The sequence below is a fragment of the Trachurus japonicus genome, chromosome 9 (genome assembly GCF_045865225.1).
Source record: "Trachurus japonicus isolate A0001 chromosome 9, Traja_1.0".
Classification (NCBI taxonomy): Eukaryota; Metazoa; Chordata; class Actinopteri; order Carangiformes; family Carangidae; genus Trachurus; species Trachurus japonicus.
Genome location: NC_140915.1, coordinates 5,425,102 through 5,548,201, shown reverse-complemented (window position 1 = coordinate 5,548,201; position 123,100 = coordinate 5,425,102). Strand labels below are relative to the sequence as shown.

Genomic DNA, 123,100 nt, shown 5'->3' with positions numbered 1-123,100 from the left:
GATTAAAAAGATGGGTCTTGAGCCTCTTCTTAAAAACATCAACAATTTCTGCGGCATCAGTCAGGAACTAGACATGTTCACTGTGTTTTCCCCCTAGATATCTTTAACCTTGGCGTGGTGAGTGCTCTGCTTGTGCTTAGTGTGTGTGATGACAAGCTCTCTGCAGATGTGTAAATCCTCAATGTACAGGAAGTCATAGGCTACTTGTCTGACAGTTTTAAAGAAGTCTGTTATTTTTAGCGTAGGCTATACCGTTGTTAAAATACCTGCTCTCATCCGCTAATTTTAGTTTAAAGGTCAAAGTCAGTGAGACCTCTCTCACTGTGTTAAATTGTTTTATTCATTGTATTTTTATGTTTTACTGTTGTATTTTATTTTACTGTGAAGCACTTTGTGATTTTTATCTGTGAAAATTGCTATAACCTTACTTTACTTACCTACAAATAACAAAACCTTTATAGTACAGTCTATGAACATAACCAATTCAAATTAAGGCAAAGCAATTTTATTTGTATAGCTCGTTTTTACAAACAGTTTGTCTCAAAGGGCTTTACATTAACCACGGCAAAGCACAAATATCAAACATCGATGTGTGCACATTTTATCATGAATTGATAAAGTTATACATTAAATTAGTTAAAACAGGATCTAACAAAAACACTTTTCTGAAAAACATATTTTTTTCCAAATAGGACTAACACACGAATTCATGAGACGTATTCGCAAAGACGATTCAAACTCATAAATGTCACTTGTTACCTCAGCCATCTCTCTGCTGCGTAAAGAAAAAGGAAGTTCTCGGTTCGTGTAGTCAGACACACAATCCTTAACTTTCTAATCACAAAGTACAAAGACATACCTGCATCGATTGCACATGAAAACAAACATTCTAAGTTGTTTTATTGTTTTGTGTGAAGTGCATTAACTCATCTTCCTTTTTTGTCACGACATGGCGGATTTGATTTTATTGCATATCTAGGCCTATCAATTTTCGTTATAATCGTTATAATAATAGCCTATATTTAAATCATTTACCGCAGTGTTTTCGTCCTCAACGGTCAAAGTCACGGCAGTAAATTAATATGCTGTATTTTATTTTATAATCTGTTTGCGTTTACTTACCAAAAGAACAGAACTGCGTCAGACATCCTCCACACACACAAAAAAAGTGTACGCGCGCGGGGATGGGGACGGTACTTTCCGAACTGTGAGGAGACGGAAGCTAAATCATTTCCCCACACATAGACAGACATAAGATACCCTATGTGACTGAAGGTGGGCGTGGGCTGCATGCATTCAGCTAAGGTGGAACAATGATTGGGCTTGATAGGCTTTAAGGCTTTGCAAAGCAACATATGGCTTGTGCATCAAAATAAATGCTTTTTCATTAGCAAGGACCACGCCACAACAATGTGCCATTAGAAGATTTAATGGGATGAATGAATGATATTGTATACAGAAGGTGAGGGAAGGTTGATGTCAGCGCGTCTGGTCTGGGAGGATGAACTGGAGACCGGCGGAGGGGGTTCCGTCTCGGCGTTGTTCCGTGCGAGCTGGTTTCATGCCCCTCAGAAGATGACTTGGAGGAGACCTGAAAGGCAATGCGCTGGTAAAGAAGAGAGGGCTGGAGGAAGGGAGGGAGGGATGGAGGGATGAGATGGAGGCAGAGACGCCGCAACGGGGCAGGCAACCCAATAGGGCCACGAGCTAGAAGGGGCCCCAAGACAGGGCTGAGATTGGTCCTTATCAATAACAAAATGACTGAACTGCTTCAGACACTGCAACGTCGATGCATCGGGAACCCCCCGCACAGGGCCCCTACTAGCTGTTACTGGCTAGTAGCTGTTAAGGGACCCCGAGATGAGACACGGTCGATATTGATCCATATCAATGACACAACCTGAAACCGCCATAGACATTGCAGCGACACGTTTGGAATTCGTTTGGACTTGCTTTCTGCCGTGGGCTACTTTCGGTTCTTATCAAACCGAAGCAAAAATGAAGCGAGCATATCCTTCAGGGCATGCAAAAAGAACAGAAAAACAAGAAGATGGAGAAAAAAGAAAACGAGAAAGTGGTAAGTTCAAACATGAATCATCTGACATAATTTTGTTGTGAAGTTGTGATGCCACTTTGTCCCAGTCTCACCAAGCACAAGTTTACTAACAGCTTATTTAAACAGTAATTAACAGTAGGCTAACTAGTAACTAATTTGTATTTGGAAGAGGAGGATAGGCTATTATATATCTCCTTGAATTTTCTGGTAGGCTACAGCCTAAATGTTGCGTTAAACAACATATTAACATGGAACACTGATGTTGTTGTAGCAACTCATAATGATGGCTCATAATGTAATAAAATCATGAGCGCATAACGTAATAACAGCTTTAATGTAATAACTTGTTACATTATGAGTGTTGGCATTGAAAAATGTTTCAATGAAAAGTAAAATACATCCATAGAAAAATAAAATATTTTACTTGGATTTTTAAAAGTATATTATGTTTTTCAATGTCAGTCAGATTTGTTTTCATGTCCATCTTTTTTCCAGTGTCTGTCTCTTTACACTGTACTCAGTTTTAGTTTTCTTTTTTTCAGTTTCAAGTTACTACTACTAGTTAAAGACGTTATTACGTTATGTGCTCATGATTTTATTACAATATAAACCGATTATTACATTATGAACTTTTATTACATTTAAGTTATTATATTATGACCCATTATTACATTAGGAGTTGCTACAGTTGTTATTGCAAATGGCTGTTCATTAATTATTCCATACAGATCTTAATGTTGAGTGTGTAGCATGCACAATTCTTGCATGAACATAAAGCAAGTTGACCAAATACATTGTGCTCCTTCTATTGAGGGGTGAGAGTGAGGATGATCCGGGAGGAGGCCGTAGCCAGGAGGTGCCTAGACAAGGGGAAGAAGGGAGGGTGGGTCGAGAAACCGAGGCAAACAGAGGAAGGAAGGGGTTGACAGGGTATTTGGCTTGACCAGTGATTAAAGGTGTGGTTGAGGCGTGGCCCTGCTCCCGAATTTAAATTAACTCATCATCTTCCAACGCATTATTTACTACACTGAATTGAAAACATACTGAAATAGCCTACCAAGGCAAGCATGTATTTGTGTTGACATAATGCGCTATGATTCAGGATTTTGTTGAATAAAATAAACTCTGCTTTTCAAAGTCAAGAATGCTGTAATCTGCTGGCCTCAATTGAATCTACATGATTTCCTCTTTCCCATTCAAAGTTACAGGGGGAAGGTTCTGACCATCAAGTCATTTATTAACTCAGACCGTTTAGTGAATATGAGCAAGTTTCCTCTTTTACATCCAAACTTACTGATTCTCCATTTCTGTCAACTGACATCAAATAATATTAGTTTAATATTTTACCATTTCAAAAAAATGTATTTTGTCAATTTTCAGTCATTGCCATAGTAGTTTAATGTGTATGGCACATTTCATTACAGAATATGAAGGTACATTTATTTTGTATGGACATTTTTTTCTATTGGTGTTCATATAATTATGTATAAATCATTTGAAGTTAAAGCAGAAGTAAGTGATATATTTGTGTTAATATAAGTCTTAAATAGTTATATCTTCCGACAGCAATCACTTACATAGAGTGTTTGGTCTGAAACACGGGTCTGTCAGTCACTCTGCTCTGCTCTGAGCCCAGGAGAAAACATTTATCGTATCCTACAGTTTTTATCCAATGAGGAGAGAGAACGGCATGCAGGGCTGTGTGTGCAGCCAAGGAACGCCGTGAATGTGGTGACGTAGGGACGAGAACTGTTATGGTGCGTTCAAGGAAACTCGTATGTTTCCGACCGTGAAGTGGTACCAGTTTGATCTGGTACGAGTTCACCGGTCAGAAGTTACGAGTGGCCGTTATAGTGACTTTCACCGGTAAAACAGGTCGGAGAAACACGAGTGGGTTGCCTGGAACGCTACAAAGTCGTAAGTCGTGACTTGAAGCTGTAATTTACGATTTCAAAAGCCTGCCTGGAACGCAGCATTAGCGAAAACGACCGGACCACTTACTTCTGCTTTAATGCTTTTCATTATCTGTTTTATTATTGTTTGATTATCTGTTTTCGAGGTAAATTCATGCAAAACCGCTAATACGTGTTCCCGTTCCCGCAGTCTCTGAATTCACATTACTCTCGTGTATCAGCGCAATCTCGTTTACATAAGCCGACATCAGGAGAATAATGAGACGTGATGTTAAATTAATGAAAATTAAAGTATGATAACGTACAGATATAAATACATTTGTTTCTGAAAAACTATCATGATTTTTGGAGGCATTCTTGGTCAAATTGAGGGCCAAATCCCCTGTGGCCTCCACTCATTTCTGATGCTGAATGCGACACGAGCAACAGAAATAGAAACGGGGCATCGGGCTCTAAACGTCGCGTCGCGTTTCTCCATAAAAACTATACATTATCCCTTACTTAGTAGTAATCTTCTAGTTTTATATTTAACATTATAAAGTCATTCTGAAATAGTTGAAATGTTAATGAAGATGATAATAAAGTTTTCTCTTTATTATCAATGCAATAGTTTCTAAAAGTGTTGTCTAAACACAATTTTTTTATTTTTTTTACTTACAGTTTAAAAACCTATCCATCGTCCGGAGTCGGGTCGCGGGGGCAGCAGTCGGAGCAGGGATCCCCAGACTTCCCTCTCCCCGGACACTTCCTCCAGCTCTTCCGGGGGGACCCCAAGGCGTTCCCAGGCCAGCCGAGTGACGTAGTCACTCCAGCGTGTCCTGGGTCTTCCTCTGGCCTCCTCCCGGTGGGACATGCCCGGAACACCTCACGAGGGAGGCGTCCAGGGGGCATCCTATACAGGTGCCCGAGCCACCTCAGCTGGCTCCTCTCGATGTGGAGGAGCAGCGGCTCTACTCCGAGCTCCTCCCGGGTGACAGAGCTCCTCACCCTATCTCTAAGGGAGCGCCCCGCCACCCTGCGGAGGAAACTCATTTCGGCCGCTTGTATCCGGGATCCAGTTCTTTCGGTCATGACCCAGAGTTCATGACCATAGGTGAGGGTGGGAACGTAGATCGACCGGTAAATCGAGAGCTTTGCCTTTCGGCTCAGCTCCTTCTTCATCCTGACGGACCGATACAGTGACCACATTACTGCGGCCGCCGCACCGATCCGCCTGTCAATCTCACACTCCATTTTCCCCTCACTCGTGAACAAGACCCCGAGATACTTAAACTCCTCCACCTGAGGCAGGAACTCTCCCCCAACCTGGAGGGTGCAAGCCACCTTTTTCCGGTCGAGAACCATGGCCTCGGACTTAGAGGTGCTGATTCTCATCCCAGCTGCTTCACACTCGGCTGCAAACCGCCCCAGTGCATGCTGAAGGTCCTGGCTCGAGGGAGCCAACAAGACCACATCATCTGCAAAAAGCAGAGATGAAATCAAGTGACAACATTGTCTTCATAAAAATATGATCAGACTCTCAGGTGAAAGATGATGTTTCACATTTAGTGTTGAAACTCTGCAAATATACGTATACACAAATATATTTATATTTATATTTTATAAGAGATTATCAGTTAAATTGTTTGAGTAGGTCTGTTTGACATTTGAGATTTCCACATTGGAAAGCAGAATATTTGGTTTTGTTTGCAATGTTTGGTTTGAAAAAATGTTTATGTGTGTGTGTGTGTGTGTGTGTGTGTGTGTGTGTGTGTGTGTGTGTGTGTGTGTGTGTGTGTGTGTGTGTGTGTGCATGTGTGCGTGCGTGCGTGCGTGCGTGCGTGTGTGTGTCTTGTTTCCTCTTTCCTCTCACTGAAAAACAGGAAGTTACATGTTTTAGAGACACGTTTCTTTAATCACACGGTGTATAGGAACACACTGACACCTGATAGGTCATGTCTTCTGACCTCATTCAAGTCTCAGGACTGACTGGCTTCATTTACATGTTGTCAAGACACATTTTCAGTGTACACTGATCACATACTGTATTTCATGATGTGGGGAAAGTTGCAGTGTTAGAGCATTTAAAGTTAATTAAATTTAAATTTGACTCGCTTCACAGTGGCAAAAACTATCTGATGGTATTTTAACCTAGTGACTGGTGGTTTCCAGCTCAGACAGTGAAGCTACTGTGGGAAGAACAAGCAATGAATGATGTCGATCAATTATCAGCAAATTAAATTAAATATTTCCCAAGTGATGTTAAACAGAGCAAAGATGTTTTTAACACAGTGTTTCCAGACACTATAGTTGTATTTTGGATACTTGCATTAATTTATTTTGCACACAAAAACAAAGTTATTTCACAAAAACCAAAGACTACCAGGGTCAAAATTATTAGACCCCCTGATGCAAACAAAGACAGTTGTGTATCCTATTTGCTGGATAACAACAAACAGTCATTTGTTTTAGTTTTCAACAAGTCTCTGACACGTCTCCTGTCCTGAAATTTCTCCAGCTCCTCCAGATTTGATGGCCTTCTGGCACAAGGAGTGACTTGTGTTTTTGTTTATTGTCATGTTGGAAGAGATAGCAACAAATGAAAAGTAGAAGTGTATCTAACCATATCCCATCTCAGCTGTCAGTATTACAGAGGATACATAAACCGGATCAAATCAGAATAGGGTTGGGTGCAGTACTGGGTCTGGGTTGTCTCTTCTGTGTGTGTGTGTGTGTGTGTGTGTGTGTGTGTGTGTGTGTGTGTGTGTGTGTGTGTGTGTGTGTGTGTGTTGTTTCTTCTTTTCTCTCACTGAGAAACAGGAAGTTACATGTTTTAGAGACACGTTTCTTCAACCACACGGTGTATATGGAACACACTGACACCTCATAGATCACGTCTTCTGTGGTTGAACTTCTGACCTTATTCAAGCCTCAGGATGAATGTGTCAGTGTTAAAATGTCCCTGACTGGTTTCACTACATGTTGTCAAGACACGTTTTCAGTGTACACTGATCACGTACTTGTGTATTTCATGATGTGGGGAAAGTTGCAGCGTTAGATTCATATTTAAACTGAACCAGAGCATTCAAGTTAATTTTGACTCGCTTCACAGTGGCAAAAACTGTCTGATGGTATTTTAACCTAGTGTCCTCTGGTGGTTTCCAGCTCAGACATTGAAGCTGTAGAACTTGAATCCTATAGAAAATCTGTGTGGTGGAAGGAAGACCAAGGTCCATGCCAGAAGGCCATCAAATCTGGAGGAGCTGGAGAGATTTCCCAAGAACAGCTGGGATTGGACAAGAGACTTGTCAGAGACTTGTTGAAAACTAAAACAAATGACTGATTGTTGTTATCCAGCAAAAAGGATAGACAACTGTCTATTTTTAACAATTCTGTTTAGTCTGTAATGTCTTTTGCACTTTTACCCCTTTGCACTTTAAAACTGCTTTAATATTTACTTTGTCTACCAGCAAGAACTTTTAATCTGTTATTCTATCCAACAAGTAGACAGCACATGATGTAAATTGCATCATCCTTTCATAGACTGGGCTACTAATTTATGTGCGGCAAGTTTTATCACTTCTCAGTGTGAGAAATCTCATGTGAACTTTTTGAAATGCGTGTAGCCCTAAACCTGGGGCTGAAGGACTGCCTCCTCTGCTGTTGTCCTCTAAAATACAGCACACTATATCTATATCTTCAAGCAAGAAAATAAGTCCAGTTGCTTTTAACTACAACTCCACAAGAACAGCACACTATACTTTTACCTTACTACCAAAATAGTTTCTCACTTAAGTTGTAGGTGTTGTAGCGTTATTGCTAAGTCAAGACTTAAAGGAGTCATCACCTGGTTTTTTACGTATCCAATCCCCCTTAAATTGCTTTGAATCAATTCTTAAAACTTTTTGGAAACATTTTTTTTTTTTAATTCAAACATAGAGCTTGTTCTGACACTTTTTAATACTGCAACTTTCTCTCGTGAGAGATCCGGATGTTCATTGTATTAATATGTAATGAGGCGCGCATTGATTGGACGCAGGAAGGACAGAGCCGGAATGGTAGCTGGCCCAGTGGGCTACATGCAGGCTGTATTGGAAACCGCATACCATGCTGCTCTCTGTTGTGTACCGTAACCATGTTATAACTTCATAAAATAAAACAAAATTGTATCGGTTCATTGTAAAACATGTATTTATTGATGCAAAAGTGGTGATTTCTGTACGTAGGCTACAGAGCCCTGGGGCAAAGCTGCTGCTGCTGCTCTGTGTGAAGCTTCACTTTTCATTCAAACAAACTAATACGACTGCCACAATTGTTAGATTTCATCAATGAGACCAACATTTATCTCCTAAAAAGAATTAACCCGTCGGCGGTAAACCTCTACAAACCTGCGGGTAAGTTAATTAACGATTGTTTCCTCCGGCGGCATGACAACCGTAGTTTGACCGGTTAACGAGCAGCTGCAGGCGGGTTGCTGACGAGTCACTCTCCGCTCCTCTGCCTCGCTGGAGCTGCACTTCTCCCAATGCGGAGCAAACTTCTAAGCCGTCATTTGGATAAACTAACTGCACATTGGGGATCTAAACCCTTACTTTCTCGCATGAAAAATTATTAAAACTTAATAAAGTGACGAAATAACAGCGCTACAGTGGGAAATAAAACAATAAGCAGAGGTGGCAAGTAACGAAGTACAAATACTTCGTTACTGTAGCCTACTTAAGTAGATTTTTCAGGTATCTGTACTTTACTTGAGTATTTATTTTTCTGACGACTTTTTACTTTTACTCCCTACATTTATACGCAAAAATATGTACTTTCTACTCCTTACATTGTGAAAACAGGCTCGTTAGTTTTTTTTTTTGACACGACGTAAAAGCACCGGTAAAAGACGTGACGAACTAGAGAGGGAAAGAGGGAGAAGAAGGGGGGGGGGGGGGGGGGGCAGTAGAGAACTTGTAGGCTACTGTAGCAGCGACATGGAGGCAGCTTGCATGGAGGAAGGAAGTGATGGTGGTCTGACTATCCGACGGGGGGGGGGTTGAACACTGTACAGCGCAATATAGCGCATTTACCGTTTACGAGCGGCAAAGCGCAACCTGTCCATGTGCCCTTGTCTGTGTGTACGCGCGCGCGTGCGTGTGTGTGTGCGCGCGCGTGTGTGTACATGCGGTGAGGCGGCAGCGCGCCAGTCAAGCAGGTGGACTGACTGGCAGAGATGAGAGGTGATGAAACAATGTTTAAAAACTATTATTATTATTATTTAGTGAGAGTCTGTGGCGTTAATTAATGGTAAACACTGTCTCTGGTCAGTTCAGTCTTCATTATTCTGTCTGAACTTTTTTTGTTTAACAAAATTATCAAATTATGTGGGTTTCATTAACGGCAAAAAAAATCATTTTTACTTTTTACTTTTACTTTGAAAGTACATTTAAGAGCCTGTACTTTCTTACTTTTACTTGAGTAAAGGAGTTGAGTCAGTACTTCTACTTTTACCAGAGTATTTTTTTACACATGTATCTGTACTTCTACTTAAGTACAGAATATGAGTACTTTTGCCACCTCTGACAATAAGTAATGGCGTGTGGCGGAAGTCGGGGTGGTGGAAGAGAGGTGTGTTTATGAAAGCAGTCTCCACGGTGATGTCACCATAGGAGCAGAGTCAAAATCTCGTAATTTTGTGGTGTGCAGCCTCATGAGCTACTCTGGCTTAAACAAAGAGCCCAAATGAAAAAACTCAGCCACTTTCAAATCCCAGGTTTTCAGGCAAGTTTCCACTGAGGTCCAACACCAGTATACATGTTTTAACAAGGAAAAATGTGATTTCCGGGTGATGACTCCTTTAAGGAGGCAGGAGAACATCAATGACACACCAGCTGTTAGGTCCAGGAAACATTGGTCTATTTTATTGTCCCAATGACAATCCTAACATTCTAAAGTCACCTAGCAGGACTTAGGTGCCGTGTCCACCAGACACGCTTTTAGCGCCCGCAACCACCGGTCGTGTCCACCAAACCAAGGGGGCAGTTGTCGGTCTGAGAAGTGAAGCTCACTTCCGCGTTCAAAAAACTGCAATCCCCTCTTCTTCCTCTGGGGGCTGATGTCAGAAAGCAGCATTCTCCATAGACCCCCATGTTAAAATCGCCTTCAATAAACATGATCAAAGCCTGGTGTCAGAACGTGTTTTGGTCTCAATCGATAGTTTCTACGAATTTTTTTTTAACTCTACCGTTTTACTGTTATTAGGTTAAAACTCTGGCCAATTAGGGTGCGGAAACGTTGAGTGACAGGTCCGAGCTGTGACAGGTCCAGCTGCTTCGAGGCCAGTGGGCGGGATCTCGGCCGGCCAATCCAACATGGCGCTGTTCAGGCCGCCATATTTGAGTCACAAAAACGACTCCCCAAAACCAATGGGGGACGTCATGGATGCTACGTCCATTCTTTTTACTGTCTATGCACTAAACGCGCTTTTGGAGCGCTCGCTCTCTCTCTCACCTTGTAACCAGGTTAAACGAGCCGTCTCACTTCCAAGCCGCTTGATGAGCGGCGCGCTGTTCCAAAAGTTGAACATATTTCAACTCTGAGCGCTCTGAGTGCCGCAACAAAAAAAGTAAGCGCCAAGAGCGCTTTTTCCGCCAGGGGGGCTCAGTGCTGTGAGCGCCGAACTCCATAGGATCTGAATGGAAAGTAGACGCCCAGAGCACTAAAAGCACGTCCGGTGGACACGGCCCCTTATGTTGCGTTCACATGGAGTCCGGTATAGTTACCAAATGTGTCCGCCAGATTTGTCGGGGCCGCGACTTGCGCTGACATGGCATAGTGCTGTGCGATATTACAATATATATCATAGTGCAATATAAAAATGTCTACCGTACGATAGAGCCCTCTATCGTTTATAACATAATTTTGACGTGTGTGGTACTGGGTTTAGCTCTGTTGCTACCGCTAACAACAAATGTTAACATTACTACGGTCGGCAGTGTAAAATTCAAGGATGTGGGACACTGAATCATCCCTGGACGCTGTGAGTGACAGACAAACAGCCGAACTCCACATGTAAGTTTGTGGGTGGGTGTGTGTGTGTGTGTGTGACCAGAGGAAGCTGGATCTGATCCAAAGTGCCGTGTTTCGGCTACAAAAACCTGTCGAACTGATCCGAACACACACACACAGACACGCACACACACACACTAAAAAAAAGGAAAGAAAAAGTTGTAACTACTACTAACTACTTTCACAAGATTGGAACAAGATAGAAACAAACAGTTTTTTTGCTGGAAAGTAGAAACCCTCATCTTTCCTTTGATGGGTTGAATGTGTATGTAGTAAGATTACATACTATATGGTGGGTCTACGGAAATCTGTCAAAAAGCTGGAAAATGCCTGGCAAGCTGGAGGAAGCTGCTGTGAGAATGGCTGGCAGTCAAAGAGTTCAAAGTCAAACTCTTTTACTTAGGATTAATGTCATTGCAGATCTGTGCATGGACAATATAGGACTGACTAGTGGTGTGCAGGATCAATACTTGTCTGCTCAAGGATCATTATTAAAAGATCAATATTTATATTCTACATCAGAGGTCTTCAACAGGGGGTCTATGACCCCTAGGGGGTCCGCAGAGGTGCTGCAGGGGGGTTGTGGAATTTTTGGTTGATTAGGCAATGTTTTATATCTTTTAGTTTCCACATTTATGTTTCAAATAAAAACATAATTTTGAATAGCTTGTCTGCATGATTACCATGCAGTTGACAGACATACTGTAGTTGATATTGACATTGGTATCAGTGAACAAGGTCTGTTTATAAATGGCAGAGGGACGGCATGTTTGCTGTACATGTCAATGTCAATTTTATAATATAGTAGGGGTCTCTGCTCCATGTCTCCGTCAGTTTGGGGATCCCTGGCCTGAAAAACGTTGAGGGCCCCTATTCTACATTAATCTGGGGCATACATTTCTGTGACAGGTGCTATACAAATAAATGTATTAAATGCGTGTGTGTGTGTTTTTTTTTTTTTTTATCACAGTAGAAATATTATTGTCATTTATTCCGATAATTCAGTTTCGCTCCAGCAGTGAGCAAACACCAGTGTGTGATTTAGTTACTATGGTTACTGTGATGCTCTGTGTCTCTGTCTCTTTATAACTTTCTCATGATTAAAAAAAGTATGTTAAGTGTGCTTTTACAAGTATCATGAAGATTATTGTACCTTATTACCAAAACCTAGTGAGATAGTTTTACATTTTTGATTGAAGTACCTCTCAGTTAAGTGCAACAATGAAAGTAAAGCAATAAATGACATAGAACACTCTAAAAAAAAGATGATAAAATAAGGATCAGGAGTAGAATAGCAAAAAAGATTGGGATAAGTGCAGGCCCTTAGCCATGTGAAAGCACATCATGCAAATGTGTCAAATTGTATTATTAGTCTATATTTTAACACTGAAAAGCCTAACTCACTCTCAGAGTCTTTTGGATACCCTGAAAGGGATGGCGAGCTAACCGTGTGAACATCTGGACTGAAAAAGGTTGTCCTGTCGGTGTGGTAGGACTGAGACAGTCACAGAATCACTGAAATTGACGGGAACAATTCTTTTTTTTATCTACAGAAAAAAAGAGACATTTTATTTTTTTAAAGGGTCCGCCCAATTTAAAAGACACATTAAAAGAAAACAAACTGAAAGAGTGCGGTGTATAAGTGCTTTATTTTGTGTGTATTAATACAGTGATCTTGCTAAAACTTACCTCTGTGTGTTTCCTCTTTCAATTGGTGTCCAATCCTATCGTCCATCATCACTTCTGCCTGTGAATCTAGAGAAATCTCGCCCAGTGGTCACTTACAGTACCTGCCAGGTGGGTTACATTAACCATTTAATGGGAATAATTCATTTGTTAGCCCCTTTTTATACACTCCATGGTTAGCCCACCTAACCAATTTGCAGCCACCACTGAATGACAGAATAACAGGTGAATGGATATTTCTCAAACTTGTCATCAAAGAGCAGGATGGTTCTCTGGAAGGTCATCTGTGCTGTCAGCACCAGAGACTGTATTTACCACTTATACTAAAAAAAAAGTAATGTTGTTTGATTATCTTAAATATTTCATTTCATCCTGGTGAGATTTTTTGATAGTAGCCTATTTTATTTGTTAATTATTAGTTTGCTGGTTTTCTTATTATTTGTTTAGTATTTTATTTTGTTTGGTCCCACACTGTGTGCACCAAGGTTATATGTAAGAAAGCAGGTAAGGAACCAGAATGCACCTGGATGGGCTTATGGTTTACCAGAGCAGGAGAGGCACACAGGAATTCCTTTATTCTTTTGTTTGTTTGTCTGTTTGTTTTTTGCTTACTTTTGGTTCAATAAACCTTTTTTGGAAAAACAGCAGAGCTTCTTTTGCCTTTGTACAATACATGCCCATGATGGGCAGTGGTCTATTGATTTAGTGACGTTTAGAAATACTATCGTGGTATGTGTGATGTTGAAGGAGACAGAATTCAGCTCAACAACTGTCCTAGTGAAATGTATGCACTACGACAGTGAATATACAATACACAGTGCAGGTCACTTTCTGTGTTTCCTGTCTGTCTTCACTGCATCTATCAAATAAAAAGCATTAATAGTAAAAGTCAGTTCAACTTTTTATTATCATCATAATGTTAAGTCGGTGAATACTTCAAACCAGTAAACACACAGTGCAGCTGTATCACTGATGATGACATACAAACACACAGTAATCAGATCATAAACACCATCCTGTGCTCTGTTCTATTTCTGCATCAACAACAGATCATGTAAATCAAGTTTTAGCAAAAAAAATATTAAAACCAAATATTCCCCAACTGAGTAAATGAAAGAAAACTATTTCAAAGTCATTTGAAATGTACACAAAAGAAATCAGGAAGACAGATATTATTTAATGATTTTGGAAATACCTTATTCTGTACATGATGCTCATTAGCATCAAATAATAGACAAACATGTCCAAGATTCAAATGTGTATAGAACAACAACAACAACAACAACAACAACAACAACAAAAGTTAAGTCATGCAATTAACTGAGAAAGTCAACTTTCTGAAATGCATAGACTCCAATATTTTGTCTCTTTCAAGACTTGTGAGGTGAAATTAGTCTTGTGCTGATGATAAAAGGGAGCACCTTTCACAACCTTGGTTTTCTTAATTAAAGCAGAAGTAAGTGATATATTTGTGTTAATATAAGTCTTAAATAGTTATATCTTCCGACAGCAATCACTTACATAGAGTGTTTGGTCTGAAACACGGGTCTGTCAGTCCCTCTGCTCTGCTCTGAGCCGAGGAGAAAACATTTATCGTATCCTACAGTTTTTATCCAATGAGGAGAGAGAACGGCATGCAGGGCTGTGTGTGCAGCCAAGGGACGCCGTGAATGCGACGTAGGGACGAGGACTGTTATGGTGCGTTCAAGGAAACTCGTATTTTTCCGACCGTGAAGTGGTACCAGTTCGATCTGGTACAAGTTCACCGGTCGGAAGTTACGAGTGGCCGTTATAGTGACTTTCATCGGTAAAACAGGTCGGAAAAACACGAGTGGGTTGCCTAGAACGCTACAAAGTCGTAAGTTGTGACTTGAAGCTGTAATTTACGATTTCAAAAGCCTGCCTGGAACGCAGCATTAGCGAAAACGACCGGACCACTTACTTCTGCTTTAAGGTTGCTAGTTGAAATACCTTCATTAATTGCTTAGTTTCTTTACTGTTTACACCATGTAAACTTTGTGTTTTTGTGATCTTTATCTTTAAATGTACACTGATCAAATCATTAGATCACCATCATGACCATATAAGACTCCTTTGCAGCCAGCTCATAAAATACAACAAGAGGCCTTTGTTTCAACTTCTGTCAGAAGTGTCTGTATCAGATCACTTATCTCTCTCTCATGGATTATTTGCAGGTTGTCTTTTTCTGCCTGATTTCTCACTTTCTTCATTTGGTTTTCATGCACGATCAGTATGTCTTTAATTTTCGTTACATTTTCAGTTTTTTTGGTCACGCATTTTACTAAGTCACTGATTTCCTGCTGATGTTTTCCCCTCTTTTCATTTTCATTGTGGGCTGAAAGTGCCTTTAACAGGTCATACTTGACATCTCTGTCCTTCATTTGTTCCTCATGCTCTTGTTTCTGAGAAGCAAAGTCTTTGGAGTATTTTTCTTTGAATTTATTGAACTCTTCAGCCTTCTTTCGGGCCTCCTCCTCGTATGTCTTCTTCAGAGACTCCACTTTTTTATTATAGTTTTCTTCTAATTCTTTTTGTTTCAATTCTTCTTGTTCTTTCCTGATTCCGTCTTCTTTTCTATTCTTTTCATATTTTTCTCTTTCCTGCTTGTACTTGTCCTCTAGTTGTTCAATTCTTGATTGTTTCTGTTCATCTTCTTGTTCTCGTGTTTCCCACCACTCTTTCCTTTCCCTCTCCCAGGCCTCATGTTCCATTCTCATCACCTCTCTACTCTGCTCTAGCTCTGATTCTGTTTTAATTTCCTTCTCTAATGCCTTGAGTTTTTCTTCCCATGTTTTTTGCTGAATTTCATCCTCCTGTTTCCTCTTGCTGTCTTCTTCTTTTCTCTTTTCCTGTTCTTTATGCCTCTGTTCACGTTCTTTCTTTATGTTTTCCTCCATTTCCTTGAGTGTTTTGTCTCTTAGTTTGCTCTCCTGTTCAAATTCTTTTATTTTTTCTTTCATTTTTCTAATTTCTTCCTTGTGTTTTCTTTTTAGTTCCCCCTTTTCTTTCTTCATCTCTTCCTCCTTCTCCTTCAGGATCCTTTCCACCTCGTTCTGTATTGCTGCTTCAGCCTCTTGCAGCATCTCATTAGTGTAGCAGCTTCCTCCATTTCTCTTCACCATGGTGTTGATCTTCTTTATCAGCTCTATGACTTGTGTGTGGTTCCCTTCATCATAGTTGTTAAACACATGATATCTTCCTCCACAGTCAGAGATCAACTTCTTAAAGGAATCATCACATTTTTCAATGTACTGATCAATGGACAGCTTCTCATGCTTAAGTGTATCTCCTCTTGTGAAAAGAATGATGGTGAACGACTCTGAATCCTTCCCAAATCCTTCCTTGATGAGTTTCAGTGTCTCCTTCTCCTCGTCTGTGAGTCGACCGATCTGTAACACCAACAGGAAGACATGTGGACCTGGAGCCAGTAGACTCATGAATTTCACCATCTCCTCATTAACCTCTTCATGGGACAAGGTTGTGTCAAACAGACCAGGAGTGTCGACCACAACAACAGGACGACCGTCCACTTCACCCTGAGCTTTCTGACAAAACTTGGTGACTGATTGTTGACTTGATTTGGCTTTAAACTCTTCTTTTCCCAGAATGGTGTTTCCTGTTGAACTCTTTCCACTTCCAGTCTTCCCTATCAGCACAATCCTAAGACAGTCTGAGCTCTGAGTCTCTTCATTACCTGCAACATAAGAAGATAAGTTAGTTTACATGTTCATCTTTGATAATTTATATTGATAATACAATTTCTAAACAGCAACATGGCATAGAAAATAATTCAAACTTCAGTGAAGCACTGACCAGCATTCACAGTCTTTGTCTTAAGGTCCTGGAGTTCAGCCCGCAGTTTTAAGATGCCATCCTCTTTCCCTTGAACAAATGTTTTTATTGTGTAGCTGTGTGTTTCATCTTTGTCAGCTCTCATCTTGTCCACAGTTTCCAACAGCTTGGGGATCTGCTGTTTGTCCTTGATGTTGACAACAACAGATCTTCCTCCACAGCTCTGACAGAGCTCCTGGATGTCTCTGTCATCTCTGACAAAGTTAACAACAGCTGGAGCTGTAGGATCTGACTCCACAGTGAACAGGATCATGGTGAAGTCATTGACTCTACAGCTGAATGTGTTCTGGATGGTCTTTAACTCTCCTTTGTCTTCATCAGTGAGGGGACCCACAGGTAGGACCAGGATGAAGCCATGGACGCCCTCAGGATCACAGAGGGAGATACACCTGAGTGATTCCTCCATCACTTCCTCCTGAGGTTTTCCATACAAGGCAGGAAGCTCCACCAGGGAAACCTGACGTCCACACACCTCTCCCTGATGTTTAACACACTCTGATGAGTTGGAGACTGAATGAAGCTCTGTCTGACCTAAAATGGCCTCAGCTGCTGAAGTCTTCCCTGCTCCTCTCCTCCCACACAGAACCAGGTTTAGAGCTGGTTTCATGAGTTCAGACTCTTCAGTGACGGTGAGGAAGGTTCTTCTGTTTTCTTCCACAATGTTCTCAATCTTTTCCATTAACAGTTCATGGTCACCTTCAGACATCTTGTACTGTCTTCCTCCACAGTCCCCAATCAGCTGACTAACAGAGACATTTGTCTCATCATGTGTTAGGACAACCATAGAGTGTTTAAAAACATCTTGACCAAACAAACTCAGGATGAAGTTCAGTGTTTTTCTGTTCTTCTCATTGAACTGTGAAGGCTTCACTAATAGCAGCAGAACATTTGGTCCAGGAGAACACAGATTGATACATTCTCTAACTGCTTCTCTCACTCTCTGCTCAGACAAACTGAAGATATCTTGTGTTTTTACTACAGTGACAGATTTTCCTCTCCACTTTCCACAGGTGGTTACAGATTGTTTGGTTGGTGTAAGTTTTCTTGAATGAAACCCTTCAGTGATGAAATAACCAAGTTTTGTCTTTTTGTCTTCACTTTGGCCGACCAGGACAATCCTGAATGTTGAGTCTGAAACCATAACAGATATTGTTAGAGACTGGAGTTGATAAAAACAGGTGAGTTGAACAAATTTAACCACTAGCATAAAATAGGTATTTGACTCAATAACTGCCTTACAGTCAGAACTGTGAGGGCAGGTACTAACAGAGATCTGGGTTGCAGAGATTTCTTATTTTATCCCATAGGAACTCGTGCAAGAAATTCACCCGCTTTATTTTGTGATTGGTAAATTGTGGTTGTGTGGAAGCAGAATTGGGATTTAATTTCTTTTAAGATTTCTTTTTTAATTTGTAGCGCAACTATTTGTCTCTTTCATGTCAGCAACATGAACGCCTGTAAGAACAGTCAATTATTATGTGTGTCAACAGAGGATGGTCTCTTGTATATTAGGACTAAATATCCTTACTCTGGTTGGTTGTATGCTCCACTGGTGAAGGAGTGTGTGATGTGAAAGGCATAAAAGCTGTGAAAAGACAAAACCACCAATTACAGGATGCTGTGTTCATCATGATGTATTACTGCATGTGATAAGAATTTGGAAGTTTACTTACAGGAGACACCAATGTTTGTTGCTGATTCCCACATTTTTTTCAGCCCTGTATGAAAAAGAGTCAACCAATAAATGTTAACTTAATGTTCAGACCTACTGACTATTTGTATTCATATTATAAAATTGTTGCTGTACTTACCAATGATTCTTGCAGGAACCAAGTTGCCACTGTTTTCCTCTTCTTGTTTCAGGCTGCCAAGACCACTGGTTAAATCAGACTTTGCATCTTCAAATACATCACAGATCACATGATGTCCACTGTTCTCTTTTACAATTTGGATGAGGTGCATCAAGAGCTCTTCGAGTTCAAGGTTATTCTGCAATGTCCACCTGTTTTTAGATTTTCTGATCATGTCTCCTATCAGTGGATGGTCCACATAATTTTGTATGAAGCCTGAACTCTGATCTCTGGGTGTTGATATCAGTATCAGTGAATGATCAAATGATTGATCACTGAAGAGTCTCATGACTCTGCAGAGCCTCAGTCTTTGTTTCTCAGTGAAGTCTTCAGGCTGTAGAACCAGCAGGAACACATGAGGTCCAGGATCAGAGAGACTCACACAGTTTTTAACCAGTTCTGTCAGTTTGTCTTCAGAGATGTTTGGATGCAGCAGATCTGGAGTGTTGATGAGGACTGTTTCTTTCTCCTTTAACTGTCCACTGACTCTCCGACAACAGTCTGGTTCTCCTTTAGTGTTGAACACTTTCTCTCCCAGTATGAAGTTCCCCACTGAACTCCTCTCAGACCAGCTGTTCCCCAGCAGGACAACCCTCAGCTCAGACACTGAAATGTAAATGTATTCAAATTATTTTCTTAATGTACTTTTATAATACACAGCTATACAGTCAATTTGCAAACAGCTCCATATGTATATGAAGCATGAATTTCAGACTTTAAGCAAAACAATTGAGACTCTGTTCAGTGTGACTCACTGCTGGGTCGCCCATGGTCATAGCTGTTTCTGCGTTTACTGGGTTCCATCTTATCTGTAAAGACAGAGAAATATACAGATACATTCTATCAACAGTTAAATATGCAACGATTATCGGTGTCGGGTGACAACTATAATTTTACCAGCTCACAAACTGAAAGCTTTGCCTCCTAGTTCGGCTTCCTTTTCACCACAATAGGACCAGTACAATATCTGCATGATATGCTTTAGCAGCCTGCCTATCCATCCTCTGCCTCATTTTACCATCACTAGTATAACTAGTCACTTGTGAACCTGTGAACCTTGACAGCAACTCACCCTTAAACTAGGCATGAAAGGCGGTGGCCTGATGAGGCCATAAGAGCCACATCTGTAAAATAACATTTTTTTTACTGTCATGTCACAAGTCTATCACCACTGAGGGTTACTGTGTATACAGATGATCACAGATGATCACAGAGAAGAACAGCTCTGGGTAGCAGAGTTTACGTCTGAAGCCAAAACAGCACACCCAGATTACAGACACCAAATTAAAACTGTGCACACAAATCAAACCAGTCTCTTTAACAGAAGTTTCTTGAGAGAGTCTTGACACCTTTTAACTTGTGATTCGTGACAAAGACAGAAAGTCTCCATCCATTATGGTTTGTTATATACAAGCACAGTGTACTAACATTAATAGAGAACTGTAATGAATAATCTGAAATTAATTGATTGTAAAGGTCATCCAGTTCAGCATCAGCATCATTCACTGTGAGTATGTTGTCAGGAATTGTGCATGCAGTGTTCACATGATCAGGAAATGACAAGGTGCTCAGTATCTCATTTACATTTATAAATGTTGAGCTTCAGGCTGAGCAGCAGCCCCCCCCTCAGCAGTCAGAGGAAGACTGATTTTACTTGATGTCTGTGTTCTGATGACACTGTATTTTCGTGTTAGAAGTATCACTTAATGTGATGTAAATCATTATAATTTCACATGTTTCCATAAAGATATTGTTTTATATATTGTGCACCTGCTGCTCTTTCTATTATTATTGCTCCAGAAACTCATTTCGTTTCAGTGAGAACTCAGTAAGAATCACCAATGAGTACCAGTAAAGTATCAGATAAACTGTACTTTATAACACTCTCAGAAGGAACTCGTGCTCGGAACATAACCTTGCCCTGAATATCACCAAAACAAAGGAGATGGTGATAGATTTTAGGAGGGCTGGTCACCAGCACCAGTACCATCTCCCTCTAACCATCAACAGCTCTGAGGTGGAGAGGGTGCATAACATCAAGTTCCTGGGGGTCCTTCTGACTGATGAGCTAACCTCCAGACTCAACACCCCAGCTGTCATTAAGAAGGCTCAACAACGACTTTACTCTCTCGGCAGACTAAAAAAGGTGGACCTTCCCATCCAGCCCTGACCATTGAGAGCGTTCTCACATATTGCATTTCATTCTGGTTCGGCAGCAGCACAGCAGAAGAGAGACACAACCTTAACAGGGTTGTGAGAACAGCAGAGAGAATCGTTGCTGTGCCACTGCCCCATCTGCTGGACATGTACACAGTCCGCTCTCTGCGCAGAGCAGAGGACATTTTAAAGGACTCCACACATCCCTCTTACGGCATGTTCACAATATGCAATCAGGAAGAAGGTACAGAAGTATCAAAGCAAGAACCACCCGTCTGTTGAACAGCTTCTTCCCCAAAGTGATAAGACTCCTTAACATGTGATGCATGAACAGCTTTTAGAGCACCTATTTATTTATCATTTTTATTCTCCTATATCCACTGACCATTTTATCTGTTGTTTTTATTTATCAATCCATGTTTTACATACAGTATATATTGTTTAAATTAACTGCACTGATGTCCCAGCGATGGATGTGTGAAACAATTTTACAGCCTACTACCATCAGCACGCAGATACAGGTCACTCCCACTCCGGACAAAGAGAGCAGTTTCATTCCCACCTCAATCCGACTTCTAAACACCTAACTCCCACCATAACTGTTTCCTTTTCAATTAACCTGTTTTTAACTCATTTTTATCTTTGTATGTGTCTTTTTTAACCTTTGCTGCGAGTCCTTGTACTTGTTGTACATGTGTGGTTGTAGGAATGTGTATTATTATTGTGTTGGGTATGTCTGTGGTATGTAGGGATGTGTGGATCATTGTTTTGCTGCTCCTGCACTTTTGATGTCCCTTCGCAACGAAGTTCCTAACGGAATAATAAAGTACTTTTGAATTTGAATTGTGGCGCATAAGAATGACAAATAAAACCTATCTATCTATGATGTACCTGAACCCAATGAGAAACCCAGACTGTCTCACCACTGAAACCTCCAGCATCCAGAAACTGGGGGAAAGCTTGAATTTACACTCAGCTTGTGAAGATTTGACATGGGTCAGGTCAGTTTGGTGGAGACTTTGGCATTAAATGATGGTGGTGGAGGACACATGAGCCGTGTATGCGTATTTCTTTTTTCATCGCAAGTCATATGATCATCATTGCAGTATTGAACAATGTTGAACACTGCAGATTTCCCTCATATCATGCAGACCTTGTAACTCGTCAAATTATCAAAGAGTATTTGTTTGTTTGAACCAATAAACATTTGTTATTATTTGGTGGCAACAGTTGTTTCCGATTATTTTCTTTGATGTGTTCCAGGCCTTATGAACCACTCATTTGAGGTCCGTAACATTAGCTTACTCACATACAATTCCCAGCATGCACTGCAATACATTAATTTAAAAGCTCATACTGCTTCTGTATAAGCTGTTGCAGAATTTATTAGTTTCCTAATAAAGTCTGACTGGACTCACCTGATGCTGCAGCTGCCATCATGTGCTCTGCTGAGAACATCACAGTTTCTTCAGCTGGAGGCAAGAGGAAATAGAGTTTAGCTTCTTTTATACTGCACTGTTCAGCAGCTCAGTTAGGGGGCTCTTACATTTAATTTTTACAGGAAAATTATCAGTGACTGGAAATATTAAATGGTAAGGAAGGAGACTCTGTTCTTTGTAGAATATGCTTAAAATAAAGTTAATAAAACCCATTTAAACATAATTAAGGCCTTAGCATATACGTATTTAATTGTGGTTGTCCATATAAATGTTTCTGTTATGCTGTGGTAAAGTAGCACAGTTTTTGTTTTATTTCTCTTTGCAGTTTTACAGCTAATCCAGTGTCACAGAAACAGGTTGCAAACTGTAAAAAGTGACTAAAACAGACTTGAAAACAAGTGACAGGACAATAAGTTAAAAAAAAAAAAAAAAAGAAAGAAAACCTGCACGGTAACTTTAAGGTTGTATATTTAGACTGTTCATCCTCTCTCCCTCTTCTCTATACTGTAACATCCATGCATGTCACCATTTTAGCCCAACTTCCTTCTTTTAACCACTGATGACTGAAATGGCAGAAACCCTTTGGTATTAATACTGTCGATCAGAAATGTAACAGGTGATATAACAAAATATTTTAATATTAAAACACCCACTCCTTTCACCTCACTTGAAGTCAACAGTTTTCTAGCTGGATGGTCGTCATCATCGACATTTTCTCACGGGTGTTTCTTTAACGTAACCTGATATTCAAATTCATTAACAGTGATAATGATAATTATCATTATTCTCATTAAACTTCAAACACGACGGCTTCTCGGGGCACTCCTGTTCTCAGTTTCTCTTACAGAAAAAGCCGTTTCCAGATCAGTTTACTCACCTGCTGACGATCGATAATCATCTTTTTTCGCTTTGCATACTGATATTGCAGTCTTAATAACCAATCATCCCGTGGAAGTAGCCTACCAAATATCTCTAATTCGGACTTGATTTATTTTAAAGGCTATGGTCTTTTTACGGTATATATAGTTAGTTTCCTAAACAACTGAATTTCTTACTGCGTCAATCGTCCAAATCCAAAATCGAAAGTGAGATTCCTTACAAAGAAGGAAATGAAAAGTTTTAGATCCTCAAGGCTATTTAACGATCTCATTCGATTAGATCAAATCAACTTTTACAGAATTACACCCTGAAACCAAATTTATTTCTTCAAATAAAAAAAATACATTTAAAAAAGTACAACATAACACAAAAAAGTGTGTGTGTGGAGGGGGGGGTGGGGAGCGTTATAACTCACACGCTCTCTTGTGGTTGTCAAAAAAAACTAAGGAATCTCAGTATCTTTAGATATTATTGGATTATAGCATAGTTAATGTCTAAATACTTTAAAGGCTTTGCAGTTAACTATGGATATAAACACTACTGCAGCGATTCTCTGTGCCTGCTCATACAGTGAATGATTCTATCTGTGTTTTGCTGAAATGGGCCTCTCATGAGTTGTATTTGATTGGAAAAGAAGAAAAAAATAAGCTTCTCTACTAGTCACAGTTTATGAAAAACATGATGGCCATTTGGTCCGAGGTGAACATCACCTCTCAAAAACCACACCCACTCCTTCAATGTATAATTTGCTCCTCAAACTGAAAGAAAAATACAGCCCATCAATCATATCATGGTCTCCACTGGCAAATAGATACTGGTATAATAGGTTCATATCTGGTGTACAAACTGCAAGAGAAAGCAGCCAATTACAGTTGAGTTATATACAGTATAGTTTATTTAACTAAACTATTCAACTTCTTCAAATACATAAATCTGTTATTGTATAGTCTTCCCATCAAAAAACTTAAAAAAAAAAAAAAAAAAAAAAAGATTGAAATCACTGAGGGGCAAACAGGGAGTACTTGTTCACGGTGCATTTTACTCACCTTGGCACAGTTGACCCGGCCAACACAGTTCAATCCATGGATCACCACAGACAAGTTTCATCAAGTAATTTCTGATTCAACACAGTTTATTTACCATTTTACTTTTACTTTGCAACATCTTTGTACTAACACAGACATGGTTGAAAACAGTTCACCACCTCCCCCTCTCACGAACCTGCAGCTTATTGCCTGCAGTTTACCTATATGTTTTCCTGGGCCACTACTCCACCTAGCGTTCAAGAACATAAACTACATCATCGCTCCAATAATTATTTCTTGAAATTAATGTAAGAAAATAATCAGTTTAACAAGACATTTCAAGAAACTCTGTTAATATTTTTTGTACTATCATTAAGTCAAATATGTATCAATGAAAGTCCCTATATGAGTGTTAAAAATTAAGCTTACCACTTAACACATGATGTCCCAGAGTTCAGTTAATTTATAAATTTAAACAATAAACTAATACTACTTTACTAAAACGTATTACGCCATCAAAGCCTTGTACAAAGGTCAAGTTTTATTTCTTCAGGGAATTTATTCTACATCTGACTGATTTCCTGCTTCATATGGAGCAAGTACAGTTGTTGAGGATGAATTTGAGTTTGCATTCAAGAGACCTATGGAAATATTTGTTTGCAACATGATTTGAAACCTGACATCCACACACCTCTACCTGATGTTTAAAAGACTCTGATGAGTTTAAGACTGAATGAAGCTCTGTCTGACCTAAAATGGCCTCAGCTGCTAACTATTCCTTTAATTCTTCTGCTTTTTTTTTTTTTTTTTAAAGTCACAAGTCATACAGCAGCTGTTCCTCTCCTCCCACACAGAACCAGGTTTAGAATGGTGGTTTCTTAAAGCAGAAGTAAGCCATCCGGTCGTTTTGGCCAACTTCTTGTCAGCCGATGGAGTTAGCAGTCTCCGCCCTCGTCCCCACGTCACCACATTCACACGCATCCCTTGGCTGCACACACAGAGAGGACCGCCCCTTCATGCTCAGACATCCTCAGACATCCTGTACTGTCTTCCGCCACAGTCTTTCAGGAGCTGACTGACAGAGACACTTGTTTCAGTGTCATCATGTGATGACCACTGAGTGATGAAAAGCATCTTGACCAAAAAAACTCTGGATGAACCTCATTGTTTTTCTGTTCTTCTCTGTGAAATCAGAATGCCTCACTAACAGCAGCAGAACCTGTCCCTTGTCATACACTCTGACATAACCACTATTATCATCCAAACAATTACCATGACCAAATAAAATTATGTTTATTCATAACATAGACTAATTTTTCTACAAATCTAACTTAGTATGTTAGGTGTCTTATTATCTATGGCTACAATAACTAGGCCGCATAATCTATTGTATTCAACTATAAAACATTTGTTGACACGGAATGTAAGTGTTGACGCATCCTATCATAAAAATCCTTTCAACACAGTAAAACTGGTAAACCATGTAAATGTTCACTTGTAACTGCAATGCATTACAGTAACTGCTGGGGGCAGTGTCTCCTCTATCTTCTGCCATGGCTGCATCCTACTAGTGTACTGATGAGAACCAACATATCAATGAAGGAGGGAGAAACATGATGAAAAGAAGGCAAAGCACAAGTAAAATGTAGACTCTGTGAAGGAGAGTTGTCATTTAATAGCAGTTTTTTTTTTTTTTTACAGTCACAACAACTTCTTTTTAAAACTGGCTCTAAAACTAATGTCATAATGCTTATTTTAGTAAATGCTTTTATCAGCCCCTATTTCTGCTGCTGGAAATACACAACACAAGATATTGGTCATTTATGTAAAAAATTTGATGGACAATTCAACTATGTTCATAATAAAACGGTACAAGAACATTTTTCACTCAAAATAGATGTTTGTTTTTTTTACATTCAAAAAATAAAACAGGTATAACAGACTATATGGGTGATTCTTCAATTAGGGGCACTTCTGACTTTTGGAATTTTGAAAAAAATGTTTTATTTAATCTCAGTTTTTTCTATTTCAAAAGGTCTATCAGTTGGTCTGGAACAAAGATCTTAGCATAGCTTTGATTGTACTTCATGATAATTTGGATATTATGATGCTTTTTTCAAAGTTGTCACAGCAAAATGTCATTACCATCACAAAAACAAAACACTGATTTTAATACAAAATGATTTGACAAGCAAAGTTTTCACAGTCATTCCAGTAAGTACAAAACATGCTCTTTAAGAATCATGTTCTAAATATTTGTAAGTACATTTAAAATACATTTTAACAGCTATTTCTCTCTAACTTTTTAATATATTGCCTTTTCTTAACAATGAAATATTGCGTAATAATCAGAATATTTGAATTGCAATGTATAATTTTTCAGAAAATGTAAATTTAGACTTTTAAACATTACTACAATGATTGAGGTAAAATCCATGTTGACAAAAAAGTAAAATTTTTTATCAAAAAATGTATTGTGATGGTAATGACAATGTATTCCCGTAATGATGTTGTCATTACCAAAACACGTTTTGGTAATGACATAACAATTAACACTGGTGTTTTTTTTGTTATTGTTTTTCACAACAAACAAAAGATTAAAGAAAAACTACTTTTTAAAAACAATAAAGACAAAACAATTAAACACTTAACCTTCCATTAAAATGAATTACTTGGTAAACTACCCCTTTGGGGATTGCTTATGTAACTAGAAAAAGAAAGCCTTTCCAGCAGGAATTAGCGTGAATGCTGAAAGTAGCTGAAGGCCATTGCTGAAAATGTTGAAATCCTGCATGTTTACATGTAACAGTTGAGAAGTTTGAAGAGTTGAAATCTGCAGCAAACCCAACAGTAAAGAAAACTGATGAACCAGTGCTAACATAGCTGAAGCAATGGCTGGGAATATATTAAAGTAGAGCATGTAAGAAGGAGGCTAATTTTGTATAAAACGGTTGGAAATGGTTGAAGATTATTATGAAAAGATGAAACATTGAAGTGCACGCATAGATAGATGAATAGATAACTGTATGAACCATTATTATATGAACCGTATTGACCATTTGGTTAAGCTGGGGCCATGTTGACATCTTAAAAAATAAAAATAAAAAAGTAAATTACAGTTGGTCACTTTTCAATTACGTATCATAAAGTAGGCTAGTAAATAGTAAATTAAGCTAATATATTCTAGTTATAAGGTAATAAACCCATAAATTGTCATTACCGTCACTGATTGTCATTACCATCACAGTCACTTTTGTGATGGTAATGACACGTGATGGTAATGACAATTTTGACATTTTGCTGAAAATGTTGGCTATGTTTTAGACTTACTAAGCTAACTGGTTAGCTAGCATACAATGTACACTGAATATATGTAAATAAAGTTACATTTCTTATTAATGAATTAAAATACTCAAATAGTAACTTGTTTGGTAATGACGCCTAATAAAGGTACTCTCAGATCAGGATGTACAAAACATCAAATTAATTACATATGTGGGCATCAAAAAATCTGGGTTCTGCCTCATGTCTGGGAATGTTCCTTTGGAGTATCTAATTTGCATGCAACAATGTAAGTAACTGTTTGTAAAAGCTTAATTGATCTCTAAAATGTTGAGTGTGATGGTAATGACAGATGTATGAGGGACAGCGATATTTAACTATAAATAAATTGCAAATTGAACAAATATAAACTATATGAATTTGAAAAATGTCTTTTTAAGTTGTTATGAGGAAATGCAAAGTAAAATTTTAATGAATTTAGCACTTTTTATTGCTTTATTATAGAGGGGATGTCAAAAAGTCTGGGTTGGGGACAAGCCCAAAACAGTGAAATTCTTGCACATTTGAAATTTCAACACACTGAAAAAGTATTAAAATGTCATCGTTGAGACACAGTTATTTTTTTCATAGCTACTACAACCTAACCTTAACAAATACAATAATTGTTTTTTCTAAAAAATATATTTTTCTTGAAAATTCACCCTGGGGACAGAAAAACTCCCTTAATTGAATAATCACCCATATATACATTCCACAGATTTATTTACATCAAATGCTTTCTGTTTGACCAGAACACAGGCTTTTAGTCTTTTCATTGCTGATGAAAGATCACAAGAAATGATTGAGGGTTGTGAACCCTTGCTAGCTTTGGTTGTAGCCATTTTAGTGATGCTTAGCCTTATAAAATACCACTGACCATCAATTGTGTCAGTATCACTGAAGCATTGGTCATGGCAACGGGGATGCAGTTTCATAGCTCACTCTATCAGCTGTGGCAACCTAGAGGAAGAAACTGGGAACTGTCACGAGGTTTTGCATTGGTTTTTGCTTTGCTTTTGTATGTCTCTCTTCTCTTGTTCAAACTTTGCATTCAGATTTTGTATTTCTTCTTGATGTTGAAGACGTAGAGCTTCTTCTTTGTGGCTGGAGAGATCATGTAAAAGTGCAAATTCACTTTTTTTCTTCTCCAACTCCTGCTCAACTTTCTGATACTTTTGTCTCAGATCTTTCATTTCGTCACCGTATTTCTCAATCAGCTTTTCAAAATCCTTGGTGTATTTCAGTTTAAATGCATTTAATTCTTCAGCTTGTTTCCTGGCCTCACCTTCATATTTTCTCTTCATCGTTTCTAGTTTTTTTGGATAGTTTTTCTCTAGTTCTTTTGGTTTCTCTTCTTGTTCTCTCCTGATTTGATCTTCTTCTTTTCTTTTGTTTTCATATTCAATTTTTTCTTGTTCACATTCTTTTTGGAGTATTATCAGCCTTTCTTCCTCCTCTTGTTGTCTTTGTTTCTCTTCTTGTTTTCGTTTTTCCCAACACTCTATACGTTCCTTTTCCCAAATTTCTCTGTTTTTTTTCAAGCGTTTCATTGACAGCTGCTGCTTTGCCCTAAAACTCGCTCCTTTTGATTGTTTTATTTGCTCTTCCATAGCTTCAAGTTTCTGTATCCACTGAGATCGCTGAATTTCTTCCTCCTCTTTTGTTTTCCTGTTCTCTTCTTTACTCTCTTGCTGGTCTTTCTTTGCCTTCTCAACCTCCATCTGTATGTTTTCCTCCTTCTCCTTGAGTTGTTTTCCCTTCAGTTCTCTCGCTAGCTCAATTTCTGCCCTCTGTTTTTCTAATGTTATTTTCATATCTTGCATTTCTTCCTCATGCTTTCTTTTCATCTTCTCCCTCTCCTTGTTCATCTCTTCTTCCTTCTCTTCTAGGATCCTGTCCACCTCTTTTTGGATTGCTGCTTCAGCCTCTTGCAGCATATCATTAGTGTAGCAGCTGCCACCATTTCTCATCACCATGGTGTCAACTTTCTTTATAAGTTCACTGACTTGTGTGTGATTTTGTTTATCACGGTTGTTGAACACATGGTATCTTCCTCCACAGTCAGTGATTACATTCTTAAAAGATTCATCACATGTATTCTCAATGTACTCATCAATACTCATCTTCACATCCTCCACATCATCTCCTCTTGTGAAAAGAATGATGGTGAACTTATCTGAATTCTTCCCAAAGACGTTCTTGATCAGTTTCAATGTCTGCTTCTCCTCTGCTGTGAATCTGCCGATCTGTGACACTAACAGGAAGACATGTGGTCCTGGAGCCAGAAGACTGATACATTTCACCATCTCCTCACTAACCTGTTCATTGGACAAGTTTGTGTCAAACAGACCAGGAGTGTCGACCACAACAACAACACGACCGTCCACTTCACCCTGTGCTTTCTGACAACACTTGGTGACTGATGTTGGACTTGGTTCAGCTTTAAATTCTTGGTTTCCCAGTATGGTGTTTCCTGAAGAGCTCTTACCACAGCCAGTCTTCCCTATGAGCACAATCCTGAGACAGTCTGGACTCTGAGTTTCTTCATCACCTGCAACATGAAAACAGCTGGAGTTAACTCACATGTTCACAGTTCCACAGCATGCTGTAGGCTAAAGCCTAAGAATAAAAGTAATCATTTTGTGTAATAACCAGTAAATACGACACATCAGTACTTACAAGTGATCCTGTTCTTTTTCAAATCATGTTGCAGTTTGTTGATATGTTCGTCCTGTTTTATGACTTTTTCAATTTGGGCCTGAGCAAATGTTTCTCTTGTGTAGCTGGATGGTTTGTTCATTTGTTTCATTTGCATTATAATGTCCAACAGCGCAGGGATCTGTTGTTTGTCCTTGATGTTGACAACAACAGATCTTCCTCCACAGCTCTGACTGAGCTCCTGGATGTCCTTGGTTTCTTTTACAAAGTTAACAACAGCTGGAGCTGTAGGATCTGACTCCACAGTGAACAGGATCATGGTGAAGTCATTGACTCTACAGCTGAATGTGTTCTGGATGGTTTCTAACTCTTTCTTGTCTTCATCAGTGAGGGGACCCACAGGTAGGACCAGGATGAAGCCATGGACGCCCTCAGGATCACAGAGGGAGATACACCTGAGTGATTCCTCCATCACTTCCTCCTGAGGTTTTCCATACAAGGCAGGAAGCTCCACCAGGGAAACCTGACGTCCACACACCTCTCCCTGATGTTTAACACACTCTGATGAGTTGGAGACTGAATGAAGCTCTGTCTGACCTAAAATGGCCTCAGCTGCTGAAGTCTTCCCTGCTCCTCTCCTCCCACACAGAACCAGGTTTAAAACTGGTTTCCTGGATTCAGGCTCTTCGGTGAAGGTGAGGAAGGTTCCTTTGTTTCCACGCAGAATGTTCTTAATCCCCTGAAATAACAATTTGCGATTATCTTCATTAACTTCAAACATGTTGTAGTGTCTTGCTTCACAGTCTTTAAGGAGCTGACTAATTGAGACACTTGAGTCAGTATCCTCATGTGCTAGGACGACCATCGAGTGTTTAAAAGCATCTTGACCAAACAAACTTAGGATGAACTTCAGAGTTTTTCTGTTCTCCTCAGTGAATTTTGAAGGTTTCACCAACAGCAACAGGACATTTGGTCCAGGAGAACAAAGAGACACACACTTCTTCACTTCTTCTCTTAATGCTTCCACAGACAGACTAAACCACTTCAAAGTTTTCACCACTGTTACTGGTTTCTTGCTCCATTCTCCACGGGTGACGACACACTGCCTGTTTTGTGACTGTTTCTGGACATGAAAACTTGGGTCTTTGAAGATCAGGTTGGCAAGTTTAGACTTTTTACTCTCACTTTTCCCCAGCAGCACAATCCTGTATTTAGAAACTGTCACAAAGATAAAATGCAAGATGATATTGATTATCTCAAATGTAAATATGTGATGTACAAATTTAAATGAGGCTGAAATCACTTGATTTGATCTCTTCAGTTGTGTGCTTTCAGGAAATGTTCTAGAGCAAGTCATGGTTTCAGTGGTTTGTGTAAAATGTGATGCGTGATTATATTCATAATTAACCTGGGTTTTGAGGTGTGTTCTCAAACAAATTACATTTCAGAAATAACTTTATGAATCATTATTGATCGTATATCAGTGATTAGTTCCATTACAGGCAGGACAAGTCCATGCAAAACAGTTGATGCTTCTTAATATCATACAGTATACACATACACACATGTTAGGTGGCAATATAATCAATAGACTCACAGTTCAATGGCGTTTCATGGCTTTGGCGTCGTTTCTGTGGAACATCTGTCACAGTAACAAAACAAATATATTCATTCATCTATCTGGGAAATAAAACAGTAGCCTACATGACAATAATCTGTAACATGAGGAAAACTCCTGCACACTGTATTCACTTGCATACAGTATGGTATTTAAAGGGATAGTTCACCCAAAATTCAAATTACACTCATTATCTACTCACCCTCATGTCGACTAAGGGTTGTGAGAAGTTTCGGAGTCCTCCGTGGCTTCTCTGAGTTACAGCGGGGCTCCGTGCAGCACTATGTCCATATGACGGTTGCGAACGGTGCTCACTTTTCTTCGTCCAAAAAGACACACCAAAAAACATCCAAATACCTCCATGCTGCTTGTATGTAATGTCTGTCTTGTATTGAAGCCCAGACATGAGAAAATTTTTCCGAAAAAAGTTATAGGAGCATTAACGCAAATAGGCGGCCACTAGATGGAGCCAGTGGCAGAGCATATCAGATATAAACAAGTGCAATCAGTTGTCAGAGAGAGAGCAGCCTCGTTTGGTGATGAGAAGAACAAGTTCTCTAGAGTTGGACATGAGGAGAAAAAACATGCAGGTTTTCTCTAACATTATAAGACGGCAAGTGCACGATCGTCGGTGTGACGTGCAGACCGCAGTGGGACGACTCCTCAGTCCATGAGTTTTATGTCTCAGACCAGATCATGTAAATCCAGCTGCAGAAATATCCGGGGGGCGGGAGCGTCGCCGTAACCGTAGTAACTCACACACACAGAGACACATACACACGTCTGGAGAGAAGCAGCCTTTCTGTTTTCCAAAACTATGGAGTGGCCTGCGTTAATGTGCCGTTAAAATCATTTTCGCGTTGATAACGCTGAGAGGACGGCTGAAGAAAGACACAGGGACGTGGAGAGAGGTTCTACCGAGCGATTCAGTGACTGTAAGCAGCCTAACACTGCTATATTACAATTTACTATTGCATTTTTCCAATTCGGAGGTCGGTTTTCCGAGTTCCGAGTGCAATCGCACGCAGCAAGCGCCAGGCCCGCTTGTATCATAACAAAGACAAATTCTGCTTTTGCCCCATGGACACTACACTGTTGGCTATTTTCTTTGTAAATTTAGTTATGGCTCCCCCGACCTATCTTTTGCATATTTCAGTTTATTTTATGCCATTACTGCTGTATTTGCGATAATGGACCTTTAAATAAGTATATATTTTAAGCTTGTTTGTAGCGGAAGCTCCTTCCTGTTCCGTCCAAATCTCGTGCGATTTGCACTGACGCTGGCGCAAATCGCACGAGATTTGGACGGACCAGGAAGAGCAGTGCTGGGAGCTTACGCTACAAACAAGCTTAAAATATAGACTTATTAAATTTTTTCAGAAAAATTTCTCATGTCTGGGCTTCAATACAAGACGGACATTACATACGAGCAGCATGGAGGTATTTGGATGTTTTTTGGTGTGTCTTTTTGGATGAAGAAAAGTGAGCACCGTTCGCAACCGTCACATGGACATGCAGTGCTGCACGGCGCCCCGCTGTAACTCAGAGAAGCCACGGAGGACTCTTCTCACAGCTCTTAAGCCTGCCACACACATAAAGATAATCGGGCTGATTTTGCCCCGATTTTCCCCCTTCCGACCACGGAGAGACACCGCCCGATTATCTTAAGGTCTTAAGATTATCTTATAAGATTCTCTTGTAGTGTGTGGTGTGTTAAGAATCAAAATTCCCCCGACAATCGGCTCGGAAAACGTTCGGCGCCGATAATCGTAAGTATTAAACATGTTCAATATTTACGATTATCGGGGCCGACTTCGGTGGCCGTTTCAATCAAAAGTCATCTTGTGTGTGGAGAGCCGGTGTTGTGCGGAGAAGCGCCTGCTCACCGAGCTCTGCTCACCGAGCTCTGCATGCTGCTCGCGGCAACAAGCCACTTCTCCGCACAACACCGGCTCTCCACAGAGAGCCACAGTGCAGCCCTGGCATTACATGAGGTTCACACAGACATTCACGCACACGGGAGATTTCCTGATAGCTGATAGCAAAGACGGTAGCGATCATAGCCAGCAACAGCCGGCAATACAGCAGCCATGTTTAAACGATCATGTGACCGCCGCTCACAGCCCGTCATGTGACAGCGCACGGCTCCCTATTGGACAGCCGCTTGACTGCTCGGCGTCCGGAGCCACAGACACACACAGATGGGATCGTTGTAAAGGCTGAAGTGTCCTGCTTTCAATAAAAAAAAAATTACGTCGCTCTCATTGTCCATTCCGGAAATAGACGCGAAAGAGTAGCTACAACGACACCCCTGGTATCGCTGCTGATGCCGCGGATCTCTTTGAGTTTTCTGACCGGAGGGTCAAGATTCTGAAAAATCTTAATGTGTGTGGTGTGCTGTGTTTGGAATATCGCAGCACACCACACACAATACGATCAAAACTGTTCAATCACAGATTTTTTATCTTCATGTGTGGGGTACCTCACAGATAATAAATCGGTTGAGATTTATAAAATCTTTATGTGTGTGGCAGGCTTTAGTCGACATGAGGGTGAGTAGTTAATGAGTGTAATTTGAATTTTGGGTGAACTATCCCTTTAATAGGAGTTACAACATTTCGGGCACTGGGACCATTCTCAGGTTATGTCTGCTTCTGGAGGTGTGCATGCGTTTTTAGTGTTTAATAATCTGTCATTTGAAAAATATCTCTAAGGTACATTTTGAATAAAAGTATTAAAAGTAGCCTATTTAAACTTCTTACATTTAAAAATAAATTGGACAGATAAACTGTTGTAAGACAGTTAACATCCTGGAAAATGTCATCATCTGATAAAGGGTTCACAGTTATTATTCAATAAAACAAACTTTTGACTTGCAGTTCAGTTCATCTTTATTATGGTCAACCTGCCAACTTATTTATTGAGATAAGAGTGAGTTCCAATCTAATAATTAATCTCTGGACTTTGTAACAGTGTTGTTCATTGCTCATCAAAAACTATTGTTTGTATTGAGTGTGTGTGTGTGTGTGTGTGTGTGTGTGTGTGTGTGTGTGTGTGTGTGTGTGTGTGTGTGTGTCTCTCCTAGGCACTGACAAATTGTCATTTTGAACGTCCGATCAAGTTGACTTGGACAAACAACATTGATTTGATTGACTTTTATAATAACTAATAACAATGGTGATGAAGTGATAATACTGTACATCAACATAAATGAATGAGTTTAAAGGAGAAGGGGGTTTTCTATGCACTTGTGAAAGGTAAAACCTGAAAATGATGGACTTACCTGAGGTTCCTGCTTCCATCTGCACGTCCGCCATCGTTCTTTGTACATCAATGAGAAAATCTGTGGCAAATTAATATAAATTATGCCAACACCCCTCAAGATTGAAGAAATCGGTTTTTAGAGGTACTTCTACCTATTTACCTATTTAAATTCCTGACTATTCAAAACTGTAGCATGACTTTTTAACTAAATAGTCAAAGTCACCAGAAAACTAGTGCATATTTTTATTTCCTTGAGATTTATCTTGTGGTCCACTCACCTAGAATAGTGTCATCTTCCTTTCAAATCCCATAAAGCAAAATTCTGTCCTTCATGGTGACCTGAGCTGAATGAAGGCAGAGAGCAGGCAGGAGGCGGGTCAAAAGAAAGCAAAAAACATCATTGGACAAAATAACTGTGATAAAATAACTGTGACCCAGGCCAAGTAGTACTGATAGTCACTTTTTTCAATATGGCTCAGGCTTAGGAAAACAGAGAAACACTTTAACATCAACAGTTGATGTTTCTTAATATCATACAGTACACACATCCATACACATGTGTGAGTATATAATCAATAAACTCACAGTTAAATGGCGTTTCATGGCTTTGGCGTCGTCTCCATGGAACATCTGTCACAGTAACAAAACAAATATATTCATTCATCTGAGAGAGAAAACAGTACATTACAATAATCTGTAACTTGAGCAAAACTCCTGCACACTGTCTTCAGGTATTTAATAAGAGTTACATTTCGGTCACTGGGACCATTCTCAGGTAATGTCTGCTTCAGGAGGTGTGCATAAGTTTTTAGTGTTTAATAATCTGTCATTTGAAAAATATATCTAAGGTACATTTTGAACAAAAGTATTAAAAGTATTCAAATGTATTACAGTTAAAAAATAAATTGAACAGATAAACCATTGTAAGACAGTTAACATCCTGGAAAATGTCATCATCTAACAAAAGGTTCGCAGTCATTATTCAATAAAACAGAATTTTGACTTGCAGTTCAGTTCATCTTTATTTCTTTATTACAGTATGGTCAACCTTCCAACTTATTTATTGAGGTAAGAGTGAGTTCCAATCTAACAATTACTCTTTGGACTTTGTAACAGTGTTGTTCAATGTTTTATTGCTCATCAAAAAATGTTTGTGTTTGTGTGTGTGTGTGTGTGTGTGTGTGTGTGTGTGTGTGTGTGTGTGTGGCAATGACAAATTATGTCATTTTGAGCACCGATTGATTTGATTTGGACAAACAACATTGATTTGATTGACTTTTATACTCATCAGTAATAACTAATAACAATGGTGATGAAATGATAATCTTTCTACTTCAACATGAGTTTAAAGGAGAAAAAGGTTTTCTAGACACTTGTGAAATGTAACACCTGAAAATGATGGACTTACCTGAGGCTCCTGCTTTCACCTACTCGTCCGACCATGGTTCTTTGTACATCAATGTGAAAATCTGTGGCAAATTAATATAAATTATGCCAACACCCAAAATTAGTGATTTCCTTGAGATTTATCTTGTGGTCCACTCACCTAGAATAGTGTCATCTTCCTTTCAAATCCCGTAAAGCAAATTTCTGTCCTTCATGGTGACCTGAGCTGAGTGAAGGCAGAGAGCAGGCAGGAGGCGGGTCAAGAGAAAGTAAGGAACGTCATTGGACAATATAACTGTGACTTTGACCCAAGCCAAGTAGCACTGATCATCACTTTTTTCAATATGGCTCAGGCTTAGGAAAACAGAGAAACACTTTAACATCCAGTCCTTACATCATCAAAGGAGTTGACTTGTGATATATCTTGGTGTGATATATATTTTACCTGTGATTTTTTTCAATGCAAATTATTCATTGATTACGATCAATAAAGCAAAAAAAAAAGTCAATACATTACTGTTAATTTTTTTTTAAAAAGCTGTCAGTTTTCATGATTTCAGGAGGACTGAACACAATATTACAGCTTTAAAAGTTGTCCAGAAATAACTTAGCCTAAGTCAAAGTTCAGTTTTGTTACATGATTTACAAATGAAATACATTTAAAAATGTTTCAACTCAACTGTGGAGTGTAAAAATGAAAGCAGTCATGAAACACACACTAAACAAACAATCAATCCGGTTACAACCATTAGCCCACACCAGCATTGCTGTGTTATGCTCCATGGAAAAGCCGACAGTAAGCAATGTACATTAAAAACATGTGTAACGACAAGTCTGTGTAAGTTTTCATACCTACTGCGTCAACTAATGACAACAGATATAAAACATTATGTAGTCATCAAGTTACTTACGCAGTGGAGAGGAAAAACCATCATCTTCATCTCAAGCTTTGACTTCTAGCGGCTCCAGGATTGGATCGGTGATGAAGGAATTCAAATTGTGGAAATTCAGCTTTGAACTGATCCTGTGGGACCACGGTCACAGGAATAACACTGATGCAGCTGGTAAAGACACTAAAGGTGAAGGTCAGAGTCACTGATGTTTATACTGAGAGAGACATTTAAATTAAACACTGACACAAAACATTTGCAGAACCACTAAAGACACTGATGGAGCTACATACTAATAGAGCTGGACTTGAACTGGTAGTCCACATGTCAGCTTTCATAATTTCAGGAGGACTGAACTTGATATAACAGCTAAAAGTTATGTAGAAATAACTGAAGTCAAAGTTCAGTTGACTTACAAATTAAATACAGTACATTTAAAAAACTCTCAACCCAACGATTGTATTAAAGGTTCTGTACTATGGTGAGATGTAGCAGAGGCATGAAAACAAAAAGAAAGCGTCTGCAACACCATATGCTTCCAGTGCTAAAACGTATTTAATACATTTTTGTACATTTTTTGCACTGGAGCCATATGGTGTTGCGGACCCCTTTTGTTTTCATGCTTTGCTTGCGTTGGTCCAGCACCCACCCGACATGGGTTTTTGGATGTGCGTGCTGTTTTTCATTTTTGAGATGTAGTAGACTAGCCTGGCTCTCGCCAGACCCTTGTAGTTCCGCAAAGCTCCACCAGAGGCGCTACGCTCAGCTTCACACAAGGGTCTGGACTCGAGGCCAATGCAAACTTCTTCCCCGGAGCAAAAAATAATGAACCAATCAGGATCGCCGGGCGGGACTTTCTGAGGTGTGACGTAGCGCTGAAGCGACTGTTTGAGTCAAACAACAATGGCGGCTCGCAGTGAGTGGCTGAAGTAGCACGTCATTCAAGATAACGGACAAGTGGTTTATCCAATCACATACAAGATTTTTTTACAAGGCCCCGCCTTCTGAAATGAATCGCCTATGGAGCAGTCCCAGACCCTTGTGCGGAGCTCAGCGTAGCTTTGCGGAACTACAAGGGTCTGGCGAGAGCCAGGCTAGTAGTAGACCACATTTTGGACCAAAATGAAAATCAGCCTCCCCTCCCTTCATGTCCTCAGTTACAGTGAAATCAGTCATGAAACACACTAAACAAACAATCAATCCAGTTACATCCATTAGCCAACACCAGGATTACTGTCTTATGCTTCATGGAAAAGCCGACAGTAAGTCCTCTGGTGATAGCAATGTTCACAGAATACAATAAAAGTCAGTGTAAATTTTCATACCTACTATACTGCATCAACTAATGACAACAGACATGAAACATTATGTAGCCATCAAGTTACTTACGCAGTGGAGAAGAAAAACCATCATCTTCATCTCAAGCTTGATTTCTAGCGGCTCCATGGTTGGATCGGTGATGAAGGAATTCAAATTGTGAAAGAACTGATCCTATGGGACCACAGTCACAGGAATAACACTGATGCAGCTGGTAAAGACACTAAAGGTGAAGGTCAGAGTCACTGATGTTATACTGAGATAGACATTTAAATTAAACACTGACACAAAACATTTGCAGAACCAGTAAAGACACTAATGGAGCTACATACTAATAGAGCTGGATTTGAACTGGTAGTCCACATGTCAGTTTTCATAATTTCCGGAGGACTGAACTTGATATAACAGCTTTAAAAGTTATCTAGAAATGACTGAAGTCAAAGTTCAGTTTTGTTACATGACTTACAACTGAAATACATTTCAAAAACTTTCAACCCAACTGTGGATTGTATTAAAGGTTCTGTAAACTATGGTGAGATGTAGCAGTAGACCACTAGCATTTTGGACCAAAATGAAAGTTTCATCAGCCTCCCCTCCCTTCATGTCCTCAGTTACAGTGAAAGCAGTCATGAAACACACTAAACAAACAATCAATCCAGTTACAACCATTAGCCCACACCAGCATTACTGTGTTATGCTCCATGGAAAAGCCGACAGTAAGCAATGTACCGGTACATTAAAAACATGTGTAACAACAAGTCAGTGTACGTTTTCATACCTACTGCGTCAACTAATGACAACAGACATGAGACATTATGTAGTAATCAAGTTACTTACGCAGTGGAGAAGAAAAACCATCATCTTCATCTCAAGCTTTGACTTCTAGTGGCTCCATGGTTGGATCGGTGATGAGGGAATTTAAATTGTTGAAATTCAGCTTTCAACTGATTCTGTGAGACCGCGGTCACAGGAATAACACTGATGCAGCCGGTAAAGACACTAAAGGTGAAGGTTAGAGTCACCAATGTTATACTGACAGAGACACTGACACAACATCTGCAGAACCAGTAAAGACCCTGATGGAGCTACATCCTAATAGAGCTGGACTGGTAAGATTTGAACTGGTAGTCCACATGTCCAGTCCACCTGTTGTCTGAATGACAAGTGTATATGACAGCTACCTCACTGAACTAATGCAGCTTTAACACACAAACTCAACTGTATGTCCCACTGCCAGCAACATCTTTCAACATCCGGTTTATATTTGGCTGCATTATGGTCAAAAAATTGTTTAACTCCTTATACTCATTATTTACACACACACTACCTGATAATACTTGTTATTATATGTCCTGTTTTGTTTTTGTTTGTTTTTTCCTGTTTGTTTGCTTTTGTTTTCTTGCCTAATGCCTGCCATTTCATTGTCCTGCCTTGTAATGTCTGATATTGTTTGTGCTAATGTTTTAGCTCTGTGTGCTACTTGTGTGTGTTTCTAGCTGTACTTTCCTCTCTTGCTTTCTCTCGCTCTTCTTCTCCCTGTCTGCATGTTATGTCTGCATGCCATGAGCTTTTGTTATGCTGTATGTCAGACTTCTCACCTGTTTTACTTGTTATTATGAGCTTTTACTAGGTAGATTGTTATGTAAGTTGTGATTTGACAGTAGTTAATTGTTGCCCCCTTTCCCTTTTATGGCTTTTAGGTTGCCTTTAACATCTGGCCAGGGACAACAGACGAAAACTAGCCTTGTTTGCTAACTCTGGCCCACTACAGTTGATTAGTGGTGCACTGTCCCTATGAAATAAACTAATAAATAAATTAAACACATAAAAAGCATGACAATGAAATAATAAACCCCTAATATAAGTGATAACATATTTCTTAAAAGCTTGTGACTGAGTGTCTGTTAACATCAAATAATATGATATCACTGATGTGCTGCCAGGACAAGCTGCTTTCCCAGATTTAAAAAAAACAAAAACAAAAAAAACCAAACAAACATCAGTTAACGATATAAGTGGAAGCAATATCTTACCTTACATCTGATCCTACATCAGCCTCATAAACCATCATGAGCACTGTTCTGACATGGTGTATCCATCCTTTCCATCCTGAAGCAGAGAAGTCAGCAGGCTTCCTTTGAGGTTTGCGCATGCGCGTTGACGTAAATACCGAGGCTCTGACAGGTGACAGTGCCATGGTAAAATTCATTTGAAATGCTAAAATGCTAAGACTCCTGCCTGATTGATTCCCGACGACGTACCGTCACCGACCGGCGGACAGTGGTTGATAAAGCCCCAGTATGTAGGAATTACCCCCCATCTAGCGGCGCGGTTGCATACCTGAACGTATTCTTGATGTTGCGTTCACATGAACTCGGACAGACGTCAGACAGACAACAGACGCTGCATGTAACAGGATACAGTGGCGCCGCCAGGATTCAATTTCAATGTACGCACAGAAACGGCAAATAGGCTACAACAATTTTTTTTTTCGGGGGGGGGGGGGGGGGGGTCGCACACCAGGCTCTACAAACACTGGTGTGCTTATCATGCCACGTAGCAATGGGACTTGTCGCTCATTAATATACTGCACAACTGAAAATATTGATGTGACCCCGCAGTAATGTTGTTGTTATGATGTTTAAGTTGTGTGATTTCTGACTGACTGTGAATGTGTACGGGCAGGTAGGGTATGGTTGGATGAGAAACGGGGCCGGGGTGAGTGTGAGGAAGACCTGTGTGTGTGTGTGTGTGTGTGTGTGTGTGTGTGTGTGTGAGGAGGAGAGGAAGAAGTGAGAGAGCTGTCAGATAAGTTTGTGTTATGTTGTTGTAGTTACGTCGGCTCGGACGCTACAATATCAATAACAACGTGTGCTTAACATAGACGTCGGACGCGAAATAGCCGCGGAGCGAAGCAGTTTCCTTTCTGCGCCGTTAACCGACTGTGCCAGATGCGCCAGAGCGCGCACCTCTGTGCCAGGCTCGCGCTCTGCAGCGGTTTGTGTTTATTCATCTTAACAGAGCGCGTGAGAGATTAACATACACATTCACACAGGCTACACACACATAGGGGCTACACATACCCACAGACACACAGCTGATGGGCCGAGGCTCCCCCAGTGGGGGCTCAACCTGGAATCGGCGCCTATGAGTCCATAATCGCGGTGCAGACGAGTGAGTTTGGAGCTAGAGAGGAGAGACCTTCATTATCGCTGCTCTGCTGCGTGTTTGTGATCGTGGGTTTGGATCTCTCTTTTTTTTTTTCAAATGCCTGGAAAAGGCTCAACTGTCTTTTTGACATTTCTATACTGGACCGGGCGTAATCATCACTAGCGGTAGTGTAATAGGCGCCAGAAATCAAAAAGAGACAGATGACATGATGTAAACGACAATCACTGGCTTTTACGTCAGGCTTCCACTGATTGGTTTAACAATCAATGAACTCAGCACGTTTAGCCTGTTACAAACAACACGCGTCTTTATCACACCCCCTCAAAATAAACAAAATTGCTTCTTTTTTTTTCACCTATGAAAAAAATTGTACGCACAGTGCGTACAGGATTCCGGCTGGCGGCGCCACTGACAGGATAAACAAGTGGTCCGTCAGCACGAGGCAAAACAATACAGGCCTGACAATATGTTGTCATGGTGATGTGGTATTGTTTACCTGACCCACGTTTTACCGTCTTTCTCTGGTGGAGTAAAATCCATCTGATTGGTTTGTCGACGGCGTCATTCAGGTGCCTGACTGCACCTGAATGCAACACCAGTGCCTCCGTCCTTCCTCACACTAGACAGTGGTGACAGTTTTAACAGGCCGAGCCCACAGCTCCGCTCAGTTTCCGTGGTTACCTACGGTCACGCTGCCACTCAACGTAAAAAAAATGGCGATGCAACATGGCAGCCAAGGTTTGGTGCGCCCCCCTTGTATATTTGTAACGACCTGCAACAACTCATTATAAGGTACGAGAAAGCTTTTATTTGTATGCAGGTGTGATTCGACTATAGTGAAATACGTATTTCTGAAAGCAATATTTGATTTTTGCTAATAAAAAGCCAAATAAGTTACACACTGGGCCTTTTTATAAGGATCCGACAAACACAAGATTTTACATCTTCATTGGAGCGAGAGAGGTTTGCTACTACGTTACTACTGTCACAAAAAGCTCTGTTGTTGTTGTTGAAATCATGCTAACGTTATGCTATGCTATGCTCGGCTATCTGTCATAGCACGCCATGTTTGACTTGTTATTGTTATGCAAAGGCGCGCTGTAAGCTAGCTACTTCTTCCTCTGTAACGTTACAGTTTAATGGCGGTTAGCAACCAACGAAATTAGCTAACTTTACCATAGACTGTAAAAGAACTTTACTCGGCAAAACAGATTTGGAAAGTTAGAAACTTGCTCTTAGTGTTCATAAGGAAACATTTGACACAATACGAATACGAATAAAGGTAAGACATTTTTGTTAAACAAGTCAATCGCAAGCTACTTACATTAACGTGTCATCTTTGTTGAGGGAAGAGAGGAGAAGGAAATATTTTTTTTAAATGGAGGGAAAATGTTCAGAAATGGTATCGTCCACTCTAGGGGTGTCTATAATTGTAGTAAGATTAATTAAAACACACAGGTTTTTTGTTTTTGTTTTTTTTAATGTTAACGTTAAAAAATTTGGTTTGGGTTGAATTTACCACATCGTTGAGGAAAGATAAAATTGTTGGAAACAATAAATCCTATCTCCTCTAAAGCCTGAGGCCTGAACGCTCCCACACTTCACCATGTTATCTGGTCAGTGCCTGAATAACCAGGGTTAAAATTGGGAAAATAAATGAGACAACACTTTTGTGACATGTCCAGTATAACCTTCATCATCATCATGTTTTTATTCACATACTCAAAAGAAGCATAGTGGTAGGCCTACAAGTATAAAACATCACATTAACTTGTGAAAAGGGACACCCAATGAAGCTAGAAAGCTTTTAAACTGGGCCCAAACACCTTGTCAACATCAAAACATGTTGGGTTGATCTTACTTTATTCCCTTCCCTTACAACTTAAACAAAAAATGTTGGATCAGATGGTCGATTTTAAATTTGTCAACAGATCTGCCTCTGAATCACCAGCAACCTCTGTGTTGTATGGCATAACGTAATTGCTAACGATCTGGCTTGTCTCTTTCATGTTCATTAGTTAACAATTGTTCTAATATGTTGTCATTTACATTGGTACTATCCCCTTGTAACCACAGTAACCTAACCTTAATTTAATGTCACAGCCCTGTGAACTTTGGCTGATTCCCTCATGTTGCATCCTGTAGAGAAATGCACGAGAGCTAAAACTGTCTGCAAGAGAAACCTCATATCCTTGATGGTTTGACAGTGGGACAGGCTCCAGACAGTGATAATGTCCCAAGAACAAAATGATTGCTCAGGTCAGACATAATGTGAATGATGAGAGTCGTATTATGCTATCAGCTTGAATAATGTCTGCAACTGGACTTATATAATTAGAAAATAAGGAATGCAAATCATCAGAAACTGAACCCTGGAAAAATGAAAACCTAGTTAATAGATTCAAACAAGATAAGATGAGTCTATATTTTCACTAGTCGAGTCTCTGTTCAAGTCTGAACCTATTGCGCCATTAAAACATTAAAAAGGAACATTTTAAAGAGGCTGTTGTCACTTATGTAAGATTATAATGAGGTCGGCCTCCTGTTGCTCAGTTATGACCTGCTGCAGTGGACTGTGGTATTTATGAGCCCGGGGCGACCACCTGGACTCTGTCAACAGGCTACTGATGCATGTTGGGACATTTTCAGGACCCGCTGCTCTACAGGGGGGTCGCTGCTTCTGCCACAGTAATTATCGGTCAACATTTCAGCGCACACAGAAAACAACAATGTTTGTTTTTGTGGGGTTTGTGTTAGAGTGGAGGTCAATCATCAGATAGTTGGTTTACAAAACACAATTGGACCATTTGAAAGTTGTATAATGTGTTTAATTAGACCGTTGGCGTCACTCTGTGGAAACAACATTCACAACTGCTTTACCAAAGCTTTAACTGCTGTGTTGTAATACATGTACTGCATTTTATTCTGTGGTCATATTTCTATGTTGCTATTTAACAGTTTTTCTCTTTGCTGCATCCACAGTTCACCGTCAGCTCCTGCTGCTTCTCTGGATCTGCTGCAGGTAACACACCAGCTATTTAATTTAATTTTTTAAAATGTATTTAAAAAGGACAATGTACATTAATAACATCAGCTCTTTTATCTTTTTAAGGAAAAGAGAAAGGGAAAAAGTCCAACGTAAATGCACCGGAGTTAGCAAATAGCTAATTTTCACCCGCTGTCCTCTGGCAGTTTACACAGAAAAGAATTCATTACAATGAGACAAGCCACAGGTAAACGAGACAGACATAGAATCAGACACAATATTGACAGATGAAGTAAAACAGACAGTACAATAAGAACTCGACAGAGCAAAACACAGGGATCAGAGGTACGAAGAAGTGCTCTAAGAAACATTCAAAGCAGGCAACAAAACATAAACCTGACATACAAAACAAAGCACAGAGACAAAGAGGTAGAATAAAGTGCTATAGTGGCCATGTTTTACACTGTAAAGTACGTTAAGTGCAGTAAATCAGTTAAAAATTAGAAGTGAGTGCAATTTTGACTGCTTTTCAGCCAGTTCTTTAAATGTGTTTATAAAGTGGTGTGGCATTCTCGTTTTTCTTTTTGTTTTTTTATCAGGGAGAAACATACAAGTCATTTCAAAACCATTACACTCATACAGAGCTAAACAAAAACATGTATTTGGACAATTGTGTTAACATATTCTCCAAGCTATTACTCTCCCTTTCATTTTACAATGTTTTAAGTAGGAACATTGACATTTGAACAAAAGAAGTCACAAATTTTACTCATTTTTCCATCAAGATTAATAGACTGGTACTTCAAGCCATGTAATAGAGGTACTTAAAGCAGTTCAGGTCTCAGTGATCTTATCCATTTAGACCACCAACTCTTACATTTCTCTGAATGCAATTTTAGAGCGAACGTCAGTCTCTCCATGATGTAGATTTCGTGAACAGTCCCTTGCCAGTCTTTCAGTGTCGGTGCATTGGGTTGTTGCCATTTTCCTTGTTATAGCTTTCTTTGCTCCAATCAATAATATCTTCATTAGATATTTGTCTGCTATTGATTGGATATGTAATGCCATGGTACAAAAATACATTGAGCTGACATTCCAGCTATAGGTCAGTGCATCCAACAAACCCATGTCAAATAACCTGAACACACAGGTCAATTTAAATCTTGTTAGTTACTGGTACAGCTGCCTGCAAACACCTCATCCAGAAGTTGATAAAACCTGCTTTTTGAAGCTCTGATCAGCTTTGTGGAGTTTAGAAGTGAGACTCAGTGTTTGTGCAATCACAGAGATTAAAGTCCCTGTATGGACCTGTGTATGTTGTGTAGTAGAAATAAGGCCACAGGTTGTTCAAAACAAGCATATTTTGGTAAATCCGGGCCAGTTAGTTGGCTCGGTTTCCAGCCCGGCTTTAACAGATCCAGATGTTTTCTTGCTTTTAAGTTTTGAGCTTCTTAATGAGAAATATGGAGCAGAATGAGGAGCAGCTGGGATGTAAAGTGTTAAAGGTCCTGAAACCTGTGGATTTATAGTTCCCTCTCCTGCAGCTCCGCAGGGTTTTTACACGTTCATCACATCTGGGGCAGGAGGCCTCGCATGCCTGCGGCGGCGGCGGGGGGACAGGCGTCTGCATGTCTGCCGTCAGGACGGACGCATAAATACCTGCACGTCGTCCAGATGCCGCGACGTTCGCTGTCAGACTGTCTGCAGGTGGAGGACGCAACGAGAGTCTGAGAGAGACGGCAACATGGTCCCACTGAGGCTGCTCGCCGTCGGCCGTGAGTATCTTCTCTGGTTTATTCACAGCGTTTTGAATCAGTTGGATGTAGGCAAGGCAATTTCATTTGTATAGCCCGTTTTTACAAACAGTTTGTCTCAAAGGGCTTTACATGGCATCATAACAACATCCTCTGTCCCTAAACCTAAACTCCATAGAAAACCCTTTTTTGTGTGTGTATTTATTCTTATTGCTTTTTTAACAGAAAAATAGATGCACATTAACAAGAGATGGTGGTGCTAAACAGAACAGTACAGATTTTTTTGACAGAGTTTCTTCTTACATGAGACAAACAGGACATATAATATGTATAAAATAAATGGCACAACAGCAGAATAGTAGCTACTAATTCAGTTTTTAGACATTAAATCGAGAAAAGGTTGCCAGACTTTAAAAAATATTTCCTCTTTGGCAGATATTTGTTATACCTGATTTTCTCCAAGTGTAATACATTTCCCAGTTCTCTCAACCACATTTCAAACGTAGGAGCACTTTCAGATTTCCAAGACTGTAAAATTAGCTTTCTGGCTAACAATGTTAAAAGGGAAATAGCTTTAGCTTCACAACTACTTTTCACATTATCTGGATTGGCCACACCAAACAACACAGTGAATGGGTCTGGGTTACATGGATGATTAAAGGCCCTAGTGAAGAACTCAAACAAGCTGCCCCAAAGTGATTGTAGCTTATGACATGACAAAAATAAGTGGGATAGTGTCCCTTCTTCACTTCGACACTTAATACATTGGGATGACACATCTGGAAATATTTTCTGCAATCTGGAGGGAGAATAGTGTAGTCTATGTACTACCTTGAAAGAAAACCCTTTTAACAGGGAAAAATTGGAGAAACCTCAGGGTGAGCAACAGAGGAGGGATCCCTCACCCAGGACGGACAGACGTGACATAGATGTTGTTACAGACAAGAAAACAGTTTATAGTTTATGACACAGAATGTGGGAAACATGGAAATGTTAGCAAGAGTTGATGATGCAGATGTATTATTGGGACACATCTGGAAAAAAAATAGCAGAAGGAACTGATTTATGGAGCGAACATAGTATGAGAAAACAGGACAGAGTAAATATCAGTTGTATACAGTATTTCTGAGCTGTTTATGAGCGTTTAAACTCTTCTAACTTAAAGACCCCCTAAACCAAAAATGCACTTTTTTAAAAAATGATTAACATGTCAATTTAGTGTGTGGGCTGTGCTACGAGGCATTTCAGGGGCAAAATTGCTAATCCACGCCATAACTGAGCATTTTAGACTTGAAAATACAGTTTCAATACCAGACTCTGAAAAAACTGGATTCAATTTTTCAAATTGGAGTCCATTTTCATGCGTCACAAAACTATAGCAACCAATCCCAAATGAATTTTTCAATGAGGGAGAAATAATGGACGTGTTTTTAGTGTCTTGGGGAGTTCTTTTAAACAGCTTTGTGTGGGTAAGCAATTTTAATCAAAAAAATAGTCCTAGCAGAGCATTTTTACAAATTTTAAAATGCCTCTTTAGGGGGTCTTTAAGATGTTGTGATGCTGTTCACTCACTGTAACTTCAGAGTCTCCAAGTTTGAGCAGATTTTTTTTTTTACAATAAATGTATCTTTGATTTGTTGAAGTTGTTTATTATCATAGGATAAGCCCCTTGAGTTGTAACAACTCGTTTACGAGGGGATCCTCCTCTCCTACACACATAACATCAAGACATATAACACGACTCGGCACAATACAATGAAAGAAAACAAGACAAAACAGTACAATACAAGACAGACAATAAAATAAGAAGACAAGACAAACATATACAATCACTTAGACAAAATTGCAACCAAAGTTTGTACAAATATTAGATGAAATATGGCGACAGAGTCAATGAAAGCATGAACAGGATGTTTCAAAATAGGAGGATAAACAGCCAGTCATTTGGTCCTTTGAACATAAATGCTTTTCTACCTATTGATTTACTATTGTGAGGCACTGAGAAGTAGGGATAGGTAGATTGCCTGGTTTGATAATTGGATGTAAGTTGTACAAAATACTGTTTTAGATAAGTCGGGTAATTAAGTTAATGCATTTAAATATAAATTGGAACCAGTGTATCTGTCGTCGAGTATGTAGAGAAGAGACTGGTACATTGAACAACGGTGAGTATGATAAGGACAATCAAGTATAAATCAAAGCAAATTCTATTGTAAACTTTGTTAAGAGGAGCTAGAACACGTTTAGAGGAAGAAATATACACAACATCACAGTAATCTAGTATCGGAAAGAAAGAGCAATTGCACAACAAGTTTCTTTCTGACACGATTAGTAAAACATTTCCTGGACTTATATAACATATTAATCCGACAATTCACTTAACGTACAATACTTTCAATATGTGCATTAAATGACAAGGTGGGATCCATTCATACACCATTTATGATTTAATGAAGACGATGCTGATAACAGCCTGATTTGGTGTTTTTTTTTACTGTGGAGGTTTTATATCACAGGATTTTATCCAAATAGCAACATCCAAACCTTCATAACCTTCTCATGTTTAATCTCCAGAATGTGTTTGGTCTCAGTGAACATCACTAACTTTCTAACCCTGTGGTGATGAAGTGAAAAACAGACAAAAAAAAAAAAGTGACGGTTGAGTTGAGTTTTAATTGTAACACAGTCGTGTGTTGTGTTTTCAGTGCTGGCTGCAGCTTCGTATTTCACTGGTGCTGCTGGTAAGTTCAAAGTTACAATGGTGTGCATGTAAAAATGTATTGTTTTACAATTGTAATTAATACTGCAACAAATGGACCTTTTTATTTCTATCCCCACTACATTTTATAAAATATATGTTTCTTCTTATCATCATTAGTATTTTTCTTTATGCTACTCTACTTCGAATATTAAAATGACTTGTAATGATCTCACTGGTAAAGATATTAACACATAAGTCAACAATTCATTTATGACAATAAACCTGGAACTTTAAGGATTAAATCCAAACGTATAAAAAGTGGAACAACGTGTGAGCATGAGACAAAATGTCAGATAAAATGATCGACACAACAAAAACTCTGATCATTGATTCATGAAGATTTCATTTCATTTCATTTATTTATTTATTATAAGATAAAGTTGTGTGTCTAACGTGTGTGTGTGTGTGTGTTCACAGAAGGAGAGATCATCTACTCCTGTTTCAATGAGACCGCTGTGATGTCATGTGGTAAGAACACGTAGAAACATGGTGCTGTTGTCATGGTGAACCCATAGAAAACACCACAGCATCCCATAAAGCAACAGCAGCTGTCAGTTTGTTACAACATGTCAGTCAGTGAGCGTTGGAGCCTCTGTTTACAGTCTTTGTGCTAAGCTACGCTAACCAGCAGCTAGTTTGTAGCATCACACCAACATCCAAGTTTATTTCCATTCAAACCTCCACAGTGAGACGATTAGATCATGAATCACGGCTGAAACACGACTGGACGGTTTGACTTCTCAGCTGATTCGCTAACAAAACGTTTTAACTACCACTACTTTGAATACTTATGCTGCAGCGTTCAAGACAACTCGGAAGTCGGGAAAAAAACGAGCTCCGAGTTGTAAAAAAAAATGAATTGAACGGCGTTGAACTCGGAAATTACAGGTCGGAAACTCGGGTATCATATCAGAGCTCCGACTTTCCGACTTGACGTCACGACAACATCAAAACATAGCGGCCCTCGTCTTAAACAGTTAGAATTTAGACATTTTAATTCATTTGTTGAGGTTTTAATGCATATTTTTGTGTATTATTGCAGTAGCCGATATGAAATGCGTTTATATTAAGCTGTGATTGTTGTATGGTGAGAAATTGTGTTTCCTCGTATGTGATGGAAATAACGTTTAACTGTTATCAAGGCTGTAACATTATATGTGCACTCATCTGCATCAACACAACATCATTTACTGCTGCATTGATTTTTCCTATTCAGCGATGAGCCACAATAATACGACAAACTTCCTTCAGGTATCCATGTTTTTTTTCTTCCGAGTTCCTGCAGCGTGAACGCAATGATGTCGGAAGTCGAAAATTTCCGAATTGGGAATTACGACCTCTGAGTTGTTCTGAACGCAGCATCACAACCCTCCTGTTGTCTTTCTGGGTCAAATTGACCCAATTTGGTCCCTTCCTTCTTTCCTTCCATCCTTCCCTTCGTCGTTACTTCTTCCTTCCTCTTTTGATCCAATTGACCCTCGATCTTTCTTTCCTTCTTTTTCCCTTCCTTCTTTCCCTTCTTCCTTCCTTGAACGAATCTGTTCCCTCCCTCCATCTTTTTTTCTGTCCTTCCTTTGCCCCTTCCTTCTTTCCACAATCCTTTTTCGCTCCCTCCCTCCCTCCCTTCCTTCCTTCCTTCCTTTTTGACCCAATCTGTTCCCTCCCTCCATCTATCTTTCCTTCTTTTTTCCTTTCCTTCTTTCCTCCCATCGTTCCCTTTGTCCTTCCTCCCTGCCCTCCCTTCTTGCTTCCTTGACCCAGGTGGACAACAGGAGGGTTAAAAATAGATAAAATCCCTTCAAACTTAGTTGTTCTCTCTCTAAAAATTAATCTCTAAAACAATTTAATAACAACTAGAAACTGTTTGCAAATAACAACATTTGAGAAATGTTTCTCTTTAAAATACTTTAAAATACTTTTTGTATTTAGAAAATTAGAATTATTCCTTTTGAAAAAAACACCTCCAAAATAAAAACAGTTAATTTTCTGGTGCGCACCAAAGGTTTTTGTTATGAATCTCTCCTTGGACCCAGATTGCAGCGCTCCCAAATGCTTTGTTTCTCAAAACTTTTTAACGTTTTTTTTTTTTTTTCCTCCAGAAATCGGCACCAAGATAAACCTGGATCACATCCTGTACAAGGTCGGCGTGGGAACGAGGTGCGGCGAGGGGAAGCGTCACCCGGACGACGGGCCGGACACCTTCTGCTCCTTCCCCTGGGCCGAGATGGTGGTGGAGGATCTGTAAGGACGCAGCCGTAAAGCTCAGTTTCTCTGAATATCAATCTAGTTTTAAAGACAAAGAGGAAACGGCTGGATCGTGTTGCCATGGCGATAAATCTGTATGAGTACGTGAACCTCTGCCGCATCAATCATTTTGTACAAAAGATAAACATCTGGCTTCTTATGTGGTTTTAAAAGTCTGAGGAACTGAAGTAGAGAAGAAGCCGACTACAACTCCCAGGGTGCATTTCAGCAGGAAGCAGCCAATCGCAGCAGTTTATAGCTATCGGTTCACTTCCTCATTCTGGACAGTGTTTGGAAGAAATTTATATTTCAAGTATTCGATCCTTGTTCACAGCTCTGACTGGCTTGTTTCCATAGCAACAGCAGCTTGAGCCTGATAGGTGTTGTAGTATTAACAGACAAAAAAACCGAACAAACTCAAATTTATTAAAACAACGGTCAGAAGATAAATCTGTAGTTCTGTGGAAACACTCACTACTGTTGATTTTTTAATAAAGTGCCAACACTTCATGTGATATACTGTATAAAATAAACTGCTAACACTTTATTTAATATATAAAACTAAGTCCCAACACTTGATTTAAAATGTAATTTGAGCGCGAAACACACTCAGTCTTCAGTTGTTTTTCCGTCGAATCTCATAGAAACTTTCCTCATTAAAAATGAGCTAATCAGTTTGGTCCAAATTACTCCGAAAAATATTACTAGTAATGAAGTAACTAACTCAGCAGCAGAGGCAAAGTCCAAAAGACAGAGTGGTTCTGAGATGTAAAGGGATAGTTCAACATTTTGGCAAATTGGCCCATAATAACACAACGTTACCAGACAGAGTTGTTTTAGAGGTTAATACAGAGACTGCTTGATGAAAAACTGTCCCTGAAGGCAACGCACATCAGCGGTTTTGCATGAATTTCCCTCTAAAACAACTCTGTGTGGTAACGTTGTGTTATTATCTCATAGCGTGGTGAATGTGCAGGTCACAACTTGTCCACCAGAGCGTTGTGGAGTTGTTGGATTGTGTATTTGATGAGTTTGATGAGGGAAACCAAGAAATCCCATAATGAGCCTCCGTAGCGTAGCTCTGAGCAGCTCATGGCTCTGCTCCGCGGTTCTAAAAATTGCTTGCACCGAGTCCAAGCTGTACCATGTGCCAACTTAACGTAATAGGATGTTATAAACACATGATGTGGGAATGTCCCTCTGTTCAGGCCTTTTGGGGCTGGGTGTCCAAAGTCTTGTCTGAATTACTAGGTACTACTATAACATGCAATCCAATCTTACTTCTCCTTAATGATGATTCTCAAATACATGTAAGTGAGAAACAGCGTAAACTATTGCTGAGCGGCCTCACAGCTGCTAAAAAACTCCTAGTGCAAAGATGGCTACCATCTCATGATCTTAGTACTAGGAAATGGTTGATTTATTTCCACGATATAGTGTTACTTGAGTTGTCTACTGCACGGATTAATAATGCTAAAGCCTCCACTTTGGAGATGTGGTTAGGTGCAGCTGCACAGATAAAGGATAAACTTCTTGGATTGTGAACAAGAGGGACACCACTCACTACAATGTATTGTTGACACTTGATGATGTTTGACTCGTCCAGGGGAAACCGGGGAGGGAGGGATGCTGCCAGGGAGGTGGGAGGGGGGTATTATGTCCAAAAAAAAAAAAAAAATTGTACGGATGTTGCGGTATTCGCTATGCTTCAATAAAAAGTTCTTCACAAAAAAAAATTTGCTTTCACCGACAATTAAAGGTAACAAACCTACTGCTATGACTATAGGGATTATGGCAATGGGCCAATTTGACAAAATGTTGAACTATCCCCCCAATCAGAACCAAACTGTGTCAACACGGTGGTGAAAGTTTCCAGAAAATTGGCTGAAAATTAAAAATGTTTTGTGTTCTGGTTCTGACTCTTCTTTCTTTGCAGCTGTGCCAACAGACGTTCCTGTGAGGTCCCGGTCACTGAGCTGGTGTTCGGTGAATATCCCTGTAAGGAGCAGACCAGGTACCTGGAGGTGTCCTACACCTGCGCCAAACCCCCGACTCCTCCTCCTCCACCACCGCCCCCACCCAAACCGGACTGTACGTACACACACACACACACACACACACAGAGCTGAACTTCTACACCTTCATTTACCAGAGATGGGAATAACAGCGTTGTAGAATAATGGCCTTACTAACAGCACTACTTTTTGTAGTGACAGTACTCGAAAAGTTACACTTTCCCCTGTTAACGTTACTGACAATAAAATGCACCGTTACTTAACTCAAGAAGTCCCGTCACAAAATAATAATACACCTGTTAAAGTGCCGTACGTTAGCCTGACAAGCCAGACTACATCATTAACATGTCTAGTCTGGCAACGACCAGTAGACCTCGGCTCAATCCAGGGGGCGGGATGAAGGCTGTCTTTCAAACTGCCTCTGCACCAATAGGGTAGCGCTACGACCAATCAGAGCAAAGAGCAGGATGACGTTAGCCTGACAAGCCAATTAAAATGTATGTCGTCATGGCGTTAAGCCCGCCCAACGACTCTCTAAACAGATAGAGCGCTGTGATTGGTGAACACAAATGGTGTTCGAGACTCAAAAGGTTCCCATGGCTCGTTTCCAGACCCACCTACGGAGCAAATATATCTGCTGCCGCTAGGGTGCGTCTAGATTTCTAGGCTAGCCGTACGTTATATAGGCTACACATTTTTTTCAATCAACTGGTCGGAAAAAAAGCCGTTCATCTGGAACGAACCAACTCACTCAGTATCCCTCCTCCACACAGGAGGAAGACTGACTGAGTTGGTTGGTTCCAGATAAACAGGAGGTTAGAGGGGTTAGTCCAAGTAATTTGACATTTTTTAGCATTTTATACACAATAGTTACTTTCCCTGGTAAATAGTTAGTTTTAGTAGTGGTTAATTTTGTAGTAACTCAGTTACTTACACAGATACTTTATGGGGGAAATAACTATAACCAATTACTTTTTAAAAGTAAAGTGTCCAACACAAGGAGGAAGAGGATGGTGTCGTTTAGATGTGTTATATTAGTGCAGGCAGTGTGAATTTATAAGCTCCTCCCACGATGGAAGCACTAACATTATTTTCCTTTTATTGAACAATTAAGGAAACTACACATTATTATTATTATTATTATTATTAATAGAATAATTATGACTGAACTTTCTCTGAGTTCTTCTTTCTCAGACTTGAGGACGTGGCGCCCCCTGGTGTCGGATGTTTAGACCTGATGTGTTTTTCTGTTTCCATGTTTGTGTGCAGGTGAAGACAAACCAGCTGCCGAGGCCTGAAGCTTCCAAAACTTTATTGTTCTTCACCGTGGACAGAACAGCATCACCTCCACGTGATCAGACCAGGGCTGTTCAGGTTTATCGAAACTGACGATAATGTTTTAAAAGAATGAAATAATATTGATTCTGTGTGTGTTGACTTTACACATCTGGCAGATGTTTCACCTCCTGGTTCTGCTGTTTTATCAGTTCTTCCTGTTGTCTTCTCATTATCTATTAAAAAAAAGTCTCAGTGTTAGTTTTGTACAGTCGTCGTCGTCACAAAGACAATGGTGAAGTTGTAGGATCAGAGACTGGACATTAGAGTGGAGTTTTTAAGTGTTTGGATTCATGTTTGATCTTATTTACTCCAGAGGGATTTGAAGTCAACAAAATAAATCCTACATGTTGTGAAACCGGTCGGTGAGTGTGTTTATTTTCTTACTTTCAGTTTAATAGTAGAAAACATCCGAGCATCAAACAGCTACATTTTATTTTATGTTTTTAAGCTTTGACTCGCCCACATCAACACCTGTCCCCATGCGAACAAAGGCAGATGGGAACCAAAGTGCTCCCCACTAAAAGGGCCTATAAACAACCGGTTTAAATGTTACACCTAAAGATTCCATGTGAAATAATGAAGTCCTGCAACTCACAATGAAATCATATCATAAACTTAATGAAGTTTTTTTAATTAATATGATAAACTCAACTCCACTTACTGAACAAACTAAGGTTTAAAGGTGTACAGAAATGGCCGTTTGTCGCGCCGAGTTGTCACGAGCTGCAACACGAGTTTACCCGAGTGAGGAAAACTAATTTGATTGGTCGTTATCGAGCGGGCGGGATATTCAAAGCTTGGGGCGAGACCGAGCTCCGTGTGTGTGTGCGTGTCTCAGACGTTTGATTGACGGATTACAGATCCAATATCAGTGGCTGGTGAATCGTGTACAGGCTGACGTATAATCCGTGTGCCTGCATCCAATGCGGAAAAAAAAATACACACTTTCATCCCGGATTTACTCAAAAATAGAATTTTGCACAAAGTTTGGCCTACATCGTCTGATAGATGAGTTATTACACTCATTTTATGACCCAGAGTGGACTCAAATTCAATTTTATTTTCTGTACAGCTTTAAGTACTCCAGTAATTGGTTGGTTTCTGATTTTAAATCTTTGTTTTTAAACCCAACAGTCGATTGATCCATTAGTTTTATTGACAGGAAATGAAATTGATCCAGTGTTGATTGATATTTAGACTCAAAGCTTTAATGAGAGTAATTGTTTTCTATTTTTGTCGAATTATCAGTTTAAAAAAAAAAACAGTCCATGTATTGAACGTGTCAAACTGAAAGCTGCACATTTTCACCAGTGGGTGGCGCTGTCGGCTCTATTAACACATCCTGTTTATTTCTGTCCTGTCAGAGAATAAGAAAGTACATTTCATTAGTATAATAGTATTTTTATGTAATAAATCTTTAGATTAATTGATAATAAATACAGTTTATTTAATTGGTTGAGTTAGGTTGTGTTCAGGTCGGTGTAGTTCTGACTGGGTGTCTCAGTGTATATTCACCTGCTCTACTTATGATGAGGAATAAAATAAATAGATGAGGTTTATTCGGTTCAGTGCAGAACAAACTCATCTGTTCTTCTACATTAATCATGTTTAAATTCTGCCTTTTTTCAGATGTCATTGAGGCAAAAACCATAAACTAATAAGTATAAAGTATTTATTGCACCGATTGCGACATCTGAATTTACAACCCAACTGACAAATGAGAATATTCACAGGTTTACCATCCAACTACATTTATATAACAGTAAACACACATTATTATTATGTAAATATGTAATAATAGGAGGCGTCTAACTGCAGCCTTACTTATCACGTGACTCCTGTGCAAAACTTTTATTAATGTTATTTTTAGTTTTATGACACCTTTAGGACCTCCAGGACGGTCCCCAATCCGCCCTTTTAATGGTGGATTAAAAGGGCCTTCTTTTTTTGGCAAACGGATGAGATCCCCTTGGGATATTACAGATTTCCACCCATCCTTATGCCGGTTTGTGCACAGCACAACAACTCCTTGTCATTTCCTTTTGCTGGAGGGAGAGATCGCGCTGATCCTCTGCTGTTGAGCCTACTTTCTCTCTGAGCGTCTCCGCCTACAGATGTTCAGCTGAGGGAATACGCTACTCACCCATTGAGCTGAGCATCATTTGATTTTTTTTTACGTCTCCTCACAGTTCAGGAAGTACCACCCCCATCCCCTCGCACGCACACTTTTTTTTTCTTTTCTTTCTTTTTTTGATGCCTATAGTTTCACTTTTGTGTGGAGGATGTCTGTGCAGTTCTGTTGGTAAGTAAACGCAAACAGATTGTAAAATAAAATACAGCATATTAATTTAATTTAATTTTCTGTCGGTTGAGGACGAAAACACTGAGTTAAATTAATGTGACAGCAGTAAATGAGGTAAATTGCAGATTATAACGAAAATTGACCAGACATTTGCAACAAAACCCGCCATTTTGTGTCGTGACAAATAAGGAAGGGGAGTTAATACACCTCACACCTGAAATTTGCCTGTTGTTTTTGTTTTTAGATATCTATTGAGGTGTTGTATGTATTTGTTGGAATGTATGTTTTTATGTTTTTAACACTTTGACTGCAACCAAATTGCCCAAGTTGGGACAAATAAACTACTTGACTTGACTTGACTTGACACACAAAACAATACAAACCGAGAAGTTCCTTGTTCCATATGCAGCAGAGAGATGGTTAATGTAACAAATTAAATTTATGAGATTGACTCTCTGGTGTGTTTGAAGTGCAAATACATCATATGAATTAGTGTGTTGGTTAGGTGAAAAGTGTTTTTGTTATATGCTGTGCTGTTTTAACTAACTTAATGTGTGACTTCATCAATTCATGATAAAAATGTGCACACATCGATGTATCTAGCACAAGGCCAGGCTAATTTTGCTCTTACTAACTTAGACTACTTTGACTGAGAGAGGATGTTTGTGCTTTGCTGTGGTTAATTTGAATTGGTTATGTTCATAGACTGTATATAAAGTTAAATGTTATTTTTTCTAGGTCTCACTGGTTTTGACCTTTAACCTTGGCCACCCAACAGTCCAGGTGACAGAGTGCTCTGCTTGTGCTGTGTGTGTGTGTGTGTGTGTGTGTGTGTGTGTGTGTGTGTGTGTGTGTGTGTGTGTGTGTGTGTGATGATGACGACAAGCTCTCTGCAGTTGTGTAAATCCTCAATGGACAGGAAGTCATACTAGTCTGACAGTGTTAAGGAAGTCTGTTGCTTTTAGCGTATGTAGCCTACCTCTGTTGAAATACCTGATCTCGTCCGCTAATTTCAGTTTAATGATATTTAGTATAAAAACACATGACTGCAGTGAACAATGTCTAGTTCCTGACTGATGTGGACAGTGCTTAACCTGAGTTAAATTAACAACAGTAATTAACCAAGATGATCTACTATGGCTGTAACAAATTTTAACGGTAACACTAAATGTCATGATTTAGCAGGAAAGTGGTAGCTGTTCCACCTTTAATTTTAAGTATACAATAATGCTGCAATACAAACTTACAATTTTAAAGTTTCAGCATCACTACAGCATACTCAATCTCTAACTGGTAAATAATTATAAATGGTATATCAAAATTGCAGACAGTACACATTCCTCCTCCACATATTGTAGAAAAATCTGTTTAAACCAGGAACAGCAACATGTCAGCAGTATGTTGGCTTCACTCAAGAACTGTGATTTGTTATTGTGCAACAGAGGAGGAACTCATGCAAGTTTTTTGAGTGTAAGATATTTTCATATATTAGATATTGAATATTCAGTACAATGCATCTGGTCATTGGTCAACTATAGTGTTATTTTCAATGTCTGCCCCAGTTCTAGACACGTACGTATGGTGATGCTAATTCATGTATTCATGTGATTATATATTTACATTTACACGCTCCTATGTCTGCAGTATATCACTACATATTTCCGAATTCAGTCATGTCAGTGCTTATTGGTGCCGTTAGTTTTGGGGCAATATTTGCCTTTTATTTAGAGAGAGAGACTCAATGTCACATTTTTCAAAGTTGTTCAAGATATGTTTTGAACCTTTATTAACCCCATGTCTATAAAAGTGTGTGTCTGTGTGCGTGTGTCCAGGTCGTTGATGTCTCCAGCTGAGTGACATGATGGAGGCCGTAGCAACAGGTGAGCCCCCACCACCCCCAGTGGTATAGGCAGTGTTAGGCCCACACGAGCCTGGGTATTTTTGAAACCGTGAACATATGTTCCCAGTTCTATGTTCTGTCCACAAGCAAACGCGCTTTTGGAACCCTGAAACCGTGGTCTTTTGAAACCGGAGTCCAGGGTGAGGTTTTCGGCCGTGGTTGGTTTCAGTGGGTGGATACGGGAACCGCGATTGTTTCTCTCGTTCACTTCATAGCTCGCGCGTGCTGATGTAAACACTGCCCGCCCGCAGAGGTTGTTTGCAGGAGTTGACGTGAGCTTGAAAAAATGGAGGTGACAAAGTGGATCTTGTTTATTGGCATGCTCTCGGCTTTATGTGGTTGTCACATGCAGTTGCTCAACCTAATGCAACAACAAAGGCGCCTGGACGACCAGTAAAGACGACTTTTGCTCTTGCTGGCGACCCCAACAGCAAGAAGACAACAACACGCCCGGCGTCAGCGGAGGTTCTGGACGAGGCCTGGTCGGACCTCTGCCTGGCTGATTGGTTAAAAGAGCCTTCCCATTTTACCTTACATCGCCACCTATGGTTGTGGCATATGTATTACACGAATTTGGTACTTTCTTTGGCACCCCTTTGGGGTTAGAACCCTAATAGCCTCCATAATTAGCCTCCATTTCCAGAACATCTCCACCGCAGCTCTCCCTCTTTCACTTTTCTCCTCCATTTCCTTCAGCTCGTCTTCAGTAAACTCGGTCTCAAACTGATAGTGGCGCCCATCGAAATGAAACCAGCCCTTGTTGTTCTCAAACTCCATAAACTCAGCCGTGTTGTCCCTGCTGTGATGTCTCGTTCACTAAATTACAGACAGTCTCTGGCAACGAACGGCGTCCTGATCTAATCTCGCGCTTGTTTACGTGATTCTCTCTGTTCATTTCCCTGTGAACACTCGATAATAACTTTTATAAACTGAGAGGCAAGATACATAGGAACTTTGGCTGCATTATATGGAGTAATACACACACATTTTCATCCTTGAGCTGCGGGATTCTACTTCACTCGGTAATCGCCTCCATGCCAGCTGACTACCTGTAACCATGGCTGTAACAAGCAGACATCACAGATAGGACCTGGGGGAATCAAGTGGTCAGAGGCTTTTTGATCGGTTGCCAGCGGATCCGTATACTGCGCTGTTTGTTATGGTGTGGTCATTGCTAAAGTTGCTACAACTAGAGAAGCTAGCGGTTAGCAGACTTCATCTCTCGAGGGGGGGTCTAACTCGGTGTTACGGTGCGTTGGACCATGGCTTAAACTTAAGCCGGAATATCCCTTTAAAGGCCCCATGCTGTGCACTTTTCTCTGGGTTTATTTACCTGCTGATATCCCTAACAAGATGTATCATTGGTTTTGAGTACCTGTGATCTGCTTAATATCGTCTATACTGCCCCTTTCTGTTGCCTCTTTCTGGTGATCTAGCAGGCACAGGTCATTTGGCCAATCAGAACAGAGAATGAGAACCTCGCCTCTGATTGGCTCACTGTTTTTGAGTGGCATGTGGTCGGGCCAATCACAGGCAAGTAACTGAAACCTAAACTGCATTCACAAAAATTGAAAAAAAAACAACTGGTCACGGTGGGCGGAGTTACCTTGTGTGTGACATCACAGAAGGGAGGAAGTGCTATCCGCTCGTCTTAAAGAGACAGTTCCTACAAATGGGCGGTGTGTGTTTCTCCGTTTATGACCAGTTTGATGCATGGGGCAGTATATACGTGGCCCAGAGACCTCCCCAAGCACCAAAAAATAACCAAAATCACATTTTTCATGACATGGGACCTTTAAGGCTTGAAAATTACTTTTTGGGAAGGCCACGCCCCCTCCACCGTAAGTCTGATTGACTTGAAATTTGACCCACAGGTCCAGCTCAATGTGCTCTTCAAAAAAGCCTCTGGGACCATAAAGGTCCGCCGAACTAGATTTTTTGCTAATTTGCATAATGTGGAAAACCAGTAAAATGAATAGAACTTTTGAAATATTGACTCTATCAACACCAAATTTGGTACACGGCTTCAGGGGATGAAAAGATAAATTTCTATTATAATTGAGCCAGATTGGTCAAAAAACATGGCCGCCACGGACCAATGAATCTTCGCAATGGGCGGGGCTTAGAAATGATTGGCCATAACTCCCAGACTCTTTGACCTATCATCACCAAACTTGGTGGGTACGTTCACAATGGGACTGGGAAGCTGCCCACCAAAGCATTTTGAGCTCAGCCTATAAGGGGCGCTATAAATGCCAAAAATCTGTATCTTAAAGACCATTGGACGGAATTTCACCAAATTTCGTATGCATGCTCTAGGGGTGAGTATTAAGTAATATCTTGAGTGCCATGTTGATAGGTGAAAGTGGGCGTGGCCTGTGCGTCATTAACCATCATACTTTGCGTTTTATTGATTTATGGCTGGCTGGCTGGAAGGACCTAGGGACATGAAACTTGGTACATCGACTATAAACGACATCCAAATGCTGCTCAAAAAATTTGATCCCAATCGGCCTGACGGGGGCTCTATAACACAGAGTGTAAACTTTGAAAGGCTCTCCCCGCCGCACCAAAAGTGCTATTGATTTGAAATTTTACACACACATCCTCCTGATAGTCCTCTGCAAAAAAGCCTCTTGCACCATGAACGCTGCCCTTACAGAATTTTTGCTAATTTGCATAATGTTAAGACCTAGGGCCCTAGTTTTGTCGACCAGGTGAAGTCTAAGATCAGCGCAGCTTCGCCACACCAACGGGGTGTGGCCCAGGTCCATTTCGCAAGATTGGTGGGCCGCGCAGTCAGACTTAGACCAGCGCAATCCCTCCCCTCGTCCCTCCCACCGGCGCAAACGGCAAAGAGGGAGGAGAGAGGGCGGGAGGGAGACAGGAGGAGGAGAGAAAGGCGTGGAGTGGGTTTGACACAGCCGAGTCAGATCTTCACCAATCAAAGGAGCTCCTCTCCTCACCTTTAACTGCGCGGCGGGTGATGCGCGCTGCAAGTTTGTCATTTTATACTTGGACATGGACGGAGGAAACAGCGACGCCAGAGGCCGAACCTCTCCCAGGAGGAAACAGCTGTTTTGGTCCGGAGGTCCGAGCTCAGAGTGACCAATAATGAGTTTACTAATATACTTAACCAGGATTGATCTGATACACTGAGAACCCCTACGCAATCTAAGAAACAACAACTAATAAACTAATAAAGAAACTCACATTTATTCAAACCTTGTGTATAAGATGAGAGGTGTAGGCTACACTAATCACAACATAAACAAACACCGGATGAAATCAGCGTAAAGGACACGCTCTCTCTCTCTCCCTCTCTCTCTCTCTCTCTCTCTCTGTCCTCCTCTCTCTCTCTCTCTGTCCGTCTCTTTTTTTTCTGTGATAGAGATGCATACTGTAGTAGGCTATATACTGACTATCTGATACCGAGGCTGTGGTGGGCTAAGAGAGATAATGATTTGTGTTTTGTTTTTCATTACGGCTGCGTGATGCGGTCGCACGTGCTTATGAATTAATAAGTAAATAAATAAATAAAGCGATCATCACAAGGGCAGAGTGGTATCTCAACACGGCAGTGACATGCAGTCATCCACCCTCAGTCCTGCTTGGGACATCCACAGCTGCTTATCAGTGCCAGTTCGTCCCTGCTGTGTTAATTCAGGTGGAGTTTCCTTTACGCACCGACAGCCTTTGATCTCTGCTTTGATCTGACGTCAGATGTGACGGGACAATCTATATAGATATAAATTCACGTGTTGATTCCGTTAGTTGCATTAAATAGTGGTTATTGTGGATATTTATTGCATTGAAATGTGTCTGGAACTGTGGAGATCTGCCTGTGAGGTCTTGGTGACGTGTGTGCACTGCAGGTCAGTCAGCCAAACTTGCACTGCACCTGCTGCGCTTCGCCCTGCGCTGAGATTAGACCTGGTTGGAGGTGGCGAGCTTTCAGCGCAACTTCGGCGGGACATTTTCGGACGAAACTTCCACTGCACCAAGCAGAATCTGTGACGCCTCCCCCTGCTGCGCGGCCACGCCTATCTCAGCGCAGCGCGATCTGCCAATCTTCCAATCTGACTTTGCGCTAGGCTGCGCTGGTCGAAACTTGCATTAGACCGGCTGCGCTACCTTGCGCCACCTGCGCTGCGCCACCAAACTAGGGCCCCTAATGTTTAGACAGTCATTTCTATTATAAATGAGCAGGATCGGACGAAAAACGTGGCTGCCGTCAAGCAAAATATCCTCGCAAAGGGCGGGGCTTAGCGAATATCAGCTCTAAACGTTAACCGTTTTTCCGATCGTCACAAAACTGGGTGGATATCTTCAGAAGGGGATTAAGAACATGCCCAAAAAAAGATTTTGAGATTGGCACATAGGGGCGCCACAAACGTTATAAAAGTGTAACCGAACACCTGGTTTGGGCTTGTAATGGTTGTGTATTGCATGGAGCCTTCAGGGACAGAGCGGGTGATGTCGTCAGCTGCGGCGGGTGAGGGTCAGGGTCGCTGGTTTGGGGCAGAGCAGGTTAGAACCCGCAGATTGCCGCTTGCGGCTATATTTTTATTTTACTTTTTTCATTGAATGACTATTTGATTATTAAAAAAATATTAAAAAAATCTGAATTTTGACTATTTTTTAGAGACAAAATAACTTTAATTAACACACATATGCTCAAAAAGAACCGAAAACAGGTACCGTTGAGTACCGGTACCGATTCCCAGGTAGTACCGAGTATCGGTACCGTATCGATTCAAATGTGAAAGGTAAACATCCCTAGTTGCGTGTGTACGGAGTATTCTTATTACACCACTCGTGTGGACAGGAACAAAACTTTGGTTTCAAAAACACCCAGGCTTGTGTGGACAAGGCCCAAGATAGAAGCTGGGAGTCAAAATGAATCACATGTAACAGCTTCTTGTACATTAACTGCATAATGAGTCCCATAATAAGAGCATGTTTCGTTATATTTCAATATTATTTTGTTTGTAGGCCTAATGGTTGAGGAATATGTGGATATTGTTCTTGTGCAATATTTCAGATGAGGAGACTTTATGGGAACAATTTTATTTATTGTTTTTATGAGCGACTTTTTACTTCTGCCTGTTTTACAGATGTGCCGCCCCTGAAGCGCAGCCTGAGCTATGAAATTCTGCCACCTGACAGTGAGTTTGTTCAACTCATCTTACAACATCTGCTCTGTTTGTTGAATTACTTTACCATCTACAGCAGGGGTCAGCAACCTTTGGCACGCGGTGGCATAATCATTGGCACGCTGGCACCTGACCTCCACCGCTAAATTTCTCACCGCTATATTCCAGCTCCCGAGTCAGAGTTTTGGGGGGGGTTTTCCGGGCTTTCTGCGCATTTATTTTGAAAGGACAGCTGGAGAGAGACAGGGAGGGCGAGAGAGTGAGATGGGGGATTGACACGCAGCAAAGGGTCCGCTGGGTGGAATCGAACCCAGATTCGCTGCAGGGGGCATGCAAGACGCTAGCGGCTCAGTGTTTTTAATCAGAGATTCAATCAAGCGTTTCAGTGACAGTGAGCGGCCTGACGCTGCATCATTAATGCCACCACTGCTTTATTGTCGGGGCAGACGTAGGGTGAATTCGCCTAATGTGGGACATTTTTTGCAATTTAGACTTCTGGTGTATTTTGCGATATGAAGCAAACACTTTCAATCTACATCCTGTACCATTCTGAAATCCTTAGGTTGTTATCTAATGGAATCCAAAGAGAAAATTCTGATATCACACTCCTAAAAGAAATACCATACATATTTCAACTCTGATTGCAAAGTTTTTTGTGGCAATTTCTGTTCCCTAATGTGGGACAGTCATGCTCCTAATGTGGGACACTAAAAAGTCTGTTTAAAAGTCATCTTAATTTACATGATAAATGCTAGATTGCAAACCAGTGTTCAATAATATCACTTATTGTCCTAGTTCTGCTTCATCTTCTATACGGTTTTCTACCAATTGTGTGGTGGATGTGACCTTTTACCCTTCGCTAGGGTCATTCCAAGCCCTGGTCAACAACCTCAATTGTGGGACACCATCATCCTCAGTGATCTCCCTATATTCAGTAATGTTTCCCCTCATCCTGTCTTTTTTCCACTGGTTGAGTTCACTTGCTTGATTATTTTCCTTTCTTTTCCCATGTTTTCTTTCCCTGATTTTGTCTCATTGCCTTACTCTTTTTTGCCACTGTGATCTGAAATACATTACATTTAATTAATCAGTAATGTGCTATCCTTTGATTACTTCTAAACACAACATTATTCATGAACATTATCAAAAAAGACAAGATTTAGAAACAAGAAAGAAAAAAAATCAGAGCCATTTACCCCTTTAACAGTATTATGACCACTTCCAGTTAATAAATATAATTTTCTTTTGTTGTAAAATATTCAAAACAATGCATTATAACAATAAAACCATGTAAACAATCATTGTTATTGTTCAACCTATTAGTTTTACCTGGAAAAGCACTGTCCCACATTAGGAAAAACCACCTGTCCCGCTTTAGGAAAGCATGTTTCCTAAAGTGGGACAGTAGAAATGTTGATCAAAATCCTAAATATTGAGAATGGTTACACCATATTAAGATATATTTTAATGCATCAACATATTATAAACACATTTTGACAAAAAATTGCAATAATTTTGTTTTTTTTAATAAATTATGGCCTTAACATTATTTTTGTCCAAACCCTAAGTACCTAGCATTTTGGTGGTCTTCACACAGGGTGCCTCCGGTTTGAAGGCTCTCCCTCCTAAACCTATGATTGGACATTTGAGATGTCATGTGATTTTGATAATGCAATATCACAGCTTGTGTGAGACCACATTTACATTAACTTTCTTTTGCTATAGGAAGACCTACACCCATTTAAGCTTAAGTGTCCCACATTAGGCAGTGTCCCACATTAGGCGAATCCACCCTACTGTTACCGTACCGACGAGTTAATCTCCTCTCCTTTGGCTTCACGCTCTCACACCAGCTGTTCTGTTATCAATAAACCTGACGACGACGCTGTAACCCAACTACACAGCTGTTGTTTTTGTATTTTGTGTTACATTGTTTTATTGTAGTGGCACACTCATTGACAAGAAAATTTCAAACCGGCACTCCATGTCACAAAGGTTGCCGACCCGTGATCTACTGTAGCTATAGAACCTAAAATAACGTCACACTGCTTCACTGATGCTTTGATGTTAAGATTTCCTGCTCAGAACGTCTTTTTGATTTTTGTCCTCCATTTTACAGAGAACACAACACTTATAGCTATTTAGATTACTGATAACTCAAAGTTTATGCTACAGGTTAATGCGCCCTCTGTTGGATCACAAGGCAAACTACTTACTACAAAACTACTGGGCTTAGAGGCTGTCCACTCGAGCAGTCTCCCTGACAGAAATATGGCAAGATTTATATTTGCATTGCATTTTTAAACATCAGATTTTATCTCATGAAGCAAAACACTGATGCTGTCAAGATGCAATTAAAGGGGTAGTTCACCCAAAATTCTAAATATGTTGAAGCCCCGACATAAGCAGTGAACTGAGACACTGGGAGCTTCCGCTACAAACAAGCTTAAAACATAGACTTATTTAATTTTTTTCGGAACAATTTCTCATGTTGGGGCTTTAATACAAGAGGGACATTACAGACGAGCAGTATGGAGGTATTTGGATGTTTTTTGGTGTATCTTTTTGGACGAAGAAAAGTGGTATCCATTCACAACCATTATATGGACAAATACCCCCCCCCCCGTAACTCAGAGAAGGCACGGAGGACTCTGAAAATCCTCACAGCTCTTAGTTGACATGAGGGTGAGTAGATAATGAGTGAAATTTGAAAAATCAGATTTTTGTTTAGATAACAGAATTTCTGACATTTTGACAATTTTTGAAATCTGACTAGACAACTGCTGTCTGGTCGGTGACACACCATGATGCACTTGCAGACAGTTAGCTCAGTGAGTTAGGAGCTGGTCCTTGGTGTCACTGGTTGTGTGTCCGAGCCCCAACAAGGGTGATGATAATGACATATCAAAATGCCAGATGTCTGCAATTATTAATACAAGACAATAGTCGTGATTGTGGCTATACAGCCTGCATCTAAATTTCAAAACTTTGAAAATAAAATCATAACAGATCAACCATACGTGCTACGGCTTTGCAACTTTCACTTTAAAATTGCCTAATTTTGTCAAAATCGCCCAGGGTGCAGCAGCTATAATTTTGTTGTTGTTTTACTACCAAATTGCTGTCCCAGCAATAACAAATACATTAATAGGCACAACACTGAACATATTGTTGCCGTTTTTTTTTCTCCTCAGTGTCAGAGCTGAGGGTTGTTCTGCTGGGGAACAGCTGGTCTGAGAGGAATTCAGTGGGGAACTTCATACTGGGAGTAACTGTGTTCATCAAACAAACTGACTGCTGTGTGAGAGTCAGTGAACCAGAAGGGGAGAAGAAAATTGCTGTGATTAACACTCCAGATCTGCACCCAAACATCTCTGAAGACAAACTGATACAGTTCATAGAAGAATGTGACAAAATCTCTGCTCCTGGACCTCATGTGTTCCTGCTGGTTCTACAGCCTGAAGACTTCACTGAGGAACAGAGACTGAGGCTCTGCAGAGTCCTGAAACTCTTCAGTGATCAATCATTTGATCATTCACTGATACTGTTACTAACACCCAGAAAGTGGGGTTCAGGTGAAAACTACATGAACCGTCCACCATTGAAACACATGATCAGAAAATGTAGATACAGATACTTGAAGCAGGAGAACCAGGACCGTACAGAGCTGTTAACACGACTGGGTCAAACTGCAAAGGAAAACAATGGAGAACATGTTTGCTATGGAATATTTGAGGATACAACATCAACTCTACCAGATCATCAACTAAGGCCGAAACAACAGAGAGGAACAGATTTCGTGAGTGCTGTTAAAGCTGCTGGTAAGTGAAACAATTCCAACAAGAAAATGAAATCTCTCTCTATTATGGCAGGTTTACCATAATAAAGACAAATTTAACTTCAAGTCAAAAGTTTGCTGTGTATTTGCATATACTTTTAATACATTTGTTCAAAATATACCTTAGAGATGTTTTCAAGTCTTAAAATACATAATATAGAAATGTTGGCCTTCTGAAATCTATATGCACTCAATACTTGGTTGGGGTTGAACTACTGGAAATTGACTTTTCCCTTATATTATAATGTAATTATTTGTTAATGGTGAGCGCCCCCCCCCCCCCCCTCTTGGCCGTTCTAGTGTTCAATGTTCCAAACAAACCATAAAAAAAAACATTTTAAAACCACATGTATTTCTTTTATTTCCGGCGGTGTCCCTTTGATGTGGAAGGAAGGAAGGAAGGAAAGAAAATTTATTTATGTGAGGTGAATGGGGTCTAGGCCAATGCGCTCACCCCCCCCACTTGCTGAAAACCGCACTTGCAAGATCAGTCGTCCGTCTCGGTGTTACAAATCTCGTCAATGGATAGAACTATCGCGAGAAACTGCCTTACGGCAGTACGAGATAACAACGCAGATGACGTCATGCATGTCACGAATCGTGATTGGTTAGGGTTAGGGTGATTGATTGGTTTGAGTTTGGAAAGTCGGAGGAAACCATGGAAACATGAAATGTTTGTACTGATGAAGTTCGGCTTGTGGCTAACGGGGAGCTAATGCTAACACAGATCTTTTATAAGATAATGTAATACATCATGACACACACACGCCTTCGCGTTTTGGAACCTTTATTCATGTGTGTGTATGTCTGTGTCTTTGTCTGTGTGTGGCCATGTTAGCGTTAGCTCTGTCTTAGCATAGCTCCGTGTTAGCGTTAGCTCCGTGTTAGCAGGGCTGAGCAAACACCGCTCTCTACCTTCAGCAGTAAACACAAGCACGTGTAGGGAGGGACTGGAGGAGGTGGTGGCGGCAAGTTTTTTTTTTTTTACGACAGTGACATGTGCCTCCCAGAACTGTGGGGGAGCTCCGGAGAGGGAAAAAAAAACGAAAAACCAACGAAGAAGCGAGCTATTTCCGGCCGACTTGCATAGTTCTGCTTTAAGAGCGGATATTGTGAAAATGCGCAAAAAGCAAATGCGAATTTTTGCCCGTTTCCATTCGTTATTGTTTTCCGATTATTTGTTAGAGGAGGAGTGCGCCATGAGATTACGTCATAAGAGAGCGTGAATGTATCCATTACGACAGTTGACACTCAGCTGACACTCAAAAACAAAAACAACATACACAGCGCAAACATGCTAATGTAGCGTAGCACTTGAGCCCGGGTCACCAGCTGAGCAGCACCGTCGAAGGCCTGTGTTGTGTTTTCTGTTTTGTTGTTTTGTTTTTTGATTTGTTGTTGCTTTTTTTGATTTGTTGTGTTTTCCGATTTGCCGTTGTGATTTGCACTTAAGGGCCGCCACCGTATGTTTCTCTACTTTGTATTCAGTAAATGCTGGTATTTCCATCAAAGGTTCCTACTAAACTACACAGAAGCTTTAGCCTAGTGATGTCCCTAACTTGTAAGCTTTTTTGCTAGGTGTGTAAATGTGAAAGGAAAATGGAAAATTCAGGTGTCTTACCTCTGTAGCCGTGTCTAAGGAAGAATGAGAACAATATATTTGATGTCCTTCCAGCAAATACAAAAAAAACCTTTTTTGCAACTGAACACGAAATGTAAAATGTTTTGTCTTTTTCAAGTGCAAGGTTAGAACTGTAATCTAAACAATTAGATGAACATTTCCCCATGGAAATATTAGTATCTGTATGTTCCCTTTTCCTACCTTCAAACAAACGTTCCTGTTGTGATGTTTGCAGATTACACTGCCCTGCCTGGAAACTGGGACGCCATGGAAGGTGACATTGTGAAGCTGTTTACTCTCACAGCAGGATCTAAAGAATACAATGATGTGGAGAAGGAATTCAAAAGGACCATTCGTACGAACATTATCAGTGTATGGCCACTATCTGATCGTTTTAAGTTAAATACAGCAGCACTGGTATCTGGAATATTTTGGTTTTTGGTCATTGGGTAATACTATGAAAACAGGATTAGTCCTAACTAAGATTATCTAGTTGTAACACAAAGTAGAAAACACATTAAGTCAACAGAGTGAAAATAATTTACAGAACGAATAACATGTTATAACTCTTTTGGCAGATTGAACGAGTCCAAAACGCGACACTGTGGCAGAGTTACCAGCTCATGAAGAAACAGCTGGAAGTGAAGAACAAACACACCAACAACGAAAAGCTGCTCTTTCATGGCACCAAGGCCGACGCCATTGATTCCATCAACAAACAGGGATTCAACCGCAGCTATTCAGAAAAAAACGGTAACAGTTACAACCTGCATTGTACCTGCATTGTAAAATATTGTGTGTCCACTGACGCATGAAAACATAGGGAGGCCGCTAGACATGATGTGATAGCAGAGAGTCTATAGGGAGAAAGTTTTATGTTTGAATGTGTGGCACCAGATATACAGAGATCTGCAGATATCTATAGAGTTTATGACTCATCCTTTGTTATCCACTAAAAGAAGACAGCATGGACAGGGGACGAGGCTAGTGGAGGGATGGAGGAGCAACAAAAAAATGAATTATTGAAAAAACAAACAAATACAGGAACTCACATAAAAGCATGAATATAGAAATCCTCAAAGGGCAATGGGGAAGAAACCAAGGTTAAATAAATGAGGAAAGGAGACAGAAGTGCTGCTATCAAACACGGGTGAGACACATGAGGTGATCACAGGAGGGAAAACACAGGAAAACAAGACATGGAATTTCAAAATAAAACAAGACATTAACAGGGAACAGGAGACAAATCATGGCAGAGGGAACATCATGTGATGGATTACCAGAGCAGAAATCCTCAACTTTTTTGTCTTTTTTGATTTCTGTGACTATTAAGGAAGAAAAATTTCGTTTGGATTTGGATGTAGGATTAATTTAAAAGACTGGATCAAAGGAAAAGGGGCTCTTCTTTTTTTCTTTTTCTTTTTTTGAACAGACTTATGAAATGAGGAATAGTAAATTTTGTTTGTGATGTTTGGGTTATGGCTTATGAAAACTGGAAACACTACTGTTGAGGAATACCATGGTTTGAGTTATTTTTGTTGAGTAAGTCAGGATGGAGAAATATTTGAAAAGAGTTGATTTGGTTGGTATTGAAATCTTAAATTAGTATTTGAATAATTTCAGTTAAATTTCAGTTAAAATGTGAGGATCATTCAATTTGTTACACTTGGTTTATTGTTTAATGTGTTTATTTTTTTGCTGCAGCTGCAATGTATGGTAGAGGTACCTACTTTGCCGTGGATCCTGTCTACGCAGCAGGAAGCTATGCCAAGCCGGACATCCTGGGTCACAAGCGCATGTACCTCGCCAGAGTCTTGGTTGGTGACTACACCATTGGGAAACGTGGAATGATCACCCCACCTGCGAAAGGCTCTGGGAATGCTGCAGATCTGTATGACAGTGTTACCAACAATCTTTCCGACCCAACCATATTTGCAGTCTTTAATGACATACAGGCTTACCCAGAATACCTTATCACATTTACATAAACTACCATGATCACACTGTGCTGTAATAAAAATGAGATTTAAATAAAATAAAAAATTGCAAGAGCTTTAACATTTGTTCAACTTTTTTTAGGTGCTGTATGCAAATTGTTGCTGTTGCTACATAGCCAGTGTTAGCATTAGCAGTGGTGGAAGTCAAAGCCAGTGGAGCACAAGATGACAATTCCATCAGGCACCAAGCAGGGGAATCATTATCTGCTCGCATCCAGCGCAGGATTGGATGTTGGCAGCCCAGTGGTAGTAGAAAAGGTTGGGTAGTACATGAATGTTCTATAGTACTGATCCATTAGTTTTATTGACAGGAAATTAATTGATCCAGTATTCATTGGTATTTGGAGTCAGTGTTTTAAAGAGACTGATTTTGTCGAATTATCAGTTTGAGAAAAAAGAAAAACAGTTCATATATTGAATGTGTCAAACTGAAAGCTGCACATTTTCACCAGTGGGTGGCGCTGTCGGCTCATTAACACATCCTGTTTATTTCTGTCCTGTCACAGAATCACAGGGTAAAATAATAAAGTACATCTCATTAGTATAATAGTATTTTTACCACTGTAAGTCATAATTACTATCTAAATCTTAAGATTAACACAGTTAATTGAAGTGTCAGATTGATCGACAGCAGGTTGTGTTGACCTCGGATCTCGGTGCCCAGCCTCCTCAGCGACAGCTAGTGTATGTGTGTGGGTGTGTGTATGTTTGTCCGCATGTCTATGTATGTGCGTGAGTGTGTATGTAATAATTGTGTATCTGTGTGTATATTTGTGGGGGTGGGAGGTTTGGGGTTTTCATGGCGTTTTGTATTGTTTTTATCCTCTGTGAAGCACTTTGTGTTACTGCAACGTATGAAAAGTGCCATATAAATAAAGTTGATTTGATTTGATTTGATTTGATTCAGGTCAGTGTAGTTCTGACTGGATGTGGGCGGGTCAGAGTCTCAATGTGTCATCATTGCTGTACTGTAGGCTACTTAAGATAGCCTATAAAATAAATAGATGAGGTTTATTTGGTTCAGTGCAGAACAAACGCATCTGTTCTTCTACAATAATCACATTTTAATTCTGCCTTTTTTTTTTTTTCAGATGACAGTGCTTATTTAGGCCAAAACTAATGAGTCTATATTGATTGCACCGACTGCAACGTCTGAATTTTTCCATTCAACTATATTTATACAACAGACAAACAAACATTATTATTATGTAATAATAGACCGCGGTAAAGTGAGCCGCTGTTTGCGAGATAGTGGTAAAGTGAGCCGCTGTTTGATTTTCGTTGGGCGCGCGCTACAGTAGCTAAATACGGTAAACACGGTTCTCGAGCAAAGTGAAGGTCCTGAAAGATACATAAAGCCTATGTGCTTTTACTGGAGAAATGTGGAGGAAAATCACTTACAAGATTAATCAACTTTTTAGTTATATTTCACTGCCGTAAAGGGGAGAAAAATCACCTTTCATCGACATTTTACTGTAGAAATGTGGAGAAAAAATAATTTAAAACGACCCCTATAATAAAAGCCATTTACTGTATGCTGACCTTTGACCTTACCTCACACCAATTCCTTCATAGGTGTCTTCCTCATTTCTTTTGCATACTGTTCCTGGGGTCTTAGTCTACTTCTGATATCATTTTGGTGGCATTTTACTGTAGAAATGTGGAGAAAAATAACCTTAAAGTCACCCGTATAATAAAACCCATTTACAGTATGCTGACCTTTGACCTTACCTCACACCAATTCCTTCATAGGTGTCTTCCTCATTTCTTTTGCATACTGTTCCTGGGGTCTTATTCTACTTCTGATATCATTTTGGTGGCATTCTACTGTAGAAATGTGGAGAAAAACCATTTTAAAAATCCCACCCATAATGACTTAACCCCATTTACTGTATGCTGACCTTTGACCTTACGTCACATCAATTCCTTCATAGGTGTCTTCCTCATTTCTTTTGAATATTGTTCCTGACATCTCACTCTACTTCTGGTATCATTTTGGTGGCATTTTACTGTAGAAATTTGGAGAAAAATCATTTTAAAAATCCCACCCATAATGACTTAACCCCATTTACAGTATGCTGACCTTTGACCTTACCTCACACCAATTCCTTCATAGGTGTCTTCCTCATTTCTTTTGCATACTGTTCCTGGGGTCTTATTCTACTTCTGGTATCATTTTGGTGGCATTCTACTGTAGAAATGTGGAGAAAAATAACCTTAAAGTCACCCCTTTAATAAAACCCAGTTACTGTATGCTGACCTTTGACCTTACGTCACATCAATTCCTTCATAGGTGTGTTTCTCATTTCTTTTGAATATTGTTCCTGACATCTCACTCTACTTCTGGTATCATTTTAGTGGCATTCTACTGTAGAAATGTGGAGAAAAATAACCTTAAAGTCACCCCTACAATAATAAATCATTATGGGTGGGATTTTTTAAATTATTTTTCTCCACATTTCTACAGTAGAATGCCCCCAAAAATGATATCAGAAGTAGAGTGAGATGTCAGGAACAATATTCAAAAGAGATGAGGAACACACATATGAAGGAATTGATCTGACGTAAGGTCAAAGGTCAGCATACTGTAACTGGGTTTTATTATAGGGGTGACTTTAAGGTTATTTTTCTCCACATTTCTACAGTAGAATGCCACCAAAATTATATCAGAAGTAGAATAAGACCCCAGGAACAGTATGCAAAAGAAATGAGGAAGACACCTATGAAGGAATTGGTGTGAGGTAAGGTCAAAGGTCAGCATACTGTAAATGGGGTTAAGTCATTATGGGTGGGATTTTTAAAATGATTTTTCTCCAAATTTCTACAGTAAAATGCCACCAAAATGATACCAGAAGTAGAGTGAGATGTCAGGAACAATATTCAAAAGAAATGAGGAACACACATATGAAGGAATTGATCTGATGTAAGGTCAAAGGTCAGCATACTGTAACTGGGTTTTATTATAGGGGTGACTTTAAGGTTATTTTTCTCCAAATTTCTACAGTAGAATGCCACCAAAATGATACCAGAAGTAGAATAAGACCCCAGGAACAGTATGCAAAAGAGATGAGGAACACACAAGGAATTGATGTGACGTAAGGTCAAAGGTCAGCATACACTAAATGGGGTTAAGTCATTATGGGTGGGATTTTTAAAATGATTTTTTTTACTTTTCTGTAAATGGGTTTTATTATAGGGGTGACTTTAAGGTTATTTTTCTCCACATTTCTACAGTAGAATGCCACCAAAATGATATCAGAAGTAGAATAAGACCCCAGGAACAGTATGCAAAAGAAATGAGGAACACACCTATGAATGAATTGATGTGACGTAAGGTCAAAGGTCAGCATACTGTAACTGGGTTTTATTATAGGGGTGACTTTAAGGTTATTTTTCTCCACATTTCTACAGTAAAATGCCACCAAAATGATATCAGAAGTAGACTAAGACCCCAGGAACAGTATGCAAAAGAAATGAGGAAGACACCTATGAAGGAATTGGTGTGACGTAAGGTCAAAGGTCAGCATGCGTCTTAAAGTGGCGTTTTAATGAATGAATGAATGAATGAATGAAAATTTGTTTATTTCGGTCAGGTCATTCAAAATGGAAAGTCCAACAGAAAACATCAGTTCAACTAGAAAAAAGCCAAACCGAAATGGCATAGGATGAAGCTATCGCTTATTTTCGCCTACCCTTCTTACATGATCAACTTATTCAGATCACATCACTCAAAACATCAAACAGGGTTTATACAGGAATCTTGAAGTTAATTTCAATACCTTTTTAAGACTTTTTCAAGACCTTCTCAACATTTTTTGATACCTAACCTCACCGCCACTTCAAGCTGTAACCATTTACATTAACTGAACAGTTTTAGTTTTTGTGATAAAGACTATATAGACCACTATGATACAACAGAATTAAAAAAAGGCTGGGATAATAAATAAAAGGCAAAGTTTATCAAAAAACACATTGCTCAACTCTCAAAAAAACAAAAACAAAAACAACAATCTTCTTTTCTTTTTCATGAACCGGTTCATCTTTGTTTTTTAATAAAACAAATGAATTCACACGCTTCCGCAATGTTTTTTACAATTCAAATTCTTGGACAGCTATCAATTCAATATTTAAGACTTTATAAAGTCGTGAAAAGACTTTTTAATACTTTTTAAGGGTCTTAATTTTCCCAAAATTGATTTATCACCTTTTAATACTTTTCAAGACCCCGCGGATACCCTGTCAAACAGAAAATCATATCGTTTTGCACAAAATCCCAAACATAATTCCATAATAGTGTCAGCTACATCAACCGCATCTCTCATATTTTTCAATTTTAAAACCTATTTCTGATTTTCCTCCAGTGTAAGAATCCGTCTTCCTCCTCCAGATGTTTCAGAGCCTCCAGAGGTTGCTCAGTGAGGAGCTGACATAAGGAGATGAGACTGAGCAGAAGGACGTTCTGTCTTTGTTTGATGATGAGAAGCTGAATCCTCAACTATTTTGATAATCTAATAATCGGTTTGAGTAGTATTTAAAGAAATAAAAGTCAAAATTCTCTTATTTTAGCTTCTTAAATGTGAATATTTCTGGTTTCTTTATTCCATTATGACAATAAACTGAGTCTCTCTTTGGTTTGTGGACAAAACAAGACATTTGAGGACGTCGTCTGGTGGTTTGAGAAACACTGATTGATATTTTTGCAACATTTTATTGACCAAACAACTAATAGATTAATCAATAGTGAAAATAATCATTAGTTGCAGCAGCCCTCATCAAATCGTTTCGCATCGTATGGAATCATACCTGTCTCTGATTTAATAAGAGACGTCATCTCACCAACAACATGAACTGGAAAGTTTAGCAATGTCTACAAATGTGGAAAAAATCATGTGCGTAGAGCGTAAATTGTGTCTGGGAGGAGCATGGAAAGAGAAAAACCGATGATGTCACCATCTGTCTGAGGAGAAAGATGCGGTTTCACACGTTAAACTCAGATTGTTCATTCAGAGACTCAGACCTAAGAAGGTGAAGGTCTTCCCGGCGTTGGTGACTCCGTAGGTGAACACCAGAGAGTTTTCTCCTTCCAGAACGTCCTTCACCAGATCCTTCACTGTTCCTGCAAACAGCTCCTTCTGGGAGGTGTCGGGTCCGTACACCTGGTCAGGACGGGAGAGAACGGTCGTTATTAATGAGAGGAAAAGGTCGATAGACATAAAGAAACACTTGTTCTTCTGCACTGAGATGTTATCAGACTCTTCTGACACTTTTTATGGGTTCAAAAGTTAATATATAAGTGATTCAAATGCAATAATCAAATGTGAATGAACAACAACCTCAACAACACAATACAGCAATAAGTAAACATCATAATAAATATACTGCATAAAATTTTAAAACAAGTTCAAAGTTAATAAAACTGTAGCTCATAATTAGCTGTTGAGTGTAGAGCTACAACAATTAATCGAACAATAATTGATTATTATATTAATTGTCAACTATTCTGATAATCTAATAATCAGTTTGAGTCGTTTTTTAAGGTAAAAAGTCCAAATTCTCTGATTCCAGCTTCTTAAATGTGAATATTTCTGGTTTCTTTGTTCCTTTATGACAATAAACTGAGTCTCTCTTTGGTTTGTGGACAAAACAAGACATTTGAGGACGATGTCGTCTGGTGGCTTGAGAAACACTGACTGATATTTTTAAACAATTTATTGACCAAACAACTAATCGATTAATCGTTTAAATAATCGATAATGAAAATAATGGTTAGTTGAGGCAGAATAAAACCAGATGATGATGATGATGAATGAACGTGTGGCGGTTACAGACCTGGGAGAAGGTGAAGCGCTGTCCGGTCTGAGGCAGCGAGCGGTCGGCGCTGAGCCTCGCCGACAGAGACAGACTGGGAGGCTTCAGCAGCACCGTGTCGGGCGTCTCCATGGAAACGCAGTCCTGGTACCAGACAGAACCAGACAGGAGTTTATGTACCGCAGGGTCTCTGCAGGTTTCACCAGCTCAAATTTAAGACTTTTTAAGACCTTTTTAAGACCATTATGGATGAAATTTAAGACCTATCATGACAAATAAAAAAACGTATAAAAGAAAAAACAAAATTAGAAATTGATTGCAATATCTAAGTTGCGTGTTAGGCTTGTTTGTAGTTGAAAATACATTCAATAAAGCACAATGAAGTGTCGCAGGAGCATTTTATTGAGCATTTGCGGTAGCGAGGGCTCTACCCAGGGTATATACAGGAATCTTGAAGTTAATTTTAATACCTTTTTAAGACTTTTTCAAGACCTTCTCAATATTTTTCAATACCTCACTGCCACTTCAAGCTGTAACCATTTACATCAGTGACACTTTTAACGTAACATGCAGTTTTAATTTGTGATAAAGACTATAGACCACTATGATGCTACAGAATTCAAAATAGGCTGGGATAATAAATAAAAGGCAAAGTTTATATAAAATATAAAATAAAGTGTGTTTGAGTGTATGTAAAGTGATGAGCCCTGTCAAAGACAAATTTCTGCTACCCTTGGGGCAGACAATAAATGATCTATCTATCTATCTATCTATCTACAGTATCTATCTATCTATCTATCTATCTATCTAAAATAAAAAAAACATTGCTCCACTCTCAAAAAACAAAAACAACAATCTTCTTTTCTTTTTTATGTACTGGTTCATCTTTGTTTTTTAATAAAATGCATATATTCACACACTTTCGCAATGTTTTTAGGACTCAAACTCTTGGACAGCTAATTCAGAAAAAATACCTTCAAAATTTAAGACTTTATAAAGTCGTGAAAAAGACTTTTTAATACTTTTTAAGGGTCTTAATTTTCCCAAAATTGATTTAACACCTTTTAATACTTTTCAAGACCCCGCGGATACCCTGAAAATACATTCAATAAAGCACAATGAAGTGTTGCAGGAGCATTTTATTGAGCATTTGCAGTAGCGAGGGCTCTACCATAACATTTTTCCCAAGGAGCTCGCATAAGGTAAACTATTTGGAGGCACAAAAAGAAATTGGGGAGCGAAATTAAAAATGTTTATGGAACACATTATTTATTTAATTCAACTCAGTCTGACCTGTGACTCTCCACTGCTGCTCTCTGCTGAGCTGAAGGGTCGAATCCTCAGGTAAACCTGCAGGTGTTCTCTGGCCTCCACACCGGAGCTCTGGAGAGGAAAGAGAGTCACAGTCAACATTTATCGGCCTCAGGTGGGAAGCTCACACCTGGATAGAATAAAATAAAATACACAATCCAACAACTCCACAACGCTCTGGTGGACAAGTTGGGACCTGCACATTCACCACGCTATGAGATAATAACACAACGTTACCACACAGAGTTGTTTTAGAGGTAAATACAGAGACTGCTTGATGAAAAACTGTCCCTGAAGGCAACGTGCATCAGCTGGTTTTGCATGAATTTCCCTCTAAAACAACTCTGTCTGGTAACGTTGTGTTATTATCTCATAGCGTGGTGAATGTGCAGGTCACAACTTGTCCACCAGAGCGTTGTGGAGTTGTTGGATTGTGTATTTGATGAGTTTGATGAGGGAACAAAACAACATGCACCGATAATTAGTCCGTCCAAATCTCACGCGATTTGCATTGACACCCAGTTCACGGCTCCGCAAATCACGCGAGATTCTGACAGAGCAACACTGGGAGCTACCGCTACAAACAAGCTTAAAATATAGACTTATTTAATTTTTTTCAGAACAATTTCTCATGTTGGGGCTTCAATACAAGGCGGACATTACAGACAAGCACTATGGAGGTATTTGGATGTTTTTTTGGTGTGTCTTTTTGGACGAAGAAAAGTGAGCTCCGTTCTCAACCGTCATATGGACATGCAGTGCTGCACGGAGCCCCGCTGTAACTCAGAGAAGCCACGGAGGACTCTGAAACTTTGAAATTTGAATTTTGGGTGAACTATCCCTTTAAACACCATCCAAGAAGAGAAAAGTATATCATAAAATATAAGTAAGTAAAGTAAGTAAACATTTGTCACTAGAAACAGATATGTGGGGGGTTATTGCACCTGTTGGAGATTATATAACAACATTTTCACATAATTGTGCACGTGTGTTTGCAGGTATCACTGTGGACGGGTCGGGTCAGTTTCACCTGTGAGTCTGTGGAGGTGCAGACACCTGGTGGGGGTGGTGGTGGTGGGGGTGGGGGGCGGTGGTGGAGGGGTCTGTGCAGGTCGTCCTGCTCCACCTGTTCCCCTCGGTCGGCCCCGTGGGTCAGACATGAGTCCATCATCATCATCCTGCAGCAACAGAGAGAAGCACAGAGGTCATTGTTAAAGGACAGACGACTGTGCATACAGTAAATGGCTTTTATTATAGGGGGTCGTTTTAAATTAATTTTTCTCTACATTACAGTAAAATGTCGATGAAAGGTGATTTTTCTCCCCTTTACGGCAGTGAAATATAACTAAAAAGTTGATTAATCTTGTAAGTGATTTTCCTCCACATTTCTCCAGTAAAAGCACATAGGCTTTATGTATCTTTCAGGACCTTCACGTTGCTCGAGAACCGTGCCTACCGTATTTACTGTAGCACGCGCCCAACGAAAATCAAACAGCGGCTCACTTTACCGCGGTAATAATAGGAGGGGTCTATCTGCAGCCTAAATATATTTATATGTAAAGAATGTATTTACAGCCTAATAAAGATGATTACTATGACAAACCTGTTGTCAACAAATACAGATCTAGTATCACCCCCCACCCCCATGACTCATCTGTTCAACTTTCTCCCGTTTCTCCGCGACTCGAAGCTGAAACGAAAGTGAAAGTGTGTGAAACACGAAGCGACACCGAGTCTCTCCTCACTTTGTCTCCGTTGTTAGTGCTCGGTAGGCGGGATGGACGGAGCGGACTGTCCGCCGCCGGTGGCCGTGGAGGGGGACTGGACCCCGGACCAGACCAAGACCCTGAAGAACAAACTGCAGCTTTACTTCCAGAGCAAGAAGAAGTCCAGCGGAGGAGACTGCCGCGTGGAGCTGGAGGAGAAAGCCCCGAGAGCCGCCGTCTTCTTCAGACTCGAGGAGGGTGAGTCCCCCCTTTATTTAAGTTTATGTGTTTTATGTCTTGCTGTCATCCCCTGGCGTATTTATGATGGTTTGGTTGTGTATTAATGTTGTAGGCTATACACTTGTTTCATCTAACTGTATTCAGGTCTGTGTATACTCTTGTGGTCAATAAAGTTGTAAAAAATAAATAAATAAATAAATAAATAGAAAGGTTCCACGGCACTCAGCACAGGGTCCAGGTCCGAATCCGGGTCCGGGTCTGGGTTTCTGACAGAACCGGGTTTCAACAGTCCAGGCGAACCGAGTCTGGTCTGAAGACTTTAACCGAGAGAGATACTGCGACACCGCGGAAACTGTAAAAACATCATCAAACTAGATTTAACTTCATTTAATGTGACTTAACTTCATATTTAATGTCATGTAATGTAGATTGAGGCACATTTATCCTGTTCAAATCGGCAAATTAACTTTTAATCGTCACTGTAAACTGTAGAAACTCTGACGTCATTGGTCAACATGTCACGTGTCAGCTCGTAATAACACAATCAGGTTATTAGATGATAGATACTTTTATTAATCCCGAAGGGAATTCACAACTTCCAGGAGTTTAGGATAAAAACATTTAAAAAAACCAACAACATTTAACTAAGCATGCAATATAATAGTAATAAATAAAGAAATAAAGTTTTAAAATGCATAGTTTCTCAATGTGTTACGGTGCATTATGGTGTTATGGTCTGTTTAGTTATTGACTTACATCAGCTATTGGTTGTGTTTTATACATCAGGCAAGATAATGAGCAGCTGACTTCCCAGCATGCACTGCGCCGCTCAGGCCAAGCCTGCATGGTGATGACACAGCAGGTGGATCAATAATGTAAAATATAAACGCTGTGATTTAAACTAGTCTGAAGTTATTGGTGGACAAATAACAAAGTTAATAATAAATCTAATTGTAAAAACACGTCATAACTTGTAAATGTGATTCTGATGAGGACTTTTATTCTGAAGGAACACTTTGATTGTATTTATTTATTTCTAACAGAACGTTTCACTTTAAATCCTGATGCTTTAACTTATACTTAAATATATTTCTGAACTCTTTTACTTATTTTAAAGCTACAAAGAGGTGTTTGTATGGTAACAGACAACATTACCCTAAGATCACTTTACTGTTAGGTCATGGAAATGGGGAAATTGTTGATTTAATTCAATTTAATTCAAAGATAAAAATCAAGACACATATTTGATTGATCTGATGACTATATGCTATAAAAAACATAGACGTCAGGCTGAGACATGTGACGTGGTTCAGTCAGTGCATTAAACTGAGACACTGTTGGTAAAACTGGTAAGAAAAAAAAAAGCTAATTTAACAACAAGTAGTTGGACATTTGACATTTTTCTTAGTGGTTGAACATCAGTGTGTTCATGTAGAGAAAGGACATTCCCTATTTGGTTCAATTTCACTTTCAAAGATCCTAAAAAGTCTTTAATGTAACTTATTTACATCTATTGAAGGTTTTTTATGCAGTAAATGATGTAATGAATCATTATATTCAAATATTATATACAGAGAGAGATGTTCTACAACCAAAGATAAATAAACTGGAGTGAAGCACCGGGACCTTTAAACTCCGCTGCTTTAAAATCTTTCTGCTGTAGTCAAATCAGACTTAACAGTGAAAACGATAAGACCTGGCTACGACTGTGTTTGCTGTTCTCTCACTCTGTCAGACTTTTCTGAGTTGTGTAAAATCTGAATCTCTGGTTGCAGTGAGACAGCGAGTCCTGGCGAGAGAGAACCATGAAGTCACCGTGGACCAGAAAACCATCAAGTTACGTCTGTTTTCTGCAACAGTAAGTCAGAGAGTTTCAACGTGTCGTTTGTTCACGGTCTTTAAATCAACGTTTCAGTCGTGTATCGGTTGTGAAGAAGCTCGACAGCTGCAGAGTCTCTGGTGTTCAAGTTCAGCTGCAGGATGAACGAAGCAGGAAGTGACTATCAGGGTGGGACAGGATCAGGATCAGAGGGTTTAGGTTGATCATCAGTTTGGAGCTCCTTCTCTACCTGAGTCTCACTAGTTTACAGCGGTGAAACCAATCGACACATCCTACTGGTTGATTGTTATTCAGTCAGGTGCTGTCAATCACCCTGGGCTGATGTTTATTACATGTACATATAGTAGCTATGTATGTGTGTGTATGTGACTGTATATGGGAGTATATGGGTTGAACATAGGTGCATATTTTTCTGAATTTGGATGTATAGGCCTGTATATGAGTGTATGTAGGTTTAGAATAGATTTCTATATTTTTATTTTTTATACCTACTATACAAGCAGTAGGATTATATACGTTTTTTACTTCTTCCTAATCCCTTTTGAGAATGTTAAGACTGAATTTTTTCTATTACTATTGTTTGCTTTGTCTTCTGTCAGTTTTTTGTACTTCTTTTCTTGTTCAAAATAAAGGCTTTAAGGGATAGTTCACCCAAAATTCAAATTTCACTCATTTTCTACTCACCCTCATGTCGACTAAGGGCCCATTCACATGGAGCGCCTAAAAACGCATGGAAAACGCCAGCTGGAGCGTTTTGCATGCGTTTTTCAAAGCGCTTCTGAGCTCGCGTCTATGGTCGCGTCTGCCGTTACTAAGCAACCCTCTCAGCAGCTTCACTGCTCGATCTGCCTGTCTGTCTGTCAGTTTGAACGGAGGACTCACCGCCGTGTGGAGAGGAGGGAGGCAGGCGAGACGTGAACTCCCTACCTTGTGTCTAATAAAAGTTAAAAATGCAGTTAAATGTACTGGTATCACACTGCTGCTACGGCAGCTATGGAGTAGAGATCCGGGCTGGACCGGGGGAGAACTGAGCTGCTGAAAGCAGCAAGCACTGAGAGCCGGGCTGCTTGTTGCTGCTGGTGAAGCAGGTCCGTGCAGCTGATTCTGATCACATGACATGCGGTGCGCGTGCGGCATTCGAAAAAGTTGAGATATTTTCATCTCGGTGCGCCTCGGACGCACACGGAAAAAAAGGCGCACCGCGTGCGCGGCGCGTCGGTGTCGCTTCGGATTTTGCGTGCGCAAGGCGCGCGGTTACATTGAAAACAATGGAAACGCTCGCGCAAAAGACGCTCCATGTGAATGGGCCCTAAGGGTTGAGAGAAGTTTCAGAGCCATTTGTGCCTTTTTGGAGTTACAGGGGGGGTCCGCGCAGCAGTGCATTGTCATATGACGGTTGCGAATGGGCCTCACTGTTCTTCGTCCAAAAAGACACACCCAAAACCATCCAAATACCTCCATGCTGCTTGTATGTAATGTCTGTCTTGTATTGAAGCCCCGACATGAGAAATTGTTCCGAAAAAAATTAAATAAGTCTATGTTTTAAGCTTGTTTGTAGCGGAAGAGCCGTGAAGTGAGACACTGGAAGCTTCTGCTACAAACAAGCTTAAAATATTGACTTATTTAATTTTTTTCGGAACAATTTCAATACAAGAGGGACATTACAGACGAGCACTATGGAGGTATTTGGATGTTTTTTGGTGCGTCTTTTTGGACGAAGAAAAGTGAGCTCCGTTCGCTACCGTCATATGGACATGCAGTGCTGCACGGAGCCCCGCTGTAACTCAGAGAAGCCACGGAGGACTCTGAAACTTCTCCCAGCCCTTAGTCCACATGAGGGTGAGTAGATAATGAGTGAAATTTGAATTTTGGGTGAACTATCAATCACAGCTTAAAGGGATAGTTCACCCTAGAATGATATTTCGCTCATTATCTACTCACCCTCATGTTGACTAAGGGCTGGAAGAAGTTTCAGAGTCCTCCGTCCCTTCTCTGAGTTACAGGGGGTCTCGGCGTAGCAGTGCATGTCCATATAACGGTTGCAAAGGGACACCGGAGCTCTTCGTAAAAAAACACACACAAAAAAACATCCAAATACCTCCATGATGCTCGTATGTAATGTCCGTCTTGTGCTGAAGCCCCAAATTGCGTAATTGTCCCGAAAAAAATTAAATAAGTCTATATTTTAAGCTTGTTTGTAGCGGAAGCTTCTCGAAGCTCCTCTTCCTGGTCCGTCCAAATCTCGCGTGATTTGCGCCGGCGTCAGTGCGGTTACTGCGAATCACGCGAGATTTGGAAAAAAGCCCTTAGTCAACATGAGGGTGAGTAGATAATGAGCGAAATATCATTCTAGGGTGAACTATCCCTTTAATAGTCACGTCACAGCAAGAATATATAGTGGGTCGACAAACAGCAGCTGAAAAAAAAAACCCAACCCCGATGGCGCCATAATGCAGCAAATAAAAAGAATTAAAGCATTGGTATCAGTCAGTGTTGTGGGCCGGTCAGGGCCAAGAAATGCCAGGGTTGATTTTCTTTGCCCCAGTCCACCTGCTGTAGTTTCTGTCATGTGACACCATGTGACAGGTGAGGTGAGGTTACAGGTGTAAACCCTGGTGAGATGATGAGTCCTGGTCGATCTTTGGACTGAACCCAGTGAATGTGACGTAGTTCCAGCAGCTCCAGGGTCAGACGGAGTCGGGCCATCGTTGTTTCATTGTTTACTGGTCTGAGGGGGGCGGAGCTTCCTGCTCCTGTTGTTGTCACACCTGTGATCAACGTGTTAGAAATTCCTGAAGCTTTGACCTGAACTCAGTGTTCTTCTTCTTCTTCTGTAGTTGCTGCTGCCTAGCGACAGGGTGTGGTTCCTCCGTCAAACAGTGACGACGATAAAGTTTTAATCAGGACAATAAAACCAACATGGAGGTCACGGCAGAACTCACTGCTCTGAAACTAAAGTCTCCTGTACATGTTCATAAACGTTTTGTCTGAAATGAACCTAAATATTTATTTCAAACTTCTTCTGCTTCATTTTTTCTCCTGAATGTCAGAAGCAAGTTTAAAAAGTTTACAGTTTTAAGTGACAGTGGTGCCTGTGTGAACTCACTGTAACTGCACTGGGATCGGTTTTATAGAGAGAAGTTAAACATTTACTCACCGAGCAGCAATAAGAAACAAATAACCAGAGTCAGTTTTGTTTTTCCTGAAATCCGAATTCTGACTTTGTTTCTTCATGTTTAAATTCATCAGATAATTTCTACAAATGTTGTTGTTGTGAGTTTGTTCCTGTTTCAGTCATATTTCTATTTGATCGCACAACTTTTTTTTCCTGTAAACTGGACAAAAAATGTTCAATTTAAGGGTCACTAACCTGTGTCACTGTTGTATTTTCCGTTTGTTTGCACATACTTTAGATATTTTCTTTGAGTGTTTTTTCCTCTTCATGTGACTCAGTCGTTATTTTTCTCTTCAGACGCCGACGAACAGCGACGACGTCTCAGGTAAAACTCAACTTCAAACTCTTTCTGCTTCTCTCTGGTTTATCTTCAGTCAGACTGCTTTTCTGTTATGCAGAGATTCAAACCAACAGGAAGTGAGTGTGACTCTCCACTTCCTGTTTGTGTCTTTCTACTCCAAACTTTCGTTCCTTTTCTTCCTCTGATTTGACGTGATCGTATCAGTAGAGTGAGAGTTTATTTCTCCTCACTTCATCACGTCTGGTTGTTTTCATGTTGCAGATAAATGATCTAAACTGGACAAAACTGATTCTCTTGATCCTCAGATTCTTCCACAGACTCAAAGGCTCAGGGGTCGGAGGTCGAAGCTGGAGCCGGAGCTGCTGCAGCGAACACACCTGGTAAAAACAAACAAGTGTTTCAGTGTGAAGTCAAAGTTTAGATTTTCCCATTTAGAACAGTTTTCCTGCAGATTTCCAGGTGTTTTCACAGAATATAGATCAAATTACTACAACTCCCACTTACTTAGTTCTTCCTGAGCTTTCAGCCAGTTCTCTTGTCCGTCATCAGTTTTCTGGAAAGAAGTGTAAAATTTAATTTAATCTAATATTTTATTGCACTTAAAGCAGAAGTAAGCGATCCGGTCGTTTTCGCTAGTGCTGCGTTCCAGGCAGGCTTTTGAAATAGTAAATTACAGCTTCAAGTCACAACTTACGACTTTGTAGCGTTCCAGACAACCCACTCGTGTTTTTCCGACCTGTTTTACCGGTGAAAGTCACTATAACGGCCACTCGTAACTTCCGACCGGTGAACTCGTACCAGATCGAACTGTTACAACTTCACAGGTCGGAAAAACAGGAGTTACGAGTTGCCTTGAACGCACCATAACAGTCCTCGTCCCTACGTCACCACATTCACGGCGTCCCTTGGCTGCACACACAGCCCTGCATGCTGTTCTCTCTCCTCATTGGATAAAAACTGTAGGATACGATAAATGTTTTCTCTTCGGCTCAGAGCAGAGCAGAGTGACTGAGAGACCCGTGTTTCGGTCCAAACACTCTATGTAAGTGATTGCTGTCGGAAGATATAACTATTTAAGACTTATATTAACACAAATATATCACTTACTTCTGCTTTAAGACATCATTAAGTTATCAATATTATCATATTATTACTGTTTCAATGTTCAGTTATCTGTTATCTCAGTTCATAAACCCTAGTTCATATCTGAGAGACTTGTTGTTGTTCAGTCAGCAGCAGGTCAGCTGAAAAAGAAAAAACGTTCTTATGAAATCAACCTCAACACAACCAACTGGACTCTGAATGTGGAAAATCAAATGTTTAAAGCACTTTACAGAAAATGTTTGGATATGATCAGTAAATAACCTGTGAAACAAACCAGTATCCAACCTTGAATCTCTTGCTAATTCTCTGCATCACAGACGTGATTAATTAAGTGTCAAAACAAACGCAGACAGTAAAATGAGTGACACAGAGAAGGTAATGCTGGTTTTTATTCGTCTTGTCTCAGACCCGGAGACTGTTCAGAGTTCTGCTGTGGTGCTGGAGAACGTGTCAGACAACATGTGCAGGGATCTGCTGGTGATGCTGGTGGAGAACGTCTCCGGGGCCGACGACAGCAGCTTCAGTCTGGAGATCATCTGGGAGTCCAACAGAGCCGTGGTCGCCTTCGACAAGCCTGAAGGTAACAACCAACTTTCATATATGAATTAATTAGATATTATAAATTATACACATGTTTGTGTATAATTTAAGTATACATATACACATTTACCTGTATCTTATATAGTATGTTATAAATGTATATCTTTACATGTACCAGTACTAATATAAAGTGGCATTGCAGTGTGAATGGACCTTCCTGATTTCTTACTTTTTTGCACATTTGTCACACACAAATAAATGTTAATATTAGACAAAGATGACCCAAGTAAACATAAAATGCAGTTTTTTAAAATTATGATTTCATTTATTAAAGGAAAAAAGCTATCCATCTGGCCTTATGTGAAAAAGTAATTGCCCCCTTGTTAAATCATGAACTTACTGTGACAAAGCTAACTTTTTTGGAAAGATGAGTTCAATTTCACTCCCTGGCCTGATCACTGCCAAGCCTGGTGAATCAAGAAATCACTTCAGTAGAACCTGTTTGAGTGAAGTGAACATGCAAAAAAGTAAGAAATCCAGAAAGAGGCAAACACTTTGTCTGTATACATGACATTTCTGTGTGGGCTGAAAACAAAAACAAAATAGGATCAGCACTGGAGGTGAATGTTTGGGGAGTAAAGTATCAATACTTCAGCCCATGTTCTTATTGGGGCTGTTGGGGGTGGATGGTCCATTAGATGGAGAAATGATGGAGACATTGGTTCTGAGTTTTCCACCAACTCATTGTGAAGACAGTGTCCAAAGTCCTCCGATGTTTTGCAGACAGTGTTGACTGGATGAAGCAGTGGAGTGAGAGCGCACTCTGCTGGACAAACTGTGCAACAACAACATTGCTAAATGACCTCAAGCATTCACACAGCATTCACTCTGATAACTGATATGTATCTGTGTAGCTCATGCATGACACCCATGTGCATGTTGCTGTTGTGTACATGCATGAGCCTCTAAAGAGTCTGGAGACTTTTAAATGTGGGGCTGTGTTCCTTGTTGTCTGTCTCGCATGTGTTCTCCTACAGTTTGGACATTGTTTCTGCATCCTCTTGATGCCTTTGTTGGGTTTTGCAGCTCAGACATGGAACGAGCCTGGTTTCTTCTGATTGTTTTAGTAACATGGAGTGTTTTGCAGATGCTGAGAGGTTCCTCACCATGAGTCAGACCAGTAGCAAGATGCAGAAACAGGGTTTGACCGCTCGACTACTGGAGGCAGCGACGAGCGTCAGAGTGGAGAGTCTTCCTCCAACTGTGGGCAAAGGTACAAAGTAACTGTAGAAACACTGCAGTGTCTGGTGAACAGGAGGTTCTGTTGATCCAGCAGTGACAATAAACCTGCAGCAACTTCCATGTGATAGAGGGGGTTGTTCTTTTTACACATTCTTGTTTTTTCGATATTTAGTGTTTTCAGGCATTTTAATTTGTTGTTTGTATACAATCTGATGTTTTGAGTGCATGTTGGTATTTGTTAATCACATTTTCATCATTTACGGTAATCATTTTCACAAACTTTACCGTCTTTGTGTTTCCTTTCCAGACATGTTGGATCTGTATTTTGAGAAGAACTGGATTCAGCCGGACAAAATCGTCATGATCCCAAATGAACAGGCTGCCATCCTCTCTTTCAGTGATGCCAAAGGTTTTTCAACTGATTCTGTTTGTTAAAGTAGATTCAGTATAAGCATTACAGTAACTGTCACATTTGGAAATGCTCTTCGAGATGTCATTACACCATTTGCCAGGAGTATTTGGACATCCTAATAACGTGTTAGAGTTGATTTGTGTTGTCTCAATTGTGAAAGTACACCTAAGCAGCCCAGGAAAAAGACAGTGTCGGAGGTGTCCATATACTGTAGGACATAAAGTGTCTCCTGTAACTTTGACAACTTAATTGTCATAGAAAATCAAAGAAAATCACAATTGTTTTGTTGTAGATCAAATACTAAACTGAGCTTTCTTCCTTTACTCCTTGTATTGTTACAGTTGTGGAGAACATTTGCACAAAAACAGACTACATGATTGGCTCCACCCCTGTCAAGGTGTACCTGTACCACGAGTCTCTGGGCACGGCCTTGTATGGCAAGGAACGACCAACTTGGAAGATGCCCGATCCTGTCACCGAGGGCGTTCACCAAACTGTCTGGAAATTCCTCCTCATGAAGAAACAGTTAAAAAGCATCAATGATCAGATGGGTCCATACTTTTGCAGTGTGGATTTGGATAATCCCGAGGTGAAACTGAGTCCTCTTCCCAGCTTTTTGAGGCAGAAAGACCTGACTGCGAAACATGTAGAGAACTGGGCAGGTACGGCCCAGGAGGCCTTCCGTCAGCTGATGTCTCAGTACTCGGCCTTTGAATGCACAGCGAATGCACCTGCATGGAAAGCTGTAGAGAAAGAGGTGCGTTTGGTTGTCAAGGAAGTTGCTTACCTGGTACTGGATGCATCTAAAGGGGCTTTGATGGTGGCTGGCCTAGTACATGATATCAAACAAATCAAGGCTCCGGTGGAGAACCTGGTTCTTAAAGCCATGAGTCAGATCGAACGACAGACTAATGGTATCTCTGATGTGATGGACTTGTCACCTGCGATGTTCTACATCCTGAAGCAGGATGGGCTACACAACTTTGCACTCAGCATTTCCCCTGATATGACCCTGTCCTACGATGAAGAAGCTCAGAAGTTAACCATTTCAGGACTCCCTGGAGAGGTTTACAAGACCAAATCATGGATCTTGGAGCGGAATGTGCACATGAGTAAAAAACAGCTGAATCTCCCACCAGGTCTTCTAGACTTTCTGAAGACAGTGGATTCAATGGCCATGTCCCAGGACCTGTTCACATCCCAAGGGATCAGTGCCATCTACAGCACTGAGACTAAAGGGGTTTTACTGTTGGGCAGCTCTGACAGCATCCTCTCTGAGGCAGAGAGTAGGATGAAGGCAGTTTTGTCTGTGAGCACTGTGGATGTGGAGGATGAAGAAGTTTTGAATCTTCCCAGCTGGGTGGACTTGACCAAACAACTTCTTGACGCCTATAATTCCTCTAAGAAGAGAACGGTGGACATTCAGCTCCATCCAAAAAGAAGAGACAAAATAACAGTGGCTGGCTTTATGACTCCAGTCAAGGAGGTCAGCGGCAATCTGAGGGAATTCATTGGGAACTACTCACGAGTCAAAGAAACCATTCGTGTCGAGTCCTGTGCTGTTGTTCAGTTCCTTGACAAGAAGAAATCACATGATTGGTCCAGTATTGCCAAAGCTAATCATGTGGCAATCCACTTAGACTCAGAACGACCAAGAATCACTATTGCTGGGGCTCGTCTTCATGTTCAGAAAGCCAAGTCCTGCCTTCTGGAACTGACCAGCACTTTCTTCTCTGACAACTTGATTATTGACAAGCCTGGAGCAAAGAAGTACTTCCAGTCACATGGAAGCATTTTTCTGTCAACAATAATGACAGAGTTCAACTGTGTGGTCCTGCTTCGTCCAGAGAATCAAGAGGAAGATGATGAAGAAGATGAAGAGGAGGTGAACTACGAGAGAGAAGGTGGGCACTCTTACTGCAATGTGAAGACCACCAGTGGAGTCCTAGTTTCAGTTAGCAAGGCAGACATCTGTAGCTTCAACGTTGATGCAGTAGTTAATGCAGCTAACGAGGAACTACAGCACATTGGTGGCCTGGCTTTGGCTCTGCTCAAGGCTGCAGGACCAAATCTGCAGAGGATCAGCAACGATTACATCTCCAAATATGGAAAACTACGCCCAGGTGACGCCATCGTCACAGATGCATGTAACCTGCCTTGCAAGTATGTAGTTCATGCAGTCGGTCCTCGGTTCTCAAACTCTGAGAAGAAGACGTCAGTGTCACGCCTGAAGCTCGCTGTTAAAGAAAGTCTGAAACAAGCAGAGATGGCAAACTGCTCCAGCATCGCCCTGCCGGCCATCAGCTCAGGTGTGTTTGGTTTCCCTGTTGAACTCTGTGCTGAGACCATCGCTCAGGCTCTGCGGGAGTACTGTGACAGTCCAGGAGGTCCAGGATCGTTGACTGAGATTCACCTGGTGGATAACAACCACAACACTGTCGGAGTCCTGGCCAAAGCTGTCAACCAAGAGTTCCTTGACCTGGGACCCACCATGACAGAACCTCAGCAGGGAGGCGGGAGAGCTGGTTGGTCTTCAAGGTAAAGTGTTTACCGATGATTTGGTTATACTGCAAGAAGTTAAAATAGTAGAAAACTGTGAAATATACTCTCAGCCGCACAATACATATGTAGCTTATTATAAACTGTAAACTGTTTTCTTGTCTGTAACAACATCTATTGCACGTCTGTCCGTCCTGGGTGAGGGATCCCTCCTCTGTTGCTCACCCTGAGGTTTCTCCGATTTTTCCCTGTTAAAAGGGTTTTCCATGGAGTTTTTCCTCAGTCGATGTGAGGGTCTAAGGACAGAGGATATTGTTACGATGCCATGTAAAGCCCTTTGAGACAAACTGTTAATAAAAACGGGCTATACAAATAGAATTGCCTTGCCTTGCCTTGCCTAGCTTAGGTGGACTGAAGGTGAATTTTTATGTTATTGTTCTCCAGTGAACATCAGCGAGGTCGAGGTCAAGGGGGTAGAGGAAGAGGAGGAAGAGGAAGAGGGAGAGGAGGGAATAGAGGTGAATTTCATGAAGGCCAGCAAGACAACTGGGGAAGTCACAGCCCCAGAGGACACACCACGCCTGGAGCACATGGAGGACATAGAGAACGTGGTGCATATGGAGGACATGGAGGGTAGGCTTCTTTCTGGCATCTGCATTTTCCCCCCAGGGATCTAAATTTTGAATCATGTTTATAGAGTCTGAGATTTTTCTAAAAAGCTTTGGATGCATTGATGTCTTCTCTGTTTGGCTGCAGACCAGGGAAGCTGGAGAAGACCACCGCTGAGGGCCTGAGGATTGTTCTCTGCAAGGGAAGCATTCAGGACCAGAAGGTGAGAACTGACTCAGCTGATTTGTGTGGATGTGGACACAGATACCGGAAGAAGTATTTCAGATTTAATTTGAGCTCAGTTTTGAGATCAAATCACATCTTGGACTAAGATGAAGGAATTGATTTATTTGATTAATTTGTTGATGATGCATCTCCTTTATATTTTTATGGAGCATTGCGAACTGACTTTAAATGATTGATGATATTTTGAAATTAGTTTGTACTGTCCTCCACAGACCGATGTCATTGTCAACACCATCTCAGAGAACATGAATCTGGGCCAGGGAGCTGTTTCCAAAGCGATCCTGGAGGCGGCCGGACCGTCTCTGCAGTTGGCTGTTCGGTCTGAGGCCAGGGTGGCCACTCTGCAGTACGGAGACGTCGTCATCACCGACGGCTTCAAACTCAACTGTCGCAAAATTTTCCACGCAGTTTGTCCTTTTTGGGCCAATGGAGGAAGGCAGGCAGAGGAGGTGAGTGGCTTCACACAGCAGGTTTAAGTCTACAACAGAGCGACTGAGATTAATTTCAAGGAATATTTCACAGAAAAATTTAAAGTTCAGTTTTGTAACAGAGACAGTTTGTCATGTGGTTCTGCTTATATGTGGTCATATTATTTTAGTAAATGTAATGTTTATTGAACACATTTTCTCACAAGCCTGAGGACTTTGTGAGGACGGGAGATAAACACTGGAGATTTGGTTTGTGAAGTTGTGACATGTAAGTCTCCAAATAAAGGTCCATACTCACTGAATTCATTTGACCCCTCAGCCTCTGTGTCCATTGTCTGTCTCAGGTGTTGGTAACCATCATCAAGGATTGTCTGAAGGAGGCAGAAAAGCTGAAGATGACGTCACTGTCGTTCCCGGCCATCGGTACAGGAAACCTGAGTTTCCCCAGAGACGTGGTGTCCAGAGTCCTGATGAGGGAGATCCATTCATTTAGTCGCAGCAGAACTCCTCGCCACCTTAAACATGTGGCCATTGTCGTCCATCCCAGTGACCAACAAACTGTGGATGTAAGTGACTAATTCACGAGTTGGTTCTGAGAATGAAACACATTGCACTGTGGGTAATGTAGGCAGCAGGTTTTTACAAAGAAGAAGAAATGGAATGAAAACAAATGGTTCTGCCAATCGACTTATATCTTTATTAAACTTCCCATTATCGGTCCAACAGGAGACTTGAAGTCTTTGCTCACTTCACTACTGCAAAAATCACAACATAATATGTCAACATGTTGTTTGTCAGTGTTTCACCAGGGAGTTCAAAGGTCAGAGCAGTCAGACACACGTCCAACATGAAACTCAGACCTTTAACGAGCCACTGGCCCAGAAATCACAGCAGCCCTCAGGTAAGAAACACCCGACGTCTCTGCCTTTATTCACGAGCAGTCGAACCACTGAGAACACAAAGTAAAACAACACATCAAGCACATGAAGTCTGTAAAGAGACATATTAAGGTGTGTGTGTATTTGTGTGTGTCAGGCTCCTTCGGTCGGGTATCGTCTCCCTCTCTCGGTGTGTACAGGATGGAGATGGGTCAGCTGACCCTCGAGGTGTCGTCAGGAGACATCACCAAGGAGGCCAGTGATGTCATCATCAACTCCTCCAACTCACACTTTAACCTGAGATCAGGTGACTGTTGTCCTCTTGTTTTCTTCTGTTTCTTTGAATACTGTTATTGTGTTTTTACATACAACGCATAATTTGTTTTAATAACTGTGCGGACTCTCTTTTATATCTCAGGGGTGTCGAAGGCGATCTTAGATGGTGCTGGGTATAATGTTGAGCAGGAGATTGGTAAGTACCTGTAGCTGTGATTGATTTATTGATCATCAGGCAGGTCGAGGGATGTAAGGAAACCCAATGTAGCTCAGACAGAAGTTTCAGTGGACAGAGGTGTTGGGTAAACATAACACATATGTTAATACCAAACAGTGACCAAACTCCTGAATACCTCCTTAATTCTGTTAGAAAACCAATGTTAAAGGTAAAAGAATAACCCATAATGGAATGAACCCCACCGATGTCAAAATATAACAACTATTCCCCACATTACCATAACATTTTACATTGGTATGCAACTTGCATTCTGTAAGCTATAATTTAATTAAACTGTAATTTAATAATATAAAGCTAAAGTCAGAAAGTAGCTAATATTAGTTAGCCAATGGTAACTTACCGCTAAACTTGAAAACTAGCTAGCTAAACTGTAACTTAAAGCTTAAGTCAAAAACTAGCTAATGTTAGTTAGCCAATGGTAACTTACCTCTAAACTTGAAAACTAGCTAGCTAAACTGTAACTCAAGGCTAAAGTCAGATATGAGCTATCTTGCATTAATCTAACAGTGTGATTTCATAAATTCTAGGAGTAGAGTGTACTAACCAAGGAAGCTAGTTAGCTACTGCCACTGACATGAAACATTTAGAGAAGAGACTGGAGGAAACTCACTGTGTGAAGCATGGGGGTCAAAATCTTATCAGGCCACTCAGGACGTGCCACAAGATTCTTCCAGCTTCAAAGAACTTTACCAGACAGCAGGTCTTCTTGTCTCATTGCTACCACTCCACTGACTGGTGTTAGTCTCTGAACATGAGGGCTAGTGAAGTACCACTGTCTTCATAGGTTAGTGGCAAAACAAGCTCTATGGTGGCTGTACTTGGATTGAAATTACAGGTATTATATATGGACTGAAGTATGTTCACTGTAGAATTTCGCTCCGTCTGACCTGGATTTGAGGGAATTGATGTTTGGTTCCTCTCTGTAGCGAACACTCTAGGTAACCAGCCTCATTCAATGATCTTGACGTCAGCCGGAAACCTGCCCAGCAGACACATCATCCACATCGTCGGACAGAGCGATCCTGCAAAGATCAAGGACATGGTTTACTCAGTGCTGAAGGTCTGCGAGGAGAACAAGTTCAGCTCCGTGGCCTTCCCGGCCCTGGGCACAGGTCTGTCCTGACAAAAAACAAAAGCTTCAGTAGTAGCAACTCAAACAAGACTCTACATTTAGTCTATAATTCTCTTTTTTCCTCTCCCTTGTTTCCTGTGTTACTTCTTCATTTTGTCATTTCTATTATTTCATTGCCTTCATGTTGTTTAAATTCACAGTTAGTCTTATTTTTCACTGGTCTCTGTTCAGTTAGAACAGACAGAACCTGCATTTGATATGATGTGCAAGTACAGTAGATAGAAGCAGATCAGTCAGTAATTCAAGCTTCAAAGATGACGGCTATGACAAACTGCCAGAATTAAGTTTTTACACTTAAAAACAAGAAGTAAAAAGTGGGGAAAAAACTGCATATTTTAATCTGACAAATGGGGATAATTTCTAACGGTTTATTATTTTTTGCTCCACAGTCTGGATCTAAATTCAATTCATGTAAAGTACCTTTGAAATTTCCTTAGCACTATTTGTTCTTAGGAGATTTCAGTGATTTTTCTGAAAACGATACACAGCAGTATTCCCACCTCAGTGTATCCCACTAGGACAAGGCCTAAAGTGCCACTTCAGTCCAGGTGATGGTGCTAGAGATTGTTAGGGCAGAACCTTCATGTATTTACACTTGATAAATATTCAAATTAATGAAACTCCAAACATCACTAAGGCTTTTAGTAAAGGTTATTTTCACTTTGATTCATTTAATCTTTTGCTTTAAAAAAGTAAGAAATAGTAATATAGAAAAATGTTCATCATGAGACAGTTGATCTGCCATCGAGTTTTAAGACTAAGCAACACTCTGCAACACAATCCTATTGGCCATCATCATCATCAACATCACCGGTCCTTATTTGCCCATTAGGTCAGGGAGGGGCCAACCCATCGGCGGTGGCCGATGCGATGGTTGGTGCTGTGGTGGACTTTGTGAGGAAGAAGCAACTGAGATTTGTTCGCTCTGTGAAGATCTTGATCTTCCAGACGGTCATGATCAAAGAGTTCCACTCAAGCATGAAGAAGAGACAGGGAGAGGAGGTGGAGCAGAAGAGCGTCTTCACCAAGATTAAAGGTATTTATCGTTCTGTTGGTAAACTCTGCCTACATATAGTTAGAATGGTTTCATTTTAAAAAGATAATAAACGTTAAGAAGTATCCTATAACAGCTAATTGTAGTTTTTAATCAACTAATAGTTGTTGAGGAATATTCTTAGTGAGAGTAATCCAAATTTGGTGCTGAAGTGAGTAGTAGAGGGAGAAGTCTATATGTGTGTGTGGGAATCAGTGTGTGTTGATGATGAAGGAGACTAACTGATGAATCAGATACATCAGGTCTGTGTATCCAAATAATTATTGGCTAATAAAACCAAAGCTCCAACAAAACAACCGCACTATGAAAACCACCATCACTGTCACTGCCATGAACATGAATCTATTGTTACTGCTTTTTCAGAGGGCTTCACACAGTTCACTTCATTTCTTACGGGATCTGTGGACGAGCGGTCTGGAACTGAGGACTTGGTTCTGGAGGCAGAAGAGTTTGAGTCTACGGAGTTTCAGCTGTGTGCTGACAACAAAAAGGTTCACACATGTTCATTCTCTCCATGTGTTATATCTTTACTTTGAGAGGGCGTCTTGATTCTGGACTCAAATCAACAACCACGTTTTATTCATTTACTTGATTTGGTTGGCGGTTCGAATCCCACTCTGTCCCGGTTGCTGCCGTAGTGTCCTTAGGCAAGACACCTTACCCACTTTGCTCCTGATGGGTTGTGGTTTGCGCCTTGCATAGCAGCTTCCGCCATCAGTGTGGGAATGTGTGTGTGAATGGATGAATGCGATGTATGATGTAAAGCGCTTTGGGTATCGTTGCAGGTATAGTAAAGCGCTATATAAATACAGACCATTTACAAAAAACAGCTATTGCTGCGACAAATTACTAGTCCAAAGATCTATAACTGTGTCTCAGCTCAGGGAATTCGTCCTTCAGAGGACGTGGTCTACAGAGTTGTGGCTACATGGCTATACATCAAAACAAAAAGAATCAGCACTTGCTCTCGCATTCAGATGAAGCTCAATAGACTGAAACGTTGACTTAACAATTAAAGAGCTTCAAGTGAGTGTGGGAGCAAGTGCTGATTCTTTATGTTGAACCTGACTGGGGATCTGTTCCCAGCACCACCCTAAAGGAGAATGTGCATGCTGGTTAAGCCTTGATAATATACAGCAAAACAAACGGCTGGTTAAAGCGGCCGCCGGACCCGGTTTGCTGTCTATCTCTACTATGCGCTCTCAAATAAAGGCAAAAAAGCCAAAAAATATATATACTTAAAAAAAAAGAAATAGTGGTTTGTAGCTTCACAGCCTTTTCTCTGCCACAGGCTGTGAGTGACACTAAGCGGAGGATTGAGCAGCTGATCTTGGCCGAACAGGCTCAGAGAACCATCACAGACAAGTTCATCAGTCACCTGTCGCAGGCCGACGTTGAGCAGCTGAAAACCCTGCAGAGTGAACTGACCGTCAGCATCCGTCTGGACAAAGGACAGGAGGAGCAGGAGCCCAGCATCCACCTGGAGGGTCTGACCAGAGACGTCCACACTGCAGAGTCAAAAATCAGGTCAGAAAACAACGACTATAGATAGTTATGATATAAAAACAGAATGAATACACAACAGAGCCTCAGTCTAGATCACTACATGTCAGAGTATTTTATTTCTTTTCTTAATCTCTTTCTGACAATCAGCAACATCATCCGGAGGGTGGAGAGGGCAGAGAACTTGAAGACCCAGGCCTTGATGCTGACTTCTCTGGTGGAGTGGCAGTTTCAGCATCGCAATGGGAGTATGGTTTCCTTCGACATGTACACCAACCTCGAGCTGGAGGAGGCTCTGGGGAAAAAAGAAATTGTGAAGATCAAGATCAACAATGAAACGTACAATGCTGATGCACAGATTAGAAAAGCTGTTTCAAGGAATGGGCATAAACAGCTGGAGCTGCTCAGGAAAGACTTGAAAGGTGAATGATTATTGTATGAATCCTAATTTAACCGACAATTCAAATATCAAGTGCAAAGGTAGAGCTGTAATCTTAATTAGATGAACATATCCCTATGAAAATATCAGCATCTGTATGTTCCCTTTTCCTACCTCAAACAAACGTTCCTGTTGTGATGTTTGCAGCTGACGCTGCCCTGCCTGGACACTGGGACGCCATGCAAGGCGACATTGTGAAGCTGTTTCCTCTCACAGCAGGATCTAATGAATACAATGATGTGGAGAAGGAACTCACAAAGACCAGTCTTATTCCAAACATCATCAGTGTACGGCCACTATCTTATTGGTTTAACTATAATACAGCAGCACTGGTATCTGGGATATTTTGGTTTTGGTCATTCGTAATACAATAAAAATAGGATTAATCATAATAAGATAAGAGAAAGTAGAAAACACATTAAGTCAACAGAGTGACAATGGTTTACGAGAGAATAACATGTAACTATTGCAGATTGAACGAGTCCAAAACGCGACACTGTGGCAGAGTTACCAGCTCATGAAGAAACAGCTGGAAGTGAAGAACCAACACACCAACAACGAAAAGCTGCTCTTTCATGGCACCGGTCCCAACTCCATTGATCTCATCAACAAACAGGGCTTCAACCGCAGCTACGCAGGAACACACGGTAAGTTAAGTCACTGTTACACCCTGCACTGTGCACTAATGGCACCTCACCTTTCAGTCTTTGGTTTAATTTGTTTATTGTGTTTATTTTTTGCTGCAGCTGCAATGTATGGTAATGGTTCCTACTTTGCCGTGGACCCTGTCTACTCAGCACAAGGCTATGCCAAGCCGGACGCCAATGGTCACAAGCGCATGTACCTCGCCAGGGTCTTGGTTGGTGACTACACCATTGGGAAACGTGGAATGATCACCCCACCAGCGAAAGGCTCTGGGAATGCTGCAGATCTGTACGACAGTGTCGCTGATACGACTCCCAACCCAGCCATATTTGTAGTCTTCAGTGACATACAGGCTTACCCAGAATACCTTATCACATTTACATAAACTACCATGATCACACTGTACTTATGTGCTAAAAAAATGCAATCTTAAAATTATAACCATATCATAAAAGCTGTAATAATAACAAATTGTTAAACATTTGTAGGTGCTGTATGCTAGTTTTTGCTATTGCTACATAGCCAGTGTTAGCATTAGCAACTGATTTCTATCTCCAATGGTGGAAGGCAATACCAATATCAACTCTTGTTTTGCTTTTGTTTCAGTCAATTTGTTTCTTCCATAAAAGTTAGCATGCTAGCCAGCTAGTCTGGGCTCATCCCATGTTACTGGAGCCCATAGTCATACTGCCGTGTCCAGCATGCCATCAGTTCAACAAAAAAGCTGATGGAAATGGAAACCAAGTTTGCTCACTGAGGTAACTGTTGAGGGCAGGGTTAGATAGCCATTACAAAACAAATTGGCGTAATACTGATTTTAAGTGTTCCTTTTCAGCCGCTATGTTGATGGTAACGAACAGTAAGTAAGTAAGTAAGTAGTTGTTGTTTTGAATCTAAACCATAGGCTAATATCTGTTGTACAACATTAACTGTCTGGTATTTTTAGCCACGGCAGTTCTGTAGCTGGCACTGTCTTTTAGTTCATCTTCCACTTTTATTCAGACCAACACTTCAAATATTGGTTGGATAATTGTCTTCAGATATTCTTGGTCCACTGAGGATGGATCATATTGTGGCTGCTGATCTTGACATCATTAGGCCAAAATTGGATTTGTCCTAAACCTTTGATATTATGTCCGAACATCTAGAAAAATATTGACATTCCCATCAGCGCCAGACTTTGTGTCACCAATTACTTTGTGCTAATAAGAAAATGTCACCATGCTAACATGCTAGCATCAATCATAACATACAACCTCCTTAACATATGATATTTGATCCACACAAACTTTTGAAAACAGTAAGTTGTTAATGACACTGTATGTGACCATGCTAATGTAAACTTTACTGCCTTTAAATAAAGTTTTGAATCTGAATTCTGCCCAATCTGACCACTTAATTTGCATTGGATATAAGATTGAAGATTAAGAATATTCATGATGCCTATACAATTTCCTCTATTGTTGTTTATTCCATTAATGGTATCCCAGATATTTCATTTTTATTTTATTTTATTTTATTTTATTTTATATAAAGTCATTAATTTCTTTAATTTTAAAGTGATGGACAAAAAATAAGAGCCTGTAACTTTAAGGACACAACCTACCTGAGTTAATTTTTGGATGGCATGAGAGTCAGGGGGAGCCTCGTGGTTTTCTGACTGTGTCTAAAGGTGTAGTTAGCATAAGTTACTTTATACACCTGGAATCATGTGGGGTTTTTTTTAATTATTATTTGCTAAATAAATAGAAGACTAACTTCTGTAGAAGATTTTCTTTGGTGGCTTAAGCAATACATGTCAGCCATGGAGTCAATGCACTCCTGGATAAGATTTACTGGAAACACTACAGTCAGTATGGTATGTGGCACAATGCCAACTTAAGCAATACACATCGCAGGTGGCTGTGGCTCAGGAGGTAGAGCGGGTCATTCACTAACCGGAAAATCAGCGGTTTGATTCCCGGCTCCCCCAATCAAAGTGTCCTTGGGCACGACACTGAACCCACACTTGCCCTGTGTGAATGTGTGTGAATGATTAGCTTCCCAAAAAAGCCTGTCTGTGAGAATATGTATGAATGTGTGTGTGAAAGGGTGAATGCGACCATTACAGTGTAAAGCGCTTTGAGTGGTCCAAGTGACTAGAAAAGCGCTATATAAATATAAATGCAAGTCCATTTACCATTTAGTCCATTTACATCAGCCATAGAGTCCAAACACTCCTGGATAGGATTTACTGGAACACACACACACACACACACACACACACACACACACACACACACACACACACACACACCAATGATCTGATTATCAAATGGAGAGTATTAAAGTTTGCTGACTTAGTAAACATTAAAACTACACAGATAATATATAAAGCCAAGAATACTTTACTCCCTAATAATATTCAAAAAATGTTCAAGGTAAGACATGGGAGATATGAGTTGAGAGGGAAACTGAACTTGAAACAACCAAGAATAAATACTACATTAAAAAGCATGTCTATCTCTGTGGCGGGAGTAAAACTGTGGAACACCCTTGACAGAGGATCTCAAACAAAGCAAAAACTTAACACAATTTAAAAATAGATTAAAACATATAATAGTATGATAGAACAGGATTGATTACTTGGGTGTTGATTGCAACTGTAATGCTGTTCAATTATTTATTTATTTTATTCATTGGCTTCACTTGTAAATTATTGGATACTAGTTATTAGGGCCGCGGGCAATCGCACCGGGCACTGGTCCCAACAGCTATGAAATAACTACTGTTATTGTGTGGATTTTTTCTTATTATTAGTGTGAATGCTGGAAGCATTCACACTATTGTTATTCGGTTCGGCAATTTTCTGCCTTTCTTTGTCATGTAACTAGTCCTTCATACTTTGTGCTATTTCAACAATTCAAATATCAAAATGTTCAGCCTTTTCGGGACAGGTGTGCTATGTCTTTTCTCTTTTCAACTATTCATACTTTTTGCAATATTCAACTATTTCTGATTTTTTTTTCCCCATAGAGAATGCATTGGAACAGTCTTGAAACTCTTCAAATCTTCTTACTTCTTTCAGCCTTTAAAGCGTCCACATACTTTCAGCTAGAGACTTCATTCAAATTCTGAGCTGTAGAAAAACTTCTAATGTATTCATCCTGTATTTACAACTTTTTCATAGCTTGTACCGTTTTTGAGATAAATCCTTTAAAAGCACATGAGGATTTCTGACAAATTTCACACTTTTCAATGAGTGTGTATGGGGTTGGGTCAGAGTGAGTGACATCATCGTTAGAGTGAGAGGGATCGAAAAAACATTCAGGATTTTTTCTGGATAAATTGCCAGCACGGCCACAAATTAAACTCTAGACACATGATTTCCTCACTGGTTTGTAGCCACACTTGTCGTGTCTCATTTAATGTGCTCAAAACAGCAGACAGACTTACAGAATTGTCTCTATGAGCCTAATTGTCCAGCTAGACCCGCTCCAGTGGCTCATCCACTTCAATATAAAAGTAGGAGCTGATTTTTTTAGAAAAGCAGAAATGCCCCCCTTTTCTACCTTGCGACCCTGAGAAAAGTTTTTGCCCTACAAACATTTAATGCACATCAATGTGCTCAGGAAGGTCTCCTTGCCCAGATGGTCAGGACCACATTCTGATAAGAGGTACAATTCTCTTTTTCTGGGCTGTTTTGGGAAGCTGCACAGAGCTCAAATCTCTCTGCTCTGCTCTGCTCTGTGTGCAGTTGGTCCAGCTGTAGGGGCCAGCTCGTTATCATGTCTATAAATAGAACAAGTGCAGGTGCAGCCTGGCCGCTCATTAAGATGTTTTTAAACACAGCCCCACACACACACATGATAAACCAGACTGACAGAGGATGTCCACGCACAAACACAGGCATCACACTCACACAGACAGACACACACAGACACTCACACACAGTCACACATGCAGACATACACAAACAAACAATTCCATTCCATTCTTCATTCTTCCATTCTTAGATAATAATTTAAAATATTTTTTAAATGCAGCCAGGGAGCTCTCTGCAGGAGAAGGAGCTCAACTTTGTAACTTGCTGTTAAGTGCTTTTTAATTCATTTTAATTCACCAAAAAATAGTCACAGGTCACAAAAAAGTCCTCTTCTTGCTTGGTGTGGCTAATTTCTGCACTTTCCTTACTTTTTTTTTAAGCATCATTGAAAAATCTCACATTCATGAAAGTCTCAACCTCTTTTGCACAACTCCACTGTAGTGTAGGGGGTAGGGTGGCCGCTTGCCAACTCCAAGGTCACTGGTTCGAATCCAAGGGAAGAACTCTTGTTATGTTATGTTGAATTCTGCTCTCCTCCACCGCCTTCAATTGGTTACAGGTGTTTGTTATCTCCTTGATTACTCATACCAGTTTGCAGCACATCATCACATTACAATGAATGACAACAGTCTTGAAAGCAGTGTGCTCTCTGTAGCCGGGTGGCAGAGTGAAGGCTTTATGATCATAAGGTCATAGGTTCAATTCCTGCCACAGGCATTTCACATCACTGCTTGACTTTTGATTCCAATTATTCAGCTGTCATTGGACAGTCTTTGATTCCTCATAGTATAAAGCTCATTGTAACTCAGGTTCTCTGTGGCCGTATGGTTAGTGTGTTATGTTACCACTCATGAAGTTGTGGGTTCAATTCCTTCCATGGACATGTTTCTTGTATGCCATTCCGCATGTCTTTGTCAATTTATTCTGCTAATTCAGCATGGTTCAGCATTGGGTTTCAGCATTCACACGCATGTTCCGTTAGGAAATGCTGTTTCTAGTTTATTTTATTCATTGGCTTCACTTGTAAATTATTGGATACTAGTTATTAGGGCCGCGGGCAATCGCACCGGGCACTGGTCCCAACAGCTATGAAATAGGGCGAAGCCCGGGCACTACTGTTATTGTGTGGATTTTTTCTTATTATTAGTGTGAATGCTAGAAGCAACAACCTGCTCTGTTGTGCAGGTTGTTATTCGGTTCGGCCATTTTCTGCCTTTCTTTGTCATGTAACTAGTCCTTCATACTTTGTGCTATTTCAACAATTCAAATATCAAAATGTTCAGCCTTTTCGGGACAGGTGTGCTATGTCTTTTCTCTTTTCAACTATTCATACTTTTTGCAATATTCAACTATTTCTGATTTTTTTTTCCCCATAGAGAATGCATTGGAACAGTCTTGAAACTCTTCAAATCTTCTTACTTCTTTCAGCCTTTAAAGCGTCCACATACTTTCAGCTAGAGACTTCATTCAAATTCTGAGCTGTAGACAAACTTCTAATGTATTCATCCTGTATTTACAACTTTTTCATAGCTTGTACCGTTTTTGAGATAAATCCTTTAAAAGCACATGAGGATTTCTGACAAATTTCACACTTTTCAATTAGTGTGTATGGTGTTGGGTCAGAGTGAGTGACATCATCGTTAGAGTGAGAGGGATCGAAAAAACATTCAGGATTTTTTCTGGATAAATTGCCAGCACGGCCACAAATTAAACTCTAGACACATGATTTCCTCACCGGTTTGTAGCCACACTTGTCGTGTCTCATCTGATGTGCTCAAAACAGCAGACAGACTTACAGAATTGTCTCTATGAGCCTAATTGTGCAGCTAGACCCGCTCCAGTGGCTCATCCACTTCAATATAAAAGTAGGAGCTGATTTTTTTAGAAAAACAGGAATGCCCCCCTTTTCTACCTTGCGACAGCAAGAAAAGTATTTGTCCTACAAACATTTAATGCACATCAATGTGCTCAGGAAGGTCTCCTTGCGCAGTCCACATTCTGATAACGGTACGGTACGGTTCTCTGTTTTTTGGCTGTCATTAGGAGAGCTGCGCCGAGCTCAAAACTGACTGTTCTGCTCCTGCTCTGTTGTGCAGGTGGCCATCAAGACACACACACACACACACACACACACACACACACACACACACACACACACACACACACACACACAGTTAACCTACCCACAGTGCCACCCAGTAAAAGGTAAGCAGTTAGTCACCATGGTGCAGGCTGCCACACAGGTGTATTCAATCAGATCATTAGCACATGGAGGGGTTTTGTGGTGATCAACTATTGTACTTGTATTGTTCTGGCTATGTGCTGGTCCATAGAGTCAGAGGAGGTTGGTCCTCCTCTATTTTTTAGAGGCCAGATGAACATCAACATATTTTTTAGAAAGAGTAACTGGTTGAATTAAACCATTACCACATCATTTCATGTCTCCACCAAGTTCACTTTCCTCCTCCTCCTCTTTTTCTCCCTCCTTCCTCCCTCTTCCTCTCCCTCCTCTTCTTCTCCATCCTTCTGCCTTCTTTCTCTCCCTCTTCCTCCTCCTCTTCCTCCTTCTCCTCTTCTTCTCCCTCCTTCCGCCTTCTTTCTCTCCCTCTCCCTCCTCTTCTTCTCCCTCCTCTCTCCTCCTCCTCCTCTTCTTCTCCCTCCTCCTCTCCCTCCTCCTCTTCTTCTCCCTCCTTCCTCCCTCTTCCTCCTCCTCCTCTTCTCCCCCTTCCTCCCTCGTTCTCCTCCTCTCTCTCCTCCTCTTCTTCTCCCTCCTTCCGCCTTCTTTCTCTCCCTCTTCCTCCTCTTCTTCTCCTTCCTTCCTCCCTCCTCCTCCTCTCCCTCCTCTTCTTCTCCTTCCTTCCTCCCTCCTCCTCCTCTCCCTCCTCTTCTTCTCCTTCCTTCCTCCCTCCTCCTCTTCTCCCTCATCCCCCTCTTCTTCTCCCTCCTCCTCTCTCTCTGCCATTCAGCCCAATGCAATTTATTTCACAGCAGAGTAGCAGGAGCTCAACTTTTTAATTCGCTGGAATGGGCATTATACTTTGTTTGATTTCATCAAAAAATAGTCACAAGTCACAAAAAAGGTCCTCTACTTACTTGTTGTGGCTCATTTCTTTTTTTTTTTTTTAAGTATCATTGAAAAATCTCACATTCATCAAAGTCTCAATCTCCCTTCTCCACAGCTCTGTCTGTAGTCCAATGGGTAAGGTGGCTGCTTGCCAACCTCAAGGTCACTGGTTCAAATCCAAGAGTGGCACTCTTGTTATGTTATGTTGAATTCTGCTCCCCTCCCCCACCTTCAATTGGTTACAGGTGTTCGTTAAGCGCCACAGTTTGCAGCACATCATCACAATCAATGACAACATGTTTAGGTGTGTGCTCTCTGTGGTGAAATGGCAGAGTAAAGGTTTATTGATCATGAGGTCATGGGTTCGATTCCTGCCTCATTCATGTGGTACTTTCTGATAGAGACTTCATTCAAATCCTCATCTGTAGACACATTTCTAATGGCTCATTTATGCTCTTTTCTTTCTTTCTTTTAAGCATCATTGAAAAATCTCACATTCATCAAAGTCTCAACCTCTCTTCAGAAGTCAGTGACCTCTTATACATGGATTTCTTTTACTCTTCTCTCATTCAATCTAACTATGGTGAAGTGGTTAGGTCAGTGGGCTGATGTACTGAAGGTTGTGGGTTCAATTCCCTCCTTGGACATGTTTCTTGTATGCCATTCCGCATTTCTTTGTCAATTTATTCTGCTAATTCAGCATGGTTCAGCAATGGCTTTCAGCATTCACACCATTTCCATTTTTGGAAATGCTTTTTCTAGTTATTATTTTTCCACTTTCGGACGATTTTCGATTCGCTACTAGTCCTGCAACTCGACAAATTATATATCAAAACGTGCGGTTTGATCGGGATCGGGGTGCTATTACTTTTCTCAACAGTTTACGAATTTTTCGCGACTACGTCGCGAAAAACTGCGCAAAAAATTTGCATGTAAGTCAATGGGACGGGCGAAAAAAAAAGAGCGAAAAAGACCAATCATTGGAGTTTAACAAACGTCTACTGCTCAGGCATACTTTCACCTAGAGACTCCATTTAAACTTTAAACAGTAGACACAAGTCTTGTGTATTGTCGTATTACTCCACGTTTTGATAGGTCATATAGTTTTTGATCAATCCCTGATCAATGACCATGATCATTTTTGGAGAAATTATGAGTTTATAATGGGTGTGTATTGCATGGAATGTTCGTGTCAGAGTGCGTGACATCATCGGTTAGAGTGGGAGAGAGTGAAGAAACATTCAGTATTTTTTCTGGATAAACTGTCAGCACGGCCACAATTTACACTCTACAGACATAATTTTTTCAGAATTTGTAAGACAAACTTGTTATCTCTCATGTCATGTGCTCAAAATATCAGAGAGACTTACAGAATTGACAGAATCAGCCTCTGAGTGCGGCCACGTCTGTCTCTGCTCCTCATTGAGTCCAATACAAATATTTTCTGAGAGGAGCAGAACGGCCTGATGTTTTAAAACTGCCAGCGTCGCCAAAATATTTACTGTAGAAACACCAAATCGTACCGAAATTTTCGTTAAGTCCTTAGAGCAACGTTGATCTGTGTTTTGTTCTGATAGGAGTTACCGTTTTGTCATGCTAAGCCTAAATGTGAGACCGGTTTAGAGGCAGAAAATGGCTCTTTTTCTCCACGTTTCTGTCTGTCTCAGCCTGCGGGGGCCCCTATCGCCGTGGTAACCTCTTTGATCCTCAGGCCAGAGCTCGTTAACTTCATAAACAATCCACCTGGCGCTCGTTTAAATGTTTATAAACACAGACACAGCTAAATCAGACTGACACAGGATGCAGCTACTAACTAACTATGTGTCAAGTCAGTCACACACACACACACACACAGACTCTAGAGCCAGCTTCATGTGATTACAGTCACACACACACACACACACACACACACACACACACACACACACACACACACACACACACACACACACACACACAGTTAACCTAATGTGGTTACAGCTCCTCCATATCAGTGCTTATAGAAAGATGATCATGTGTCTGTCTGATCAGCTCTGTCTTGACCTTAAGATCGTGGGTTTGATTCCCATGTTGACAGAGATGGCACAACCCGCAGTAGCTCCCGTGGCCCATTCAAAATTTCCCGAGAGGAAATTTTCTAGTTAGTGTGAATGCTGGAAGCATTCACACTATTGTTATTCGGTTCGGCCATTTTCTGCCTTTCTTCGTCATGTAACTAGTCCTTCATACTTTGTGCTATTTCAACAATTCAAATATCAAAATGTTCAGCCTTTTCGGGACAGGTGTGCTATGTCTTTTCTCTTTTCAACTATTCATACTTTTTGCAATATTCAACTATTTCTGATTTTTTTTTTCCCCATAGAGAATGCATTGGAACAGTCTTGAAACTCTTCAAATCTTCTTACTTCTTTCAGCCTTTAAAGTGTCCACATACTTTCAGCTAGAGACTTCATTCAAATTCTGAGCTGTAGACAAACTTTTTAAGTATTCCTCTATGACTCAGCTTATTGATATCTTCAACAGTTTCTGATATTTGGCCGCTTTAAAATCATTAAGTTTTTTGACAAAATCCAGCTTTATAATGGGTGTGTGTTGCATCTAACGAGCAGGGCTTAGAGTGAGTGACATCATCGCTAGAGTGAGAGGGATCGAAAAAACATTCAGGATTTTTTCTGGATAAATTGCCAGCACGGCCACAAATTAAACTCTAGACACATAATTTCCTCACTGGTTTGTAGCCACACTTGTCGTGTCTCATTTAATGTGCTCAAAACAGCAGACAGACTTACAGAATTGTCTCAGTGAGCCTAATTGTGCAGCTAGACCCGCTCCAGTGGCTCATCCACTTCAATATAAAAGTAGGAGCTGATTTTTTTAGAAAAACAGAAATGCCCCCCTTTTCTACCTTGCGACCCTGAGAAAAGTTTTTGCCCTACAAACATTTAATGCACATCAATGTGCTCAGGAAGGTCTCCTTGCCCCAGTAGTATGGCCACGTTCTGATAAGAGGTACGGTTCTCTTTTTCTGGGCTGTTTTCGGAAGCTGCTCAGAGCACAAATCTCTCTGCTCTGCTCTGCTCTGCTCTGTGTGCAGTGGCCAGCTGTTGGGGCCAGCTTGTTATCATGTCTATAAATAGAACAGTGCAGGTGCAGCCTGGCCGCTCATTAAGATGTTTTTAAACACAGCCCCACACACACACATGATAAACCAGACTGACAGAGGATGTCCACGCACAAACACAGGCATCACACTCACACAGACAGACACACACAGACACTCACACACATGCACACATGCACACATACACAAACACACAAACACACAAACACAACACTGTTCCACACAGTAAAATGTAAGCAGTTAGTTGAGTCGCCATGGTAACTTCTGAGGGCAGGCTGCCACACAGGTGTAATCAATCAGATCATTAGGGAGAGAGGAGTTCTGTGGCGCTTATCAACAGTTTTACTTTCTGCACATGTACACGCAGACAGAGAGACCGTCAGACACACACACACACACAGGTTTTCAGCTCACATTCATCAACCTCTCAATTATTTTATACTTTTGATGTAAACATCTCCAACAATTTATATTTTTCTCATGAATTTAAGTTCAGACGTTTAGTCTTTCCAACTCTATTAATAGTACAATTACAGGTGGAGCCTGGGACATAGGACGCAGCTTTTAACATCTATCTATCTATCTATCTATCTATCTATCTATCTATCTATCTATCTATCTATCTATCTATCTATCTATCTATCTATCTATCTATCTATCTATCTATCTATCTATCTATCTATCTATCTATCTATAAACCCTTTGTCTCTTTTTTCTCTCTTTTTCTTTCTTTCTTTTACTCCTTCATTTGTATTTTACATAACTTCTTTCTATCTTTCCCTCCCTATCCATCCATCCATCCATCTACCTCTTTCTATCTATCATCCCCCTCTCTCTTTTTCTTATTTCTTTCTTTCTTTCTTTATTTCTTTCACCCCATTTATTTTTACTTCTTTGTTTCTTTCTGTTTTTCTTTCTACTCCTTTTCACTTTCTATGTTTCTACCCCATTTCTTTCTTTCTTTCTACTGATCTCTGTAAATCTCTCTCTTTCATTTATCCACCCCATATCTTTCCTTCTTTCTTACTACTCCTCTGTCTCTTTCATTCATTCTCTATTCTCTTTATGTTCTATTATTCTGTTTTTCTTACCTTTTTCTTTCTCTATCTACCATTCTCTCTGTGTCTTCTTTCTTTCTGTCCTTTTGTTCTTTCTTTCCTTTTCCATCTACCCTTCCCATTTTCTTTCTTTCCTTCTGTCCTTTTCTTCTTTCTTTCTTTCTTTCTTCAGCTCATTCAGCATTGTTTCAACAATTTCTTCAGCTCATTCAGCATTGCTTTCAGCATTCACACCATTTCCATTCTTGGAAATGTTTTTTCTAGTTATTAGTGTGACTGCTGAAGCAGTCACACTATTGTTCTTCTGTTTGGCCATTTTCTTCCGCCTTTTTACGGTCTTCTTCTAGTCCTTCATACTTTGTGCTATTTCAACAATTCATATATCAAAACGTGCAGCTTTTTTTGAACTTTATCGGCATTACTTTTCTCTTTTTAACTATTTATACTTTTTCAAATATTTAACTTTTTCACAAAAAATCTCACATTCATAAAAGTCTCAACCTCTCTTCTTCACAACTCCACTGTAGTGTAGGGGTTAGGGTGGATGTTTGCCAACCCTAAGGTCACTGGTTCGAATCCAAGGGAAGAACTCTTGTTATGTTATGTTGAATTCTGCTCTCCTCCCCCGCCTTCAATTGGTTACAGGTGTTTGTTATCTCCTTGATTACTCATACCAGTTTGCAGCACATCATCACATTACAATGAATGACAACAGTTTTGAAAGCAGTGTGCTCTCTGTAGCCGAGTGGCAGAGTAAAGGTTTAGTGATCATATGGTCATGGGTTCGATTCCTGCCTCAGTCTTTTCACTTCATTGCTTGACTTTTGATTCCAATTATTCAGCTGTCATTGGACAGTCTTTGATTCCTCATAGTATAAAGCTCATTGTAACTCAGGTTCTCTGTGGCCATATGGTTAGTGCTCAGCCTGAAATTCACAGACATTTTCATTCTAAGTCATTCAAGCTTGACTCTCAAGCTTTCTTGATGTTGACAGTGTGCAAATCATTAACAGACAACAGTCTCTGCAACTGTGTGTGCACTGTGGCCTAGAGGCAGAGTGGAAGTCTAATGACCATGAGGATGTGGGTTCGATTCTGACCTCGGTCAAACATTTGTATGGTGATCACAGCTTGCACTATTTGCTAATTCTGCAACAGCGTTCAGTTGCTGTCAGCAGTCACACCATTTCCATTCTTGGAAATGCTTTTTCTAGTTCTTCGTCCTCTTCCGGACGATTTTCGATTCGCTACTTTACTTTCCAAATTATATATCAAAACGTGCGTCTTGATCGGGATCGGTGTGCTATTACTTTTCTCAACAGTGTACGAATTTTTCGCGACGTACGTCGCGAAAAACTACGCAAAATTTTGCATGTAAGTCAATGGGACGGGCGAAAAAAAAAGAGCGAAAAAGACCAATCATTGGAGTTTAACAAACGTCTACTGCTCAGGCATACTTTCACCTAGAGACTTCATTTAAACTTTAAACAGCAGACACAAGTCTTGTGTATTGTCGTATTACTCCACGTTTTGATAGGTCATATAGTTTTTGATCAATCCATGATCAATGAGCATGATCATTTTTGGAGAAATTATGAGTTTATAATGGGTGTGTATTGCATGGAATGTTCGTGTCAGAGTGCGTGACATCATCGGTTAGAGTGGGAGAGAGTGAAGAAACATTCTGTATTTTTTCTGGATAAACTGTCAGCACGGCCACAATTTACACTCTACAGACATAATTTTTTCAGAATTTGTAAGACAAACTTGTTATCTCTCATGTCATGTGCTCAAAATATCAGAGAGACTTACAGAATTGTCAGAATCAGCCTCTGAGTGCGGCCACGTCTGTCTCTGCTCCTCATTGAGTCCAATACAAATATTTTCTGAGAGGAGCAGAACGGCCTGATGTTTTAAAACTGCCAGCGTCGCCAAAATATTTACTGTAGAAACACCAAATCGTACCGAAATTTTCAGTAAGTCCTTAGAGCAACGTTGATCTGTGTTTTGTTCTGATAGGAGTTACCGTTTTGTCATGCTAGGCCTAAATGTGAGACCGGTGCAGAGGCAGAAAATGGCTCTTTTTCTCCACGTTTCTGTCTCAGCCTGCGGGGGCCCCTATCGCCGTGGTAACCTCTTTGATCCTCAGGCCAGAGCTCGTTAACTTCATAAACAATCCACCTGGCGCTCGTTTAAATGTTTATAAACACAGACACAGCTAAATCAGACTGACACAGGATGCAGCTCATAGTCACACACACACACAGACTCTAGAGCCAGCTTCATGTGATTACAGTCACACACACACACACACACACACACACACACACACACACACACACACACACACACACACAGGTAACCTAATGTGGTTACAGCTCCTCCATATCAGTGCTTATAGAAAGATGATCATGTGTCTGTCTGATCAGCTCTGTCTTGCGCTTAAGATCGTGGGTTTGATTCCCATGTTGACAGAGATGGCACAACCCGCAGTAGCCCCGCGGCCCATTCAAAATTTCCCGAGAGGAAATTTTCTAGTTTTCTTCTATGACTCTGATGGCAACTGTAATACAGTTTATTATTTATTTATTTTATTTTTGGGCTTCACTTGTAAATTATTGGATACTAGTTATTTTCTTCTATGACTCTGATGGCAACTGTAATACAGTTTATTATTTATTTATTTTATTTTTGGGCTTCACTTGTAAATTATTGGATACTTGTTTCTTTCTATGACTCCATATGAAACCATGAAGAGCTCTAAAGGATTTACTGAAATAATGAATTAAAGGGTAGGCATTTATAAGCTACAGTAGATAGCTTCTGCCTACACCTTTTCAATCTATTTATGAACTATTTGAATTAATGATGGTATTATTGAAGGTTGATTGATTGTGATTGATGTTCAACTGTAAACAATTTGTGTAAAAGATAGAATAAATGAACTACTACTACTACTACTACTACTACTACTACTACTACAGTAGTAATATTTCCACAGTGCGGCGTTAGTGCTTTGAGTGAATAAATAAAGGTTCTGAATAATAATTCCACAACTGGAAGGAATTATATATTGTTCTCTTGTGACAACTAATATTTTGAGAGAAGAGTCACTGTGTCAGACTTGTTGTGTCAGTTAATGTTTAACTAAGTCCTAATGCCAGGAATTATTTTTTTCACAAGCACTGTTTCATCATTTCTTGGACAGTTTACAGGCCAAATAATGACAATTACTCTGCTAATAAGGTCAGAGAGTGGAGTTAAAAAGTGTCTCTTGGGTTTCAGTTGAACATGAGTCCTGTGTTCCTAAAGGGGATGAAGAAGGAAGACGGGGAACTCTTAGAATAACAGCTTCTTTATTTGTAATTGATATCGAAGAACACATAACCTGTCCAGTGATTGTGGAGTAGGAGGAGACTGCTGTTGCTGAAGGAGACAAATAATTATCTGCACTGTACTTAAACTTGCTGTCTTTCAAACTGTAAAGGACCTGGATCACACCAGAGTAAGTCCCATAATACCAAACAAACAGAAATCATTTTGATTGTGTGTAGTGGGACAGTTAGTGTTAATCACCGAACCTTTAAGTATTTGTACTTAGTTGTTTCACGTATGCTAAGAAAGAAAAATTGTGATGAAATTAATGTATTCTGAATGGTAATCGGGGCGGGACCTGATAAGTTTTATGCTTCTCCCGTTTTCCCTTTCGGTCATGTTGGTTGTATTGTGTAACTGAAATTGTGTGTGATGAAGTCTGATTCAATTAACATGTCCGAAATAAATAAATAAATGAATTTCAAAGGAACAAGTGAGTTCTTAATTCCACATTGTTCCTCAGTATGTTTAAAACAAGTTAAATGTTTGTTTTCATCTCTGGATTCCTGCAAACTCATTCCTTTGGTTTTTTTACTGTATGTTTTACTTTGTGAGAGATATTGGTCGGAAATAGACAAACTAGATTGTGTGTGTGTGTGTGTGTGTGTGTGTGTACGCGTGTACTTGTAATTTCCATGTACTGAGGACAAGAAGAGTATTTTTCCTTGAGCCCTGAGGACAAATAATCGCATACCTTTGCAATTAATGGTTGTTGTGAACATTTTTTTGGCAAAATAGGAAATAAAGATGTTGAGATTAGCTGTCTTCTAGTTTTATTCATTGCCAAGAAGATTCACAATCATACAGTGATTGTAGTCTACAAGAACTCACTCCTGGTTCTTCTGGTCTCCAAAGATGGCTCTTGACAACTCCTCTGTGTGTTTGACTTGTTATCTTGTTGCAGGTTGAATGTTGACGAATCAGATGCCTCCTGATTAGACTGATGGAGAGGAACATGAACCTAACTAATGCCACTAACTGAAGTAATAGATGTAAAGGCTCAGTGGACGACCACCTCCATGATCAGTCGTGTGTTTGTCTTTGTGTGTGATGTCAGGTCGGAGGCAGAACCGGTGGAGACTGAGGCTCCTGGTCCTCTTCAGCCTCGTCATCTTCACTGAACCGTTCAGTAAGAAACATCTGACAATTTACCAAAGCTCAGGTTCAGACTCTGTTAGACGATTCCACAAGATTCAGGCCTGAACAGTGTGATACAACCGGTGTGATCTCTCTCTCAACTCAAGTGTATTCAAGACTGAGGCTCAGACCAAGAGCTCCCCCTACAGGCTGCTTCTCAGAAGTGATTCTCTTTCATTTGAATTCTGAATTTCCTCATTTCACTGTGATCAAAGTGACTGATTAAACTCATCACACATCAGTCAGCTAGAAGGAGCAGAGGAAAAATCTGCAGCTCGCCCTGTGGATCTTTCAATGTGACATTTGCTTCCACTTCACAGAGGTGAGAGATAAAGACTGGGAGGAGCTCGGCCCCGACATCGCTGCCTTGTACCACCTCCAAGGTCTGGCCCAGCACATGTTTCATGATAGGCTGGAGGAACCTTCAGACCAGAGGTAGGGAAGAACATCTGTAGCTGTTCAACATCTGGGAAATTGATACTACGCAAATATGCCACATATGTATTACCACTGCTGTAATACAATGACAACACTCTGACCACTTTGCTTTCTTACCTCCTACTGAAAATCACTCATCATTATTATCAATAATCCTTAAATGTCCACAGTGTTTTGGCTGTGAGAACATTTTCTACTGTGATTCTGTAATTGACATTTTAAAATAACATTGAAGCAATATTGTAAAATCTTTGCTGGTAGCAGTAACATCTGCAGATGATAATTAATTATTTTGGGCTGAGTGGTTCAGAGGATTCCATCAACAGAGAATAAAGCCTGTTGACGGTTTGATTGACAGTGTCCCAGTAACTCAAGTGAGTTGAACAATCCTCATGATCCACAGCTTTGTGATTTAAAAACATAAGGCTGTGTCAAAAACTCTAAACTCATTTATCATTGTTGTTATTTCAGTTTTATCATTGAATATCACAGATGAACACTGTTCCCCCCCCCCCAATTACTTCTAAGTCTCTGCTGAGCTACAGTTCAGCACAACTTAAACTTGCTGGGCCTGAGTGCAGTAATAACGGCCAATAACGTAACAGCCAATAACGTAATAATTTTGTTGTTGTTGTTTTAGTTGAAACAAGATGTGGTCTTCATCTGGTTTTAACATTAACATGTCACTCTTGCTTTAGCATGGACACTGACCAAAACCCAATGAGTTTGTTGGATGGCGTTCAGGACTGTCAGGATTTCACAGCCTGCGTCAATGAAAGGAAACAGGTACAATAAAATAAATTAATCTGCACGGTCTTGAAATGGACATGAATATCCTCTCACGTATCTATGACTAGGTGTTTGCTAAATCAGAACCTGACATCTTCCCACCTTTAACCCATTTATCTGCCGTCTTATTTCCCAGGTCTTTGACACCTTCTTGGCATCTGTTGATGAACAGAAGATACAAGATCAGCTACTAGGAGCATCTGAGATCTCACACAGCTACAGCCAGAAACTTCTGGTTATGGCTGACAAAGAAAAGTCAACGAATGACAGAGTCCAACAAGACTACAGCATGGATCCTCATTACTCAGTTATAGTCAGTAAAGAATGTCTGTACAATGAGTCATGTTTACCTGAAGTGGACAGCTACACTGTGGTGAAGATATTTGGAAGAGTTTCAGATGATGGACAAACTGTGTCTGGACTGTCTGGCTCATCACTGGCAGAGCTGATGATGAAAGCGTCACTGAGGGCAGCACCAGTGTTCTCCATTGATGGAAACACAACTGTAGACTTCCAGCATAACTTCATTCGGATGTTTATAGTCCGGGGAATCAAAGCAGTTTTAGAAACAAGCCAGGGGAATCATCAGATCTACCAGGTCATGGATAAACCTGACTCAGTCTCCAGCTACCAAATTCCCCTAAGACCCATCGACCACACCACACAGTACGACCACCAGCAGATCATCATGATGGAGGATGACCTTGTGGTCAGAAAGGCTGCTACCTATCTTTACAAGAAGCATCCAACAATAAGCTCGGTCTATGTTCTTGATGAAAACCAAAAACCAAAACTGGTCTTTGGAGACTCAATGCCACTTTCAGAAAGCAGCAGACTGGTGCTGGTCGGCCATGGACTGGGAGACAGCTCGGGAGAGATGAGATTGTCAGAGAAGTCAGCCCAAGATGTGGCTGAAATCATTTCAAAGACCGCCAGAGTCAGTGATACAATCAAAACAACAAGTGTGATGTCATGTCAGGTCGGATCAGATAAAGCATTTGTAGAAACATTACTGAGAGAGCTCCGTTCGCTCAGCATTAAGACAGAGCTGCACCTGAGGGATGTTGTGATGCAGGTCACACACACGGGACAGAAAATTACCCTGGAAGTCTCTCAGAAAGGGGAGAAATGGCGGCATAAAGATGACAGCATGAAAGTGGTGGCAAACCTTGATCGAAACAGTGAAATAATTATTAGAAATGATCCTGGCAGTAGAGGAGAGGCAGTTTTTACCAATGAAAGAAACATTCTACCAAAAAGGAAACCGAAACCAACCAAAGGAGCGATGAACACAGAGATGAACACAAACAACTGGCCAGATAGACCAAAAACATTTGTTGACCAGAATGTTTACCAAAAGTTTGGCTCAAATGAAATGGAGATAAAACAGGCAATTAATACACTTGAGGCTATAGCCTGGGGATTCTTTCACCCAGACCGACCCCCTCCCAATCAAGTCACAATTACAAAGGAAGAGTTAACTAGACATTATGTGATGAGAGAGGACACGAGGAATGTCTTTTCCATGTATTATACCATTGAATCAGGAGAAGATGTTAGAAATGTGATCCGTCACTATGCGCGGACTGGAGAAAATAGGGTGACATACCTGATGGTCAATGGCTGGATATATAGTGTTGATCCTAAAAGTCTATATGTGAATCTAGTTGGAAAAAGGGTTGGCACTGGTATGAACAACAATGAAGTGGAGAAATGTATTAATGCACAAAATGGAAAAGACACCTATTTAGACATGAGACAAAATATTCCTGATAAACATTCAAGGCAGGAATATGCTAGATATGCAAGACGTATTTTTCTTGGAAATCTAGAAGAAAACCCTCACACACCCCTATCTCTGCAAGCTGAGGCCTGGTACACCACATATTTCACTGCATCAGTTATATCTGAATCTATTAGAAATTTCCGGACATTTCCTCTGGTTCTCATGGCCCTGGATATGTTCATGTCTGAACATCAAACCAAAGCACTGAATTTCCTTTTTGATAAACATCCAATGGCAAGAGGAGGAAGTTGGATTGATGAAAGCAAACGTGGATTTAGTGGCTCAGCAATACCTCAAACTTCCAGTGAATCAAACAATTGGAGGTTCTTGAGTATGAATCTGAAATGTTCCAAACCTGGGCGGAAAACACTGGTGGGGGGACAGACTTAATGGCAGACACCGCAAACAGATTTGGACTATTTGAAGAAAATGCAAATAGAGACATCTTCTTAAATAGTTACAATGATTTTGCAAACACTGTTCTGACACCATCTACAGAAGACCAAAGACCTTCTGGACCATTGGGGGGCTACGAAGACGGTTACGTAACGTTGAAGGACTTGAATTATGCCTCAGAATTAGAGAATTCCTTCAAACTGGAATCATATTTCTCTCGGGCTTCTGCATCATTTACTGAAGACATCCACAGCCAGCTTAAAGCAAAATATGGCGAATATCTGGCAGAGCTGCACCTCAAAGAGGGCAGTGCCAGAATAGAAAATGGACAGTTCAGTTGTCAGTTTGTGCCTGAAGGTGCTGATGTTGAACCTGTGGAATTCAAGGTTGATTTATCTCCAGAGAGTCAACGCTACAGTGAAACTTTGTTAAAAGGCATCGAGACAGCAGCTCGTGACATGGAGACACACACTCCACAGTCTTCCCATCAGATCAGTAAATATATGGAACATACTGGGACAGCTGTTGGGACACTAGGCCTCATGCTGGGGATGAAAGGAGCTGTTCGGGCTTTTGAACAGGGTGACATTGAACATGGTGTGATAGGATCTTTGCATCAGCTCATGGAGTGACTGCTATGACATCATCTGTGATTGCAAAACAAACTCTGTCCTCGGAGACGAGAGTCACAAAAGCTGCAGCAGCAATCATGAGAAACCCTGCAATGAAGAGGACGATGGCAGTTTTACCAATAGTGGGAATAGGATTTGGGATATACAATGTAGAACAAGACTTAGAGAGAGGTGACACACTGGGGTACATTGATCCTTCCATTGATGCACGAATACTTGCTTTGGATGTTGTTGAACTTGCTCAGCCTGAACTGGCACCAATTATCATACCTATATGTATATGTATGATGTTCATTGATGATATTTTTATGGGTATCCAGTCTGAACTTAACAGTCTCCCAAAGGATGCTGGGGTTTTAGATAAACTGAGGGCTGTTTTTGTTGGCTTTGGGAAAGGGGTTATGCATTTTGCAATTCATGTGGCTAGTCTTTTTTATGATTGGCATTATGAAGAAATTGAGGAGGGACGAAGACTTGGTGCACAGATATCAGATTATCATAAATATTACACAGTTACACAAGAGCAGGATGGAACAACTGCCATTGATTTTAGTAGTGGTGAATCCTCCTGGAATGGGGGAGGTATTTACTTCTGCCTTGCTGATCAGGGACCATCTGAGTTCTGCATGAACTATTTTGTTTCTAGTGATGAGAGTTTTGGAAAGAAGTGCTGGACCATTAATACACATACAGGCAAAGACATCATACTTGGCCTAGGAGAGTCACATCAACTAAAGTATACAACACTACAGAAGAAAGTACTCATGTTCATCCCAGCAGGCACTGTGGATGTGGTTTCAGGTTATAAAGCTGTGTCAGATTCAAGATATGGAACATACAGGGGAAACAGAGATGCTAATCGTTTTTTTGCAGTTCAGAAATCACAGGATAGTCATGTGATTGACCTGATGTTGACTTACTATTACCAGCTTTATGGTGAACCAGGTGATGACACATTCTTCCTTGGACCACAGAGAAGTTTTGTTGAAGGTTCTAGTGGAAAAGACACGTACATCATACCTGACAATGGAGGAAAAACAATAATAAACAACTACGACCCTTCCAAAGCATTAGACACTCTACATATCAGTGTTAATTACAGTCACATTTCTGTGTCTAAATCTGGGAATGATGTTGTGTTGATGTATGAAAGCAGCCACACTGTGACCATACAAAACTGGTTTTTAGGGGAAGCATATCGTCACATGAACATGATGTCAGGAGATGGAGTCTTGTTTGAGATTTCTTCCACAGTGATTTCCTCTGCTCAGCTGGTGGCCACAGGGATTAACAAGATGTTTAAGACAAGTGGTGAAACTATTGATGCATCGCAACCACTTTTACGTACAGTTACAAACATCTTTGGGACTATGTATGATGACGTGCTGATTGGAAATGGAGAGAGGAATGTGATAGATGGAGGAGGAGGTGAAGATCGTTTGATTGGTGGTGAAGGAGAGGACATATACTTGGTGAAAAACAGCAAACAGTCTTCAGTGAAGATTGAAAATTACTCAAGAGACAAGAAAACAGATATGGTCATAATAGATGCAAATCTTCAAACTTTTCAAGTCTCAGTAGCAGGTGACGATGTTCTGATGAAGGCTCTCCATGATGGAACAGTCATCAATGTGACTTTACTGAACTGGTTCAGATCACGAGAGGACAGACACTTACTAGTCATCACAAAGGATTTGATCACGTTCACAATCTCAGATAACAGGGCTGACTGCCTGCAGAGCGACCCATTCACCAAGTGTATAAAAAGTCAGACCATTGATTACAGCAGGTCCACCTATCCTCTGGTGGTGGACCTTCAGGACAACGAGGCTTTGGACAGAGTGACAGAAGTCCGCGGGTCAGAGTTTAATGATCTCATCAAAGGAAACAAGGAACATAATGTTTTTGTCCCGGGAAGAGGGGATGACTTCATCCAGGGTAGAGGAGGAGAGGACTGGTACATTATCACACCAGGCCAAGGAGTAAAGACCATCAACAATAGATCACCAGATCTGGCCCTGGATTTTCTCTTCCTGAAAGAACAATATCAGAACGTAACATGTGCCTGTGAAGGACAGAGCATCATCATTTCAGTATCTGGTAGAAGAACTGTCATCTTACAGAACTGGTTTGATTCAAAGCATCATCAGCACCTGCAGATAAAGACCAGTGATGGAGTAACAGCTGGATTGATGTCTAACCTTGACAACTGCAGCACATCTTTAATGCTTCCCTTAATTGTTGACTACAGAAACCAGGAACCTGAACCACTGCCCTTGGATTCAAAATTCGAGCAATTACTTTTTCCTCTAGCACAACAGCCCAGGGGTTTTACAGTTCACTGGGGTTTCCCGGTATTTGATTTTGAGTCTATTTTTAAAGGGAAAGAAATGATAATGAGTGCAACAGATTCAGTGAGAGAGATGTATGGCTCCTCGGGTTTCGACATAATGGTTGGGAACAGCAATGACAATTTGCTTGATCCTTACACTGGGATATCTGCAGTGATGATGGGAGGTGAAGGAAAAGACACTTACATAATCAAACGTGGATATGGAATATTGTTAGTAATCAATAACTTTGCTGAAGATCAGAAGATTGATACTGTGTTTGTTGACATGGATTTCATAGATGGCGGCCAAGTCACACTTGACTCAACAGGACAACATCTGTTTGTGAAAATCACAACGAAAGGGGAAGAATTACAGTTCACTCTGCTCAAATACACAGAAGGTTCCCAGCACCAGCATCTGGAATTTCAGAGCTCTGATGGAGTGAAATTTAAACTGAAGTCACTGAACACAACTGATGGCCCTCTGTTTGTAATTGAAGCTTTCAAAGTGACTCTGAAACAGTCACAGGTTGACTGTCATTTAGACCTGAGCTCTCACAGAAATCTGTCAAAGGTCCATACAGTGCAAGGCTGCCCCTTCCAGTCAAACAGTATCATAGGTAATGATCATGGCAGTACTATAACTGGTGGATGGGAGGATGATGTGTTGGAAGGAGGCCAAGGAGATGACACACTGATTGGAGGAAATGGATCTGATCTCCTGATTGGTGGACTAGGAGACGACACTTTTTATGGTGAGGATGGAAATGACACAATGATAGGAGACTCTGGCAGGGACGTCTTCTTCCCTGGACCAGGGGCAGATCTCATGGATGGAGGTCCTGGAAGAGACAGTGTTCTGTACCGAGGTGATCACGAGAGGAGGAAAGGTGTTTACGTCAACCTGTTGACCGGACAAGGTCGCAATGCTGATGCTGAGGGGGACGTGTTGAAGGACGTGGAGAATGTCATCGGCACCATCTATTCAGACATCCTGGTGTCTGGTTACAAAGGTTCACTTCTCAAAGGCTCAGACGGCAACGACATCTTGGTGTCCACAGGTAGTGATTACCTGGTCGGGGACGATGGAAACGACATTTATATGCTGGCTTTCCACCACGGCTCCGTCACTATTAACAATTGTGCAAAGGACAATGCCACAGATGTCTTATACTTGAACTCAAAGTCATCAATATCATGTAAAAGGTGCCAAGTTTTATCAGACAAAGTTCTCCTGACTTTCTTGGGACCCAACGTTAACACTATTCACATTACCCTGGAAGGCTGGATCAATGATGACAGTAAATGTGGTCATCTGGAACTGGTTTTCCAAGACAAGACGCTGTCAGTGGACAGGCTGTTACAGGGGTCATCCTGCCAAATGAGCATTTGCGAGTGATTCTTCAACTATTGTAGAATTTGTGTCCCTGGCAGATATAACAAAAACTAAAACACATTTCTTGTATTTTATTTTTGGCACACTTACCTTGCCTAAAAAATCATAGGGACAAGACAGAAACAATTAAAGCAGAAGTAAGTGATATGTAAGGGATAATGCCCGACGAGGTGTCCATTATCATAAATTAATGGACGACGCGGAGGCGTGAACCGTCCGACGCGAAGCGGAGGACGGTTGCTTCCGCGAAGTCCATTAATTTATGATAATCGGACACCTCGAAGGGCATTATCCCGCTTATACCATGGTCACTTACGAGATAAATACACATTAAATCATTCACTCATGATTTAATGTTGTTTTTACCGTTAAAATCATAAGTTTTTCACAAGAAGCGGCTGAGCGGACTATTTAACATCTCCTGTCCGCAGGCGTTGCCATGGAAACCTGCTGTGGCCACACACAGTAGAACCAGCAGCTCGATCCCGCAGCAGTGAGCAGTTATTAATCAGCGGAGGGGAAGTGAGATGATTTCTTAACGTTACGTGATACAAAGTATCATTTCAGAAGGCCAGTGCACTTATTACCGCTTGTGTGTCCAGAGGATCATGCGAAATTTCCACAGAGTCAACAGATAGTTTCCTAAATCGTTTTTATTGCAAGAAATATTATCCACCATTCGATCATTTAAATGTGTAGAA

At 40.5% G+C, this 123,100-nt stretch overlaps 7 protein-coding genes and 1 long non-coding RNA gene across 10 annotated transcripts; 5 read left to right on the top strand and 3 right to left on the bottom strand.

Annotated features, from left to right (window-relative positions):
* Positions 1 to 14,789: 14,789 nt before the first annotated feature.
* On the bottom strand, positions 14,790 to 19,007 carry LOC146980776 (GTPase IMAP family member 8-like). Its single transcript, XM_085788001.1, has 5 exons — positions 18,369 to 19,007; positions 18,231 to 18,275; positions 18,086 to 18,142; positions 16,519 to 17,688; positions 14,790 to 16,399 (listed from the first exon to the last, which is right to left on the bottom strand). Exons 1-5 carry the CDS (start codon positions 18,694 to 18,696, stop codon positions 14,790 to 14,792), a joined length of 3,210 nt encoding a protein of 1,069 aa, XP_085644127.1. The 5' UTR covers positions 18,697 to 19,007.
* Positions 19,008 to 27,951: 8,944 nt separating this feature from the next.
* On the bottom strand, positions 27,952 to 34,821 carry LOC146980775 (GTPase IMAP family member 8-like). The gene is made up of 3 exons (XM_085788000.1): positions 34,788 to 34,821; positions 29,904 to 31,104; positions 27,952 to 29,796 (listed from the first exon to the last, which is right to left on the bottom strand). Exons 1-3 carry the CDS (start codon positions 34,819 to 34,821, stop codon positions 28,212 to 28,214), a joined length of 2,820 nt encoding a protein of 939 aa, XP_085644126.1. The 3' UTR covers positions 27,952 to 28,211.
* Positions 34,822 to 45,857: 11,036 nt separating this feature from the next.
* On the top strand, positions 45,858 to 54,634 carry LOC146980774 (L-rhamnose-binding lectin ELEL-1-like). The gene is made up of 6 exons (XM_085788065.1): positions 45,858 to 46,293; positions 48,978 to 49,013; positions 49,451 to 49,501; positions 51,133 to 51,274; positions 53,214 to 53,368; positions 54,562 to 54,634. Exons 1-6 carry the CDS (start codon positions 46,263 to 46,265, stop codon positions 54,588 to 54,590), a joined length of 444 nt encoding a protein of 147 aa, XP_085644191.1. The 5' UTR covers positions 45,858 to 46,262; the 3' UTR covers positions 54,591 to 54,634.
* Positions 54,635 to 58,763: 4,129 nt separating this feature from the next.
* LOC146980773 (uncharacterized) lies at positions 58,764 to 67,804 on the top strand. Its single transcript, XR_015036627.1, has 3 exons — positions 58,764 to 58,812; positions 63,950 to 64,000; positions 67,183 to 67,804. It is a non-coding gene; the product is annotated as an uncharacterized LOC146980773 (long non-coding RNA).
* Positions 67,805 to 69,672: 1,868 nt separating this feature from the next.
* LOC146980772 (protein mono-ADP-ribosyltransferase PARP15-like) lies at positions 69,673 to 71,472 on the top strand. Its single transcript, XM_085787999.1, has 3 exons — positions 69,673 to 69,819; positions 70,026 to 70,200; positions 71,152 to 71,472. Exons 1-3 carry the CDS (start codon positions 69,673 to 69,675, stop codon positions 71,433 to 71,435), a joined length of 606 nt encoding a protein of 201 aa, XP_085644125.1. The 3' UTR covers positions 71,436 to 71,472.
* A 4,975-nt stretch (positions 71,473 to 76,447) lies between these two features.
* LOC146980771 (kinesin-like protein KIF20A) lies at positions 76,448 to 79,738 on the bottom strand. Its single transcript, XM_085787997.1, has 4 exons — positions 79,594 to 79,738; positions 78,546 to 78,635; positions 77,274 to 77,396; positions 76,448 to 76,600 (listed from the first exon to the last, which is right to left on the bottom strand). The coding sequence occupies exons 1-4, from the start codon at positions 79,735 to 79,737 to the stop codon at positions 76,448 to 76,450; spliced, it is 510 nt and encodes a 169-aa protein (XP_085644123.1). The 5' UTR covers position 79,738.
* A 490-nt stretch (positions 79,739 to 80,228) lies between these two features.
* On the top strand, positions 80,229 to 100,466 carry LOC146980770 (protein mono-ADP-ribosyltransferase PARP14-like). Of its 3 annotated transcripts, XM_085785773.1 has the most exons (24): positions 80,229 to 80,527; positions 82,285 to 82,367; positions 85,822 to 85,849; positions 86,131 to 86,205; positions 87,336 to 87,509; positions 88,617 to 88,742; positions 89,019 to 89,120; positions 89,465 to 91,661; positions 92,067 to 92,176; positions 92,219 to 92,255; positions 92,379 to 92,454; positions 92,690 to 92,926; positions 93,250 to 93,471; positions 93,704 to 93,806; positions 93,941 to 94,090; positions 94,202 to 94,255; positions 95,224 to 95,409; positions 96,262 to 96,465; positions 96,847 to 96,974; positions 97,775 to 98,010; positions 98,137 to 98,408; positions 98,573 to 98,712; positions 98,898 to 99,072; positions 99,172 to 100,450. In XM_085785773.1, exons 1-24 carry the CDS (start codon positions 80,341 to 80,343, stop codon positions 99,453 to 99,455), a joined length of 5,586 nt encoding a protein of 1,861 aa, XP_085641899.1. In that variant the 5' UTR covers positions 80,229 to 80,340; the 3' UTR covers positions 99,456 to 100,450. The 3 variants fall into 3 exon arrangements, with proteins under 3 accessions (XP_085641899.1, XP_085641897.1, XP_085641898.1); XM_085785771.1 differs by having other exon boundaries at positions 92,067 to 92,255; positions 99,172 to 100,466; XM_085785772.1 differs by having other exon boundaries at positions 92,067 to 92,233; positions 92,384 to 92,454.
* A 14,062-nt stretch (positions 100,467 to 114,528) lies between these two features.
* On the top strand, positions 114,529 to 122,523 carry LOC146980769 (uncharacterized). The gene is given in 7 exon segments (XM_085787996.1): positions 114,529 to 114,622; positions 114,951 to 115,081; positions 115,427 to 115,442; positions 115,709 to 115,854; positions 115,994 to 117,959; positions 117,962 to 118,651; positions 118,654 to 122,523. Coding segments are annotated over 7 exon segments (6,777 nt in total). The 5' UTR covers positions 114,529 to 114,543; the 3' UTR covers positions 122,403 to 122,523.
* The last annotated feature ends 577 nt before the right edge of the window (positions 122,524 to 123,100 follow it).

Excerpts from the sequence above, each read along its gene's own strand:
- LOC146980770 (XM_085785771.1), top strand. The coding sequence starts at position 80,341 with ATGGACGGAGCGGACTGTCCGCCGCCGGTGGCCGTGGAGGGGGACTGG. Across the intron at positions 80,528-82,284 it reads CTTCTTCAGACTCGAGGAGG|TGAGACAGCGAGTCCTGGCG; the intron begins GTGAGTCCCCCC and ends CTCTGGTTGCAG. Across the intron at positions 92,455-92,689 it reads GAAGCATTCAGGACCAGAAG|ACCGATGTCATTGTCAACAC; the intron begins GTGAGAACTGAC and ends TGTCCTCCACAG.
- LOC146980771 (XM_085787997.1), bottom strand. The coding sequence starts at position 79,737 with ATGATGATGGACTCATGTCTGACCCACGGGGCCGACCGAGGGGAACAG. Across the intron at positions 78,636-79,593 it reads GCACCTCCACAGACTCACAG|AGCTCCGGTGTGGAGGCCAG; the intron begins GTGAAACTGACC and ends TTTCCTCTCCAG. Across the intron at positions 77,397-78,545 it reads GCAGCAGTGGAGAGTCACAG|GACTGCGTTTCCATGGAGAC; the intron begins GTCAGACTGAGT and ends GTCTGGTACCAG.
- LOC146980776 (XM_085788001.1), bottom strand. The coding sequence starts at position 18,696 with ATGAGACTCTTCAGTGATCAATCATTTGATCATTCACTGATACTGATA. Across the intron at positions 18,143-18,230 it reads AACAAACATTGGTGTCTCCT|CTTTTATGCCTTTCACATCA; the intron begins GTAAGTAAACTT and ends GTCTTTTCACAG. Across the intron at positions 16,400-16,518 it reads GACAAAGACTGTGAATGCTG|GTAATGAAGAGACTCAGAGC; the intron begins GTCAGTGCTTCA and ends CTTATGTTGCAG.
- LOC146980774 (XM_085788065.1), top strand. The coding sequence starts at position 46,263 with ATGGTCCCACTGAGGCTGCTCGCCGTCGGCC. Across the intron at positions 46,294-48,977 it reads GAGGCTGCTCGCCGTCGGCC|TGCTGGCTGCAGCTTCGTAT; the intron begins GTGAGTATCTTC and ends TTGTGTTTTCAG. Across the intron at positions 53,369-54,561 it reads GCCCCCACCCAAACCGGACT|GTGAAGACAAACCAGCTGCC; the intron begins GTACGTACACAC and ends GTTTGTGTGCAG.
- LOC146980772 (XM_085787999.1), top strand. The coding sequence starts at position 69,673 with ATGTTTGCAGATTACACTGCCCTGCCTGGAAACTGGGACGCCATGGAA. Across the intron at positions 69,820-70,025 it reads TTCGTACGAACATTATCAGT|ATTGAACGAGTCCAAAACGC; the intron begins GTATGGCCACTA and ends CTCTTTTGGCAG. Across the intron at positions 70,201-71,151 it reads CAGCTATTCAGAAAAAAACG|CTGCAATGTATGGTAGAGGT; the intron begins GTAACAGTTACA and ends TTTTTGCTGCAG.
- LOC146980775 (XM_085788000.1), bottom strand. The coding sequence starts at position 34,821 with ATGGCGGACGTGCAGATGGAAGCAGGAACCTCAG. Across the intron at positions 31,105-34,787 it reads GATGGAAGCAGGAACCTCAG|TTTCTAAATACAGGATTGTG; the intron begins GTAAGTCCATCA and ends TCTTTGTGACAG. Across the intron at positions 29,797-29,903 it reads AAGAACAGGATCACTTGTAA|CTGTTTTCATGTTGCAGGTG; the intron begins GTACTGATGTGT and ends AGTTAACTCCAG.